A 144179-nucleotide genomic window follows, 5' to 3' on the forward strand; every position below is an offset into this window, starting at 1 on the left:
TGTGGGGTTTTGACTAGATAGTATACAGTTTATGTCAGAATTAACCAGAATTGACTCCACATCGCTCCGGAATCCACATCACTCCGGCCAAACTGACATTTCTTCTCCATGAGGAGTCTGGATTTGCCTCCCTTGCCTACGATTTCTAGAATGCGCATACATTCTGACTGTTCTAATTGGTCCCAGAAACCGATGGGTTGGGCCAGAGCCAGTTTGTTAGAGACAATCCAATCGCTGATTAATTTATTTTGTACAACGCCTGTCATTTTGAAGTCGCACAAAATACTTCTAGGATGGCAGATTCCGACTGAATGTACTGTATGTAGCGATCGATACAGCAGCGGAATTAAATTCAGGGTGAGTCGTCAGGCAAGGTTAGGAGAACTTACGCAGCAGGATAGGATAATTCATGTAGCAGGTTAGGAGAATTAGGTTAAGATTAGGAAAACGGGTTAGGGTTAGCTAAAATACAAACATTTCCACTTTTGACGTCAATTTGAAATAAGCTTTATTCTATCTAGCCATGACAGTGATGAGGTAATTTTCTATTAGCTTGTAATGGTATCTGCCGCTGTTTGTCACGAACTGCTAGAACAGGGGTTCCCAAACTTTCTTGCCACACAACCCCACTTTGATATAAGAACATTTTTGTGACCCCACCATGTGAAAAAAGTGATGTAATCAACAGCCAATATTTACTTATTTGTTTGGCGCTATGACATTCTATTACAAATCAGTCTGATAATATTTTTAACAGTATTTCAATCGGAAGTATGGTTTGAAGTGACTGAAATGCTTCAGAAAGGTATTGGGAAGTTCAAGAAAACATCAAGGAATATCAGGCAATAATCGTGTATGATCTTCTGTGTAGAAAAGAACATCATCATTGGTTTGAATTATGATGTTCTTATTATAAATTATATTCTTCAAAAATCAATGTAATTAATTTATCAATCCAAAAATGTAGCAACTGCTGATTGCCCCTTGAATCAAGCCAATTGGTTTTATAAATACCTTTTTACATCAGCAATTGTCACAAAGTGCTTTACAGATACCCAGCCTAAAACCCCAAGGAGCAAGCAATGCAGAAGTAGATGCTAAGTGACCACCCTAGAAAGAAGGAACCAAAGAGGAAGCGGTTTCTAAGTGGTGGCTAGTCCTCTTCTGGTCGTACAGGGTAGAGATAAAGAGTACATGTGGCCATTAAGGCCAGATTGTTTTTCAGTTCATGGTGTGCATACTTGGCAGGCTGATAACCAGAACAGGATGGAGCACATAAAAAGACGTTCAGACGTTGATAGATGACCAGCAGGATTTGAACCATAATGGCTATAGAGGGTGTAAACACTTCCAAATTGCTTTTCATAATTCAGGAAAACTATGAATTTGAATTTGTGATAAATGAGTTTAGCTACTGACCTATCTGTTCACTTCACATACAGTATCAGCCCAAGAGCCCACGCCTGTAATGAGGGGCATTATTCAAAACTAATTTGTCAGCTTCAACCAATATTTCAAAGCGCAGTATTTGGCCGTGTGGGTTTTTGTCCTAAACCTAATCTCTCTTGGACAGACTAAGTAAAATAAATGGTATCATAACGTCTGTCAAAAGACTGATGCGACGACTAAAGTGCACAGTACTTCCGGTGCTTTGGTTTTACATCACTGGTTATTTGGATGTTTTAGGATTGGGTGATGGTAGTACTTAAAGTGGGTACGGGGATTTCAAGCAAGGATTTCAAACGGAAATGTTTCGTTATGGGGGTGGGCTCTGGCTGAGAGTTTAGGAGGGTGGAGATTTCTCTAGTCTCGTTAGTAGAATTTTCTCATTCACCTCCCTCTAGAACCTAATCGAGCATCTGACGCATTTACACAAGATTTTAGTTCTGGGATTCCGAGGTTATCCTAAACCCACCCATTTTTTCAGAGAGAACGCTGATTGGACTGACCATTTTCTAACTTCAAACATAAATATTGGAGAAAGGTCAGACTGATACGTGAAGTGAGCTCTCTTTATTGAATAACATCACAGCCCATTTATTTTTCCTTTAGAAGAGCTCTTAAAAACAGTATCAACAATGGTGAGTGTCTTATGAGGGGTGAGGGGGTAATAAGAGGGAGTGTGATAAGACGTAAGGCTGGAGGGAGCTTCTTGTCTCCCCCTCTAGGTAGCGATATTGCCAGCATGCTTAAGACTGAAGCCTCCACCGGTGAAGCGTGGACCGTCGCTGCGCTGGGGCAGGATCACCGACTGTCCCACCTGGGCCAGGCTCCTCTCTTTCTCCCTGCAGACACACAGGAGAGTTCCAGGAAATTGAACATTTCACACAGACACATGCAGACGCATTTCAGAGTTGCTCCATCCACAGTGACCATCCTCCTCAGTGAATTTCATACAAATAAAAATGGTAAAACATTTAAAAAGTTATCCTTTTTAGATAAAACTATAGTAAATATATTCACGTCACCAAATAATTGATTAAAACACACTGTTTTGCAATTAATGTCTACAGTAGCCTCAACAGCACTCTGTAGGGTAGCACCATGGTGTAGCTGGAGGACAGCTAGCTTCTGTCCTGCTCTTGGTACATTGACTTCAATACAAAACCTAGGAGGCTCTTGGTTCTCACCCCCTTCCATAGACTTACACAGTAATTATGGCAACTTCCAGAGGACGTCCTCCAACCTATCAGAGCTCTTGCAGCATGAACTGACATGTTGTCCACCCAATCAAAGGATCAGAGAATGAATCTAGTACTGAAAGCATTAGCTACAGCTAGCTAGCACTGCAGTGCATAAAATGTGGTGAGTAGTTGACTCAAAGAGAGAGAAAGACAATACTTTAACAGTTTTGAACAAATTAATTTCTTCAAAAATTAAGGAGAAGCAAGAGAGAGAGAGATTGTCTTTTTTTTCACTTTCAGTTTCACTTACTTAGCTAGCAAATGCAGCTAGCTGGTTTAGCCTACTTAAACTCCCTGCTCAAACAGAGGGATGCTATGATAGCTAGCTGGCTATGACTATCAAACACAACACTGGAACTCTTCCAAATCAAGGTAAGCGTTTGGTTTTATTAATTTACTACCACCGGGGCCTGCCGGTGTAACTGCTAAACTGCTTACTGACTATACACTGTAACATTACTGCATGATTACTAACGCATTAGTTTTATTAGCTATGTTGACTAGGATGTTACTTTAGCTAATATGATGACAACAATGTAGGCTGTGTGTAGCGGTTATGATATGGTTTGGCTTGGAAAGGTTTTTTCGCCTGGTCACATACAGCTGATGTGTTGTGCATTGAAGTCCACAAACGAAGGGAAAAGGTGAGAGGAGGAGAGCGCATAGGAATACAATGTGAGAAGGAATACAATGTGGCTGCTATGAAAGTGAACTGTGTTTAAGCATGATCAGGGGTGTATTCATTCTGCCGATTCTGTTCATAAACATTTCTTAAACGGAAGCAAACGGAACGAAACATGGATAAACATACCTCAATTTGTCCAATAGAAACTCACGTTTGCAACTATTGGACTAATGATTACACCCTAGATCAGCTAGATGCAGGCAAGAGTGTGCAAGGCAGTATTGAATGTGTCACTGTCTGTCAATGTGTCACTATCTGTCACCTCAAATTTTTCTCTCGACCTGTGTGCACCTACGTTGTAAACTTTAATTCATAGGCTAGGTTGTAGCAACCTCATGATGGGTATAGGGAAAACTCTAGTATCACGTAGTAGCCTAAACCTATCGATGTTAGGGGTGAATGGAATATGAATGATAGTCATCCAATATGCTGTAATAGAAATAAGGCCATGCTCATGAAAAAAATTATAAACGGCACTGACCACGACTGGATTTGAGGTATAATTTATGGTATGTCTGAAGCCATCACTGATCACCCACCTCACATTGAAGGTAATCTTCAATTAGGATCACGCATTCGCACACACTCATTTTCGCAACCCTTGTACATAGGGCTGGGCCATACGGCCTAAAAATCTTATGGGCGATTCACAATATATATCGACGTTTTTAAAAATGTTTTCTCTAAATAAGCGTTGTTGTACAATTAAAGGTAAAATACACTGCATTTCAAACAGTCAACAATAATCTAATGAATTCAGGGCTTGTGAAATTATAACTAGGCTAAATACAGTGAGGGAAAAAAGTATTTGATCCCCTGCTGATTTTATACGTTTGCCCACTGACAAAGAAATGATCAGTCTATAATTTTAATGGTAGGTTTATTTGAACAGTGAGAGACAGAATAACAACAAAGAAATCCAGAAAAACGCATGTCAAAATTGTTAAAAATAGATTTGCATTTTGTACGTTTGCCCACTGACTGTCACGGTTTCGGCCGAGGCTGCCTCTCTCCCTTGTTCGGGCAGGTTTCGGCGTTCGTCGTCTCCGGAATTCTAGCTGCCACCGTTGCATGTTCCATGTTTCCTGTTTGATTAGTTTTGTCTGTTAGCCACACCTGTCTTGTGTTATGTCTCATTAAGCACCCTATTTAGTTTCCTTGTTGTTAGTGTAGTGTTGTGTGTAATTGTTTCGTGTCAGGTGTTTGTGCGTTACCCGTGTTTCGGCACGCCAGTTACGATTTATCTTCCTCCTCGGTTGAGGAGAGTTTTTGCGCCCTGTGTTTGTGCGCTCGTGTTTGACGCCTGTGTGCGTCTGTTGGCCTCTGGCCGTGTTTGGATTATTTTGCACTCGCTAGTAAAGTCTTGTTGGACTGTACATCTGCTTCTGCGCCTGATTCCACACCTCACCATTTCTAACACCGTGACAGAATTACACACCGCGGCTAGGTGCTGGGGATGGCCTCCTAGGGAGGATGACGACAGGTCCCGCACTGGGGATTCCCTCCAGGTGAGTAGGCGCCCCACTCACCCAGAGCTCACTGTTGCCCATTTTTGGATGCCTGTGCGTTTTCCACAGGTAGCACCTCATTCCCAGCATAAGGCGCTGGTAGATTCAGGCGCGGCTGGGAATTTTATTGATAAAAAGTTTTGTTTAGCGTTAGGGATTCCCCTTATTCCGGTTGATGTTCCTTTCCCCGTTCATGCCCTAGATAGTCGTCCGTTGGGTACGGGCTTAATCAGGAGGTCACGGCGCCACTTAGGATGTGTGCGCAGGGGGGATCATCAGGAGATGATTCAGCTGTTCCTGATTGACTCTCCTGCGTATCCGGTGGTGCTGGGCATGCCCTGGTTGAGTACCCATAACCCAGCTATTTCGTGGCAGGAGAGGGCTCTGATGGAGTGGTCTGCTCAGTGTGTGGGTAGATGTTTGGGCGTTTCCGTAGGGGCTACCTCGGTGGAGAGTCCAAACCAGGTGCCCGCATTGCACGTTCCCCCTGAGTATGGGGATTTGGCTATTGCGTTTAGTAAGGCGAGGGCGACGCGGTTGCCACCCCATAGGCAGGGAGATTGTGCGATAGACCTCCAGGCAGGAGCTGCGCTCCCACGGAGCCATGTGTATCCTCTGTCTCAGGAGGAGAAGAAAGCTATGGAGATTTACATAGACGAATCTCTGAGACAAGGATACATACGGCCTTCCACTTCCCCTGCGTCCTCGAGTTTCTTTTTGTGAAGAAAAAGGATGGTGGTTTGCGCCCGTGCATCGATTACCGTGGTCTCAATCAGATTACGGTGAAGTACAGTTATCCACTCCCGCTGATTGCGACCATGACTGAGTCGTTGCATGGGGCGCGTTTCTTCACTAAATTAGATCTCCGGAGCGCGTACAACTTGGTGCGCATCAGGGAGGGTGATGAATGGAAGACAGCCTTTAGTACCACCTCGGGCCATTACGAGTATCTGGTCATGCCATACGGGTTGATGAACGCTCCGTCAGTTTTCCAATCATTCGTGGATGAGATCTTCAGGGACATGCAGGGGCAGGGGGTGGTTGTGTACATTGATGACATTCTCGTGTACTCGCCTACCCGTGTCGAGCATGTGGCCCTGGTGCGTAGAGTGTTGCGGAGGCTGGTGGAGCACGACCTGTATGTGAAGGCAGAGAAGTGTCTGTTTTTCCAGGAGTCGGTCTCCTTTTTGGGTTATCAGTTGTCTGCGTCAGGGGTGAAGATGGAGGTAGACCGGGTGTCGGCCGTGCGTAATTGGCAAACACCAACCACTGTGAAGGAGGTGCAGCAGTTTTTGGGGTTTGCAAATTACTACAGGAGGTTTATCCGGGGGTTTTGGACAGGTGGCAGCTCCCATCACGTCTCTTTTGAAGGGGGGTCCGGTGCGTCTGCAGTGGTCGGCCGAGGCGGACAGGGCGTTTGGGAGGCTGAAGGACCTGTTTACCTCGGCCCCGGTGCTGGCGCATCCGGATCCCCTCTTTGCCGTTCCAGGTAGAGGTGGACGCGTCAGAGGCCGGTTTAGGAGCCGTGCTTTCACAACGGTCTGGCGCGCCACCTAAACTCCGCCCCTGTGCTTTTTATTCTAAGAAGCTCAGTCCGGCGGAGCGGAACTATGACGTAGGGGACAGGGAGCTGTTAGCCGTGGTACAGGCTCTAAAGGTGTGGAGGCACTGGCTTGAGGGGGCTCAACACCCTTTCCTCATTTTGACGGACCACCGTAACCTGGAGTACATCCGGGGCGGCGAGGAGGCTGAACCCTCGCCAGGCAAGATGGAGTATGTTCTTGACCAGGTTCACTTTTAAGATCACGTACATCCCTGGGTCACAGAATGGTAAGGCAGATGCGCTGTCTCGGCGGTATGACACGGAGGAGAGGTCCGTGGAGCCCACTCCCATACTGCCTGAGTCGTGTCTGGTGGCACCGGTAGTGTGGGAGGTCGATGCTGAACTCGAGCGGGCGTTACGCACCGACCCTAGTCCACCACAGTGCCCGGAGGGTCGGAAGTACGTTCCGCTCGAGGTTCGGGATCGATTGATCTATTGGGCTCACACGTCACCCTCCTCTGGACATCCGGGTATCGGCCGGACAGTGCACTGTCTTAGTGCCAAGTACTGGTGGCCCACGTTGGCAAGGGATGTGAGGGTTTATGTTTCCTCCTGCTCGGTGTGCGCCCAGTGTAAGGCGCCTAGACATCTGCCTAGGGGTAAGTTGCTACCCCTGCCCGTTCCACAACGACCATGGTCCCACCTCTCTGTGGACTTTATAACAGACCTTCCCCTCTCCCAAGGGAATACTACCATCCTGGTCGTTGTGGACCGGTTCTCTAAGGCCTGTCGTTTGCTCCCCATGCCGGGTCTTCCTACTGCCCTACAAACTGCCGAGGCACTGTTCACCCATGTGTTCCGGCACTACGGGGTACCCGAGGACATTGTGGCTGATCGGGGTCCCCAATTCACCTCCAGAGTCTGGAGAGCGTTTATGGAGCGGTTGGGGGTCTCGGTGAGCCTCACCTCGGGGTACCACCCGGAGAGTAATGGGCAGGTGGAACGCGTAAACCAGGATGTGGGTAGGTTTCTCAGAACATACTGCCAGGACCGGCCGGAGGAGTGGTCAAGGTACGTTCCCTGGGCCGAGATGGCCCAGAATTCCCTACGCCATTCCTCCACTAACCTAACTCCATTTCAATGTGTGTTAGGTTACCAGCCGGTTCTGGCACCCTGGCAGCAGAGCCAGATCGAGGCTCCTGCGGTGGATGAGTGGGCGCGGCGCTCGGAGGAGACTTGGAACGCTGCACACGTCCACCTGCAGCGGGCCCTCCGACGTCAGAAGGCGAGCGCTGATCTCCACCGCAGTGAGGGACCGGTGTACGCACCTGGTGATCGAGTCTGGCTCTCTACCAGAAACCTGCCCCTCCGCCTGCCCTGTCGGAAACTGGGTCGGCGGTTTGTAGGGCCATTTAAAGTCCTGAGAAGGTTGAACGAGGTATGTTATAGATTACAGCTACCTGTGGAGTATAAGTGTATTAACCCCTCGTTCCATGTGTCCCTTCTCAGGCCGGTGGTAGCAGGCCCGCTCCAAGAAAATGAGATAGGGGAGACTCCCCCGCCCCCATTGGACATCGAGGGGCACCGGCGTACTCCGTGAGGTCCATCTTGGATTCGAGACGTCGGATGGGGGTCTCCAGTATCTAGTGGAGTGGGAGGGGTACGGTCCGGAGGAGCGGTGCTGGGTGCCGAGGAGAGACATTTTGGACCCGTCGCTCCTGACGGAATTCCATCGGGGGTATCCGACGCGCCCTGCTCCACGTCCTCCGGGTCGTCCCCGAGGCCGGAGTCGGCGCACGTCTGGAGCCGCGCGTCAAGGGGGGGGTACTGTCACGGTTTCGGCCGAGGCTGCCTCTCTCCCTTGTTCGGGCAGGTTTCGGCGTTCGATCGTCTCGAATTCTAGCTGCCACCGTTGCATGTTCCATGTTTCCTGTTTGATTAGTTTTGTCTGTTAGCCACACCTGTCTTGTGTTATGTCTCATTAAGCACCCTATTTAGTTTCCTTGTTGTTAGTGTAGTGTTGTGTGTAATTGTTTCGTGTCAGGTGTTTGTGCGTTACCCGTGTTTCGGTACGCCAGTTACGATTTATCTTCCTCCTCGGTTGAGGAGAGTTTTTGCGCCCTGTGTTTGTGCGCTCGTGTTTGACGCCTGTGTGCGTCTGTTGGCCTCTGGCCGTGTTTGGATTATTTTGCACTCGCTAGTAAAGTCTTGTTGGACTGTACATCTGCTTCTGCGCCTGATTCCACACCTCACCATTTCTAACACCGTGACACTGACAAAGAAATGATCAGTCTTTAATTTTAATGGTAGGTTTATTTGAACAGTGAGAGACAGAATATCAACAACAAAAAATCCAGAAAAACGCATGTCAGAAATGTTATAAATTGATTTGCATTTTAATGAGGGAAATAAGTATTTGACCCCCTCTCAATCAGAAAGTTTTTTCTGGCTCCCATTGTGTCTTTTATACAGGTAACGAGCTGAGATTAGGACCACACTCTTAAAGGGAGTGCTCCTAATCTCAGTTTGTTACCTGTATAAAAGACACCTATCCACAGAAGCAATCAATCAATCAGATTCCAAATTCTCCACCATGGCCAAGACCAAAGAGCTCTCCAAGGATATCAGGGACAATATTGTAGACCTACACAAGGCTGGAATGGGCTACAAGACCATCGCCAAGCAGCTTGGTGAGAAGGTGACAACAGTTGGTGTGATTATTCGCAAATGGAAGAAACACCAAAAGAACTGTCAATCTCCCTCGGCCTGGGGCTCCATGCAAGATCTCACCTCGTGGAGTTCCAATGATCATGAGAACGGTGAGGAATCAGCCCAGAACTACACGGGAGGATCTTGTCAATGATCTCAAGGCAGCTGGGACCATAGTCACCAAGAAAACAATTGGTAACACACTACGCCGTGAAGGACTGAAATCCTGCAGCGCCCGCAAGGTCCCTCTGCTCAATGATTCAGGGGAGAACTGGGTGAAAGTGTTGTGGTCCGATGAGACCAAAATCGAGCTCTTTGGCATCAACTCAACTCGCAGTGTTTGGAGGAGGAGGAATGCTGCCTATGACCCCAAGACCACCATCCCCACCGTCAAACATGGAGGTGGAAACATTATGCTTTGGGGGTGTTTTTCTGCTAAGGGGACAGGACAACTTCACCGCATCAAAGGGACGATGGACGGGGCCATGTACCGTCAAATCTTGGGTGAGAACCTCCTTCCCTCAGCCAGGGCATTGAAAATGGGTCGTGGATGGGTATTCCAGCATGACAATGACCCAAAACACATGGCCAAGGCAACAAAGGAGTGGCTCAAGAAGAAGCACATTAAGGTCCTGGAGTGGCCTAGCCAGTCTCCAGACCTTAATCCCATAGAAAATCTGTGGAGGGAGTTGAAGGTTCGAGTTGCCAAACGTCAGCCTCGAAACCTTAATGACTTGGAGAAGATCTGCATATGACTAATCCCTCCTGAGATGTGTGCAAACCTGGTGGCCAACTACAAGAAACGTCTGACCTCTGTGATTGCCAACAAGGGTTTTGCCACCAAGTACTAAGTCATGTTTTGCAGAGGGGTCAAATACTTACAGTGGGGAAAAAAAGTATTTAGTCAGCCACCAATTGTGCAAGTTCTCCCACTTAAAAAGATGAGAGAGGCCTGTAATTTTCATCATAGGTACACGTCAACTATGACAGACAAAATGAGAAAAAAAAATCCAGAAAATCACATTGTAGGATTTTTAATGAATTGATTTGCTAATTATGGTGGAAAATAAGTATTTGGTCAATAACAAAAGTTTCTCAATACTTTGTTATATACCCTTTGTTGGCAATGACACAGGTCAAACGTTTTCTGTAACTCTTCACAAGGTTTTCACACACTGTTGCTGGTATTTTGGCCCATTCTTTCATGCAGATCTCCTCTAGAGCAGTGATGTTTTGGGGCTGTCGCTGGGCAACACGGACTTTCAACTCCCTCCAAAGATTTTCTATGGGGTTGAGATCTGGAGACTGGCTAGGCCACTCCAGGACCTTGAAATGCTTCTTACGAAGCCACTCCTTCGTTGCCCAGGCGGTGTATTTGGGATCATTGTCATGCTGAAAGACCCAGCCACGTTTCATCTTCAATGCCCTTGCTGATGGAAGGAGGTTTTCACTCAAAATCTCACAAAACATGGCCCCATTCATTATTTCCTTTACACGGATCAGTCGTCCTGGTCCCTTTGCAGAAAAACAGCCCCAAAGCATGATGTTTCCACCCCCATGCTTCACAGTAGGTATGGTGTTCTTTGGATGGAACTCAGCATTCTTTGTCCTCCAAACACGACGAGTTGAGTTTTTTTAACCAAAAAGTTATATTTTGGTTTCATCTGACCATATGACATTCTCCCAATCCTCTTCTGGATCATCCAAATGCACTCTAGCAAACTTCAGACGGGCCTGGACATGTACTGGCTTAAGCAGGGGGACACGTCTGCCACTGCAGGATTTGAGTCCCTGGCGGCGTAGTGTGTTACTGATGGTAGGCTTTGTTACTTTGGTCCCAGCTCTCTGCCGGTCATTCACTAGGTCCCCCGTGTGGTTCTGGGATTTTTGCTCACCGTTCTTGTGATCATTTTGACCCCACGGGGTGAGATCTTGCGTGGAGCCCCAGATCGAGGGAGATTATCAGTGGTCTTGTATGTCTTCCATTTCCTAATAATTGCTCCCAAGGTTGATTTCTTCAAACCAAGCTGCTTACCTATTGCAGATTCAGTCTTCCCAGCCTGGTGCAGGTCTACAATTCTGTTTCTGGTGTCCTTTGACAGCTCTTTGGTCTTGGCCATAGTGGAGTTTGGAGTGTGACTGTTTGATGTTGTGGACAGGTGTCTTTTATACTGATAACAAGTTCAAACAGGTGCCATTAATACAGGTAACGAGTGGAGGACAGAGGAGCCTCTTAAAGAAGAAGTTACAGGTCTGTGAGAGCCAGAAATCTTGCTTGTTTGTAGGTGACCAAATACTTATTTTCCACCATAATTTGCAAATAAATTCATTAAAAATCCTACAATGTGATTTTCTGGAATTTCTTTTCTAATTTTGTCTGTCATAGTTGACGTGTACCTATGATGAAAATTACAGGCCTCTCTCATCTTTTTAAGTGGGAGAACTTGCACAATTGGTGGCTGACTAAATACTTTTTTTCCCCACTGTATTTCCCTCATTAAAATGCAAATCAATTTATAACATTTTATACATGCGTTTTTCTGGATTTTTTTGTTGTTATTCTGTCACTCACTGTTCAAATAAACCTACCATTAAAATTATAGACTGATCATGTCTTTGTCAGTGGGCAAACGTACAAAATCAGCAGGGGATCAAATACTTTTTTTCCCTCACTGTATAAGCCTTCCACAAACATAATTTAATTATTTCATCAAAATAGTTTAACCTAGTTTTTTTTGGCAATAATCACTGATCTGGCTTTCAAGTCTGTCTCTGAAAATGCCATAAAAAAAAACATTTAACTAGAACCATATATAATGCACATTCACTAATAATGACTAACTTCTTGTAGCAGGGATTAGTCTATAGAAAGTTAACATAGGTATCATCAACAATCTCTCAAGCCCACATGCTCGTGATTAGCCAGCTAATCTTTATATTTCAAGTTTAGCCAACTTGGATCTATTTGCTAGCTAACAAGGTTGAACAGTTGAATTGTTATGAACAAACCCTTCTGTCTGTCTCCAACTGTTGAAAAGCATGTTAGCCTGTCCACTTTGTTCAGATGTTGAAATCAAGCGGCCTACCTTATTTCTCAGAATGAGAACGAGTTGCCAATTCCTTATATAATTGTGTTTTATGCTTATTGCACATTTATAAAACACAGACTAGACAGCTAGTATAACAGTCTTGGGCTAAAATGCTGCTAGCGATACCCCAATGCCCGCGCGACAAACTGAGCATTCATTTTCCAGAATCAATGTTCATTGATACTCTCGTTTTACTAGTGTCTGCTCTGCGTTTAAATAGTTGAGACATAAAAAGGGTATTGTTAGAAAAGTTAATGTTTTGGTGTCCATATGACCGATTCTGTTGGACCAAACCTCAAATGCAAATAGCGCATTAAAACCATTTTTCAGAGAAGATGTGATCTCTGAACTTTGTTGGCGTGAGAGGCAGGGGGAGAGGGGTTTGGTGTGTGTGTAAACCATAGAGGAAGAGGCGAAGCTCTAAAATCTGTCCAAAATAAGGCCAATGCGTTTCTATGGGCTTATTTTTGACCTAAGCTTGTCGCCTGCCTTCCCGACTTTGGGACAACGACTCCCATTGTTAAGGCAGAGATGTGCATCTTGTCATTATATACAGATCTCTGGTGTAAATGGGAAGGTGCACACAGCACAGAGGAGCGAAGGAGATGAGACCAAAAATACAACATGAGAACAAGTGGACATACAGTGCCTTCGGAAAGTATTCAGACCCCTTGACTTTTTCCACATTTTGTTACGTTACAGCTTTATTCTAGAATGGATTCAATATTATATTATTTTTTTGCAATCTACACACAATACCCCATAATGACAAAGTGAAAACAGGTTTTTAGAAATGTTTGCAAATGTATTAAAAATAAAAAACAGAAATACCTTATTTACATAAGTATTAAGACCCTTTGCTATGAGACTCGAAATTGAGCTCCGGTGCATCCTGTTTCCATTGATCATCCTTGAGATGTTTCTACAACTTTATTGGAGTCCACCTGTGGTCAATTCAATTGATTGGACATGATTTGGAAAGGCACACACCAGTCTATATAAGGTCCCACAGTTGACAGTGTATGTCAGAGCAAAAACCAAGGCGTGAGGTCGAAGTAATTGTCCGTAGAGCTCCGAGACAGGATTGTGTCGAGGCACCGATCTGGGGAAGGGTACCAAAACATTTCTGCAGCATTGAAAGTCCACAAGAACACAGTGGCCTCCATCATTCTTAAATGGAAGAACTTTGGAACCACCAAGACTCTTCCTAAAGCTGGCCGCCCTGCCAAACTGACCAATCGGGGGAGAAGGGCCTTGGTTAGTGAGGTGACCAAGAACCCGATGGTTTCCTCTAGATTTCCTCTGTGGAAATGGGAGAATCTTGTAGAAGGACAACCATCTGCAGAAAGGATCTGCAGAGAAGAATGGGAGAAACTCCCCAAATACTGGTGTGCCAAGCTTGTAGCGTCATACCCAAGAAGACTTGATGCTGTAATCGCTGCCAAAGGTGCTTCAACAAAGTACTGAGTAAACGGTCTGAATCAGACCCGTCACCAGACCTCAGTCTTAAGGGGGGCATATGAAATGCATGGGAGGGCAGGGCACAATTATTATTAGCCTACAGTACGTATATTTAATAATAAATTCCCTCAAGTGGGGGGGGCACAAGCATTTTTGGGGGCGGGCCCGGCCCCTTATGGCCCGCCCATAGTGACGGGTGTGGTCTGAATACTTATGTAAATGTGATATATATATATATTTTTTATAAATTAGCAAACAATTCTAAAAAACTGTTTTTGCTTTGTCATTATGGGGTATTGTTTGTAGATTGATGAGGAAAAAAATCTATTTAATCAATTTTAGAATAAGGTTGTAACGTAACAGAATGTGGAAAAAGTCAAGGGGTCTGAATACATTCCGAAGGCACTATAAACACTCAGAAAAAAACGAAAAATAACAAAACCTTGATTCTTGCAATACAGGCATTTGGAATATTTAACTTGTAGAGTTAAATCAGTTTGGATCAGAAACCCCAGAATGAGCTCAGAGGTGATTACGGTGGTTGGTAAGTACTATACCAGGGTAATCTTTACCTGCACTGCTGTTCTTTGCGTTTCTGAGTGAGGTACTTATTCTTGATGTTCTGCAGCTCATGGGCCAGTCTCTCAATCTCGTACTTGTACTCCTGTTCCTGGGACTCGTACATGTTCAGCTCTGATGACAAAGCCTGGATGTGGGAGATTAAAAGGACATCTAAAATAAATCAACTTCAAGCAGCAGCATATGACTAAGCTGAAAATAACATGGCCAGGGAAAAAGCTACTCTGGGCCTGTGAGCCTGGCTCGCAAGCCTGTGCATGGTCCTGCTGTATCTGAAGTGTCCATTTCTCTGCCAGTGGTCAGAGCTGAGAATGAGGGAGAGAAAGTATGAGAAAGATCGGGAGAGAGAGAGGGATGTACAAAAATAAGATGAAAGGCACAGAGGACCTTGAGCTGTTTTGTCTTCTGCCTCAGTGTCTGCTGGTAGATCTGAAGCTGCTCGGCTGCCTCTGGTCCAGGCTGACGGGCCAGAATGTGCTTCAGCTCCACGTACAGTTTCTCCTTCTCCTGAGCATTGAAGCGGAAGAGAGAGGTGACGCCACGCAGCCAAACATTCAGTCAGGGATGGGCTCTTTAAAAACGTGCACACATCCCACTGGGCGCTTCCTTACCAGCTCTCGACCCACCCATTATCTACAGTTGAAGTCGGAAGTTTACATACACCTTAGCCAAATACCTTTAAACTCAGTTTTTCACAATTCCTGACATTTAATCCTAGTAAAAATTCCAAGTCTTAGGTCAGTTAGGATCACCACTTTATTTTAAGAATGTGAAATGTCAGAATAATAGTAGCGAGAATGATTTATTTCAGCTTTTATTTCTTTCATCACATTCCCAGTGGGTCAGAAGTTTACATACACTCAATTCGTACTTGGTAGCATTGCCTTTAAATTGTTTAACTTGGGTCAAACGTTTCGGGTAGCCTTCCACAAGCTTCCCAAAATAAGTTGGGTGAATTTTGGCCCATTCCTCCTGACAGAGCTGGTGTAACTGAGTCAGGTTTGTAGGCCTCCTTGCTCACACATGCTTTTTCAGTTCTGCCCACACATTTTCTATAGGATTGAGGTCAGGGCTTTGTGATGGCCACTCCAATACCCTGACTTTGTTGTCCTTAAGCCATTTTGCCACAACTTTGGAAGTATGCTTGGGGTCATTGTCCATTTGGAAGACCAATTTGTGACCAAGCTTTAACTTCCTGACTGATGTCTTGAGATGTTGCTTCAATATATCCACATCATTTTCCTTCCTCATGATGCCATCTATTTTGTGAAGTGCACCAGTGAAGAACACCTGCTCTTTCCATGACATAGACTGACCAGGTGAATCCAGCTGAAAGCTATGATCCCTTATTGATGTCACTTGTTAAATCCACTTCAATCAGTGTAGATGAAGGAGAGGAGACAGGTTAACATTTTACTGCAGTGGGCTAAATCTGAGTGTTTCTTGGTAGTCTTAAACAAATATACTTTGAAACAAAAGTATACACCTCACACACGTGGTTATGGCCTTACAAAAAAAATGTCAGATATAGAGTTGAAATGTATAACATTTTGATTTTGCATCCCAATATTACACTTTATATACGTCACAGAAGACTGAAATATAGCAAAATAGTTTGACATGAATTTTTATTAATTATGAAATTATGAAAAATATTAATAACATTCCACCCATGAGGGCACTAGGTCATTTGACTGCTGGAAAAGGTTTTAAAGGATTTTAAGCCTTGAGACAATTGAGACATGGATTGTGTATGTGTGCCATTCAGAGGGTGAATGGGCAAGACAAAATATTTAAATGCCTTTGAACGGGGTATGGTAGTGGGTGTCAGGCGCACAGGTTTGTGTCAAGAACTGCAACGCTGCTGGGTTTTTCACGCTCAACAGTTTCCCATGTGTATCAAGAATGGTCCACCACCCAAAGGACATCCAGCCAACTTGACACAACTGTGGGAAGCATTGGAGTCAACATTGCCCAGCATCTCTGTGGAACGCTTTCGACACCTTGTAGAGTCCATGCCCCGACGAATTGAGGCTGTTCTGAGGGCAAAACGGGGGGTTGCAACTCAATATTAGGAAGGTTTTCCTAATGTTTGGAATACTCAGTGTATGCAGTCCACGCTAATTTCTGAAAGTTATGAAGTAGTGAACAAATTCTCCCAGGCTGCCATTGATTTCTGCTGTGACCATTCCTTGTGGGAGCACCTGGTGTTTGGGTAGCCAATAGGATGAGACAGATTTATCTGTGGTTTACCTGTAATAAAAGCTCTTTCTCCACCACCTCCTCGCTCTTGGTTACCAGACGCCTCTGTAAAGAGTGAATCTTCTGGATCAACTCGTAGGTGCTTGGATCGCTGGCCTGAGGAAAGTCAAATAAGAGGCATTAATGCATAACCCTAAATAAGTTCTCTAGCTATGTCTCACAGGAGCTAGGCTGAAGCATTAAGAAGTTCATGTCCCTAAGAGAGTAGGTATACAGTAAAAGTACATGTTTTTGAGCCCATGCACTCACAAAATATACACACACACAGTCACACACAGTAACACACACACCTCCAGCCTTCTCCAACGATGTACATTCATAGGATTCTCCAGCTCCTCCTCCAAGGCTCTGCACCTTGTCCTCTCTTTGAGCAGCTCCCTCTGCATGTGGTAAACCTCACGTCTGTCACAAAACCCACAAAATGCCATCAAATGTCATGGCATTTCCTCCTCACATATTTCATGACAACAAATACAAGTGGGGCATAGATTGAAAACAGACTTCAATTTCACTATTTTCGTTAATCATTAAGGATGTAAAAACATTGGCAAGCCTGTATCAATTCAATGTTTTGTTCATGGCAGATGTCCAGCAAATGCCACTATGGTAACCTTTTGTGGGTTGCAGATATCAACAGGTTCACAATAAAGCAAATTAATGCTGATAGTGGATGAGACAGCAATGTAAACTGAGCAATGCAGAAATAGTCCTGCTGCACAGATCTGTGCACGTTTGCACCACAAAAACAATTAAAATAATGAAATAATGTAAAACGAAAGGTTATTAAGAATAGTGCATCATTTACAGAAATTGATTATGATTTCAGTGCACTGCTCTCTTTGAACGGTGTTCGGTACTAACTTGAAATATACTTATTCCTGTCACTATATAAGAACTTATTGATTACGTTACATGTATGATAACTGTTTATGTTCTGTGTCAATGAAGTGTGAATAAGGAATGTGTATGGAAAGTTACTGAGGGAGACGAAGGGCAACAGTTAGTCTTTGATAAAGCAGGCCAGCTACAGAACTAGGGAGGAGCGAGGAATTCGGCTCGAGGTCAAGTCAACAGAAGAAGTGAGTAGAAACCTCTGGGAGGGGAGCCAGAGGGGCCCACCCCAACGACCCTCCTTCTACAGCCATATCTCACACACTTCCACTTCCATGCCTACGAAGGTTCTAGCATCAAGCAGGGCCATGACTACACCAGTTGAGAGGAACCAATTAAGTTCCTGCCTAGCAACATACAGTGGGGAAAAAAAGTATTTAGTCAGCCACCAATTGTGCAAGTTCTCCCACTTAAAAAGATGAGAGAGGCCTGTAATTTTCATCATAGGTACACGTCAACTATGACAGACAAATTGAGAAAAGAAAATCCAGAAAATCACATTGTAGGATTTTTAATGAATTTATTTGCAAATTATGGTGGAAAATAAGTATTTGGTCACCTACAAACAAGCAAGATTTCTGGCTCTCACAGACCTGTATCTTCTTCTTTAAGAGGCTCCTCTGTCCTCCACTCGTTACCTGTATTAATGGCACCTGTTTGAACTTGTTATCAGTATAAAAGACACCTGTCCACAACCTCAAACAGTCACACTCCAAACTCCACTATAGCCAAGACCAAAGAGCTGTCAAAGGACACCAGAAACAAAATTGTAGACCTGCACCAGGCTGGGAAGACTGAATCTGCAATAGGTAAGCAGCTTGGTTTGAAGAAATCAACTGTGGGAGCAATTATTAGGAAATGGAAGACATACAAGACCACTGATAATCTCCCTCGATCTGGGGCTCCACGCAAGATCTCACCCCGTGGGTCAAAATGATCACAAGAACGGTGAGCAAAAATCCCAGAACCACACGGGGGGGACCTAGTGAATGACCTGCAGAGAGCTGGGACCAAAGTAACAAAGCCTACCATCAGTAACACACTACGCCGCCAGGGACTCAAATCCTGCAGTGCTAGACGTGTCCCCCTGCTTAAGCCAGTACATGTCCAGGCCCGTCTGAAGTTTGCTAGAGTGCATCCAGAAGAGGATTGGGAGAATGTCATATGGTCAGATGAAACCAAAATATAACTTTTGGTAAAAACTCAACTCGTCGTGTTTGGAGGACAAAGAATGCTGAGTTGCATCCAAAGAACACCATACCTACTGTGAAGCATGGGAGTGAAAACATCATACTTTGGGGCTGTTTTTTCTGCAAAGGGACCAGGACGACTGATCCGTGTAAAGGAAAGAATGAATGGGGCCATGTATCGTGAGATTTTGAGTGAAAATCTCCTTCCATCAGCAAGGGCATTGAAGATGAAACGTGGCTGGGTCTTTCAGCATGACAATGATCCCAAACACACCGCCCGGGCAACGAAGGAGTGGCTTCGTAAGAAGCATTTCAAGGTCCTGGAGTCTCCAGATCTCAACCCCATAGAAAATCTTTGGAGGGAGTTGAAAGTCCATGTTGCCCAGCGACAGCCCCAAAACATCACTGCTCTAGAGGAGATCTGCATGGAGGAATGGGCCAAAATACCAGCAACAGTGTGTGAAAACCTTGTGAAGACTTACAGAAAACGTTTGACCTGTGTCATTGCCAACAAAGGGTATATAACAAAGTATTGAGAAACTTTTGTTATTGACCAAATACTTATTTTCCACCATAATTTGCAAATAAATTCATTAAAAATCCTACAATGTGATTTTCTGGATTTTTTTTCCTAATTTTGTCTGTCATAGTTGACGTGTACCTATGATGAAAATTACAGGCCTCTCTCATCTTTTTAAGTGGGAGAACTTGCACAATTGGTGGCTGACTAAATACTTTTTTTCCCCACTGTAGATGTATTGGCTGTCAAGATGTGCCAGTCTCCCGAGTGGCGCAGTGGTCTAAGGCACTGCATCGCAGTGCTAGCTGTGCCACTAGAGATCCTGGTTCGAATCCAGGCTCTGTCGTAGCCGGCCGCGACCGGGAGACCCATGGGGCGGCGTGCAATTGGCCCAGCGTCGTCCAGGGTAGGGGAGGGAATGGCCGGCAGGGATGTAGCTCAGTTGATAGAGCATGGCGTTTGCAACGCCAGGGTTGTGGGTTCGATTCCCACAGGGGGTATGAAAAAAAAATAATGTATGCACTAACTGTAAGTCGCTCTGGATAAGAGCGTCTGCTAAATGACTAAAATGTAAAATGTCAATGTAAGATGTGTAAGGAGTTGACCCCGCCTAGTAGGAGGTTATAAATATATGTGCTTGTATCGTCATATCTTGTCTTAGCAGCTGTATGACCCAGTGTGGTTTAATAAATCTAGCTTTCTTCAGAGTCCAACTGGAATTTCTACCAGAATCTTAGAACCTAACAGCGGTTAAAGGAAAACTCCAACCAAAAACTATATTTTGGAATTTGTTTCATCATATGCTGCAAAATGCATCATACGGGGATGATTTCTGTATTTTGAAAGTTACATATCTTGAAAAATGTATTGCTGATAAGCAAAACATTATTATGTCAACAATGGACTAATGAAACAAATACTAAAATATAGTTTTTGGGTGGAATTTACCTTTAATCATACTGGTAGCCACCAGCTGCAAAACCAAAGTACTGGATAAATTGGTTATACATTAATTCAGTATGACTTTGGGTGCTAGACGTTCAGGGCAGGGTCTCGATCTTTCTCTGTTTCCCTATGTCCCCCCTTCTCTCTGTCTATATCAGCTTCTCCCTCCCTCTCTGTCTCGCCGGCTCACTTCCTTGCTGTCTTACACTTACTCACTCTCTTACTCCCTCTCTCTCTTCCTCTCTCAATCCCACCTTAAGTCTTCCACGTTAGCCACAGTCTTGGCCAGGATGCCCTTCTCCCGTCGGAGTTTCTTGATCTCCATTTTGAGGAGGCGGATGTCCTCCACCCTCTGGCTGTACTGGATCTCTCCCTTGTTCAGCATGGACTGCTGGATCTTGATCTTCTCGTAGAGGAGGGCCAGCTCGTCGTTTCGTCGCACCAGCTGAGTGCCCAGGATGTCTCGCTCGCTGATCACCTACACGACGGTGATGGCAAAAGAGCAAACAACAAAAACCCCAGGTTACTTTGATCAAAGACTACAAAAATACATGTATAAATCAAATAAAAATGTGATATTGTGATAATGTGTATGATTATTTTCCATCTAAATGGATACTGGTAGATGACCTGCTAAATGACCTGCTATTTCCTAGAAAGTCTTGAAAAAAGATGAATGGTAGTGACAACATACCATAGCATGCTCAATATTTCTACTTGGTCTCATCCATTCAAATACAAACCTCATTAGAAATAAATGAAACCCATGTGATGTGAGACCGCAACTGCATGACAGATCTGCTGGCTGATGACAGCATCTCTGTCCATCCCAGGCCTCTACGGGAAGGGCCTGCCCCTTTATTAAAATCAGCACTATTTTATCACTATGACAGTACTATTTGTCTCTTTGAATGGGCAGTGAGTTCTCAGTGAAAGCAGGGAGCCACCTTTCCACCCCTCTCTCTGTCCCTTACCTGATCCAATTCTTTCTTCTGTCTGAGCCGCTCAGCATCTGCGTCGGCTATGATCTTGAGCAGCTTTCTCTCCTCGGCCTCCTGATTGTCGATAAACTGTTTCGTCTCCTGAGCCTGCTGCTTCATCTTCTGGAGTTCGGCCTATAGGAGGAATGGAAAGACAGCCTTCACTTCATCAAACTGGTTTTAATTGTGCCATTTGAAAATGAGGTAAATGAGGGGAGGCTAGCCTTTGAGGGCAGCCAGGTAAAGAAAAAGAAAACAGACTTTGGGCCTTGGTCAAAAGTAGTGCACTATAATAAGGTGCCATTTGGCAGGATGGGTGTCATGCTGGTGGGGAGTGTGTCACACTGATGTGATTGAAAGAGCTAAAGCAGGTTGGTGTTAATATTTGAGTAAAACAAAATGCTGAATTACAACCATCCTTTCTCTCATGACTAGTTACACCAATGGGTTCCCAGACTAAAAAGTACATTTGCACAGTAGCCACTTTAACCACTCACAGTGAGCACGGCATAGTAAATTACCTTCAGAGCCTCCTTCTCTTTCTCCACTCGCTGGAACACCAGGTGCTCCTTGACCAGGGCAGACTCTTTGCCGTTGATCTCCTCCCTTAGCTGGTCAATCTGATGGTTCATGATCTTCAGTTTCCTCTTCATCTCTGTGATCTCATCCTGAAAGAGAGGGTGGAGAGTGAGTGAGTGAGTGAATGACTGAGTGGGTGAGCAAGCGAGCGAGTAGACTGACCAATCGACAGACCGGACAATCACAACTGAATCATATGTAAATCCAACCTGGGCTTCGATGAGGTTCTTGCTGTAGAGGTTCCGATCAGATCGGACGGCCTCGTAGAGGTTCTGCTGCTGTTTGAGCTTGGTCTCTGCCTCTGCAATCTTCTTCTTGTACTCAAAGATCTGCATCTCCCTCATTTTAATGTCCTCCATGTGTTGGAGCACCTGTGGAAGAAAAGGAACGAAGGAACAGAGGATCATCCCAAGAGGGGGTTTAGTTTGGGACTTAATAGAAGACTTGGGCTTACGTAACCAGAAGCTGATAGCTAGCTGTTTATATAACACAACCTAGACACAATACTGGCATGCTGTAGTCCTAAATGATATACTGCAATGTTCAAATTAAGTTCCTTACCATTTTCTCCACCTCATCAACATATGTAAAGATGCTTTGTCTGTTGCAACACATGTCGCATATCACATTATCTCATCTGCAATGTTCAAATGGAGTTCCCTCCCATTTTCTCTGCTTCATCAACATTAATGCTAGTACTACATTACTGGTACATTACCGGTCCTCTGTAGCTCAATTGGTAGAGCATGGCGCTTGTAACGCCAGGGTAGTGGGTTCGATCCCCGGAACCACCCATATGTAAAAATGTATGCACGCATGACTGTAAGTCGCTTTGGATAAAAGCGTCTGCTAAATGGCATATTATATTATTATTAACTGAGCCTAAATCCCTGGGGCTGAATGTATCCAACGTGGATTTAAGATCAGCTATGCCCTTTAGATCACAATGAATACGATTACATGGACAGGGGAGACCTGCCAGCACTCTGGGGGCCTCATTGATAAGCGTTGTGTAAATTTCACACTAAATATCTGCTTAACCCATTTCTGAAAATAATGCGTACTTATAAAAATATTGAGATTTATAAACCTGCCATACGCCACACATACGCATGTTTCTCACTATAAATCAGCCCGGTCCTGAAACTATGCGCATGTGAATGAGCATTATTTATTCGCCTGGAAAACGCCCTTCATTCACCTTTTATGGTGATAAATAACAACCCTATTTGCTGTATAATAAGTATATTGAAATTAAGCCATTACAGTTTCACCAAACAAAAGCAATGGCACATTTTATCAAATGTTTTGGAGGTGTTGCCACAATGTTTTAATCTTCTGCTGTGACATTTGCTGTATTGGGCAAAGGACTGTGACAGTTTCTGAAAGAAATAAACCATGACAAATTGTTGTGGACCTGTTAGCAGAACATTTTAATTCAACAATGTTTTGCATGGACTTTTTCCCGCAACCTAAATATGCTGCACTGTCCTTAATTCTGAAACAGTGTATACTCGAGACATTTTTAATTACAGTATTCAAACCACAGAACTAGAATGAGATTATATTTTATGATTCAGACGTACAGTAGTAGCCTACACACCTCAACGGAAAATATGAACTGTCTGTTCTACTGTCTGCTTTTGAAACCCGAGGCGCAACATCGTGAGACTTCCGGGAACGCTTGTGAAACAGACCAAACAAACCAGGCCGGGGTTTGGGAAGTCAATGAGAGAAGTGAAATAATCTTCCTTAGTTGTTCATTTTCTCAAAATCTAAAGGCACAACCTAGATTCAAGCCAATGTCTTTAGTTGAACATGTTGCTACTTCAACCTCGTGAACGTGACAATCTGACACATTTTCATTTTCGTCAAAAACAACTTTATATTGAAGGAGTACCTTTGATTTGATGGACTTCACATGCGCAGTTCGACCGTTAGACCCGATAACGTGTTTCTACGCATGAGTTTAACTAGCCAACGTCGCCTTGACATAGCCTACAAGCGTGATCTGGGATTTCTGTTGGAGAAACAGTTTCTTCCTATCTTCATACTGTACTGTCTTTGTCGTTACTAACCTATAGAAGTACGAGATACCATACCCGTTCACAGGGATGGCTAAATCTTGAAACTCCTTTTGTCACCACAGATTTAAGAAAAACAGCTTTTAATTGCTTGGTTTTGTCTCCCCTGCCTAAATAAAGGTTAAATAATTCCTATTTATAATTTTTGATTGCAAGGATAAAATAAATAGATGTTCGCTCTTCTTACTAACGACAAATAGCTGCATTTGTTTTGTCATTATGTTTTCCTGTTGTTGTTGTTTTATGAATAGCGTGTCATCCTAACCATTCCTCATTTGCATAAAGTACTTACTTGCCTGCTCGCAATGCAATAATTACTAGAAGTAACAAGAAGTAGTGCATTTGCAGGGTCTGAACTTTGCGTGGAGGTAAGCACATTCTCCAGGCAAGTTCAGTTTTTATAAATGCAGTGAAAACTGGTGCATGTTTTGTTTTGCAGGGAAAATGTTATATTTTGTACATACGCAGCGTTTATAAATGAGGCCCCTGGTCTCTCCACCCATCCCTGAGTTATCTTAGTGCACCTTGACCTGCCTTGTGTGTGAGGTCGCTGGCCTCGTTGATATAGCGGTCACGCTCCTTCTCTAGCTGGTAGATGATCTTGCGCTGCTTCTGGGCCTCGTCGCGGTAGTTCATGATCTCCTGGTCCAGGTTCTTCTTGGACTGCTCATGGAGCTTCACTACATTCAGCTGCTTCTCCGTGGCATTGGCTGCCTTGACCATGTTCTACAATGTACACACACACATGTGCATGCCAACACACACAAAACAAACCAATAAACAGACACACACACACACAGACACAAATGTACATGCACAAACACACACTTTCACAATGGGTTGTGAGCAGATAAGAGTGTGTTTGGTGCACATTAGTCACATTAAGAGGTGTCTAATGAAAGAAATCATGCAAAACAAGACCCGCAAATAATGAAACAACATAGGCTATACACATAATGTCATGTAGCATTGGGTGCTGGCAATGCCGGGGTTGTCGATTTGATTTCTGCATGGGGTACATACTGGATGTGTCACTGTCAATGTTGACAGTTCTGCAAGTTGCTTTAGATAAAAGTGTCTGCTAAATTATATTATTCTCTGCATACATACCTTGTTCAGGATGTCTCTTTCCCGCATCAGTTCGTCAATGCCTTTCTTGTCAATCTCCATCTGCTTTTTGGAGGACTCCATTTCTGTTCACAACACAAGGTTCATGTTCATGTTGTTTTTCAGTGAGAGAGAATGATAGACATTCTGTATACACAATTGATGTACCTTGCACACAAACCCCACCACAATGTAACCACTACATTTCATATTTTCTGAGTTACTAAAAGATAAGGAAAAATGGCATCTTCCTGTCAAAAAGAGTGCTTTTGACAGTGAAGAGTGGAACAGAGCAGAGGAGTGTTTAAGTGTCAAACCAGATATTTGTGTGTGTCTCCCGGCATACACTACCGTTCAAAAGTTTGGGGTCACTTAGAAATGTCCTTGTTTTTGAAAGAAAAGCATTTTTGTTGTCCATTAAAATAACATCAAATTGATCAGAAATACCGTGTAGACATTGTTAATGTTGTAAATGGCTATTGTAGCTGGAAACGGCTGATTTTTAATGGAATATCTACATAGGCATACAGAGGCCCATTATCAGCAACCATCAGTCCTGTGTTCCAATGGCACGTTGTGTTTGCTAATCCAGGTTTATCATTTTAAAAGGCTAATTGATCATTAGAAAACCCTTTTGTAATTATATTAGCACAGCTGAAAACTTTTGTGCTGATTAAAGAAGCAATAAAACTGGCCTTCTTGAGACTAGTTGCGTATCTGGAGCATCAGCAATTGTGGGTTCGATTACAGGATCAAAATGGCCAGAAACAAATAACTTTCTTCTGAAACTCATCAGTCTATTCTTGTTCTGAGAAATGAAGGCTATTCCATACGAGAAATTGCCAAGAAACTGAAGATCTCGTACAACGCTGTGTACTACTCCCTTCACAGAACAGCGCAAACTGGCTCTAACCAGCATAGAAAGAGGAGTGGGATGCCCTGGTGCACAACTGAGCAAGAGGACAAATACATTAGAGGGTCTAGTTTGAGAAACAGACGCCTCACAGGTCCTCAACTGGCAGCTTCATTAAATAGTACCCGCAAAACACCAGTCTCAACGTCAACAGTGAAGAGGCGACTCCGGGATGCTGACCTAGGCAGAGTGGCAAAGAAAATATTAAAATGGGAAAAAGAACACAGACACTGGACTTTTTCTTTGCAATTCTGCCTAGTTCAGCATCCCGGAGTCGCCTCTTCACTGTTGACGTTGAGACTGGTGTTTTGCGGGTACTATTTAATAACATATTTGCAAAAGGATTTTCTAATGATCAATTAGCCTTTTAAAATGATAAACTTGGATTAGCAAACACAACGTGCCATTGGAACACAGGGCTGATGGTTGCCGATAATGGGCCTCTGTACGCCTATGTAGAAATTCCATTTAAAATCAGCCGTTTCCAGCTACAATAGCCATTTACAACATTAACAATGTCTACACTCTATTTCTGATCAATTTGATGTTATTTTAATGGACAAAAAAATATATTTTCTTTCGAAAACAAGGACATTTGTAAGTGACCCCAAACTTTTGAACGGTAGTGTACATTTGTGCGGGCATGTGTATTCGTGTTTGTTTAGTTCTGCGTGTGTGTGCATGTTGAAATCAAATCAAATGTTATTTGTCACGTGCCGAATACAACAGGTGTAGACTTTACCGTGAAACGCTTGCTTACGAGCCCTTCCCAAAGATGCAGAGTAAAAAATAAAATAAATAGCAACACAAGAGGAATAAAATACACAAGAATGGAGCTATATACAGGAAGTACCAGTACCAGATCAATGTGCAGGGGTACGAGGTATTTGAGGTAGATATGTACATGAAGGCAGGGTAAAGTGACTAGACATCAGGATATATAATAATAAAACAAAGAACAGAGTAGCAGCAGCATATGATGAGTGTAAAAGTGTGTGTATGTGTGTGTATATGTGAGTGCGTGTGCATGTGTTATGTGTGTGTGTGCACATGTAGTGCATGTGAATGTGTGTGGGTTTAGTGCGAGAGTGTCAGTGTAGTTAGTGTATGTGTGAGTGTATCCTTGCCTCTCTCCAGGCCAGCGATCTGGTTTTTCAGCATGTCCCTCTGCTGCTCCACTTCCAACTTCTGATCCTCCGTCTGTCGGAACTTCCGCTGAGTGGCCTCTCTCATCTTTGTTAGTTTGGCAATCTCCTGACGCATCTGATTCACCTCCTCCTCCTTCACCTGAGGAGGGGTGAACAAAAGGAGGGAGGAAGAGAAAGAGAAAGAGGAAGAAGAGCGAGAGAAAGAGAGAGGGGGGTGGGGGGTCAGAGAGGGAGGGAGAGCGAGAGAGAATAGGTATTTATTGTGTTGCTGGCATTAGGGCTCCTGTCCAATTTTCGTTGTCTCTCTGATAACAGTTCAGGAAGAGGCCACTCCATTCTCAACAGGATTTGTTTGAGGAAAGACAAGTTTGCAGTGGTTTGGGATAAAATTGTCCCTTCTTTTTTCCCTCCCTTCTCTCTCTCCCTGTCCAAGAAATTTGATTTAATTTGATTACGATTGAAAAGGCAACACTGATTCTAGATAAGCACTCCTACTTTGCCACACTTTGCGAATATGGGCCCATATGCGCTGACATGCAATGGTTTGCGAAAAACTGCCAAAAAACAACCATGGGGTCCCATGATTAAAATATGGTTTTACTGGCATGATGTTTTGATCAACAGTAGGCAGCACTTTGTGAGGGCTCTCTATGGATGTCCGTCATCTGTGGAGCTTCTCTCAACCATGCACACGCACACAAACACACTGGGTGTTTGTGGGCTTTACCTTTAGGTCAGATGCCCTTTGTTGAGTGTCGAGGGAGAGCTGCTCCATACTCAGGGCATTCTGTTCATTCTCCTGCTGGAGTTTGGTGTTTCTCACTTGCAGTTGCTCCAGCTCCTTTGTGGCCCGCTCATTGAGAATCTGTGAGGGGACAAACGGCACAAATCAAATCCCACATTAAATCTAAACCCCCTACAGCATACATGTAAAAGTTGTATTCCGTGTGTGTACGACTGGCACCGTCTCTCAAGTTGGTGCTCATCTGTGAAAAGATTGGAGGATGAAGGGGAAGGGAGAGGACCGGTGTACAGGGAGGGTGTAACGTCATCCCCCCTGGTCACGGCCTCACCTTCTGCTCCCGCAGCTGCTGCTCCAGCCTCTGCTGCTCCTCTTTGCTGCGCTGGCTCTGCAGGTTCAGCACTTTGATGTCCGACTGCTTGGCTTCCAGGTCCGTGTGTAGCTGCTTCACTTCCTTCTCCAGCTTCTCCTTCCGCCGTGTCTCCCGCGAGCACTCGTTCTGACGGACTTGGATGTCTTGCTGGAGCTGTGGTGGACAGGATACAGGATCAAAACGATGTCGTTAGTAGCAAGTATTCCAGGAGATAGCGGGCACTGGAGTGTACTTACTATATGCTAAGGCCCCAGTCAATTTATGACTGGATGTGCCAAGACTTGTGGACACACTGTCCAGCAAATAAAGCGTACTGGTTTATTTGCAACCGAATGGGAATGAGGACTGAAATGATAAACAATTACAGTCAGGTTCCAGACAACTACCAAGTGTATGGCCATAATACCTACCTAATAACTAATGCCCTACCTGCCAGTTAAGTGACGTTAAAGCAAACGCGCAATATTTTTAAAAAAATGTGATGTTTAAGATGTAATGCTACATAAAAAGAAAATCCTATTGAGTTCTCTGTTCAACCAAGAACAAGTTTTTTTGGGGTTTATACTTGTTCAATTTGTTGTCATTAAGTTGATTAACAATAAACACCTATAAATGTAAATGGTGATGTTGAGTGTCTGCATTACCTGAGATATGGTTTCCATTGCCTTTTCTTTTTGAACCTCCATCTCTTGTTGACTGGCGGTGGCCTTTGTTAGATTATTTCGCAGAGTCACCACTTCCGTAAGCAGTTCATCTCTTTCCTTGGTTAGTTCCTCTTTGATTTTCAGCAGATCGTTCACACTGAAAAACAAATGAGCTTTCAGTTAAAACTTCTCTAATGTTATCTTTATCTAGAGATGTAGGCAGTGCTTAATTTGTAGGCTGAGGCTGCTGATCCGTAGGTATCCGCCCCTTCCCGTCACCCTGGATCCTGCTGGAAAGATCCATATCATGTTCTGCGCATGTGTTTCCTTACCTCTACTTTACGAACACATTTTTGTGGTCACCCTCCCTTCACATTTCTCATTGCCAATCATGAATAATAATTCTTCAAGTTTTACCGGTGAAACGTCCATGCAGCATCTACATGCCAACCATTTGATGTCTATCAGTTTCATGGGAATATGCATTTAGATCTTCTTAGTTATGTACAGGGTTGTTTCGAATTTTGTACAGTGAGAGAACCTGTGTTTTGTTTCAATCAAAGCACATGTTTTGCATAGTGGCGCGCTGTCACGCCCTGGCTCTGGGGACTCTTTAATGTTGAGCCAGGGTGTGTAGGTTCTATGTTATAGTTTTCTAGGTTTCTGTTCTAGATCGTTGTATTTCTATGTTGGCCAGGGTGGTTCCCAATCAGAGGCAGCTGATTCTCGTTGTCTCTGATTGGGACCCATACTTAGGCAGCCTGTTGGCGCTAGTTATTTGTGGGATCTTGATCCGTAAGGTTTGTGTTTAACCCTAGGACTTCACGTATCGTTTATTGTTTTGGTTCGTTGTGTGTACACTAATAAAAGTATGTACGCCTATCACGCTGCGCCTTGGTCCGCTTCATCATGTGTCAACGATCGTGACAGAAGATCCCACCAAAGGAGGACCAAGCAGCGTGTCCAGGAACAGACAGCCTGGACTTGGGAGGAGATCCTGGACGGGAAGGGAACCTGGACTTGGGAAGAGATCCAGGCCGGAATGGATCGCCGTCCTTGGGAGGAGACTGTGGAGGCGCGCTACAGAGAGGAGCAGCGACAACGCAGTGGGTACCGGCCGAGGAGGAAGCCCGAGAGACAGCCCCAATAAAAAAATGTTGGGGGGCTAAAAGGGCAGGCTCCGTGTTATGCGGAGCCACGTACTGTGCCGCGAGTGTTCCGGCACAGTCCTGTACGTCCTGTGCTAGCAGCACGCACGTGTCGTGCTAAGGTGGGCATGCAGCCAGGACGGAGTGTGCCGGCTCAACGCTCGTGGCCTCCAGTACCCCTCCTCGGTCCCGTATATCCTGCACCAGTGCCACATGCTGTAGCGCCAGTACGAGTGCACAGCCCTGTACGTCCTGTGCTGATGCCTCACACATTGTGTGGAAGTAGGCATTCAGCCAGGACGGGTTGTGTCAGCTCTCCGCTCCAGACCTCCAGTCCGCCTCCACAGTCCGGCCCGGCCTGTTCCGGCTCCCCGCACCAAGCCTATGGTGCGTGTTCCCAGTCCAGCCCGGCCTGTTCCTGCTCCCTGCACCAAGCCAGTGGTGCGCGTCGCCAGCCCGGTCCGGCCTGTTCCTGACCCTCGCACCAAGCCTGTGGTGCGCGTCGCCAGCCCGGTCCGGCCTGTTCCTGTCCCTCGCACCAAGCCTGTGGTGCGCGTCGCCAGCCCGGTCCGGCCTGTTCCTGTTCCCCGCACCAAGCCTGTGGTGCGCGTCACCAGCCCGGTCTGGCCCATTCCTGCTCCCCGCACCAAGCCAGTGGTGCACGTCGTCAGCCCGATCCGGCCCGTTCCTGCTCCCCCGCACCAAGCCAGTGGTGCGCTGTCGCCAGCCCGGTCCGGCCCGTTCCTGCTCCCCGCATCAAGCCAGTGGTGCGGCGTCGTCAGCCCGGTCCGCCCGTTCCTGCTCCCCGCACCAAGCCAGTGGTGCGCGTCGCCAACCGGTCCCGGCCCGTTCCTGCTCCCCGCATCAAGCCAGTGGTGCGCGTCGTCAGCCCGGTCCGCCCGTTCCTGCTCCCCCGCACCAAGCCAGTGGTGCGCGTCGCCAGCCCGGTCCGGCCTGTTCCTGACCCTCGCACCAAGCCTGTGGTGCGGCGTCGCCAGCCCGGTCCGGCCTGTTCCTGTTCCCGCACCAAGCCTGTGGTGCGCGTCGTCAGCCCGGTCCGGCCCGTTCCTGCTCCCCCGCACCAAGCCAGTGGTGCGGCGTCGCCAGCCCGGTCCGGCCCGTTCCTGCTCCCCGCATCAAGCCAGTGGTGCGCGTCGTCAGCCCGGTCCGGCCCGTTCCTGCTCCCCGCACCAAGCCAGTGGTGCGCGTCGCCAGCCCGGTCCGGCCTGTTCCTGTCCCTCGCACCAAGCCTGAGGTGCGCGTCACCAGCCCGGTTCGGCCTGTTCCTGTTCCCCGCACCAAGCCTGTGGTGCGCGTCGCCAGCCCGGTCCGGCCCGTTCCTGCTCCCCGCACCAAGCCAGTGGTGCGCGTCGCCAGCCCGATCCGGCCTGTTCCTGTCCCTCGCACCAAGCCTGAGGTGCGCGTCACCAGCCCGGTTCGGCCTGTTCCTGTTCCCCGCACCAAGCCTGTGGTGCGCGTCGCCAGCCCGGTCCGGCCCATTCCTGCTCCCCGCACCAAGCCAGTGGTGCGCGTCGTCAGCCCGATCCGGCCCGTTCCTGCTCCCCGCACCAAGCCAGTGGTGCGCGTCGCCAGCCCGGTCCGGCCCGTTCCTGCTCCCGCATCAAGCCAGTGGTGCGCGTCGTCAGCCCGGTCCGGCCTGTTCCTGCTCCCCGCACCAAGCCAGTGGTGCGGCGTAGCCAGTCCGGTCCGGCCCGTTCCTGCTCCCCGCATCAAGCCAGTGGTGCGCGTCGTCAGCCCGGTCCGGCCCGTTCCTGCTCCCGCGCACCAAGCCAGTGGTGCGCGTCGCCAGCCCGGTCCGGCCTGTTCCTGACCCTCGCACCAAGCCTGTGGTGCGCGCGCCAGCCCGGTCCGGCCTGTTCCTGTCCCTCGCACCAAGCCTGTGGTGCGCGTCGCCAGCCCGGTCCAGCCTGTTCCTGTTCCCCGCACCAAGCCTGTGGTGCGCGTCGCCAGCCCGGTTCGGCCTGTTCCTGTTCCCCGCACCAAGCCTGTGGTGCGCGTCGCCAGCCCGGTCCGGCCCGTTCCTGCTCCCCGCACCAAGCCAGTGGTGCGCGTCGCCAGCCCGGTCCGGCCTGTTCCTGTCCCTCGCACCAAGCCTGAGGTGCGCGTCGCCAGCCCGGTCCGGCCCGTTCCTGCTCCCCGCACCAAGCCTATGGTGCGTGTTCCCAGTCCAGCCCGGCCTGTTCCTGTTCCCCGCACCAAGCCTGTGGTGCGCGTCACCAGCCCGGTTCGGCCTGTTCCTGTTCCCCGCACCAAGCCTGTGGTGCGCGTCGCCAGCCCGGTCCGGCCTGTTCCTGCTCCCCGCACCAAGCCAGTGGTGCGCGTCGTCAGCCCGATCCGGCCCGTTCCTGCTCCCCGCACCAAGCCAGTGGTGCGCGTCAGCCAACCGGTCCGGCCCGTTCCTGCTCCCCGCATCAAGTCAGTGGTGCGCGTCGTCAGCCCGGTCCGGCCCGTTCCTGCTCCCCGCACCAAGCCAGTGGTGCGCGTCGCCAGCCCGGTCCGGCCCGTTCCTGCTCCCCGCATCAAGCCAGTGGTGCGCGTCGCCAGCCCGGTCCGGCCCGTTCCTGCTCCCCGCACCAAGCCAGTGGTGCGCGTCGCCAGCCCGGTCCGGCCTGTTCCTGACCCTACACCAAGCCTGTGGTGCGCGTCGCCAGCCCGGTCCGGCCTGTTCCTGTCCCTCGCACCAAGCCTGTGGTGCGCGTCGCCAGCCCGGTCCGGCCTGTTCCTGTTCCCCGCACCAAGCCTGTGATGCGCGTCGCCAGCCCGGTTCGGCCTGTTCCTGTTCCCCGCACAAAGCCTGTGGTGCGCGTCGCCAGCCCGGTCCGGCCTGTTCCTGTCCCTCGCACCAAGCCTGTGGTGCGCGTCGCCAACCGGTCCGGCCCGTTCCTGCTCCCCGCACCAAGCCTATGGTGCGTGTTCCCAGTCCAGCCCGGCCTGTTCCTGCTCCCTGCACCAAGCCAGTGGTGCGCGTCGCCAGCCCCCGTCCGGCCTGTTCCTGACCCTCGCACCAAGCCTGTGGTGCGGTTCGCCAGCCCGGTTCGGCCTGTTCCTGCTCCCCGCACCAAGCCAGTGGTGCGCGTCGCCAGCCCAGTCCGGCCCGTTCCTGCTCCCGCATCAAGCCAGTGGTGCGGCGTCGTCAGCCCGGTCCGGCTCGTTCCTGCTCCCCGCACCAAGCCAGTGGTGCGCGTCGCCAGCCCGGTCCGGCCCGTTCCTGCTCCCCGCATTAAGCCAGTGGTGCGCGTCGTCAGCCCGGTCCGGCCCGTTCCTGCTCCCCGCACCAAGCCAGTGGTGCGCGTCGTCAGCCCGGTCCGGCCCGTTCCTGCTCCCCGCACCAAGCCAGTGGTGCGCGTCGCCAGCCCGGTCCGGCCCGTTCCTGCTCCCCGCATCAAGCCAGTGGTGCGCGTCGTCAGCCCGGTCCGGCCTGTTCCTGCTCCCCGCACCAAGCCAGTGGTGCGCGTCGCCAGCCCGGTCCGGCCCGTTCCTGCTCCCCGCATCAAGCCAGTGGTGCGCGTCGTCAGCCCGGTCCGGCCCGTTCCTGCTCCCCGCACCAAGCCAGTGGTGCGCGTCGCCAGCCCGGTCCGGCCTGTTCCTGACCCTCGCACCAAGCCTGTGGTGCGCGTCGCCAGCCCGGTCCGGCCTGTTCCTGTCCCTCGCACCAAGCCTGTGGTGCGCGTCGCCAGCCCGGTCCAGCCTGTTCCTGTTCCCCGCACCAAGCCTGTGGTGCGCGTCGCCAGCCCGGTTCGGCCTGTTCCTGTTCCCCGCACCAAGCCTGTGGTGCGCGTCGCCAACCCGGTCCGGCCCGTTCCTGCTCCGCGCACCAAGCCAGTGGTGCGCGTCGCCAGCCCGGTCCGGCCTGTTCCTGTCCCTCGCACCAAGCCTGAGGTGCGCGTCGCCAGCCCGGTCCGGCCCGTTCCTGCTCCCCGCACCAAGCCTATGGTGCGTGTTCCCAGTCCAGCCCGGCCTGTTCCTGTTCCCCGCACCAAGCCTGTGGTGCGCGTCACCAGCCCGGTTCGGCCTGTTCCTGTTCCCCGCACCAAGCCTGTGGTGCGCGCGTCGCCACCCGGTCCGGCCTGTTCCTGCTCCCCGCACCAAGCCAGTGGTGCGCGTCGTCAGCCCGATCCGGCCCGTTCCTGCTCCCCGCACCAAGCCAGTGGTGCGCGTCGCCAACCGGTCCGGCCCGTTCCTGCTCCCGCATCAAGTCAGTGGTGCGCGTCGTCAGCCCGGTCGGCCCGTTCCTGCTCCCCGCACCAAGCCAGTGGTGCGCGTCGTCAGCCCGGTCCGGCCCGTTCCTGCTCCCCGCATCAAGCCAGTGGTGCGCGTCGTCAGCCCGGTCCGGCCCGTTCCTGCTCCCCGCACCAAGCCAGTGGTGCGCGTCGCCAGCCCGGTCCGGCCTGTTCCTGACCCTCACACCAAGCCTGTGGTGCGCGTCGCCAGCCCGGTCCGGCCTGTTCCTGTCCCTCGCACCAAGCCTGTGGTGCGCGTCGCCAGCCCGGTCCGGCCTGTTCCTGTTCCCCGCACCAAGCCTGTGATGCGCGTCGCCAGCCCGGTTCGGCCTGTTCCTGTTCCCCGCACAAAGCCTGTGGTGCGCGTCGCCAGCCCGGTCCGGCCTGTTCCTGTCCCTCGCACCAAGCCTGTGGTGCGCGTCGCCAGCCCGGTCCGGCCCGTTCCTGCTCCCCGCACCAAGCCTATGGTGCGTGTTCCCAGTCCAGCCCGGCCTGTTCCTGCTCCCTGCACCAAGCCAGTGGTGCGCGTCGCCAGCCCCGTCCGGCCTGTTCCTGACCCTCGCACCAAGCCTGTGGTGCGGTTCGCCAGCCCGGTTCGGCCTGTTCCTGCTCCCCGCACCAAGCCAGTGGTGCGCGTCGCCAGCCCAGTCCGGCCCGTTCCTGCTCCCCGCATCAAGCCAGTGGTGCGCGTCGTCAGCCCGGTCCGGCTCGTTCCTGCTCCCCGCACCAAGCCAGTGGTGCGCGTCGCCAGCCCGGTCCGGCCCGTTCCTGCTCCCCGCATTAAGCCAGTGGTGCGCGTCGTCAGCCCGGTCCGGCCCGTTCCTGCTCCCCGCACCAAGCCAGTGGTGCGCGTCGTCAGCCCGGTCCGGCCCGTTCCTGCTCCCCGCACCAAGCCAGTGGTGCACGTCGTCAGTCCGGCACGGCCCGTGCCTGCTCCACCGGTGTCCAGTCCAGCTCCGGCCAGCGGGGCCAGACCAGACCAGGGGCGCTACGGGGGGGTAGAAAGAGAGTGGTGGTCACGCCCGGAGCCGGATCCGCCTCCGAGGCAGAATGCCCACCCGGCCCCTCCCCTGTTGTGTTTGGTTGGCGCGGTCGCTGTCCGCGCCTTTTGGGGGGGTTTGGGTACTGTCACACCCTGGCTCTGGGGACTCTTTAATGTTGAGCCAGGGTGTGTAGGTTCTATGTTATAGTTTTCTAGGTTTCTGTTCTAGATCGTTGTTTTTCTATGTTGGCCAGGGTGGTTCCCAATCAGAGGCAGCTGATTCTCGTTGTCTCTGATTGGGAACCATACTTAGGCAGCCTGTTGGCACTAGTTATTTGTGGGATCTTGATCCGTAAGGTTTGTGTTTAACCCTAGGACTTCACGTATCGTTTATTGTTTTGGTTCGTTGTGTGTACACTAATAAAAGTATGTACGCCTATCACGCTGCGCCTTGGTCCGCTTCATCATGTGTCAACGATCGTGACACGCGCGCAGTTGAGCTGTGGCCGTATAAGAGAGAAATGCGACCATTCGCACCATCATCCTAAAATCACTTACAGTAACTTTATACTATGCTATTATATTTGGTTCTGTTATGTATAATACTACCATTATGTGATCTTGTAGATATTGATTCAGCTTTGATCTAACTTGATCAAACGAGCACCATTCGCCTGAGTAGCCTGTTCTCTACGAGTAGAGAAGAGACTGTGCGTAAGTAGAGATTCCTGCACATGCGTAGGAGCTTCGGGATCTTTAGTCATTGAGAAGAAAGGTCCAGTAAAAGTCGGATCCGTAGCCTATAAATCGGGACGTGCCGAAACTCAAAGTGCGCATGAGAGGGGGTGATCTGGGGGGCTCGGAAGTACTGAAATGCATGGGGGGGGGTTCACCTTTTTAATAAATCAGTGCATTTGCATAGTGGCATAGAGTAGCCTAGAGCAGAAGCGTTTCTAGGACTTGCACACAAAAATGTCATTTTATAAACGCATTTCATGCAATTCTACATCTTTTTTTATATATACCACATAAATTACCGATATGACAGGGTACTCTGACATTGACAAACTGAGATCAATAAAAACTAAGATAGGCTAGTGGAGAGATGGAGAGAGAGTTGCAGGCTCATGTCTATCAGAGCAGAGAGAGATTGAGATCACAGAAATCTCATTGTAGTTCTGTGAGAGATAGGCTACAGGTGCATGCTTCTCTCTCTCACCACAGCAATGGCCAAGGGTTGGTCTCAAAATATAGGCTACAATGTGGCGCAAACTTAAACCCGGACCTAGCCCAACCCGAATCAATTCTCAGAATATCAAGTGCAGGCTGAAAATCTAAATTTTTACATAACGTTTTTTAGGGGGCAGGAGAATTAACGAGGAGGCAACTTGATATAGCCTAACTAGGATTATATATATATACTTTTTTTTACATTACAAACAGAGGAAATGATATGTCATGCCACGAGGTACCGGATCCAGGAAAATATGTGCCAGAACACAGCAGTCAAAAACTGAGAGGTGCCGGATCCTGTTCAAATTAAGCACTGTATGTAGGCCTTCAGGTATGACAATAATCTCTAGTGAATTGGTAAATTCAAAGGAAGTGGACAATGTACAGTGCGAGTGTGCACAACTCAACTCACCCATGTTCTTGACCCACAGACAAACCAGCTCCTTGTTCAACAAGTTTTGTTAGATTTGAAATTTCATGTTTCAATGTTTGAATTGTCTCTTTTGCTCTGAGCTCTTTATCGTGGGCTGCATCAACCATTTTCCAAGCCTTTTCTATTTCCTAAAAGAAAAAAAAGTGTTCAATACCCTTTTGTATGGCCATAATACTATGACAAATCTGGGACATGTTGAAATAAGGCACAGTTCTAAAACAATGCTCTATTCTGCTCAAAATGAAGAGTGTGAATATTTGTACTGCATAATACCCTACATGCGCTTATTGCCAACACTAATGACAACCTTCACCCTAACCTTAGGCTGTAGGCTTATTAAACATCTATGCAGCTACTCATGTTTTCACCATGAAGGGCCTACCTTCTTCAGAGAAGTTATAGTCGTTTGATCTTCCTGGGACAACTTCAGTGCAGTAGCAACTTTTACTGAATTGGACACTATCTCTGCATTCAGCTCCCTGCATTTTGTCATCAGCCTCTTCTCACTCTCATGGGACTTCTTCAGGGCGTTGGTGAGTTTCTCATATTCAACCCGGAATTTGTCCAGGCTCTTGTCTCCCACCAACTCATTGAGAACCTCCTGGAACTCCTTCTCCAGTGATTCAAAACTGTTCTCATCTGCTTCTGGCTTCTGACCTTTATCCTGGGAAAGGACACACAAACTGTAATCAAGCACTTGTCAAATCTGAGAGAGTAAGCTAATTGCAAGGTACTGAAAGGGACACTTTATGTGCTCTGTATGGTTTCACTCCTGCAATAACTACTGTAACTGATCTGTTTTCTATTCATCTTATGTGTATCTGTTGCAGTTGATCTTGTTTCTTGCCCTGACTGTACTATACATTTCCCGATTGTGACAATAAAGATTGATTGATAACTGTCACAAGTTACTATAGGCCTACTATAGAAATGCAGTGACATGAAGAAAAATGACTTGACAGTGCTGGAACGTTAACGTTAACATACTGCAAGCCCCGATCAGTATCTATCTACCTGTGCGTTAGAGACCTCTCGCCCAGAAAGCTCTGATTCAAACTCCCATTCACCAGCTCTGAAAGCGTTTTAATGTCAAAAGACGTTAGTCGTTGATGACCAAATATGGAGTTTCGCTGAGCATCTATCTTCATTTACTACCGTTACGGCCGGTAAGTACTGTCATTGGAGGTTCCGAATAGGCATTGTTTGCCCATTTTTATTTAGAACTTTTTTTGGAAGTACATACCGGCCTTAAATTAATATAGTTGCTCCATATTTGGCGATCAACGAACGTATTTTGACATAGGCGGAAAGCTTGCAGAGCTGCCGATGGTGAATGGAGTTTGAATCGGATTGGGAGCTTTCTGTACAGTACTGAAGAGCCCTATCTCCTTCAACGCCACGGATGGTCAGTCACGATACAGTAGGTGACTGACTATTCACTAGGCACCAACCAGACGAGAGAAAACGGACTGAAGTTTTCCAACAAGAAAGGCTTGTGTTTGTTATCCTTTGCTAAACGTTTTGCTGCGGTGTCCACTAATGAATACTACCCAGAGGTAGCACCTGTTGCTTTTGGCAAAACAAAACGTAACGTTAGCTATCTAGCTAGCTATACAAACCAGCACAACTTACCTCCATGTTTCCTGTCCTGTTAGTCAAAAGCGCTTAGTTATAATACACAATATTGTAATTTCCTAAATGTCTGCACCTCATTTGTTAGCGAACAGCTGGCTAGCTCCAGTAGCTAGCTAGCCCTCTTCATGTTGTTCATTCATACACTCCAAGGAAACGCGTCCCGTTACCAGGCAACGACTGCCAGTTCTCTGGGTTAGCGCGGGTGAGGCATGAATATGATGACTTGAGCCTGCCCTGTGACAAAATTACTTTAATACGTTTCAACTAACTTCACCTTGTATTATCAACATTTGTTGTTAGGAACATCAATATGCACTCATTGTAGATTGGAAAGATATGTTTTTTACCGTGGTAAAAAGTTGATTTGATATTCAATATTCGCCGGACATTCGGACCTTCAAAGTTACAGACCTCAGGTTAGGCTCTTTATGATGGAAAAAAAGTGTACAACATTGCTCAGGTCTTGTTTTCGATTCTGAACCGAGGTTCTTATCACATGGCTACGGTGTAGGCAGCCTACAGCACGGTCGATGCAACTATACTGAACAAAAATATTAACACAACATGCAACAATTTCAAAGATTTCACTGAGTTACAGTTCGTTTAAGAAAATCAGTCAATTGAAATAAATTCATTAGGCCTTAACCTATGGATTTCACATTACTGGGAATACAGATATGCATCTGTTGGTCACAGATGGGTCATTCTACAGATGCGGTGACATTTCAGTATTGTCAGTGTCCCAAGATGTACTAGTGTTATAACTTGTCAGAACATTTATCAAACTACACTTAAATTACAACATTTCAAAGTTTTACATGTTTTTAATATGGAGTAGAGAATATGATTTTAAACAGAGATGAATTTCAATACTTATATGTTTGCTTTTCTTAGGAGTATTAAGAATTTCGCCTGTCCCTATTGACCATCATGCAAATGGCGTGACTCATTTTGAGTACACAGTGTTAAATAATAATGCTTTTTTTTGTTAAATTAATTGTATATGCCCCCTTATTATGCATAATCCATTTTCTCAGCATAAGACATTTTATTTTCTGAGAAATTCAGGCTTTTACCCCTGTCCTTGTATTTCTTTCAACCCCGTAACGCAACAATACCCCCACTCACAATTAAATAATGGTTTGATCCTGTGGACATCATTTATGAGGAAGTGACATCATACAAGTCTTCAGAGAAGCCTGGTGTGATAAGTGGTAAGCTGCTCTCTCACTTTTTATAAATATTTCATGTTTTTTAAGCACATATGGGCTTTGTCAATCTCAGGTATTCAACTCTGTTGGGGGGAATTCATAGTTAAGATTTTACCAAGAATTGTTTTTATAGCTATGAAGTATAACAATGTATTTTGTTGAATAAGGCCATGTGGCACACTGCTAGCTGCTAGCATCCCGAATTAGCAACAGATTAGCACAAAATCTTCAACCCTGTCACATTCAACCCCATCACATTTTTCAATGTTACGGGGTTGAATGGCTGTTACAGGGTTGAATAGCTGTTAAATCTTAGCAATATTTAATGTATATTGCTTAATACCAATCATATTTTCTTGTTGAATGTTTGTTGTTTACGGTTTTACAGTATCAACTAAAAGTACGAGGAATTTTTGAAAATAATAACTTTAAAAAAGTGACAATTAATTTGTTCTCTCTCCTATATACATTGACATATTTAGGAGTATTATCTGCAAGTTCATGTTCATTTTACTACATAGTGATTAAAAGGATACAATATTTAGTCTTGAAGAGTAAGCAGGTCATTGACTTGACCTTGACCTACAATTTCAGATTCAACAATGGAAAAAACAGCAGCAGAAAGGAAACACACATAGAGAGGAAGGTGAGGGACATCCGCGCGCCGGTGGTCAGGTAATTCTCCTGGAAATGTAAGATCTTTAAGACACGAGGTGGTGGTGGTCATGGACACACAATCAACAGAAAATAAAGTTTTGTTGCTTTAAAGCATAATTTGGTAATGCATAAAAAGACTAGAGAATGTAAATGAAGACTAGTCTAAAAAGACATACAGTATACTGCCTTGGCAACTGGTGCGTGAGGGGTTCATGTTCACTAGCCGACTGGTTTGTACTGACATATTTAGGAGTATTATCTGCAAGTTCACGTTCATTTTACTACATAGTGATTAAAAGGATACAGTAATTAGTTTTGGAGAGTAAACTGGTCATTGACTTGACCTTGACCTACAATTTCAGATTCAACAATGGCAAAAAACAGCAGCAGAAAGGCAAAGAGAGTACAGGGCAAGAAGAAATGCTGATCCAGAACGAAGGGAAAAGTACCTCAGGAGTGAACGCATGAGATGGACAAAATATGTTTTAGCAGGAAAGAAGAAAGGAATAGGAGATCTAGATAAGAGAGGTCAAAAGACATATGCGGGAAATGGTGCGTGGCCAAATATGATGACGATTTCTATCCCGGAATAATTCTAGCCACAGATGAATCCCATGTGCAGGTCAAATGCATGTGCTGTGCTGGACCAAATAGGTACTTCTGGCCACTTCTTGATGATATCCTGTGGTATCCATTTGAGGACATCTTGGAACACATTGATCCCCCTAAACTGGTGACTTCTAGGCACATGGAAATACAGAAGGAAGTGTGGGCTAGGCTCTCTCAGTAAAAATGGTGAACAAACTGTAGGCTTACCTATAGGTTATTAATGTTAAGATGTTTGCTTAATGTTCAAACATTCAAACAACACAGACATTCCTGCCATTACTCTGGATATTTCTATGAAATCAATGAAATGTTGTAACTGTTGTTAGTTTATTAATGTGTTTTAATCTGTCTAGATTTCATCTTGATTGTTTAAACTTTAAAAGCTATGTTGACAGTAGTTTAAAATGTTAAAAAATGGCAACATGTGACCTATATAGGTTATCAATGTTAAGATGTTTGCTCAATGTTCAAACAGACTCCTGCCATTATCAGATGGATATTTTTATGAAATCAATGAAATGTTGTTACTGTTATTAGTTCATTAATGTGTTTTACTCTGTCTAGCTTTCATCTAGATTCTTTAGATTTTAAAAGCTATGTTGACAGTAGGTTTAAAAATGTTTAAAATGTTTAAAAAATGGCAACATGTTAGTGATCTCAAAAGATAAAACATATGACACGTGATGCTTTTCACTCAACCCTGTCAACCCTGTTACATGATTTTCAACCCTGTTGCGGTGCATTCATCCCTGTTACGAGATTATTAAATACACAAAATATAACATCAATAGTGTTTTTATTGTGTGTATTAAATCAGGGTAAATAAGGCTATTTCAATTTTGTCAGGAATTACGCAGCATTCTTGCACATTTCTTGCGAAAATGTGGAGTTAGATTAGAAATTTCTTCATCGTAAACTGGAAAGGATGGTGCTGGTCAGTTTTTCTTGATTTTCTCTTTAATTACAATATGCCATTATTTACAAGGGACATCTAAACTGTGAGATTATGCCAGAAGCTGATCTCAAGCTTATTGGAAAAATGAATAGTTGAATAACAAAATGACTGTGACGGGGTTGAATTAAATTGGGACTTGTTTGAGAAAATAATACAGAATAATAACTTAATACTCTACATTGAGATGGGAAAAGGTATTTTCTATCAAGTACACACATTACTTTGTCACATCAAATAAAAAAAAGCTTAAGATTTTAATGTTCATTTTTTCATCCTCCTCAATCACAAAAGGCACCGAATCTGTAGAATGACCCAGATACCTTATAAGAAAAAGGTAGGGGCGTGGATCATAAAACAAAGTCAGTTTCTGGTGTGACCACCATTTGCCTCATGCAGCTTAACACATCTCCTTTGCATAGAGTTGATCAGGATGTTGATTGTCGCCGTGGCTGATTTGAGTAAGACATTTAAGCATGTTAACTCTCGCAATCAATGATTTCTTCTCAGTCAGTGGCCACACCCAGATGAGCACAAACATGATGGAACGCCCCTTTTACACCGAGTGCATAAAAAGCCTTGTGACGAAATTCATCTCAGACCAGCAGACGTGAAAGCATGAGCCTAAAGTTGCAAATGGTTTAATTTCTACCAGACCAGTAAGCCCCACTGCTTAAAATGGTTGACACTCTACAAGACCAGCAGAAGTGAAGCGTGAGTTAAACGTTGCAAATAGAGAAACTCTGAAACTCTCAACCTCTACACAAGGTGAATAATAAGACAATGCACTAGACCTTATCATTTCAGTCTGCAGCTGGCATGTATAGTTGTCTAGAGAACTTTCACTAAAGACAAGAGAGAGGAGAGGACAATCCCTCTCAGACAACCGCTGGTACATCTGAAGTATCCAAACCAACCACAACTATGACCAGAAACTCTACGAAGGACATTGCGATCTCTGGTGGGCAAACCAGAGTCCTACATCATCAACTCAACTATCGAGGACAGCAACACGTAAATACATGTTGCATTTCTAATCCGAATTAGCGATTATTAGGGTGCATAAGTATTATGATTACTGTGTAATCATAAGTAACTACGATAATTTGAATCTATGTCTGTATTATTTAGTTAGTTAGTAAATAAATAATTAAGCCAATGTCCTCCTGAGTGGCGCAGTGGTCTAAGGCACTGCATCGCAGTGCTAACTGTGCCACTAGAGATCCTGGTTCGAATCCAGGCTCTGTCGCAGCCGGCCGCGACCGGGAGACTCATGGGCGGCGCACAATTGGCCCAGGGTAGGGGAGGGAATGGCCGGCAGGGATGTAGCTCAGTTGATAGAGCATGGCGTTTGCAACACCAGGGTTGTGGGTTCGTTTCCCACGGGGGGCCAGTATAAAAAAATATGTATTCACTAACTGTAAGTTGCTCTGGATAAGAGTGTCTGCTAAATGACAAAAAAAAAAAATGTAAATGTGTTTATTGCTGATTCATCAATAAGGTTAGAGTTCTTGCATGTTCAAGGATTATGCAACGTTCAGAATGAGACTGATAAGAGGTAATTCTTTGATAAGTGACTGTTATCAATATATAACATATATATATATATTGTGATGTCACGAGAGGCTGTGTCCTGGAGGGACGTTACATCCCCCTGAGATGGCTGCAAACCCAGACAGCTATGGCTCCATCTGCTGGTATGGTCGGGAACTCCAACCCTCTATGGCCAATCTTCCCACGCAGCTGAAACCAATCAGGAGCTGATGAGCTGAAGGTTTGGTTGAAGGGAAGAGACACACTGGGGGTGAGTGTGTGGGGGTGAAGAGACACAGTCTCCAGGGTGGGCTCGGGGAAGAAGAGAATTGTGTTATAATTTCGTTAGTTGCCGAAGACCTTTAATAAAAATCCTTGTTTTGGTTGAACCTGGACTCCTTGCACTACTTGGGCAACCCCGCTGGAAGCGGTAGCCTCTCGTGACATCACAGATGGTGGAGAATACGGGCACGCTCAAGCGTTAATAGTGCATGGCAGAGGAGGATACCGAAGGTTTGATCACCCAGTTTTCCAAGTTGGCCGTAGGCTCCCCGCCGACTGAAATGGAGGACATATTGAAAGCCCTTGTTGCTGGCCAGCACGCCCAGATGCAAGCAAACGTGTCTCTCTTGGAGGAGCAAAAGAAAGCCAACCTTCTGAAGGCAGAGGAATTGCAGTTGCAGAGACAGAGGGTGGTCCAAAATACCCGCCCAATAAAGGCAAGTGACTTTATATCTAAGATGGGAGCTACCGATGACATTGAGGCATACCTGCATGCATTTGAGGCCACGGCCACTAGGGAAGCCTGGCCCAAGCAACAGTGGGTTGGTCTGTTAGCCCCCTTTCTAACCGGGGAAGCGCTGAATGCTGTCCGGGACCTGGGCCCTGACCAGGTTACTGACTATGATGCCCTGAAGTCTGAGATCCTCAGCAGATATGGACTCACAAAATTTGGTATGGCCCAGCGCTTTCACAGTTGGACCTTCCAACCAGACCAACCTCCTCGGGCGCAGATGCATGAACTTGTCCGAATCGCAAGGGAAATGGCTGGATCCGCAGAGGAATACAGCAGCGGCGGTGGTGGAGGCCGTTGTGGTGGATCGTTACCTACGCGCCCTGCCTTATGAGGCAAAACGGTTCATCAGTCAACAGGCCTTGACCACGGCTGATCTGACCGTGGAAGCTGTGGAAAAGTACCAGGCCACAGCGGAGATGCTGAATGCTTCCCGAAAAGACCCCAGGAGTGCGGCCCCACCACAAATGGGAAGGACCCGTCCAAAGGACCCCAAGGTCTCGAACCCAGCCACGGCAGGACTTATCCCGGCTCCAGGGGGAGCCAGAAACCAGGCGGGTCCAAGAAGAGTACACCAGGAGGGGGAAACTTCGACAGTGTTACCGGTGTGGGGAGATGGGACATATCTCCTGGCAGTGTGGGAAACCAGCCGATGAACCTATGCCCACTGCGGAGTCCTCCAGCTCAGCACCCACACACCGGGTTGCCTCGCTCTTGGGAGTCGTAGATGGCGGCCCAGATCGACCCCCACCTGCCCGGTAACTGTGAATCACCATGATGTGGAGGCCTTACTGGATTCTGGTAGCCGGGCCACCCTGGTGCGTAAGGATTTGGTGGGCCCAACGTGTCTGACCCCGGGGAAAGTCCTCCCAGTTTCCTGTGTCCATGGGGACACCAGAGAATACCCCATTACTGAACTTACAATGACCAGCACACGGGGAACCATACACACGACGGCGGGGGGTGGTTGATTCCCTCCCCGTCCCTGTCCTAATTGGACGAGACTGCCCAGCCTTTTACCCACTCTGGAGAGAGTCTCAGGAGAGGATAACCCGAGTACCTCGGAAACGGAGAGGCAAGACTCATCCTGGGAAGGCTCCGGTGCAATCCTCCGAGTTACTCACTCCCGCCCGGGCTCTGATAGGGATGGCAGGTGCCCAGACCGACACAGAGACGGAGCTACAGAATCTGGACAAAGAACTGTCTGGTCTGAAGGGGACCGCTGAGAGGTATCGTTTGTTAAAGCAACAGTTAGACATGAAGACAGAAGAGTTAGATATCCTCCAGGCTAAACTCCAACAGAGCTCCTTCCATAAGCAACAGGAGGAGCTGGAGAGGCTGCGCAGGACCATCGAGGAGTGTGAGGAGACCCTGCGCAGTAGTAAGGAGGTCCAGAAGAAGGCAGAGGAGAAGTACAAGGTGTTGGAGAACAAGATGAAGAATGCGGAGGCAGAGAGAGAGAAGGAACTGAAAGCTGCTCAACAGAAGCTAAACTCTGCTAAAACCAAGGCTGATGCGTTCAGTAAGAAACTCAAGGAGAGACAACAGGAGGCTGAGTCCCTGGTCCTAGAGGTGGAGGAGTTGAAGAGAGAGCAGGCTGGCAAGCACCACGGCAATGCGGACGCCCTCTCCCGGCGTGATGCCTTCTTCGCTGCCTTTACCCCGACGAGGACGTCGGTCCCGAGGAGGGGATGTGTGATGTCACGAGAGGCTGTGTCCTGGAGGGACGTTACATCCCCCTGAGATGGCTGCAAACCCAGACAGCTATGGCTCCATCTGCTGGTATGGTCGGGGAACTCCAACCCTCTATGGCCAATCTTCCCACGCAGCTGAAACCAATCAGGAGCTGATGAGCTGAAGGTTTGGTTGAAGGGAAGAGACACACTGGGGGTGAGTGTGTGGGGGTGAAGAGACACAGTCTCCAGGGTGGGCTCGGGGAAGAAGAGAATTGTGTTATAATTTCGTTAGTTGCCGAAGACCTTTAATAAAAATCCTTGTTTTGGTTGAACCTGGACTCCTTGCACTACTTGGGCAACCCCGCTGGAAGCGGTAGCCTCTCGTGACATCACAATATATATATATATATATATATATATATATATTCTAAGAGTTTAATTCGGGAGATGGTAACTCGTTAAACAACTTATTCCGTGGTGCCCCAAATTCCTAATGAGTTAATTGTTACATGATTAATTTAATCGAGTGACAATTCAACATAGTTAGGTGATTCGATAAATAACAGTCATACATTAAAGTAAGTCACGTCACAACACATGACTGGGTGGCCACACACGCCTCCAACTCAATCATCAAGTTTGCAGACGACACAACAGTAGTAGGCCTGATTACCAACAATGATGAGACAGCCTACAGGGAGGAGACGAGGGCCCTGGGAGAGTGGTGCCAGGAAAATAACCTTTAACTCAACGTCAACAAAACAAAGGAGCTGATCGTGGACTTCAGGAAACAGCAGAGGAAGCACGCCCCTATCCACATCGACGGGACTGCAGTGGAGAAGGTGGAAAGCTTAAAGTTCCTCGGGGTACATATCACTAACGATCTGAAATGGTCCACCCACACAGTGTGTGGAGGCTGAAGAAATTTGGCTTGGCCCCTAAAACCCTCACAAACGTTTACAGATGCACAATTGAGAGCATCCTGTCGGGCTGTATAGGGTTGAGATCGGGTGACCGTGCTGGCCACTCCATTATAGACGGAATACCAGCTGACTGCTTCTTCCCTAAATAGTTCTTGCATAGTTTGGAGCTGTGCTTTGGGTCATTGTCCTGTTGTAGGAGGAAATTGGCTCCAATCAAGCTCCGTCCACGGCATTGCAAAATGGAGTGATAGCCTTCCTTCTTCAAGATCCCTTTTACCCTGTACAAATCTCCCACTTTACCACCACCAAAGCACCCCCAGACCATCACATTGCCTCCACCATGCTTGACAGATGGCATCAAGCACTCCTCCAACATCTTTTCATTTGGTCTGCGTCTCACAAATGTTCTTCTTTGTGATCCGAACACCTCAAACTTCGATTCATCTGTCCATAACACCTTTTTCCAATCTTCCTCTGTCCAGTGTCTGTGTTCTTTTGCCCATCTAAATATTTTATTTTTATTGGCCAGTCTGAGATATGGCTTTTTCTTTGCAACTCTGTCTAGAAGGTCAGCATCCCGGAGTCACCTCTTCCTCTTCCTCTGTAGCTCAGCTGGTAGAGCACGGCGCTTGTAACGCCAAGGTAGTGGGTTCGATCCCCGGGACCACCCATACACAAAAATGTATGCACGCATGACTGTAAGTCGCTTTGGATAAAAGCGTCTGCTAAATGGCATATTATTATTATTCACTGTTGACATTGAGAGTGGTGTTTTGCGGGTACTATTTAATGAAGCTGCCAGTTGAGGATCTGTGAGGCGTCTGTTTCTCAAACTAGACACTAATGTATTTGTCCTCTTGCTCAGTTGTGCACCGGGGCCTCCCACTCCTCTTTCTATTCTGGTTAGAGCCAGTTTGCGCTGTTCTGTGAAGGGAGTAGTACACAGCGTTGTACGAGATCTTCCATTTCTTGGCAATTTCTCGCATGGAATAGCCTTAATTTCTCAGAACAAGAATAGACTAACGAGTTTCAGAAGAAAGTTATTTGTTTCTGGCCATTTTGACCCTGTAATCAAACCCACAATTGCTGATGCTCCAGATACTCAACTAGTATCAAGAAGGCCAGTTTTATTGCTTCTTTAATCAGCACAACAGTTTTCAGCTGCTGTGCTAACATAATTGCAAAAGGGTTTTCTAATGATCAATTAGCCTTTTTAAAATGATAAACTTGGATTAGCAAACACAACATGTCATTGCTGTTAATGGGCCTCTGTACGCCTATGTAGATATTCCATTGAAAAAATCAGCCGTTTCCAGCTACAATAGCCATTTAAAACATTAACAATTTCAACACTGTATTTCTGATCAATTTGATGTTATTTTAATTGGACAAAAAAATTACTTTCGAAAACAAAGACATTTCTAAGTGACCCCAAACTTTTGAAGGGTAGTGTATATTTCCACACTATGAGGTTAGAATAATATTGTGAAAATGATGATAATTCCCTTTTAGTGTGAGAAATGTTTGAACAGCCTGAAATTTGACATCACCAGGCGGTAAATTAGTTAATAATTGCTCTTTCCATTTTAATGGAAAACAAAGTAAGGTACTTAATAGTTACACAGAAATGATTTGATATTGATATAAAAATGGCTGCATTGGACCGTTAAGTTTTACAGCAAATGTCCTGCTATTCTACACATTTTGCCATGTGGGGTAGAGAAAATATTGCAGTTTTAAAGCAAGTTTTCTGCAATTCTACACATTTTGCCATGGGGCTCTTTGCAGTTGTAAAGCTAATTTCCTGAAATTCTACACATAATATGATATCTGAGTAAGAGTGAGTAACAAATTCAATGGGGCCCCCCTGGAGGTCAGGGTCCCTGGGCACATGCTCTTCGTGCCCGGTCGGTAATTCGGCCATGATTACTACAAGTTTAGATAGCTGGCTAGACTAACTTACTAATTCATATTTTTTTTAGCAGACATGGGCTAATTAAGTGACTGATGCACAACCAAATTTTGAAATTTCACCTTGTGTATTCTACTATTCTAACCTTAAACAGTAAGTTGAGACCCCGACTGAGTTTTGAGAGAAAAAAAAAGCTTTTTGGGGACCACGGTTCCTAAGTGACCGCTTATGTCGCTAATGACTATTGCCAGCCCTGACATCGCCTAGAATTAGAAGTTTGGTTTTAAATTGTTATTGCTCCACCATGTGACCTAGACAACTCAAATCAAATTTGGATATATATATATTAATTTTTTTGTCATTTAGCAGACACTCTTTTCCAGAGCGACTTACAGTTAGTGAGTGTATACATTTTTTCATTTTTTTTCATTTTCATTTTTCATTTTTTTCTTTATATATATTTTATATTTGTTTTTTCATTTATATATTTTTTCATTTAAAAAAATACTGGCCATTCTGCAGTGATACGCCATCCCATCTGGTTTTTGCTTAGTGGGACTGTCATTTTTCAACAGGACAATGACCCAACACACCTCCAGGTTGTGTAAGGACTATTTGACCAAGAAGGAGAGTGATGGAGTTCTGCATCAGATGACCTGGCCTCCACAATCACCCGAGCTCAACCCAATTGAGATGGTTTGGGATGATTTGGACCGCAGAGTGAAGGAAAAGCAGCCAACAAGTGCTCTGCATATGTCGGAACTCCTTCAAGACCATTGGAAAAGCATTCCTCATGAAGCTGGTTGAGAGAATGCCAAGTGTGTGCAAAGCTGTCATCAAGGCTAAGGGTGGCTACTTTGAAGAATCTCAAATATAAAATATATTTTGATTTGTTTAACACTTTTTGGGTTACTACATGATGATTCCTCAGTAAAAGGCACATGACAGCCCGCTTTGTGTTTGTCAAACGGCACTTAAAGGACTCTCAGACCATGAGAAACAAGATTCTCTGGTCTGATGAAACCAAGATTGAACTCTTTGGCCTGAATGCCAAGCGTCACGTCTGGAGGAAACCTGGCACCATCCCTACTGTGAAGCATGGTGGTGGCAGCATCATGCTGTGGGGATGTTTTTCAGCGGCAGGGGCTGGGAGACTAGTCAGGATCAAGGGAAAGATGAACGAAGCAAAGTACAGAGAGATCGTTGATGAAAACCTGCTCCAGAGTGCTCAGGACCTCAGACTTGGCCGAAGGTTCACCTTGCAACAGGACAATAACTCTAAGCACACAGGCAAGACAACACAGGAGTGGCTTTGGGACAAGTCTCTGAATGTCCTTGAGGGGCCCAGCCAGAGCCCGGACTTGAACCCGATCTAACATCTCTGGAGAGACCTGAAAATAGCTGTGCAGCGACGCTCCCCATCCAACATGTCAGAGCTTGAGTGGGTCTGCAGAGGAGAATCGGAGAAACTCCCCAAGTACAGGTGTGCCAAGCTTGTAGCATCATACCCAAGAAGACTCGAGGCTGTAATCTCTGCCAAAGGTGCTTCAATAAAGTACTGAGTAAAGGGTCTGAATACTTATGTAAATGTGTATCAGTTATTTATTTTTAATACATTTCTAACAATTTCTAAAAACCTGTTTTTGCTTTGTCATTATGGGGTATTGTGTGGTGATCGATTAGGGGAAAAAAACATTTAATCAATTTTAGAATAAGGCTGTAACGTAACAAAATGTGGAAAAAGTCAAGGGGTCTGAATACTTTCCGAATGCACTGTATTGTAAAGTATTTTTTTGGTCTGTAATGTCTTTTTCGTTATTTGTCGGACCCCAGTTAGAGTAGCTGTCGCCATTGGCATCGCCTAATGGGGATCCTAATAAATCAAATAAACGGTGCATGTGGAGGATGCATACAAGGTAATGTGGATGGAGAAGGTTTGAATTGGGGAGGGGGATTCTTATGACATTGCCAGCAGTATGAATATCCAAAAGACAAGGGCTGTGTGACGTTCTGGCTCCGGGACTTTTAGTAGTGAGCCAGGGTTGTCATTTTCATTTGGGTGTAGTTCTATGTGGGATCTAGTTGTTTCATTTCTATGTTTGGTTTTGATGTTGATTAGTCATATGACTCCCAATCGGAGGTAACGAGTGTCAGCTGTCGGCTCGTTATCTCTGATTGGGAGCCATATTTATACTGTGTGGTTTCACCTTGGTTTTGTGGGTTTTTGTTTCCTTGTTGCTGTTAGTTATTATCAGTATTGAACTTCACTTTCGTCATATTTGGTTTGTTGTTTTTGATCGTGGTTTCTTTATTATAAAGTCTACGATGTTCGCTCAACACGCTGCGCTTTGGTCTCCTCCTTTTGACGATCGTGACAGAAAAACCCACCACAAAAGGACCAAGCAGCGCGTCCAGGAGCAAAGGGTCTGGACATGGGAGGAACTGTTGGACGGTAAAGGGTCCTGGACTTGGGAGGAGATCCTGGATGGTATGGATCGCCGACCATGGAACGAGACGGTGGAGAGGCGACGGCGAGAGGAGCAACGGCATCGGCAGGGCCATCGTCGGAAGGACGGGAGGCAACCCCAAAAATTTTTTGGGGGGGGGCACATGGCTTGGGCGGCTGGGCAGCAGGAGGCTGCCACAGGGAGAAAAGGAGAGAAGGCTAACGGAGTACGGGAGCCATTGGCGAGTAGAGGGAGGGAAGTGTGTGTGGCACGGCGTGAAAGACTGATGTATGTTGCCAGTCCGGTCCGGCCCGTTCCTGATCCTCGGTTGAGGCCAGTGGTGTGTGTTCCCGGTACGGACCGGCCTGTTCCTACTCCAAGCACCAGGTCCACGGTGTGCTACGCCAGCCGGCCCGGCCTGTTCCGGCCACTCGCACCAGGGATGCGGTGCGCGTGCGCCAGCCCAGCCCGGCCTGTTCCTGCTCCACGCACCAGGGATAGGGTGCGCTTCGCCAGCCCGGCCCGGCCTGTTCCGGCCACTCGCACCAGGGATACGGTGCGCGTCGCCAGCTCAGCCCGGCCTGTTCCTACTCCACGCACCAGGGATACGGTGCGCGTCGCCAGCCCAGCCCGGCCTGTTCCTACTCCACGCACCAGGGATACGGTGCGCCGCCAGCCCGGCCCGGCCTGTTCCGGCCTCTCGCACCAGAGATACGGTGCGCGTCGCCAGCCCAGCCCGGCCTGTTCCTGCTCTCCGCACTAGGCCTTATGTGCGTCCCCAGGGTCCAGCATGCCCTGTTGCTGCTCTCCGCACTAGGCCTTATGTGCGTCCCCAGGGCCAAGCATGCCCTGTTGCTGCTTCCCGCACTAGCCCTGAGATGCGTGTCCTCAGCCCGGTACCTCCAGTTCCGGCACCACGCATCAGGCCTACGGTGCGTCCCCAGGGCCAAGCATGCCCTGTTGCTTCTCCCCGCACTAGCCCTGAGATGCGTGTCCTCAGCCCGGTACCTCCAGTTCCGGCACCACGCACCAGGCCTACGGTGCGTCCCCAGGGCCAAGCATGCCCTGTTGCTTCTCCCGCACTAGCCCTGAGATGCGTGTCCTCAGCCCGGTACCTCCAGTTCCGGCACCACGCACCAGGCCTACGGTGCGCCTCAGACGGCCAGAGTCTGCCGTCTGCCCAACGGGGCCTGAACTGTCCGTCTGCCCAACGCCGTCTGAACTGCCCGTCTGCCCAACGGCGCCTGAACTGTCCGTCTGCCCAACGCCGTCTGAACTGCCCGTCTGCCCAACGGCGCCTGAACTGCCCGTCTGCCCAACGCCGTCTGAACTGTCCGTCTGCCCAACGCCGTCTGAACTGTCCGTCTGCCCAACGCCGTCTGAACTGCCCGTCTGTACTGAGCCTGCAAAGCCGCCCGTCTGCCATGAGCCTTCAGAGCCGTCCGCCAGACCGGAGCCGCTAGAGCTCTCCGCCAGACAGGATCAGCCAGAGCCTTCCGCCAGACAGGATCAGCCAGAGCCTTCCGTCAGACCGGATCAGCCAGAGCCTTCCGCCAGACAGGAGCAGCCAGAGCCTTCCGCCAGACGGGATCAGCCAGAGCCTTCCGCCAGCCATGAGCAGCCAGATCCGTCAGCCAGCCATGAGCAGCCAGATCCGTCAGCCAGCCATGAGCAGCCAGATCCGTCAGCCAGCCATGAGCCGTCCAGCCAGGATCCGCCAGAGCCGTCCAGCCAGGATCCGCCAGAGCCGTCCAGCCAGGATCCGCCAGAGCCAGCCAGCCAGGATCCGCCATTTAGTCAGGTGCTGCCCCTTAGTCCAGTGCTGCCCCTTAGTCCAGTGCTGCCCCTTAGTCCGGTGCTGTCCCTTAGCCTGGTGCTGCCTCTTAGTCCGGTGCTGCCCCTTAATCCAGGTGGGTTTAAGTGGAGGGTGGTCATTGGGAGGAGGTTAAGAAAGCGGGTAGTAACTATAGTGGGGTGGTGGTCAAGCCCGGAGCCGGAACCGCCTCCGGGGAGCAACACCCACCCAGCCCTCCCCTATTGTGGGGTTGTGAGGCGCGGTCGCAGTCCGCGCCTTTAGGGGGGGGTACTGTGACGTTCTGGCTCCGGGACTTTTAGTAGTGAGCCAGGGTTGTCATTTTCATTTGGGTGTAGTTCTATGTGGGATCTAGTTGTTTCATTTCTATGTTTGGTTTTGATGTTGATTAGTCATATGACTCCCAATCGGAGGTAACGAGTGTCAGCTGTCGGCTCGTTATCTCTGATTGGGAGCCATATTTATACTGTGTGGTTTCACCTTGGTTTTGTGGGTTTTTGTTTCCTTGTTGCTGTTAGTTATTATCAGTATTGAACTTCACTTTCGTCATATTTGGTTTGTTGTTTTTGATCGTGGTTTCTTTATTATAAAGTCTACGATGTTCGCTCAACACGCTGCGCTTTGGTCTCCTCCTTTTGACGATCGTGACAGGCTGTAGCTTTCAAATAATGTAACTTTCAATTTTCTGCTGCCTCTTCCTTGGGTCCAAACAAGATTAAGGTATTTACGTCACAAAAACATCTAAATGAAACAGTACATACAGTGGGGAAAAAAAGTATTTAGTCAGCCACCAATTGTGCAAGTTCTCCCACTTAAAAAGATGAGAGAGGCCTGTAATTTTCATCATAGGTACACGTCAACTATGACAGACAAAATTAGAAAAAAAAATTCAGAAAATCACATTGTAGGATTTTTAATGAATTTATTGGCATATGATGGTGGAAAATAAGTATTTGGTCAATAACAAAAGTTTCTCAATACTTTGTTATATACCCTTTGTTGGCAATGACACAGGTCAAACGTTTTCTGTAAGTCTTCACAAGGTTTTCACACACTGTTGCTGGTATTTTGGCCCATTCCTCCATGCAGATCTCCTCTAGAGCAGTGATGTTTTGGGGCTGTCGCTGGGCAACACAGACTTTCAACTCCCTCCAAAGATTTTCTATGGGGTTGAGATCTGGAGACTGGCTAGGCCACTCCAGGACCTTGAAATGCTTCTTACGAAGCCACTCCTTCGTTGCCCGGGCGGTGTGTTTGGGATCATTGTCATGCTGAAAGACCCAGCCACGTTTCATCTTCAATGCCCTTGCTGATGGAAGGAGGGTTTCACTCAAAATCTCACGATACATGGCCCCATTCATTCTTTCCTTTACACGGATCAGTCGTCCTGGTCCCTTTGCAGAAAAAACAGCCCCAAAGCATGATGTTTCCAACCCCATGCTTCACAGTAGGTATGGTGTTCTTTGGATGCAACTCAGCATTCTTTGTCCTCCAAACATGACGAGTTGAGTTTTTACCAAAAAGTTATATTTTGGTTTCATCTGACCATATGACATTCTCCCAATCCTCTTCTGGATCATCCAAATGCACTTCAGACGGGCCTGGACATGTACTGGCTTAAGCAGGGGGACACGTCTCGCACTGCAGGATTTGAGTCCCTGGCGGCGTAGTGTGTTACTGATGGTTGGCTTTGTTACTTTGGTCCCAGCTCTCAGCAGGTCATTCACTAGGTCCCCCCGTGTGGTTCTGGGATTTTTGCTCACCGTTCTTGTGATCATTTTGACCCCACGGGGTGAGATCTTGCGTGGAGCCCCAGATCGAGGGAAAATATCAGTAGTCTTGTATGTCTTCCATTTCCTAATAATTGCTCCCACAGTTGATTTCTTCAAACCAAGCTGCTTACCTGTTGCAGATTCAGTCTTCCCAGCCTGGTGCAGGTCTACAATTTTGTTTTTGGTGTCCTTTGACAGCTCTTTGGTCTTGGCCATTGTGAAGTTTGGAGTGTGACTGTTTGAGGTTGTGGACAGGTGTCTTTTATACTGATAACAAGTTCAAACAGGTGCCATTAATACAGGTAACGAGTGGAGGACAGAGGAGCTTCTTAAAGAAGAAGTTACAGGTCTGTGAGAGCCAGAAATCTTGCTTGTTTGTAGGTGACCAAATACTTATTTTCCACCATAATTTGCAAATAAATTCATTAAAAATCCTACAATGGGATTTTCTGGATTTTTTTTTCTCAATTTGTCTGTCATAGTTGACGTGTACCTATGATGAAAATTACAGGCCTCTCTCATCTTTTTAAGTGGGAGAACTTGCACAATTGGTGGCTGACTAAATACTTTTTTGCCCCACTGTACATACAACACATTATTACACCACTACTCTACCTCTACATATCTACAATAGAAATTGTATAATACAACATAACAATGTGGTCCTCTGTAGCTCAGCTGGTAGAGCACGGCGCTTGTAACGCCAAGGTAGTGGGTTCGATCCCCGGGACCACCCATACACAAAAATGTATGCACGCATGACTGTAAGTCGCTTTGGATAAAAGCGTCTGCTAAATGGCATATTATTATTATTATTATTATTATTATAATGTACGCGTGTGTGTGTATGCTTGTGTGTGTGCCTGTATGTGTCTCTTCACAGTTCGCGTTGTTCCATAAGGTGTAGTTTTAAATTAAACATTTTAAACCTGATTTTACTGTTTGGAATATAGTTCCATGTAGTCATGGCTCTATGTAGTAGTGTGTGTTTCCCAGAGTCTGTTCTGGACTTAGACTGTAAAGAAACCCCTGATGTCATGTCTTGTTGGGCATGCATGGGTATCTGAGCTGTGTGCTAGTCGCTTGAAAGCCTCTGCACATGCAGCATAATGATCGTGGACTTCAGGAAACAGCGGAGGGTGCACTCCCCTATCCACATCGACGGGACCGCAGTGGAGAAGGTGGAAAGCTTCAAGTTCCTTGGCGTACACATCACTGACAAACAGAAAGGGTCCACCCACACAGACAGTGTGGTGAAGAAGGTGCAACAGAGCCTCTTCAACCTCAGGAGGCTGAAGAAATTTGGCTTGGCACCTACAACCCTCACAAACTTTTACAGATGCACAATTGAGAGCATCCTGTCGGGCTGTATAACCGCCAGGTACGGCAACTGCACCGCCCGCAACCGCAGGGCTCTCCAGAGGGTGGTGCGGTCTGCCCAACACATTACCGTGGGCAAACTACCCGCCCTCCAGGACACCTACAGCACCCGATGTCACAGGAAGGCCAAAAAGATAATCAACGACATCAACCACCTGAGCCACGGCCTGTTCACCCCGCTATCATCCAGAAGGCGAAGTCAGTACAGGTGCATCAAAGCATGGGACTGAGAGACTGAAAAACAGCTTCTATCTCAAGGCCATCAGACTGTTAAATAGCCATCACTAGCACATTAGAGGCTGCTGCCTATAGACATAGACTAGAAATCACTGGCCACTTTAAGAAATAGAACACTAGTCACTTTAATAATGTTCACATAGCTTGCATTACTCTCTCTCCTTGGTGAGGATCAAAGGTGCCAGATAGCCAGACCCCCCCCCCCCACCATCTCTCCCACAGGAGAGGAGAGGGGGGGAGTTGGGCCGGTTTTATGACTTAACAGTTTGCAGAAACTCTCCCTCTGGCTCTCTAGTATGGTAAGACTGAAATCTCTTTGTTATAGAGTTTTGCCGCCAAAATATTTTTCTCCAAAAGATTGGACATTGGAACATTATTTCTGACGTCCAAATGTTTGGAATGGTTGGTGGGGATCTAAAGAATAATCATGTCATATTGTTTATTATTTTGTGATGTCATTAAGGACGGTATCAAGAAATAACTGTAACTCGGAAAGTGTACATATTCTATCTATCAAGTTTACATCTAAATGTTGTATAAATAAATTATTAAGTGTGAGAGTATTTTGGTGAAGATAGGAATGTGATTTTAGTCTTCTAATGAGATAATAGTTTTTCATATAATCTACGCACAGTGACTAGCCACGCCCCGAGTGACATCAGCGATCGTGTCATCACGATGGAACACCCCTTTTACCCAGAGGGCATAAAAAGCCTTGAAAAACAAATCAACCTTTAGACCAGGAAGTGTGGAGCTATGGCTACACGGCTTAAAATGGTTGACACTCTACAGACCAGAAAACGTGAGACGGTAGTCCATACGTTTGAAATGGAGAAACTCTCAATCTCTACATGAGAAGAAGACCACGCACTAGACCTTATATCAGTCTGCAGCTGTACATGCAAAGTGTCTAGAACTTTCACTAAAGACACGAGTTGGGAAGGACAATCCTTCTCTGACAACCGTTTGATACATCTGAAGTATCTATTCTAACGAACACTCCATTCGAAGACAAGCCGAGTCTCACCGAAGTGGGATAGGACACTCAAACCCTTTTTGAGAAAGTGGTTCAACAGAGAGACGACGATCAAGTGCAGCTACGCATAAATATGCATCGCATTTCTTATCCGAATGAGCGGTGGTTTCCAAATGTAACAATGATAAGTTGAATCTCTGTCTCTCCCTTTCACTCTCTTTCTATTGACCACTTCTTCCCCTATCCAAGAAGTCATGCTATTGTTAGTCCAGTCCACTAGGGACCTGTTTTCATTGTATTACGTTAGTAATCAGTAACCTATACCGTGTGTGTGTTTGTATTCTGTGTTATTATTTAGTTAGTAAATAAATAATTAAGACAATTTGTGTATTGCTGATTCATCAATAAGGTTAGGGTTCTTGCAGGTTCAAGGATTATGCGACATTCAGAATGAGACTGATGAGGTAAGGATGATTTAACTCGTTAAACAACTTCTTCCGTGGTGCCCCAAATTCCTAATGAGTTAATTGTTACATGATTAATTGAGTGACAATTAAACATAGTTAATTGATTTGATAAATAACAGTCATCACATTAATGCAAGTCACGTCATGACATATGTATATACTGTATTCTATACTATTCTACTGTATCTTAGTCCATGCCACTCTGTCATTGTCACGCCCTGATCTAGAGAACTCTTGTTGGTTGGGTCAGGGTGTGAGTTTCTGTTGAGATCTTTGTTATTGTATTTCTAGGTTGTAGATCTAGTTTGATATTTCTATGTTTGGCCGGGTGCGATTCCCAATCAGAGGCAGCTGTCGCTCGTTGTCTCTGATTGGGAATCATACTTAGGTAGCCTGGTTGCCTACCTTAGTTGTGGGATCTTGACTCATGTTTGGCTTGTTGTGTGTAGCCACTGTTTGAGCTTCACGTTTCGTTATTAAGTGTTTATTTGTCTTAATAAACATGTACGCATACCACGCTGCACCTTGGTCTGACCCGTCTCTCAACGATCGTGACAGTCATTGCTCATCCATATATGTATTTATTCTTAATTCCATTCCTTAACTAGATTTGTGTGTATTGGGTGTATGTTGTGAAATTGTTAGATATTACTTGTTAGATATTACTGCAGTGTCGGAGCTAGAAGCACAAGCATTTCGCTACACCCGCAATAACATCTGCTAAACACGTGTATGTGACAAATAAAATTTGATTTGATAACAGTGAGGATCATACTGAGCTGATCAGCACCATTGAGAGAAGGTGCTCTGAGGTGGAGGAACTGATCAGAGCCCAGGAGAAGACTGAAGTGAGTTTGGCTAATGGAGTCCTGGAGCAACTGGAGCAGGAGGTTGCTGAGTTGAGACGCTAAACTGGAGTAACTTTCACACACAGAGGATCACAGAGAAAAAACTATAAAGCTATACACAGGGTGAAGGTACAGAAGGATAGCGGTTGTTACATGATTGGTTTTCACGCAGCCAATCAACTGCTTGCAAAGACCCAAACACTATAAACAATAGTTATTATGCTTCACAAACTAGCAGTTACAAGCAGTTATTAAAATAATGTAAATGAGTTACAAAAATACCATAGTCAAGTATTGCATTTTTGTTTATTAGCTATATGGAATCATTATGTCAATGCGCTCAAAATCACATGTACAATGAGATGGGTGTTTAAAACTAGTTGATTACAGTATGTTATTGTACACTTAAGAGGTATTATTGGTGCTACAAAACCAGGAAACCAGAAGTCATTATTCTTCAACAAAATTTTTGAAAGGACTGTGTTAAATGTGCACCACATAATCAAACACTACCTGAAAAAACTTGAAAAATCGGAAAAAATATCAGCAGCTTCTGTAAGATTTTGGCATACCATATAAGGCATAGGCTCCTGAAAGCTATATTACTGTAACTAACAGTAACTCGTGGCAGTTTTATAGTGCTTCCTTGTGCTCTATACTGTAGGTTCTTCAGAGCCTCCATCCTCCATCAATGATATGCTCAGTTCCGGTGACATAGGCAGACTAGAGAGGAGGTGGAATAGACAGTTACACTTTACTTGGATGCTATGTCATTAGGGCGAAAATATCATAACAACTTAGCTTAAAAGATGTTTCAAATAAATTGTTGAAGAAAATAATATATCTAAACCCCGGCTACATTAGTTGTCACTTAGCACCCAGTGGTTAGCACGGTAACACTAATAAAACATTAACCCAACATTGATACTTTTTTTTGCTGTGGGCGCTGCAGACCATGAATGCACTCACCTCGTCTGAGGCCAGGTAGACACAGAGGTGTGCCACCTCCTCGGCAGTGCACATTCGTCCTGTCTTCTGTCTCGCCATGAAGTCTTTTAGGGCCTGCAGAGATTAAGCAGGACATAGATCATAGAAATATAATTACTATTGGCATAATTCTCTTTCTAATGGAGCTTTTCCCACTGTGGGTTAAAAGGGGCATGTAAAATAGCCATCGAATCTAGGCAGCATTGGTACAGTGAGGGAAAAAAGTATTTGATCCCCTGCTGATTTTGTACGTTTGCCCACTGACAAAGAAATTATCAGTCTATAATTTTAGTGGTAGGTTTATTTGAACATTGAGAGACAGAATAACAACAAAAAAATCCAGAAAAACGCATGTCAAAAATGTTATAAATTGATTTGCATTTTAATGAGGGAAATAAGTATTTGACCCCCTCTCAATCAGAAAGATTTCTGGCTCCCAGGTGTCTTTTATACAGGTAACGAGCTGAGATTAGGAGCACACTCTTAAAGGGAGTGCTCCTAATCTCAGTTTGTTACCTGTATAAAAGACACCTGTCCACAGAAGCAATCAATCAATCAGATTCCAAACTCTCCACCATGGCCAAGACCAAAGAGCTCTCCAAGGATGTCAGGGACAAGATTGTAGACCTACACAAGGCTGGAAGACCTGGGCTACAAGACCAACGCCAAGCAGCTTGGTGAGAAGGTGACAACAGTTGGTGCGATTATTCGCAAATGGAAGAAACACAAAAGACTTGTCAATCTCCCTCGGCCTGGGGCTCCATGCAAGATCTCACATCGTGGAGTTGCAATGATCATGAGAATGGTGAGGAATCAGCCCAGAACTACAGGGGAGGATCTAGTCAATGATCTCAAGGCAGCTGGGACCATAGTCACCAAGAAAACAATTGGTAACACACTACGCCGTGAAGGACTGAAATCCTGCAGCGCCCGCAAGGTCCCCTGCTCAAGAAAGCACATATACAGGCCCGTCTGAAGTTTGCCAATTAACATCTGAATGATTCAGAGGAGAACTGGGTGAAAGTGTTGTGGTCAGATGAGACCAAAATCGAGCTCTTTGGCATCAACTCAACTCGCTGTGTTTGGAGGAGGAGGAATGCTGCCTATGACCCCAAGAACACCATCCCCACCGTCAAACATGGAGGTGGAAACATTATGCTTTGGGGGTGTTTTTCTGTTAAGGGGACAGGACAACTTCACCCCCTCAAAGTGACAATGGACGGGGCCATGTACCGTCAAATCTTGGGTGAGAACCTCCTTTCCTCAGCCAGGGCATTGAAAATGGGTCGTGGATGGGTATTCCAGCATGACAATGACCCAAAACACACGGCCAAGGCAACAAAGGAGTGGCTCAAGAAGAAGCACATTAAGGTCCTAGAGTGGCCTAGCCAGTCGCCAGACCTTAATCCCATAGAAAATCTGGGGAGGGAACTGAAGGTTCGAGTTGCCAAACGTCAGCCTCGAAACCTTAATGACTTGGAGAAGATCCGCAACAAGGAGTGGGACAAAATCCCTCCTGAGATGTGTGCAAACCTGGTGGCCAACTACAAGAAACGTCTGACCGCTGTGATTGCCAACAAGGGTTTTTCCACCAAGTACTAAGTCATGTTTTGCAGAGGGGTCAAATACTTATTTCCCTCATTAAAATGCAAATCAATTTATAACATTTTTGACATGCGTTTTTCTGGATTTTTTTGTTGTTATTCTGTCTCTCACTGTTCAGATAAACCTACCATTAAAATTATAGACTGATCATGTCTTTGTCAGTGGGCAAACGTACAAAATCAGCAGGGGATCAAATCCTTTTTTCCCTCACTGTACATGCAACAATGACAGAAATCAGTTAATGATTATTCATTTATCAGTTAACGCACAGACATATGGTGCACCGGGAGCTTATTTTAGGCTGTCCTGTTATACACTAAAACAATATATGACAGTGGTTGTGGAAGGTAGAGAGTACCTGCTCTGGATTAGGCTGAGCCTGGATTCTCCCCCTCAGAGACGGGGTGTCCACGGTCCCTGTTTGGCAGAGAGGACACATACATTTTGTACATAATCACTATTCTTTATACAGTGTATGGTACATCACAATGATTAAACAAAAGCAATACACTTTTCACAGGGAGACATCTCTGTACTGCGAACTGGTCCCGGGCGTGAGCGGCATGTAAAAGTCTTGAAAATAGAACCAGAGCGTCATTTTAAACTGAGCAGCGCGAGCCACTCGCGGAGCCACACTGCTTATGACCAGGTTTCATTGAAATAAATGGGAGCGTATCATGCTTGGCAAAAGTTACCTGTCCAGTGTAGCATGCCTGTAAGCAGTGTTTGTGTTATAATCTAACACAGATCATGTTGTCCTTGAGTCATGCTAGGGTATGATTAAAAAGGAAAGGCACGTTAATCCAATTTTAGGAATGTAGGGTGCAGTGCTTACCAGGACATACACAGTTACAGCGAATGCCTTGCTCGAGAAAATCGGCTGCTATAGATTTGGTGAGCCCAATGACAGCAGCCTTGGAGGTGCTGTACACGCATCGATTCACCACACCTATGGAGGGAACACACGCACCCACAAAGGTTTTGCTTGACTAAATACATAGTCAGAGGATTCGATAGTGTGGACATGGACTGTGACCAGATTTCATTGGATGTTCATGATGAATTACCATACCATATTATATACAGTATATATACACTCTGAACGAAAATATAAACGCAACATGTAAAGTGTTAGTCCCATGTTTCATGAGCTGAAATAAAAGATCCCAGACATTTTCCATACGCACAAAAATCTTCTCTCAAATGTTGTGCACAAATTTGTTGCATGTTGCGTTTATATTTTTGTTCAGTATATATTTTTTTATCACATCCTTACCTTTTATACTGGAGGCCACAGAAGCCATGTTAATGATATTCCCAGACTTCTTGGCCAACATCTGAGTTGAGAAAAAAATTGTTGATCAACAGGACAGTGTTATCTAAAAGTAAGTTATCTAATTGTATATTTCAAAATGTTTAATTATTAAGTCTACATAGTAGATAACTTACTAATAAGACACTATATTACAGTATACACATCTTGGGCAGGTTTCCGCAACAATATCTGCTGCAGTAACTACAAGGAACGCCCCTACACGAACACCTCGGTCATGCCCAATGCATTTGCCAAGTAGTGAAAACTATCGATAAAGGGCGTGGCTCGTGAGACCGCTTTGAAATAAATCATAATCACAAAAGCTTTATTGAAAGATTAAGTTTGGCAGCAGCAAGAGAGTGAGCAGACATCCCCTTTTTATCAATGTAGGCTATGACATAATTTTATCCAGAACCTGGCAGGTAGCCTAGCGGTTAAGAGCATTGGGCCAGTAACCAGGCCACTAGGTGAAAAATCTGTCTGCGCCCTTGAGCAAGGCACCCTAATCGCTCCTGTAAGTTGGTCTGGATAAGAGAGTCTGCTAAATTACTAAAATGTTAAATTATTTTGGATGTACATCAAAATCCCTCCATGTAGGCTATATGACCATCATGGAACGAGAGATGAGATAATCCGGTGACTCGTATTTAGAAACATTGAAGTTATTTTCCTATAACAATCTTGTTTTCCGTTTCCTTTCATTGAAAAACGCTTACCCTGCTATAACGAATCTGGTTCAGCAGCAATGTATCTGGTGTCATTCTTATCCTGGCCATGCACAAATAGCCTATCCATAAATTGTTTTTTCAATGGTCTACTTGTGGCGCTTTTGCCGACATGTTTGTCAAAATTCACATACAGTAGTTTTAATACAAAAGCATGTCAGCAAAAGAGTCACGAGTAGACCATTGAGAAATAATTTATGGTTAGGCTATTTGTGTTCCATTTGGCTTGTATCCATCCCCATATCCAAAGAGCGCCTCTTGTCCGGTTACCAAAGACATGCTCCTCCAAACATAGGCTATTCAAAATGTTCTGTTCTATAACACCATATCAACGGTAGGCCTCGGCTATATCTTGCTTATTAAGAACGTGCCTCACACATACAATACAATTTATGGGCGCTTAGTATTTTTTATTTGAGGACAAGTGCGATGCGTAAAGGCATCGTTGAAGCCATTACAACAATGTTGACTGTCAACACAACCAGAATTATGAACGCAATAGCTGGTGGTTGCGTGAAAGTGCTGGGTTTTGATGAATTAATTATTTGGAGGTGTGACGAGGGCTTGGCCCCTCACTGGCCAAGCAACGCGTTTCATGCTGCATTTTTGTGATGTCATCAACTCCAATTCAGCTTGGGGCACAGAATATTCTCATCCTAGTCCATTGTGGACTGATACTACAGTTAATTAAATAGCATAGGCTACAGTAACAAGTGTTTACTTAATATGTTTGGAGTGTTAACAGTCGACATCGCAACCGAGCTCATTAAAAGACAGGTAAATTACAGTACCAATCCTGGCGCAAGTGTTTGAAAATAGCTGAGCGCAGATCGAAATTGCCAACGAGCATGCGTTTGACAATTGTGCTGTCTTAACGCCAGATGAAAATGGAGCCCATAGTGTCACCACCTTGATGCAGTCAGTGTGCAAGGGATATGTGATCAAATATTATACTTTAGATTACTTTACATACTATAAGGGGGGGGACGATGACACTTCATACATAGTGCCTTTATTTCTAAATGTTAAAACCGATAGAAATGACAAAACCTTTAAAAAAGGTGACATTCTGTACTGTCGCCTCATATTCATCATTTAATCTCAAATGCAAAATGCTGGCGTAAAATAAAAAATGTACAGTGCCTTCAGAAAGTATTCACACTCCTTTACTTTTTTCACATTTGTGTTGTGTTACAGCCTGAATTTAAAATGGATTCAATTGCGATTGTGTAACTGATCTACACACAATACCCCATAATGTCAAAGTGGAATTGTTTGTAGATTTTCTTTTTTTTTTTAAATCAATTTCACCATGAGGCCAATGGTGATTTAAAGAAAACAGTTACAGAGTTTAATGGTTGTGATATGATAAACTGAGGATGGATCAACAACTTGTAGTTACTCCACAATGCTAACCTAAATGACAGAGTGAAAAGAAGGAAGCCTGTACAGAATAAAAAAACATTCAAAAAAATACATCCTGTTTGCACTTAACACTGCAAAAACAGTGGCAAATACAAATCCTGAATACAAAGCGTTATGTATGGGGCAAATACAACACAATGCACCACTCTTCAAATTTTCAAGCATGGTGGTGGCTACATCATATTATGGGTATGTTTGTCATCGGCAAGAACTAGGATAAATATAAACGGAATACAGCTATAAGCACAGGCAAAATCCTAGAGTAAAACCTGGTTCAGTCTGCTTTCCAACAGACACTGGGAGACAGATTCACCTTTCAGCAGGACAATAACCTAAAACACAAGGCCAAATCTACACTGGAGTTGGATACCAAGACGGCGTTGAATGTTCCCAAGTGGCATAGTTAGTTTTGACTTAAATCTACTTGAAAACGGCCATCTAGCAATGATCAACAATCAACTTGACAGAGCTTAAAGAATTCTAAAGCCGCAATACGTAACTTTCACAGCGGTTTAGATGGTACAATGATTCTCTACAACATACTTGCTTGTTTTGTCCCAAACTTAAATTAGGCAACCTGATAGAATTTTAGCAACCAGGAAATAGCGGAGCGATTTCTTTATAGTGCATCTTTAAAAAGAATAATGAGCAAATATTGTACAATCCAGGTGTGCAAAGCTCTTAGAGACTTACCCAAAATGACTCACAGCTGTAATCGCTGCCAAAAGGTGCTTCTACAAAGTATTGACTCAGGGGTGTGAATACTTAAGTAAATGAGATATTTCTGAATTTCATTTTCAATACATTTGCAAAAATGTCTAAAAACATGTTTTCACTTTGTCACCCTATTGTGTGTAGATAGGTGAGAACATCAATTTTATCCATTCTGAATTCAGGCTGTAACAAAATGTGGAATAAGTCAAGGGGTATGAATACTTTCTGAAGGCACTGTAGCTTCACTGTCGAAATACACTACCGGTCAAAAGTTTTAGAACACCTACTCATGCAAGGGTTTTTCTTTATTTGTACTATTTTCTAAATTGTAGAATTATATTGAAGACATCAAAACTATGAAATAACACATATGGAATCATGCAAGTAACCAAAAAGGTGTTAAACAAATCAAAATATATTTTATATTTGAGATTCTTCAAATAGCCACCCTTTGCTTTGATGACAGCTTTGAACACTCAACACTCATTCTCTCAACAAGCTTCATGAGGTAGTCACCTGGAATGCATTTCAATTAACAGGTGTGCCTTGTTAAAAGTTAATTTGTGGCATTTCTTTCCTTCTTAATGCGTTTGAGCCAATCAGTTGTTTTGTGACAAGCCCTATTTGGTAAAAGACCAAGTCCATACTATGGCAAGAACAGCTCAAATAAGCAAAGAGAAATGACAGTCCATCATTACTTTAAGACATGAAGGTCAGTCAATACGGAACATTTCAAGAACTTTTAAAGTTTCGTCAAGTGCAGTCGCAAAAACCATCAAGCACTATGATGAAACTGGCTCTCATGAGGACCGCCACAGGAATGGAAGACCCAGAGTTACCACTGCTGCAGAGGATAAGTTCATTAGAGTTACCAGCCTCAGAAATTGCAGCCCAAATAAATGCTTCACAGAGTTCAAGTAACAGACATCTCAACATCAACTGTTCAGAGGAGACTGTGTGAATCAGGCCTTCATGGTCGAATTGCTGCAAAGAAACCACTACTAAAGGACACCAATAATAAGAAGAGACTTGCTTGGGCCAAGAAACACGAGCAATGGACATTAGACCGGTGGAAATGTGTCCTTTGGTCTGGAGTCCAAATTGGAGACTTTTGGTTCCAACCGCCGTGTCTTTGTGAGACGCAGAGTAGGTGAACGGATGATCTCTACATGTTTATTTCCCACTGTAAAGCATGGAGGAGGCAGTGTTATGGTGTGGGGGTGCTTTGCTGGTGACACTATCTGTGATTTATTTAGAAATCAATCCACAATCAACCAGCATGGCTACCATAGCATTCTGCAGCGATACGCCATCCCATCTGGTTTGGGCTTAGTGGGACTATCATTTGTTTTTCAACAGGACAATGACCCAACACAGGCTGTGTAAGGGCTATTTGACCATGAAGGAGAGTGATGGAGTGCTGCATCAGATGACCTGGCCTCCACAATCCCCAGACCTCAACCCAATTGAGATGGTTTGGGATGAGTCGGACCACAGAGTGAAGGAAAAGCAGCAAGTGCTCAGCATATGTGGGTACTCCTTCAAGACTGTTGGAAAAGCATTCCAGGTGAAGCTGGTTGAGAGAATGCCAAGAGTGTGCAAAACTGTCATCAAGGCAAAGGGTGGATATTTGAAGAATCTCAAATATAAAATATGTTTTGATTTGTTTAACACTTTTTTGGTTACTACATGATTCCATATGTGTTATTTAATAGTTTTGATATTATTCTACAATGTAGAAAAACTCTTGAATGAGTAAGTGTTCTAAAACTTTTGACCGGTAGTGTACATCTGGTGAGGACTGTGTGTTTCTTAATCCTGGGGTCAGAGGTCGGGTGGAGTGAAGGGGCGGGGTGGTTGGTCACCTTGGGCAGGAAAGCACTGCTCATGAGGTACATGCTGCGGACGTTGACGTTCATGGTGAAGTCCCAGTCCGCCTCCTCGCAGTCCAGGATGGAGCCGTGATGGACAAACCTGGGAGGGGGTGATGGGTAGTGGTCAATCATGGATGATCCAAAATGGCAGTGTTCCCAGTCAGCTTGACGGAAGTTGCTAACTAGCATTAGCGCAATGCCTGAAAGTCTATGGTAACTGCTAGCATGCTAGTGGATACTGTAGACTTCCAGTCATTGGCTCACAAAACTACCTCCAACTTCCTTCGTACTGAATGCAGATACATTAAAATTGTATCCATGAGTTCATCTGACTATGTAAGTAGATAAAGGGCTCATTGCCAAAATCCCGAAGTAACCCTTTAAATTGTATTTGCAGTGGTCTTAAAAAGTGTGAAATGTGACCTATTGAAATTGTGCAGATACCGCATGTGGAGAGGGAAAATGTGAAGACATAATTTAACTGGTTTACACAAAATTCAAAATGTATGTAAACAGCGTCCTAGCTACTTTTTTTGGAAATTTTGTAAAACGGTGTGTGATGGTGCAACACATCTGACTTTTATTAATTCAGTGTGTCATCAATATAATTGAATAAATCCCTCAAATAATATATAAATAAGATACAAGTACAAGTGAAAAAGCAACAGGAAAAAGCAAAAAAAATACCCGGCAACATTGAACAGCACATCTACATGGTCAAACTCCTTGGCCAGAGCTTCCACTTGGTCCTTCTTGGTCACATCCACCACCTTAGTCTTGATACCTAGGAGATAAACGTAAGATTAGCCACAAAAACCCTAACTAGTAAAACCAGATGCGTTATAGGTGGATGCGGGCTGGGTCATGTGAAGTGATGTGTCTAGATTTAAAAAGTTCTACATAGATTTGAAATGTTTTTAACTGTGTTGGAGCATTCTCAAAAAACACTTTTCAGACCAGGTACCTATTACTCTTTCCAAAGTCAAGACAGCACTTAACTTATTGATAAGACAGAGAGCAGAATTTGCCATCCATCGAGTAAGACTCAACCATTACTTCCATGGTAATCGTCTCAGTCGTTTACTGGCCAACAAGCCATGATGGCCCTCAAAGAACTTCACTGGACTTTATGCAAACTGGAAACCACATATCCTGAGGCTGCATTTATTGTAGCTGGGGATTTTAACAAAGCAAATTTGAGGACTAGGCTGCCGAAGTTCTATCAACATATCGACTACTGTCCTCGTGCAGCAAAAAATATATATATATACATAAATTAAAAAAATAACCATCGCTATTCGAACTTCCCGGATGCTTACAAGGTCCTCCCCCGCCCTCCTTTCGGCAAATCTGACCACGACTCCATTTTGCTCCTCCCTTCCTATAGGCAGAAACTCAAACAGAAGTACCTGTTCTAAGGACTATTCAACGCTGGTCTGACCAATCGGAATCCATGCTTCAAGATTGTTTTGATCACGCGGACTGGGATATGTTCCAGGTAGCTTGCGAAAATAATTTAGACAAATACACTGAAATGGTGACTGAGTTTATCAGGAAGAGTATAGCAGATGTTGTGCCCACCGTGACTATTAAAACCTACCCTAGCCAGAAACCGTGGATAGATGGCAGTATTCGCGCAAAACTGAAAGCGCGAACCACCGCATTTAACCATGGCAAGGTGACTGGGAATATTACTGCACTGTCGGAGCTAGAAGCACAAGCATTTCGCTACACCCGCAATAACATCTGCTAAACACGTGTATGTGACAAATAAACTTTTATTTTATTGGATCAATTAGCTGATATAGTAACTATTGAAACAGGGGAATTACTATCAGAACCCAAATTAATCAAAGATTCTCCCGCTTCTATAAATAAATGTAAATCCATACCAAGCCAGACTAAGTATTTTCTAAAATAATTAAGAACTCTTCTCTCAACAGAGGAAGCCACATCTCTCAATGAACTCAAAAGGGCATTGGATAGCATGAATAAAGGCAAATCACCTGGATGGGACAGTATTCATCCTACGGTCTATTTAAAATGTTGGAATCAATTAGGTCCACTATTGCTTGAAATGATTAATACAGTTGTTCACATAGGTTATTTTGGGAGAGATGTGAATACAGCAGTAATTTCACAAAAAAAAAAAAGGTAAGGATGCCACCCAGTGTTCTCACTATTGCCCCTTATCTTTGATAAACACAGATATTAAACTGTTTACCAAAATGTTGTCGTCCCGTCTCGAGATTTACTTACCTAAATTTGTCCACACGGACCAAAGCGGGTTTGATAGAAAGTGTTTATCCTCGGATAACCTCCGACTATTACATATCTTAGATGCTTCATCAGAAACAACAGGTCCTTGGGCTGTATTATCGCTCAATGAAGAAAAAGCTTTTGATAAGACAAGAATGGTCATATCTCTGGTCTGTCTTGGAACATATGGGAATTGGCTCCAATTTCATTAATATGATTAAAATACTACAGTACCTTCAGAAAGAAGTCATACCCCTTGACTTATTCCACATTTTGTTTTGTTACAGCCCGAATTCAAAATGGATTAAATATATATATACAGTGGGGGAAAAAAGTATTTAGTCAGCCACCAATTGTGCAAGTTCTCCCACTTAAAAAGATGAGAGAGGCCTGTAATTTTCATCATAGGGTACACGTCAACTATGACAGACAAATTGAGAAAATCACATTGTAGGATTTTTAATGAATTTATTTGCAAATTATGGTGGAAAATAAGTATTTGGTCACCTACAAACAAGCAAGATTTCTGGCTCTCACAGACCTGTAACTTCTTCTTTAAGAGGCTCCTCTGTCCTCCACTCGTTACCTGTATTAATGGCACCTGTTTGAACTTGTTATCAGTATAAAAGACACCTGTCCACAACCTCAAACAGTCACACTCCAAACTCCACTATGGCCAAGACCAAAGAGCTGTCAAAGGACACCAGAAACAAAATTGTAGACCTGCACCAGGCTGGGATGACTGAATCTGCAATAGGTAAGCAGCTTGGTTTGAAGAAATCAACTGTGGGAGCAATTATTAGGAAATGGAAGACATACAAGACCACTGATAATGTCCCTCGATCTGGGGCTCCACGCAAGATCTCACCCCGTGGGGTCAAAATGATCACAAGAACGGTGAGCAAAAATCCCAGAACCACACGGGGGGACCTAGTGAATGACCTGCAGAGAGCTGGGACCAAAGTAACAAAGCCTACCATCAGTAACACACTACGCCGCCAGGGACTCAAATCCTGCAGTGCCAGACGTGTCCCCCTGCTTAAGCCAGTACATGTCCAGGCCCGTCTGAAGTTTGCTAGAGTGCATTTGGATGATCCAGAAGAGGATTGGGAGAATGTCATATGGTCAGATGAAAACAAAATAGAACTTTTTGGTAAAAACTCAACTCGTCGTGTTTGGAGGACAAAGAATGCTGAGTTGCATCCAAAGAACACCATAACTAGTGTGAAGCATGGGTGTGGAAACATCATGCTTTGGGGCTGTTTTTCTGCAAAGGGACCAGGACGACTGATCCGTGTAAAGGAAAGAATGAATGGGGCCATGTATCGTGAGATTTTGAGTGAAAACCTCCTTCCATCAGCAAGGGCATTGAAGATGAAACGTGGCTGGGTCTTTCAGCATGACAATGATCCCAAACACACCGCCCGGGCAACGAAGGAGTGGCTTCGTAAGAAGCATTTCAAGGTCCTGGAGTGGCCTAGCCAGTCTCCAGATCTCAACCCCATAGAAAATCTTTGGAGGGAGTTGAAAGTCTGTGTTGCCCAGCGACAGCCCCAAAACATCACTGCTCTAGAGGAGATCTGCATGGAGGAATGGGCCAAAATACCGGTAACAGTGTGTGAAAACCTTGTGAAGACTTACAGAAAACATTTGACCTGTGTCATTGCCAACAAAGGGTATATAACAAAGTATTGAGAAACTTTTGTTATTGACCAAATACTTATTTTCCACCATCATTTGCAAATAAATTCATATAAAATCCTACAATGTGATTTTCTCATTTTGTCTGTCATAGTTGACGTTTTTAGTTGACGATTTTTGCTCACCGTTCTTGTGATAATTTTGACCCCACGGGGTGAGATCTTGCGTGGAGCCCCAGATCGAGGGACATTATCAGCGGTCTTGTATGTCTTCCATTTCCTAATAATTGCTCCCACAGTTGATTTCTTCAAACCAAGCTGCTTACCTATTGCAGATTCAGTCTTCCCAGCCTGGTGCAGGTCTACAATTTTGTTTCTGGTGTCCTTTGACAGCTCTTTGGTCTTGGCCATAGTGGAGTTTGGAGTGTGACTGTTTGAGGTTGTGGACAGGTGTCTTTTATACTGATAACAAGTTCAAACAGGTGCCATTAATACAGGTAACGAGTGGAGGACAGAGGAGCCTCTTAAAGAAGAAGTTACAGGTCTGTGAGAGCCAGAAATCTTGCTTGTTTGTAGGTGACCAAATACTTATTTTCCACCATAATTTGCAAATAAATTCATAAAAAATCCTACAATGTGATTTTCTCAATTTGTCTGTCATAGTTGACGTGTACCCTATGATGAAAATTACAGGCCTCTCTCATCTTTTTAAGTGGGAGAACTTGCACAATTGGTGGCTGACTAAATACTTTTTTTCCCCCACTGTATATATATATATATATTTTTTTTTTCTCTTTACTTTCACTTTGCTAGCTAATGCAGCTAGCTAGTTTAGTCTACTCAGACACCTGGCTAAAACAGAGAGGGATGCTATGTTAGCTAGCTGGCTATGGCTATCCAACACTGTAAGTCAAGGTAAGCTTTTGGTTTTATTAATTTATTGTCACCGGGACCCACCGGTGTAACTGCTAAACTGCTTTCTGACTGTACTGCATGATTGCAGCAGGTTTACTAAGGCATTAGTTTTAGTAGCTATGTTGACTATGACATGACAATGATGTAGGCTGTGTGTAGCGGTTAGCGGTCATGATACACTACATTACCAAAAGTATGTGGACACCTGCTTGTCGAACATCTCATTGCAAAACCATGGGCATTTATATGGAGTTGGTCCCCCCCTTTGCTGCTATAACAGCAACCACTCTTCTGGGAAGGCTTTTCACTAGATGTTTGAACATTGCTGTAGGGACTTGCTTCCATTCAGCCACAAGAGCATTAGTAAGGTCGCATTAGTAAGGTCGGGCACTTATGTTGGGCAATTAGGCCTGGCTTGCAGTCGGCGTTCCAATCCATATCAAAGTATGGACCTCACGTTGTGCACGGGGGCATTGTGATGCTGAAACAGGAAAGGGCCTTCCCCAAACTGCTGCCACAAAGTTGGAAGCATAGAATCGTCTAGAATGTCATTGCATGCTGTAGCGTTAAGATTTCCCTTCACTGGAACTAAGGGGCATATCCCAAACCATGAAAAACAGTCCAAGACCATTATTCCTCCTCCACCAAACTTTACAGTTGGCACTATGCATTCGGGCAGGTATCGTTCTCCTGGCATCCGCCAAACCCAGTCCGTTGGACTGCCAGATGGTGAAGCGTGATTCATCACTCCAGAGAACGCGTTTCCACTGCTCCAGAGTCCAATGGCGGCAAGCTTTACACCACTCCAGCGCATTGTGATTTTAGGCGTGTGTGGGGCTTCTCGGCCATGGAAACCCATTTCATGATGCTCCAGAACAGTTATTGTGCTGACGTTGCTTCCAGAGGCAGTTCGGAACTCGGTAGTGAGTGTTGCAACCGAGGACAGACAATTTTTACGCGGTACGCGCTTCAGCACTCAGCAGTCCCGTTAGCTTGTGTGGCCTATCACGTCGCGGCTGAGCCGTTTTTGATCCTATACGTTTCCACTTCACAATAACAGCACTTAAAGTTAACCGGAGCAGCTCTAGCAGGGCAGAAATTTGACGAACTGACTTGTTGGAAAGATGGCATCCTATGACGGTGCCACGTTGAAAGTCACTGAGCTCTTCAGTAAGGCCATTCTACTGCCAATGTTACTCTATGGACATTGCATGGCTGTGTGCTCGATTTTATACACTTTTCAGCAACGGTTGTGGCTGAAATAGCCGAATCCACTAATTTGAAGGGGTGTCCACATACTTTTGTATATATAGTGTATGAAGGTTTGGCTTGGAAAGGTTTTTTCACCTGGTCACAGACAGCTGATGTGTTGTGCACGGAAGTCCACAAGCGAACGGAAAAGGTGAGGACAGCGCGTAGATATAATTATATATTCAACGACCAAAGTGATCATGCTGTTTTATGTGGCTGCTATGAAAGTGAACTGTGTTTGCATGTGATCAGGGGTGTATTCATTCCACCGACTGTTGAAAAACGTTTCTTAAATGGAACGGAGATAAACATACCTGGATTTGTCCAATAGAAACTCTGATTTGCAACTGTTGGACTAATGATTACACACTAGATCAGCTAGATGCAGGCAAGAGCGTGCAAGGCGGTATTGAATGTGTCACTGTCTGTCACCTTGACTACTCAACATTCTCGACGTGTGTAAACTTATATATACACACACATTATAAACGTTCATTCATAGGCTAGGTTGTAGCAACCTCATGATGGGTACAGGGAAAATTAAGAGTATCATGTAGTAGCCTAAACCTATCGATGTTACATTGAATGGAATATGAATGACTGTCATCCAATATGCTGTAATAGAAATAAAGCCATGCTCATTAAAAAAGAAAAAAATTCTCCCTTAACTTAAACCGCACTGACCGCCACTAAATATCAATACATTGGCAAGGCCTAAAAAATTAATTATTAAAGTGTGTGTGTGTGTGTGTGGGGGGGGGGGGGATTAGGCCCTATACGTACAATTATATAAATTATACAATTGTATAACATTGAGGTCCTTGAATTACAATTAAGTGCTTGAAATGGTCTCTGAAAGTCCTTGAATTTGACTTGTCAATGTCTGTATGAACCCTGCTTAAAGGATGTATAGTCCTAGGCTGTATAGGTGGAGTTATGCCAATTTCCAAGTACACACGTGGAACTGCATAAAAATCATTTTTATTTTAGTTTCAAACCATTTAGAAATGTTGATCCCAATGTCACACATCGGCCCCATTATTTATAGAAAGACCCATATATTCCCTTCCTTCGATAAAACCATTGAGAGAAACTTTAACAGAACATTCAAAATCAACCTCAGTAGATGGAATAATATCCCAGTTGATTTAAGCAGCATTTTATCTATTGTCAAAATGAATATATTGCCACAGGTGATTTTCTGTAGTTCAATGCTTCCCCATGGCTCCCCCTTCTGGCTATTGGGATCAAATTCATAGTGAGGTTTAAAATGTACAGTGCATTCAGAAAGTATTCAGACCCCTTCCCTTTTTCCACATTTTGTTATGTTACACCCTTATTCAAAAATTGATTAAATACATGTTTTCCCTCATCCATCTACACACAATACCCCACAATGACAAAGCAAAAACAGGTTTTTAGAAATGTTTGCACATTTATAAAATACAATTAAAAAAAATACCTTATTTACATAAGTATTCAGACCCTTTGCTATAATAATCAAAATTGAGCTCATAAGCATCCTTTTTCCATTGATAATCCTTGAGATGTTTCTACAACTTGATTGGAGTCCACCTGTGGTAAATTCAATAGATTGGACATGATTTGGAAAGGTCCCACAGTTGACAGTGCATGTCAGGAGCAAAAACCAAGCCATGAGGTCGAAGGAATTGTCCGTAGAGCTCCGAGACAGGATTGTGTCGAGGCACAGATCTGGGGAAGGGTACCAAAACCTTTCTGCAGCATTGAAGGACCCCAAGAACACAGTGGCCTCCATCATTCTTAAATGGATGAAGTTTGGAACCACCAAGACTCTTCCTAGAGCTGGCCGCCCGGCCAAACTGAGCAATCGTGGGAGAAAGGCCTTGGTCAGGGAGGTGACCATGAACCCGATGGTCACTCTGACAGAGCTCCAGAGTTCCTCTGTGGAGATGGGAGAACCTTCCAGAAGGACTACCATCTCTGCAGCACTCCACCAATCAGGCCTTTATGGTAGAGTGGCCAGAAAGAAACCACTCCTCATTAAAAGGCACATGACAGCCCGCTTGCAGTTTGCCAAAAAGCACTTAAAGACTCTCAGACCGTGAGAAACAAGGTTCTCTGGTCTGATGAAATGCCTGCGTCACTTCTGGAGGAAATCTGGCACCATCCCTACTGTGAAGCATGGTGGTGGCAGCATCATGCTGTGGGGATGTTTTTCAGCGGCAGGTACTGGGAGACTAGTCAGGATCGAGGGAAAGATGAACTGAGCAAAGTACATAGAGATCCTTGATGAAAACCTGCTCCAGAGCGCTGAGGACCTCAGACTGGAGCGAAGGTTCACCTTCCAACAGGACAACGACCCTAAGCACACAGCCAAGACAATGCAGGAGTGGCTTCGGGACAAGTCTCTGAATGTCCTTGAGTGGCCCAGCCAGAACCCGGACTTGAACCTGATCGAACATCTCTAGAGACCTGAAAATAGCTGTGAGCGACGCTCCGCATCCAACCTGACAGAGCTTGAGAGGATCTGCAGAGAAGAATGGGATAAACTCCCCAAATACAGGTGTGCCAAGCTTGTAGCATCATACCCAAGAAGACTCGAGGCTGTAATCGCTGCCAAAGGTGCTTCAACACTGAGTAAATGGACTGAATACTTATGTAAATGTGATATTTCCAGTTTTTTTTTATTTGTATAAATTTGCTTTGTCATTATGGGGTATTGTGTGTAGATTGATGAAGGGATAAAACAATTTAATAATTTTAGATTAAGGCTGTAACGTCACAAAATGTGGAAAGAGTCAAGGGGTTTGAACACTTTCCGAATGCACTGTATATGGCAAGGTAAACGATCCCGAATCAAATTAACACATTTACAGAGGGAAAGATGTAGGAGGACTATCCGTACCAAACTTTAAATTGTATTTCCAGGCATTAGCATTTCACCCCATCCTAAATTGGTTTAGACATGATTCTTCTGCCCACTGGCTGAGTATAGAGATAAATATGGTGTCTCCTATTGCCCTGGAAGAGGTGGTCTTCACTGATATTTCCCTTAAACAATGTAAACTACGCTTTGGTCCCATTATTGCTTACACAATTTCTAATTGGCACAAAATTGAAAAACTATGTAACTGGGAATCAAAATGGCATGCCCATACTCCCAATATTTCACAATAATGCCTTGCGATCTGGAGGGCGGCCTTTTGCATCCCCTCAATGGTCCAAATGTGGAATCCGTAAACTTACCGATATCATGGACAGTAATGGTTTGAGAACATTCCAAGATTTGAAAGATACATACACATTACCAGGCAACTGCTTTTTTCTATATTTACAACTTAGGTCAGCTATGCTGGCCTATGGAGTCCCTTGGGAAACCAAACTACCGAACCATCCAATTATGGGATTTATAAATAAACTCTGGGCTCCCGAAAGAACTGATCGCAATGATATATACACTTTTGGAAAGCTCATTATGAGCTAGCCATTAAAAATAGTATGTTCAACAGATCTAATTGAATCGGAACAACCCTTTACCTGGAACAGAATATGGAAAAATATGACCTTGGCATCCCGTAATCCGAACCATTAATTTACACATTTTAAGTTTGTTCACAGACTGTATTTAACACCAAGGAAAAACCTTTACGATGAAATTGGCCCCAACTCCCAACTGTCCACTGTGTCCCCTAAATCAGGTAGGCACATTCCTTAATATGATGTGGGAGTGCCCTGCAGTTAAATCCTTCTGGGGCAAAGTTACAATTCATTTCGAAGTGCATGAATTTAAATATTCAATGCTTTGCATATATTATGTTGCTTAACGATGATAGCTCCTTAAATCGCACAATCAAAGAAGAGTGATGAAAAAATACATGTTGGGCTCTAAGATGTCAATCACCTCACCCTCTCCCATTTAACCAGTGGATACAGTTACTATTAGAAGTTATAACAGAATTATCGACAGTGAGAATGAATGGTGCTAATCAAGGAACAATTGAGGCCTTGACATAATATACTTGGCTCTAAAGAACAATCTCATCTAAAGCCCCACACATACAAACCAATTATATATTTATTTAGCCTTTTATTACTTTCAGGCCCACGGGGTGGTATACTATAGATGTAACTTTAATTTCTGATGCATTCTAACTTCTGTTGCATTCCTTTGATCCATTTATTCTCGCTGTTATCAAAAATATCTAAGCATGTGGGCAACCCAGTGTACCTTCAGAGCGCGGCCACAAAATGGAAGGAACAAACGTGTAGGGCACAGGCTTGAAATGTTGAGATGTAAGGTTTGAATGTAAGGATTGCGATGTAAGGATTGCGATGTAAGGATTGAGTAGCTTTATCCACTAGGACATGACTCCAGATGGTATATAATGCATCTGGAGTCCAAATTGTGAGGTTTGAAAAATACTGACGTCGTTTGGAAGATCCCGCTGCATTTCTTTAATAGATTAGTAGGTGTGGGAGGTTTAACATGCACGGAAGGAAGCGGTACACTGTCCCTTTTAAGTCACTCACGATGAGAGGAATATCTACCATAACCAAACAACCATGCCTCAACCATAGGCATGGTTGGGTATAAGGTACTGTGATCACTGCACGTCATAGAAATGCATTTAAGCATTGGAATGTACTGTAATAAGATCAGTTAGTAACCACTGAAAAAATACAACTACCCCTTACACCTAAACAGTATGGTTAGAGATAAAACCATGAACATTGTTTTAATGCAGCCTTTGACAATACCAGTGTTCTGCTATCCTCAAAGGTAAGCGTTAATAACTTACAGGGGCAATCTGCAAATGGTACATCAATGTTGCACTTTTAAATTAATTTACATATCCTATCCATTGATTCTTTAAGAATATAACTTCGTGGCACCCTGCCCTACGGACGGTAAATCAATGGATCTGATTAATCTGATTCAATGCAATTTCATCTTTGTGGACTACAACCATCACAGAACCGTTCACTCAATAGCCCCCACTCCAAAGCACACGTTCAGGCTGCTAATAAGCTATTTGCAACTTCCTGTTTATTTAAAACGTTATGGTTATTTTGCTCACGCAAAATGTCACCCTATGTTTGCAATATTGAACAATTATTTGGTTTAAAATCTAACTGGGTGTGCAGAGCTGTGGCTGAGTGGTAACTCTCCCTGTGCAACATGTTCCCCGGACAACATGCTTCTTTTGAGCCTAAAATTAAGAAAATCAAAGCAAAATTGTAGGAGATCCCGCTGCAATTTTGTGGCTTACGGTATAATATAGATACCCCATCGGAACCCAAAATATAAGCTTATTTTAAAACTTTAAAACTATATATTTTTTTTATATATTTTTGTCATTTAGCAGACGCTCTTATCCAGAGCGACTTACAGGAGCAATTAGGGTTAAGTGCCTTGCTCAAGGGCACATCGACAGATTTTCCACCTAGGCTCGGGGATTAGAACCAGCGACTTTTCGCCACTAAGCTACCTGCCGCCCCTTTTGATATCATGGATGGTCAGTCCTTACATAGCTCCTATGAATCTGAGAGTGGTTACATTTCTCCAGCCTCATCCCTCAGCAGTTTACCAAAACAGTGGCAGGGATCCTACTCTGTTATTGTTTGAACACAGATTGCACCTTTAAACACCAGGAAAAATAGAGTAGCTGAGCAAATACTACACTAGGTCTGTAACACATTTAGGAAATATTCAAGCAACTTTTTATAAACTTAAGTAAAACATAACAAATGTTAAATCTACACCAACTAGAATAGAAACGTTCATTGGGGTGTACTAGGGGTATTGCATGCAAATTGATGTCTTGATGTATTTTAAGATTTGAAATGAATGAAGGGCACTCCTTAATTCTCAGGATGCCCAGTAAATGACGGTAGTAAACACTAATAAACTGTACCAGGGTGGCCATCCAGTTCCTTCAGCTTTTCTCCATTGATATCTGTTGCGGTGACTTGAGCTCCTTCTTTGGCAAAGGCCTACAGTTAAAATGACAGAATATTACTTTCATGGTTATTCACAGTTCACACAAAATATCAGTACAATTTTAAGCCTTGAGTCATGGATTGTGTATGTGTGCCATTCAGAGGGTGAATGGGCAAGACAAAATATTTAAGTGCCTTTGAACGGGGTATGGTAGTGGGTGCCAGGCACACTGGTTTGAGTGTGTCAAGAACTGCAACACTGCAGGGTTTTTCATGCTCAACAGTTTTCTGTGTGTATCAAGAATGGTCCACCACCCAAAGGACATCTAGCCAACTTGACACAACTGTGGGAAGCATTGGAGTCAACATGGGCCAGCATCCCTGTGGAACGCTTTCAACACCTTGTAAAGTCCATGCCCCGACGAATTGAGGCTGTTCTGAGGGCAAAAGGGGGTGCAACTCATTAAGGTGTTCCTAATGTATTGTACACTCAGTGTATATTTGTTTAGCAAATGTAGCCTAGCGGTGTGGTGTAAGGTAAATTAAGTAAATATTACAATGGCTGCAGCTCTTCCAATGCCCTGGGCTCCTGCTGACAACACAATGACTTTCCCGTCCAGGCGGCCCATGATGATGCAGTGTTTAATTCTACTGGCAATTCTGCAGATGAACAAAAACAATATCATTATTGTTGTTAAGATCACAGTCAAGATAGTAGAGTTGAAGTTGCCGTGGTGGATTTATTATCCAAAAACAGTGGTGGCATGTTCTTAAAAATACAGATTCAGGGAACATAAAGGTTTATTATTGTGAAAAGTTTTTTTATTGGTTGGGTAAAATTGCATCATCAGCTGCAGCAGGAATTTTCACACCCCAGAGCCCTATACTACGTACTTGGTTTGAGTTAGCGAGGTAACTTTAGTCAAATCTGAGTTAAACTCGGGATAACCAGTAACACCAAAGTGGCTCACCTTTTAGCCAAGTTAATTTCTATGTCAACGAATCCTTCAGAACTAACCTGCTCCGACTCAGGCTAACTCAGGGCTAACTCCATTTATCGTGAATTAAGTGTCTGAGCCGCGAGTTGAAGACCAATGAAATAAGATTCACTTTCAATAAAGATTGTATCATCATTCCCTTCATTTGGGGAATACTGATTTGTGTGTGTGTGTGTGTGTGTTAAAAAAATAGAAATGTTAAAATACCTATCACATTACACATTTAGTAATGACAGAATGCATTTGAAACTTCATGCACAGTAAAAACCTGTGTATGACTTAATACAATTATTTATTCGATAGGAGTATGGAAAAAGGTGCTTGTGCATTAGGACTGTCCCCGACCCAAATAAATCGATTGTTCGAAATTCTTAAACGTGTATTTTTCCATATATAGACACACCCTTTGTGTTTTAATAAAAACAACTATACGCATTGAGCTTGACTGATGCTTTAAGCTTACGGTTTGATGAAATAATACAACTGCCTCAAATCTAAATGAAATGATACAAACCTAAAAAGTAACTTCTATTGCCATTGCCAACTATGTAAAAATAGCCTACATAAAGACAAATAAAAACATTGTAGCCTGCAGGTAGACAATATCCTGATAAAAATACATCTTATAAATCACATTGGCTACACATGGCCTGTGTGCAACGAACTTGAAACATTGTATCAACTACTAACTGGGTCTGGCCTGAAGCTTGAGCTAGCTTTCTGCGCCAGTGAGCTCGGGACAGACACAGCTATAGGCTATTTGCGCAAGGGATAAGAAGCATTGCTTGACTTGGGCAGGAGCTCACAGGAGCTGAGTACCGGCAACTTAAATGTTCTACTGCTTGAGCTCCTGTTCCTCTTATAAAATATTAGCTCAAAAATATTGTGGAGCTCCTGCACCTAAATATAAACAGTACCAGCACCCAAAATGAGTACCGGAACCTATTTCAGTCCAAGTCAAGCACTGATAAGAAGTAATCAGGTAGGCCTATTTTATGACGTTTCCACTGGATCAGAGCATGACATTTTTCCCTTTCACGCTGAGTGGTTATCGAAACCGAGAGAGCTGGAAAGATTTTTTAAATACATTGAGGAACTATTGTAATTCTCAATGGAAGTAAAAACAGACTTTGTTTGCTTGCTGTTTGAGGTGAAGAAAACATTACTTTGAGAAGCTCCACAGGTCATTAGTGGTGGTGCTTTAAACCAATCAGAAATACTATCAGATCCCCAAATGGGCACATATATATGCCTACATTTGCGTGCAGGCCAGGTAGCCTATAGGCCTACTTCTATGCGTGCGCGTCCTTACTCAACATTGACAGGAGCGCTCCAAACAAAAGACAATGACTAAATTGACAAAACTCGTAAATGGAATGAAATAAACCAAAACTTGTTTCTCACAAGTGTAGCATAGGTTGTGCACTCTGCAAACAATGTGTCCACTCAGACAATGAGAACGGGAAGACTCTCTGGAGAGAGAAGTACAAGGACAATCCGACGTCTGCATTGGCCATGCAGCATTTAAGGTGATATGGCCTCAGCAGAAATCAGGGAATTCATACTTCTTGCGCTTCGCGGAGCAGTGCAGAGCTGTTGTCAAGGAGTGGTTGTGCCAGTAACCAAAAGGTAGCTGGTTCTAATCCCCGAGCCGACTAGGTGAAAAATCTGTCGATGTGCCCTTGAGCAAGTCGCTCTGGATAAGAGCGGCTGCTAAATGACGTAAATGTAAGTGAGCTTGTGTATATACAGGATGTACCGCCAGCCCCCACCTACAGTCGTGGTCAAAAGTTTTGAGAATGACACAAATATAAATGTTCACACAGTCTGCTGCCTCAGTTTTTATGATGGCAATTTGCAAATATACTGAATGTTATGAAGACTGATCAGATGAATTGCAATTAATTGCAAAGTCCCTCTTTGCCATGAAAATGAACTTAATCCCAAAAACACATTTCCACTGCATTTCAGCACTGCCACAAAAGGACCAGCTGACATCATGTCAGTGATTCTCTCGTTAACACAGGTGAGAGTGTTGACAAGGACAAGGCTGGAGATCATGCTGATTGAGTTAGAATAACAGACTGGAAGCTTTAAAAGGAGGGTGGTGCTTGAAATCATTATTCTTCCTCTGTTAACCATGGTTACCTGCAAGGAAACACGTGCCGTCATCATTGCTTTGCACAAAAAGGGCTTCACAGGCAAGGATATTGCTGCTAGTAAGATTGCACCTAAATCAACCATTTATCGGATCATCAAGAACTTCAAGGAGAGAGGTTCAATTGTTGTGAAGAAGGCTTCAGGGCGCCCAAGAAAGTCCAGCAAGCGCCAGGACCGTCTCCTAATGTTGATTCAGCTGCGGGATCGGGGCACCACCAGTGCAGAGCTTGCTCAGGAATGGCAGCAGGCAGGTGTGAGTGCATCTGCACGCACAGTGAGGCGAAGACTTTTGGAGGATGGCCTAGTGTCAAGAAGGGCAGGGAGGAAGCCACCTCTCCAGGAAAAACATCAGGGACAGACTGATATTCTGCAAAAGGTACAGGGATTGGACTGCTGAGGACTGGGGTAAAGTCATTTTCTCTGATGAATCCCCTTTCAGATTGTTTGGGGCATCCGGAAAAAAGCTTGTCCGTAGAAGACAAGGTGAGCGCTACCATCAGTCCTGTGTCATGCCAACAGTAAAGCATCCTGAGACCATTCATGTGTGGGGTTGCTTCTCAGCCAAGGGAGTGGGCTCACTCACAATTTTCCCTAAGAACACAGCCATGAATAAAGAATGGTACCAACACATCCTGCGAGAGAAACTTCTCCCAACCATCCAAGAACAGCTTGGTGACGAACAATGCCTTTTCCAGCATGATGGAGCACCTTGCCATAAGACAAAAGTGATAACTAAGTGGCTCGGGGAACAAAACATCAACATTTTGGCTCCATGGCCAGGAAACTCCCCAGACCTTAATCCCATTGAGAACTTGTGGTCAATCCTCAAGAGGCGGGTGGACAAACAAAAACCCACAAATTCTGACAAACTCCAAGCATTGATTATGCAAGAATGGGCTACCATCAGTCAGGATGTGGGCCAGAAGTTAATTGACAGCATGCCAGGGCGGATTGCAGAGGTCTTGAAAAAGAAGGGTCAACACTGCAAATATTGACTCTTTGTATAAACTTAATGTAATTGTCAATAAAAGCCTTTGACACTTATGGAATGCTTGTAATTATACTTCAGTATACCATAGTAACATCTGACAAAAATATCTAAAAACACTGAAGCAGCAAACTTTGTGAAGACGAATACTTGTGTCATTCTCAAAATGTTTGACCACGACTGTACTGTCAACCAATCATGTCAATGCGGAGCTATACAGAGCCCTCCGCATTGTTACAACATTTGGGAGGCACATGGCGATGTGGTAGGGAGCTCAATTTGTCCTCTGCATGCCTCTCGAGGCTCCGCAATTGCGTCACACCCTCCATATGAAACCTCCGACCACATTTTCAGATCAAGCATGAATTGGCTTTTAGTCTAGGCCTCCGCAATGGATTAGTTCACTGAGATTATTTATAGATTAGATTAGATTAATTAATAGATAGATAGATAGATAGATAGATAGATAGATAGATAGATAGATAGATAGATAGATAGATTACTGCTTGACTAAAACAATCTCGGTCAACCAACAGCCCAACGTCCAATGCCCAATTGTGCATTGATAAGCACAACAAAGACAGCATTAATAAAATATAGACTGCACTTCAACAACCATAGCCTGCTGATTTCGGCACAAATGAAAAAAATAGGCCACCGACTCGCCCATGGATTGATGTTTCAGCATCGTCTCAATTAAGAGTTCGGTAGTTCCAAGCCTGCTAGAGTTAGCGGCAGGCAGACGGATCCACCGTCGTAGTACAGATGAAGCCTGAGCTGGCATGTGAAGCTAACTGAAGCTGGCTAGCGTTAGAAAACCTTGAGTAGTGGGACACCTTACTAACACTAACACTTGTCCACTGGGGGTGATGGCTGCCGACAAAATAGCAGAGTCTACGGTATTAATTTTCAAAGGAAGGAAAGCGGCACACAATGTGAGATTAGCGAACAGATCGTGAAGAGGGTGGGCCTCAAGTTGGAAAGCTGAACGTTATGCAAATTTTCGGCGATATCCCAGCGCAACTGACGAATTAAGGCTCGCTATTGTTTCCAGCCAGTGATAGATTGGCTGTTGATACCTAGCACTACCAAGGATGCTGTTCGCTTATTCGCTGCTTAAAAAAAAGTAAATATATGAATAAATAAACGGCCACATGGCTAATCAACTGTCGACTAATCAAGTGTGTCGTCGCTTTCCATGGAAACCCGCCGTAATGGGGAGGTCAGGCTGCTCGCTACTTTCAGCGACCTTGTAGCCGAGATTCCCCCTTGTGGGTACAGTTGATGTCGGACGTTTACATACACCTTAGCCAACTACATTTAAACTCAGTTTTTCACAATTCTTGACATTTAATCCTAGTAAAAATTCCCTGTGTTTTAGGTCAGTTAGGATCACCACTATTTTAAGAATGTGAAATGTCCGAAAAATAGGAGAGAGAATGATTTATTTCAGCTTTTATTTCTTTCATCACATTCCCAGTTGGTCAGAAGTTTACATACACTCAATTAGTATTTGGTAGCATTGCCTTTAAATTGTTTAACTTGGGTCAAACATTTCGGGTAGCCTTCCACAAGCTTCCCACAATAAGTTGGGTGAATTTTGGCCCATTCCTCCTGACAGAGCTGGTGTAATTGAGTCAGGTTTGTAGGCCTCCTTGCTCGCACACGCCTTTTCAGTTCTGCCCACAAATGTTCTATAGGATTGAGGTCAGGGCTTTGTGATGGCCACTCCAGTACCTTGACTTTGTTGTCCTTAAGCCATTTTGCCACAACTTTGGAAGTATGCTTGGGGTCATTGTCCATTTGGAAGAACCATTTGCGACCAAACTTTAACTTCCTGACTGATGTCTTGAGATGTTGCTTCAATATATCCACATAATTTTCCTTCCTCATGATGCCATCTATTTTGTGAAGTGCACCAGTCCCTCCTGCAGAAAAGCACCCCAACCATGATGCTGCCAACCCTGTGCTACACAGTTGGGATGGTGTTCTTCGGCTTGCAAGCCACCCCCTTTTTCCTCCAAACATAACGATGGTCATTATTGCCAAACAGTTCTATTTTTGTTTCATCAGACCAGAGGACATTTCTCCAAAAAGTACGATCTTTGTCCCCATGTGCAGTTGCAAACCGTAGTCTGGCTTTTTTATGGCGGTTTTGGAGCAGTGGCTTCTTCCTTGCTGAGCGGCCTTTCAGGTTATGTCGATATAGGACTCGTTTTACTGTGGATATAGATACTTTTGTACCCGTTTCCTCCAGCATCTTCACAAGGTCCTTTGCTGTTGTTCTGGGATTGATTTGCACTTTTTGCACCAAAGTACATTCATCTCTAGGAGACAGAATGCCTCCTTCCTGAGCGGTATGACGGTTGCGTGGTCCCATGGTGTTTATACTTGCGTACTATTGTTTGCACAGATGAATGTGGTACCTTCAGGTGTTTGGAAATTGCTCCCAAGGCTGAACCATTTTTTTCTGAGGTCTTGGCTGATTTCTTTTGATTTTCCCATGCAAAGAGGTACTGAGTTTGAAGGTAGGCCTTGAAATACATCCACAGGTACACCTCCAATTGACTCAAATGATGTCAATTAGCCTATCAGAAGCATCTAAAGCCATGACATCATTTTCTGGAATTTTCCAAGCTGTTTAAAGGCACAGTCAACTTAGTGTATGTAAACTTCTGACCCACTGGAATTGTGATACAGTGAATTATAAGTGAAATAATCTGTCTGTAAACAATTGCTGGAAAAATTACTTGTGTCATGCACAAAGTAGATGTCCTAACCGACTTGCCAAAACTATAGTTTGTTAACAAGAATTGGTTGAAAAACTAGTTTTAATGACTCCAACCTAAGTGTAAGTAAACTTCCGACTTCAACTGTATATCTTCTGAACAGCATGCAAAAGAGAATGTTGGAGGTAGCCTTTGTCAAAGCAAAACTCCCGATGGGCTATTACCCGGTAACGTCGCCGAAATGTGCATTTACATTGAAATTCCTTTTGAGTCATTGCACCAATTTTTTTACATTATTATTATAAAAACAGGATTGACACGACCATCTCAGATTGTTCAGAAATAGTTTCTGTAGTTAGATAAGATTAGCATTCCTGAGACCTTATTTTGTTGAAATATAATTTGATCTGAGAAATTAAGCTAATTGGTTGCACCCAAATTGGCCATTTGAATTTATAGGATTCATATAATCTTCAATAAATATATTCGATTTGGAACATCATTCTTCCTAACAATGAGTAAGACATGACTAATCCATTAAAATGATCAAAAGCCACCCATGGACTCCCCACACCACAACAACTAGCATACAGTATCAGTTCTCTATGTCTGACAAGTAGTATGGAGCTGCTTCTTTATCTTTGTAATGTATTCCCTGTGAATCTGATGATGGTTTTTTCCCGTTTAGAGAAATTAGCTTGCATTATTGACCATAAATGAGTGTGAAAGTACCAAGTTTTGCCCTCTAGATGCCGCTGTTCCTGCAACAACACCATTTTATCTATTTTGCTGGTCTCGTGTTTATTAAATGGATCACAACGTTTTCTTTCCAACTTTGAGTAGAAAACCAATAGCGTTTGGTCATCCTCCCAATTCAAACCAGTCTTCCATGAAAGCAGTTTATCCTTCTCTTAGGCTTAATGTGTGTCCAGGAAACAGCCCCCTCTGTGTGTGGTTTATTCCCTTCAAAAAAAATGTCTTGATTATTTAGACCAGGGGTCTACAACCTTTTCTAACATGAGAGCTACTTTTAAAAAATTAAAAATGTCACGAGCTACTCATTTTTTTCTAGCTTTCAAATAGGCACATTCTTCTCTTCTCCTCTCCCCTGCAACTCTTCCCCGGGTCATTAGTGTACAAGAGAAAGTAGTGCACTATGTTTTCTGTCAATATTCCTGGTAAAATAATAGTTCATAAACAACTAAGAGGGGGCCTATAAAATTCTGTTGGATATTTTCCCAAATTAATGTTCAGTTTTATTCTTTCTGGTTTTAGATATTTTTAGTTTTTCACTCTCAAAATTACAATTGTTCATAGAGAAAAAACGAAATGGGATGTTCTGAGTCCATGTCAATGCTTAAATCAAATCAGAATACAATTTCCTTTAGGTCTGGATAAAAAATAAAAAATAAAGTAATGTAATTCCCCTTTAACTGCGCATCTGGCCCTTTAATTGCTCATATAGCGAGTGAGGAATGTGCCGGTCTAGCAATGGTTCTGTACTGCTGCTGCTCATTTCATGGCCAAGTTTGCAAATAACAAATAGATACAAATGATATACTTACTCATGATATACTTCTGCCAGGTAAGACTACTTTGCAGTTAACATTTACTTGAGAAGGTTTTGGGGAAAGTATCGGTCAACCCACAAGACTGTTATCACATCAACTGGCTACACATGGAGTGATGGGACAAACGCGCGCACCACACAGGCAGACAGTGGCAATATTGCTGAAAATTAATTGGCAGATAGTGTTAGGTTTGGCTTTTTAAGCCAATAGTGGCTAACCAGGGGTAGGATAATGTTATTGTTGCGTTGATTAGATAGTAGCTGGGAACTTGCGGTGTCTGATACTTGTGAGATTTGTTTATGAAAGTTTTCTGGTGGAACATGTGAAAATTGCATGTACTTTCAGAATTGTTTGGCAAGATACTCATAGGTGGGCTGCGAGCTACTGGTAGCTTGCGATCGACCTGTTGGAGACCGCTGAGTTAGACCATTCCTGGCGAACAAGCAAACCATTAGGCTACAGCAGTTAATGGTTTCAATGTTATGGTCTCTAATGGTCTTCAATGGTAGAAAAGTCCCAAACACACTGTATAGTGTTTTGGAATGGTATTGGGTTGGGTTTAACGGTAAATCTCACTAATCGCACTACATATAAATGTTTTCTAATAATTGTATTGAATATCATTATGACTGCCATGCAATGGTTTATCATTTTATTAGGGTTGTCAACATTTTAGTCACTAGCCCATTTCTCCATCAAAGTTTTGGGCCATACCAGAGGAAGAGTGAGAGGGTTTTACTCCAGCCAAAATCTGTCCACCAAAATAAAATCACGAAGTAATGAATTTTTGTATTGAGGTCAATGAGTGTGTCGAATTTGGTCAACAACATTTTTTATTGCTAATTTGCTACGAGAGGCTTTTGATCGACAGGAAGTTTTGTAATGGTTAGGTTATGAATGCACAAGGCATTTCGGCAACTTAAAAAAAGTTAGCGGAGTTGTGCCTGTTGTTCACACGCACATCTGCCCTCTCATTGGCTAAAATGGTTCCACCTGATCTCGACTCCTCTCGCCTGCCTGCCTTTGAGGACATGAATTTCCGTTGTTAGAGCCCTCACTCGACTATCTTGTCAATATAATAGATCAGTTTTGACCATGCAGATAGCCTTATCAGAGAGCTGCCATTTTCTTGGACTATTCAAGGAGAGTTGGGTTGAAGCACTAGCTAAGAGGAGGACAAACTGAATGGCATTCATGGAGGACTGGATTGACCAATTCAACTTGTTTTCATCATGAACAAAAGCTATTGGTTTTCTATCCGAAGTTGCAAAGAAAATGTTGTGATCAATTTAATAAACACAAGAGACCAAGAAAATGGATAAACGAGTGTGGTGGCAGTAGCAGGAACAGCGACATCTAGTGGGCAAAACCTGGTACTTTCACACTAATTTATGGTAAAGAATGCAAGCGGCTTCAACGGCAAATTGAACTGATACTGTTCACTGGTTGTTGGGGTGGGATTGGTGTGGGGGGCCTGTAGGTGGCTTTTGACAATTTTATTGGATTCCTCATGTCTTACTCAATGGTAAGAAGAAGTTTGGTCCAAATCGGATGTTGGGTTCTATATTTGTTGAGGACATACAAATGGCGCCGGAGGGGATGGCTGACGTTTTACGGGTTCCAAACCAACGGTGCTATTTTGTTTGTTTTTTCGCATTGTTTGTAACTAATTTTGTACATAATGTTGCTGCTACCGTTTCTTATGACCGAAAAGAGGTTCTGGACATCAGAACAGCAATTACTCACCTCGAACTGGACAAATCATTTTTATTTAATGAGACTGACGTGAAGGATATACTGATCTGTCATGACAAGGCCCAAATCCCCGTCATCAGCGTGAAGAAAAGATGGAGGAAAATGGGGAGGAGAGCAGGGTGCCTTGTAAGAATTCGGCCGACAAGTAGGTAAACCACAGCTTCCCTCCGTATTATTGGCAAACGTGCAATCATTGGAAAAAAAACAGGATGATCTACGATTAAGACTATCCTACCAACGGGACATTAAAAACTGTAATATCTTATGTTTCACAGAGACGTGGTTGAACGACGACACGGATAATATAGAGCTGGCTGGCTTCTCCGTGTATCGACAGGACAGAGCAGCTACGTCTGGTAAGACGAGGGGCGGGGATGTGTGTCTATTTGTCAATAACTGCTGTTGCACGATGTCTAATATTAAAGGTACAATACCTCATGATAAGCAGCAGACCACACTATCTACCAAGAGAACTCTCATCTATATTATTCGTAGCAATCTATTTATCACCACAAACCGATAATGACACTAAGACCGCACTCAACGAGCTGTATAAGACCATAACCAAACAAGAAAATGCTCATCCAGAAGCGACGCTCCTAGTGGCCGGGGACTTTAATGCAGGGAAACTTAATCCGTTTGACCTCATTTCTACCAGTATGTCGCATATGCAACCAGAGGGGAAAAAAAACTCTATACCACCTTTACTCCACACACAGAGCTCTCCCCCGCCCTCCATTTGGCAAATCTGACCATAATTATATCCTTCTGATTCCTGCTTACAAGCAAAAACGAAAGCAGGAAGACTGGAATATGTTCCGGGATTCATCCAATGGCATTGAGGAGTATACCACCTCAGTCACCGGCTTCATTAATAAGTGCATTGACAACGTCATCCCCACAGTGACCGTACGTACATTTCCCAAACAGAAGCCATGGATTACAGGCAACATCCGCACCGAGCTAAAGGCTAGACCTTCCGCTTTCAAGGAGCGGGACACTAATCCGGACGCTTGTAAGAAATCCCGCTATGCCCTCAGACGAACAATCAAACAGGCAAAGCGTCAATACAGGACTAAGATTGAATCCTACTACACCGGCTCTGACGCTCGACGGATGTTGCAGGGCTGCAGGGAAAAATATTACGGACTACAAAGGGAAACCCATCCGCGAGCTGCCCAGTGACGCGAGCCTACCAGACGAGCTAAATGCCTTTTATGCTCGCTTCGAGGCAAGCAACACTGAAGCATGCATGAGAGCACCAGCTGTTCTGGACAACTGTGTGATCACGCTCTCCATAGCCGAAGTGAGTAAGACCTTTAAACAGGTCAACATTCACAAGGCAACTGGGCCAGACGGATTACCAGGACGTGTCCTCCGAGCATGCGCTGACCAACTGGCAAGTGTCTTCACTGACATTTTCAACCTGTCCCTGATTGAGTTTGTAATACCAACAGGTTTCAAGCAGACCACCATAGTCCCTGTCCCCAAGAAAGCGAAGGTAACCTGCCTAAATGACTACCGCCCAGTAGCACTCATGTCGGTAGCCATTAATTGCTTTGAAAGGCTGGTCATGGCTCATATCAACACCATCTTCCCAGAAACCCTAGACCCACTCCAATTCGCATACCGCCCCAACAGATCCACAGATGATGCAATCTCAATTGCACTCCACACTGCCCTTTCCCACCTGGAGAAAATTAATACCTACAGTTGAAGTCGGAAGTTTACATACACTTAGGTTGGAGTCATAAAAACTAGTTTTTTAACCACTCCACAAATTTCTTGGTAACAAACTATAGTTTCGGCAAGTCTGTTAGGACATCTACTTTGTGCATAACAAGTAATTTTTCCAACAATTGTTTACAGACAGATTATTTCACTTATAATTCACTGTATCATAATTCCAGTGGGTCAGAAGTTTACATACACTAAGTTGACTGTGCCTTTAAACAGCTTGGAAAATTCCAGAAAATGATGTCATGGCTTTAGAAGCTTTGATAGGCTAATTGACATCATTTGAGTGAATTGGAGGTGTACCTGTGGATGTATTTCAAGGCCTACCTTCAAACTCAGTGCATTTTAGCTTGACATCATGGGAAAATCAAAAGAAATCAGCCAAGACCTCAGAAAAAATTGTAGACCTCCACAAGTCTGGTTCATCCTTGGGAGCAATTTCCAAACGCCTGAAGGTACCACGTGTATCTGTACAAACAATAGTATGCAAGTATATACACCATGGGACCACGCAGCCTTCATACCGCTCAGGAAGGAGACGCGTTCTGTCTCCTAGAGATTAACATACTTTGGTGCGAAAAGTGCAAATCAATCCCAGAACAACAGGTACAAAAGTATCTATATCCACAGTAAAACAAGTCCTATATCGACATAACCTGAAAGGCCACTCAGCAAGGAAGAAGCCACTGCTCCAAAACCGCCATAAAAAAGCCAGACTACGGTTTGCAACTGCACATGGGGACAAAAATCTTACTTTATGGAGAAATGTCCTCTGGTCTGATGAAACAAAAATAGAACTGTTTGGCCATAATGACAATCGTTATGTTTGGAGGAAAAAGGGGAAGGCGTGCAAGCCGAAGAACACCATCACAACCGTGAAGCACGGGGGTGGCAGCATCATGCTGTGGGGGTGCTTTGCTGCAGGAGGGCCTGGTGCACTTCACAAAATAGATGTCATTATGAGGAAGGAAAATTATATGGATATATTGAAGCAACATCTCAAGGCATCAGTCAGGAAGTTAAAGCTTGGTCGCAAATGGGTCTTCCAAATGGACAATGACCCCAAGCATACTTCCAAAGTTGTGGCAAAATGGCTTAAAGACAACAAAGTCAAGGTACTGGAGTGGCCATCACAAAGCCCTGACCTCAATCCTATAGACAATTTGTGGGCAGAACTGAAAAAGCATATGTGAGCAAGGAGGCCTACAAACCTGACTCAGTTACACCAGCTCTGTCAGGAGGAATGGTCCAAAATTCAACCAACTTATTGTGGGAAGCTTGTTGAAGGCTACTCAAAACGTTTGACACAAATTCAACAATTTAAAGGCAATGCTACCAAATGCTAATTGAGTGTATGTAAACTTCTGACCCACTGGGAATGTGATGAAATAAATAATTCTCTCTACTATTATTCTGACGTTTTACATTCTTAAAATAAAGCGGTGATCCTAACTGATCTAAGACAGGACATTTTTTCTAGGATTAAATGTCAGGAATTGTGAAAAACTGAGTTTAAATGTATTTGGCTAAGGTGTATGTAAACGTCCGACTTCAACTGTATGTGAGAACGCTGTTCTTTGACTACAGCTCAGCGTTCAACACCATAGTGCCCTCAAAGCTCATCACTAAGCTAAGGACCCTGCGACTGAACACCTCCCTCTGCAACTGGATCCTGGACTTCCTGACGGGCTGCCCCCCCGGGTGGTAAGGGTAGGCAACAACACATCTGCCATGCTGATCCTCAACACTGGGGCCCCTCAGGGGTGCTTGCTTAGTCCCCTCCTGTACTCCCTGTTCACCCACAAATGCGTGGCCAAGCACGACTCCAACACCATCATTAAGTTTGCTGACGAAACAAAAGTGGTAGGCCTGATCACCGACAACAATGTGACAGCCTATAGGGAGGAGGTCAGAGACCTGGCAGTGTGGTGTCAGGACAACAACCTCTCCCTCAATGTGAGCAAGACCAAGGAGCTGATCGTGGAATATAGGAAACGGAGGGCCGAACAGGCCCCCATTAACATCGACGGGGCTGAAGTGGAGCAGGTTGAGAGTTTCAAGTTCCTTGGTGTCCACATCACCAACAAACTATCATGGTCCAAACACACCAAGACAGTTGTGATGAGGGCACGACAACACCTTTTCCCCCTCAGGAGACTGAAAAGATTTGGCATGGGTTCCCAGATCCTCAAAAAGTTCTACAGCTGCACCATCAAGCGCATCCTGACCGATTGCATCACCACCTTTTATGGCAACTGCTCTGCATCTGACTGTAAGGCGATACAAAGGGGCCAAGCTTCCTGACATCCAGGACCTATATACTAGGTGTGTCAGAGGAAGGCCCAAAAATTGCCAAAGACTCCAGTCACCCAAGTCATAGACTGTTCTCTCTGCTACCGCACGGCAAGTGGTACCGGTGCACCAAGTCTAGGACCAAAAGGCTCCTTAACAACTTCTACACCCAAGCCATAAGACTGCTGAACAATTAATCAAATGGCTACCCGGACTATTTAGATTGACCCACCCACTGCTGCTACTCGCTGTTTATTATCTGTTTATATCTAACCTGTACCCCCGCACATTGACTCGGTACCGGTACCCCCTGTATATAGCCTCGTTATTGTTATGTAATTTTATTGTGTTCTTTTTGATTATTTAATTTTTTTACTTTAGTTTATTTAGTAAATATTTTCTTAACTCTATTTCTTGAGCTGCATTGTTGGTTAAGGGCATGTAAGTAAGCATTTCACAGTAAGGTCTACAACTGTTGTATTCGGCGCATGTGACAAATAAAATGTGATTTGATTTGATGTGAATCCTACAAATGAAAAGGGCAAATTTGGGTTCAATCAATTAGCTTAATTTCTCAAGAGATCAAATAAAATGTAAACAAAAATGTTTCAGGAATGCTAATCTTATCCGCTTCTAACTACAGAAACGATTTCAGAACAATCTGAGATGGTGGGTGTCATGGCTTGCTGAAATTACACAAAAACAATACACTATAAATCAGTGGTGTAAAGTACTTAAGTAAAAATACTTTAAAGTACATTTTTGGGGGTATCTGTACTTTACTATTTATATTTTTAACTACTTTAACTTTACTACATTTTTAAAGAATATAATGTACTTTTTACTCCATACATTTTCCCTGACACCCAAAAGTACTCTCTTTGAATGCAGGACAGGTAAATTGTCAAATTCACGTAATTATCAAGAGAACATCCCTGGTAATCCTTACTGCCTCTGATCTGGTGGACATACTAAACACAAATGCACCATTTGTAAATTGTCTGAGTGTTGGGAGTGTTCCCCTGGCTATCATTACATAAAAAAAGAAAAGAAAATGGCACCGTCTGGTTTGCTTAATATAAGGAATTTGAAATTATTTATTAAGTATATTTTAGCAGTTACATTTACTTTTGATACTTAAGTATATTTAAAACCAAATACTTTAAAACTTTTACTCAAGTAGTACACTGCTCAAAAAAATTAAGGGAAAACTTAAACAACACAATGTAACTCCAAGTCAATCACACTTCTGTGAAATCAAACTGTCCACTTAGGAAGCAACACTGATTGACAATAAATTTCACATGCTGTTGTGCAAATGGAATAGACAACAGGTGGAAATTATAGGCAATTAGCAAGACACCCCCAATAAAGGACAGGTTTTGCAGGTGGTGACCACAGACCACTTCTCAGTTCCTATGCTTCCTGGCTGATGTTTTGGTCACTTTTGAATGCTGGCGGTGCTTTCACTCTAGTGGTAGCATGAGACGGAGTCTACAACCCACACAAGTGGCTCAGGTAGTGCAGCTCATCCAGGATGGCACATCAATGCGAGCTGTGGCAAGAAGGTTTGCTGTGTCTGTCAGCGTAGTGTCCAGAGCATGGAGGCGCTACCAGGAGACAGGCCAGTACATCAGGAGACGTGGAGGAGGCCGTAGGAGGGCAACAACCCAGCAGCAGGACTGCTACCTCCGCCTTTGTGCAAGGAGGAGCAGGAGGAGCACTGCCAGAGCCCTGCAAAATGACCTCCAGCAGGCCACAAATGTGCATGTGTCTGCTCAAACGGTCAGAAACAGACTCCATGAGGGTGGTATGAGGGCCCGACGTCCACAGGTGGGGGTTGTGCTTACAGCCCAACACCGTGCAGGACGTTTGGCATTTGCCAGAGAACACCAAGATTGGCAAATTCGCTACTGGCGCCCTGTGCTCTTCACAGATGAAAGCAGGTTCACACTGAGCACATGTGACAGAGGTGACAGAGTCTGGAGACGCCGTGGAGAACGTTCTGCTGCCTGCAACATCCTCCAGCATGACCGGTTTGGCGGTGGGTCAGTCATGGTGTGGGGTGGCATTTCTTTGGGGGGCCGCACAGCCCTTCATGTGCTTGCCAGAGGTAGCCTGACTGCCATTAGGTACCGAGATGAGATCCTCAGACCCCTTGTGAGACCATATGCTGGTGCGGTTGGCCCTGGGTTCCTCCTAATGCAAGACAATGCTAGACCTCATGTGGCTGGAGTGTGTCAGCAGTTCCTGCAAGAGGAAGGCATTGATGCTATGGACTGGCCCGCCCGTTCCCCAGACCTGAATCCAATTGAGCACATCTGGGACATCATGTCTCGCTCCATCCACCAACGCCACGTTGCACCACAGACTGTCCAGGAGTTGGCGGATGCTTTAGTCCAGGTCTGGGAGGAGATCCCTCAGGAGACCATCCGCCACCTCATCAGGAGCATGCCCAGGCATTGTAGGGAGGTCATACAGGCACGTGGAGGCCACACACACTACTGAGCCTCATTTTGACTTGTTTTAAGGACATTACATCAAAGTTGGATCAGCCTGTAGTGTGGTTTTCCACTTTAATTTTGAGGGTGACTCCAAATCCAGACCTCCATTGATAATTTTTGTATGATTTTGTTGTCAGCACATTCAACTATGTAAAGAAAAAAGTATTTAATAAGATTATTTCATTCATTCAGATCTAGGATGTGTTATTTTAGTGTTCCCTTTATTTTTTTGAGCAGTGTATTTTACTGGGTGACTCACTTTTACTTGAGTAATTTTCTATTAAAGTATCTTTACTTTTACTCAAGTATGACAATTGGGTACTTTTTCCACTACTGACTATAATAATACATGCAATTCAGAAAACCACTGGAAAGTTATTACACATATTCACAGTCTGTCCAGCCATGTATTGGGCCCACATCTGTCCTATGTCCCACTGTTCAGCAGCCTGATGGCCGTCGGAATGAAACTGGCCCTGCTCCTATTCTTGCTGAACAGTGGGGCCTTATATCTCCTTCATGAGGCCAGCAGCTGAAAGCATTTAGGTTGTGAGAAATGTTCCCTCTAATTCTTTTGGGTACTGAGCAAATTTCAGGTCTGCTGAGCGCAAAGTTGAACGTTGTGAAAATTCTGTGCAACTTCCAGTGCAAGTTTACTGTGAACTCTGCGGCTGTACCCGCTTTTACAGTTTCAGACAATGGTCAAGTAGGCTACTTGTGACTATTTGATCATAATGTAGACCTACCAGAGTGGCCTACCATCAAAAACAGTGGAGAAAATGCATCCCATAACACTAACATGGAAATAGCTGTTCTATCATTCAGCCTACAGTAGCAGCCAATGTGTGGTGTTCAATGTAGACCTACATTCCATGAGACATTTGAAAAAAACATACGGGACTTGACATTAACCTGTTTATCCACTTGTCCTTCAGACAAGGAGGTGACTGAAAATGTTGTGTTGTTTGATGCAAGAAACCACTTTACAAAATAAAATGCATTATTATTCCCATACCATTATTACAGCGAATCAGACAAATTATGCTACCCTCTGCCTATTGGCTACTTGGCTTATTCAAGCTAAGTAGCCAACACTGCCCCTTTAAAGACAAGAAAAGCTCTTTACCCAAATTGCTTTTCAAAGATGTCTAGAAATGTATACGTTTTGTGCTCTGGTAGGAAGCAATCACTCCCCCATTGCTGACTAAAAATTATCTATAAACTGGCCTAATAACTCACTAACTAGCAAAGGATATGAACAAATGTGCACACGTCGCTACATGCAGCTCTCGCTTTGATCTCAAAACAAGCCCGTCTACATACGACCACTCATGCTGTAAACATAGTCCAGTTCAAAGTCAATGGAACAGATCCATATATGGCAATGGTCTATCTGCATATAGGCCTACAGCTGCTCTGATTGGTTATGCCGCACCAGTCTGTGTAGAGTACGGACAGAGTTGTGAGTGTCAATGCAATAGAATCCTACTCCGATGAAATGTTGATAGTGTTAACTAAGGGGGAAAAACTCTAGAAAGTTGAGTGGAGTAACATATCTTGCTTCTCTGTGAAGGCTGATATTTATTCTGCGTGGCAGTCCCAGGGGAGCTGCGCAGCTTAGAGGGAACATTGGTTGTGAGGCCTCTAGTCGCGTGGCGCAGTGGTCTAAGGCACTGCATCGCAGTGCTAGCTGTGCCACGGTTCGAATCCAGGCTCTGTTGTAGCCGGCCGTGACCGGGAGACCCATGGGGCGGCGCACAATTGGCCCAGCGTCATCCAGGGTAGGGGAGGGAATGGCCGGCAGGGATGTAGCTCAGTTGTTAGAGCATGGCGTTTGCAACGCCAGGGTTGTGGGTTCGATTCCCATGAGGGGCCAGTATGAAAAAATTAATTAAATAAAAAATAATAAATAAATAAATAATAATGTATGATTGTGCAAAGCTGGTTACTACAAGAGTGTGCAAAGCTGGTTACTACATGATTCCATATGTGTTATTTCATAGTTTTGATGTCTTCACTATTATTCTACAATGTAGAAAATAGTAAAAATAACTGTAAGTCGCTCTGGATAAGAGTGTCTGCTAAATGACTAAAATGTAAATGTTAAACCACCAAATGTCTCCTCATGTCTATTTCTTCCGTTGAAAAGGAATGATTTCCGGTAGCGTGGCGTTAAAAGTAACAGGATACTGTCTGCACTGGACATCTGTGTATGGAATATGAAAGTGCCTGCTGCAGCTATAGGCTACCTGACATGGGGCAAGGGGTCTCAAACTTGGGTCCTACAGTATGTACGCACAATGTGTATCAGATAACTGTTTGCATCAGGTCCGTGTCACTCCAGGTTGAAATAAGGCCACCAAAGTATCATCCATGTTTATGGTGAAGTCACACTATGCCATAATCAAAGACTGATTTTATCTGTGAAGGGCTGGTTCAATAAGGGCTGGCTCAATAACACACACACACACACACACACACATACATACATACATACATACATACATACATACATACATACATACATACATACATACATTCATACACACAGTACCAGTCAAAAGTTTGGACACACCTACTCATTCAAGGGTTTTTCTTTATTTTTACTATTTTCTACATTGTAGAATAATAGTGAAGACATCTTAACTATGAAATAACACATATGGGCCCTGTGTAGCTCAGTTGGTAGAGCATAGCGCTTGCAACGCATGTGTGGTTCCCACCTAGAACCATGGAGGAGGAGGTGTGATGGTGCTTTGCTGGTGACACGTCAGTGATTCATTTAGAATTCCAGGCACACTTAACCAGCATGGCTACCACAGCATTCTGCAGCGATACGCCATCCCATCTGGTTTGCGCTTAGTGGGACTATCATTTGATTTTCAACAGGACAATGACCCAACACACCTCCAGGCTGTGTAAGGGCTATTTGACCAAGAAGGAGAGTGATGGAGTGCTGTATCAGATGACCTGGCCTCCACAATCACCCGACCTCAACCCAATTGAGATGGTTTGGGATGAGTTGGGCCGCTGAGTGAAGGAAAAGCAGTCAACAAGTGCTCAGCATGTGGGAACTTCTTCAAGACTGTTGGAAAAGCATTCCTCATGATGCTGGTTGAGAGAATGCCAAGAGTGTGCAAAGCTGGTTACTACATGATTCCATATGTGTTATTTCATAGTTTTGATGTCTTCACTATTATTCTACAATGTAGAAAATAGTAAAAATAAAGAAAAACCCTTGAATGAGTAGGTGTGTCCAAACTTTTGACTGGTACTGTATAATAATAATAATAATAATAATAATAATAATAATAATAATATAACCAGCCAGGTGCACAGGTTAAATTATTTGCTGTATTTCTAAATAAAAGCACTAGTGCATGAACAATTGTAAAGGATGAATTGTATAAATAAATATTAGTGGAAATATATTAATGTCAAGATATAAAAACAGTCATTTGTTGATTGTATTGGACACTATTGTGCCTTTGCGTGCCTTTATGCATGAATCAATCTAGTGTTCTATTTATGCTTCGGGTCTACAGTCAGCACACAGCTTCTGGGCTTTGTGAGAGCAAGCCCCACAAATAAATCGGTTGCACTGCACACAGTTTTCATGGGCCTTGTTTCGTTTGCAGCTGCCGCAGGTGTCGCATAATCTCTCTGAAGCGGTTCTGTGGCATGGTCTCTCGGAAAAAGTCCACCCCATACCTATCAGACCACAATGACTCCACATCCATGCTCTTTCCGCCGTATGCCCCACGCACATACAAGAGTGCAATAAATGCTTAGAGTTCATCCATAGACATGTCCCATGTACTGTTTCCTTTACTGTGCGCATGAGCAACAGTACAATCTCTGATGTGCTGCAACATCTGCATGTCACTTACAGTTGGCTCTGTTCTGGTTTTTCTGCGAGGGTCAGGCATCGGAGGCTGAGGCTCGAAGCCAACATCAGAATCAGAGGAAGACTCTTCATCAGCAACGATTTCAAGCTCAATATCTGATCCTCCATCCGACTCATCTAAATTCTGCAGCATTTGCAAATCTGTCAGTGCATCCATTTGTTTGGTTCGGCTTGCCATTGTACACACATTGTATGTTGTACTCAGTGTCTGCTTTGACTTTCCGTGGGGAAATTATACACAATTTCCAGCCTTTCATAATAAAAATAATTAGATCCGCCCACAATTCATCATCATCATTACACTATTGTTCTAAATTCAATCAGCCCTCTTCACCCTCATCATTCAGATCAATCAAATTCAAATCACCCTCCTCATCATTCAGTTCATTGAAGTCACATGCACTATTATCAGTTTATATTGCCCATTCATCCATTGACGACAGAATAGCATATTTTAAATGTAAGTTTATGTTACTCGTTTTTGCTTAGTAGCCAGAGAAATGCTGCCGCGCGAGTGGTCATGTGCTGAATGCATGGACGGATATTCTTGGAAACAGTGAAATTTTGAAATAGAGCTGCACCTCTTGAATTTTGAGTTATTTGACAAAGGTAAGTGTCATAGAAACTGCAGAAAATTCTCTTTCTGATACTATAGAGAAATCAAAACGTTTTACCTGCATGCGACTGAAGGAGGATTTGATCAAATGATGTTCCTTTTCCTGCATCTGTTAATTACAAGATGAGCCCATCTCATGTACAATTTCATAACTGATAACCTAATAATGTCACTCATCAGATTATTGTCAATTTAATATTGTCTATAGGCTAACTCTTATTATGTGTGAAATTAGTTTCGGTATAGTTTCGATGGGCCGGCTGTGTAGGCTGACTGGCATCGTTTGTTTCCCTCGCATCAACTTGGATAGAGTCAAGGATATGTTTTGCAGTATTCTAAAGGCCTACTGCAACACATCGCATGCTTTTGTTTCCCTTACAATACATTTGATTAGTAATAGAGTTACAGTAAATGAAACAGTCCTGTAACAGCTTATTTTTACAAAGTAAAACGTAAAAGAGAATGGTATCAACCCCCAAGGAGCGCGATCAAATTATTTGGTGCTGATAAATAGGCATAACTCAAACTCATCATTACACTATTGTCTTTCTAAATGAAATCAACCTCTTCACCCTCCTTATCATTCAGTTAGGCCTAATTAAAATGTAATTGTGAAGTAAGGTGCACAATTATCGCCCATTCATCAATGTTTCATTCATTCGGTGAAGAGAGCGAGACGCATTAGCGCCTGGCTGGGTACCAACGTCCTAAAGCACATGGGCTTGGCAGGTTAAGTTGGGAACAGGTGAAAAAATATATATATACAAAACTGGTAAAAAGGGTCTAAATACTTGTGATTTCAAAATTCGGACAAACGAGCAGCGTAAAATAAATTTAGGAAAGTCCGTGAAGGAGCCGTACATAGCTTTTGTTGGGAAGATTTGTTTGATTTACAACATCAGTGGCCGTTGGCCTATGGCGGTTCTACTATTAAAGCTGTAATATGTAACTTTTTGGGTGACCCGACCAAATTCCCAAATAAATGTTTGTTATAGATCTGTCATTATCATTGAAAGTAAGTCTAAGAAGCAGTAGATCTGTTCTATGTGAGCCATATCTATGCTTCCCGTTCTTACATTCTTCAAACAGCTGAAAATACAATATTTTTGGTGATGAAAACGATATTTTACAGCGGTTTAGATTGTACAATGAACTTGCTTGTTTTGTACAATGAACTTGCTTGTTTTGTTACATAAACTGAAATGAGGCGAACGATTAGATTTTAGCAACCAGGAAATGGCTGAGCGATTTCTGCATAGTGCATCTTTAAACAGAGGTAAGGTCCTTGGACTAAGGAGTAACGTTAAACTCATTTAGTCCAATATTGTGCTAGGTTTGACAAGAATTGAAGGCATGTCAACCTCATCTATTTTTTACAATGACATTTCCTCGCAGTTTAAAACATACTTTCCTATTCTACTTTGTTATTCTTTTGCAAGTTAATCCAATAGCTAGGATCATACTGTTTTGTTTGAACTATTCAGCGTGCAAAATTGTTACAAGCAAATACTATTTTGATCTACAGCAAACGTGTGTAACGGAGATGCATTACATAACGTTACATTTGCAATTAAATATCAAACTATCCACATTCATATGCGTGATACATGCTGTTTTGAAAGGGCAAAAATAACTTTGTAGGACAATTTAGAACTTGAAACAACTTACTTGCGTTCTGCAACAACAGACCATGAACCACACGTTGAACGTCAGTCAGGAGTTGCCTCGTGCCCATTTACTAAGTTCCTATTGGCTTCTGTATGAGGAAGTAGCTCGCGAGCTGATTCTTCTTCTTTAGATTTGTACTAGTGGATCGTAACCAACTGAACGGTGGAATGTGAGGCCGGTCACGACCTCTCTATCACTATATTATGTTACTTAACCCTGTATTTATAATAAAATAAAGCCCTACAAACCTTACTAATACCACCCAAACCCTATCCCCGGCCAACCTCTCGGACCCTATCAAACAAACTCTCCCATCTGGCAGTCACTCCAAACACATAAATTCAAAATGCAACTAGACATTGTTATCAAAAATGTATACATATTTATTCAAAACTGATGGGATGACAAAGAGGATAGAATATGCTAAAAAGGCAATAGAAACAAGTAACACTTCAACCTTGCAAGTTAATCCAGTAGCTCAGTTGGTAGAGCATGGCGCTTGCAATGCCAGGGTTGTGGGTTCGATTCCCATGGGGGGCCATGGGAATCGAACCCACAAATCTCGTACACCCAAATACCTCTCAGCAGCTGCCACCACACCCTCAATTTTCTGCGACTTACATTCCAACCCTGCAGTACAGTTAATAACCATTGCTATAAAACACAAAAAATCCAATCTTACTGAAGCATATATCACTTGTTGGCCTATCCCTTTGTACTGGAACAGATCTACTACTCACACCAATCCTCTCAGGATCCCTCCCCTTGACCCATCTTCCTCAACTTTCTTCACTGCCTCAGCACTACTCTAACCCTGGAAACCTCAACCTGCCTCTCTCGCACCGGACATTTCTGATCCCCAGCCCCATGGGCACCCCTACAATTAACACATTCCACTACTTTCCCCAATGCTACACATTCCTTTGTCTCATGCCCTTCTGCACACTTCTCACACCTAGGAACCTCCCTCCTACACACTGCTGCCACATGCCCCTACGCTTGACACCTGTAACAACGTAATGTATTCAGCACAAAAGCTCATACAGGATAACATATACAGTTCATTCGGAAAGTATTCAGACCACTTTACTTTTTCCAAATGTTGTTACATTACAGCCCTATTCTAAAATTAATTAAATAAAAGCAATCCTAATCAGTCTACACACAATACCCCATAATGACAAAGTGAAATCAGGTTAGACATTTTTGCAAATGAGTTAAAAATAAAAAACAGAAATACCTTATTTACATAAGTATTCAGACCCTTTGCTATGAGACTCGAAATTGAGCTCAGGTGCATCCTGTTTCCATTGATCATCCTTGAGATATTTCTACAACTTGATTGGAGTCCACCTGTGGTAAATTCAATTGATTGGACATGATTTGGAAAGGCACACACCTATCTATATAATGTCCCACAGTTGACAGTGCATGTCAGAGGAGGGAGTTGGACATCGTGTCGAGAGAGGAAATGGCGACCGTGCTTGAATCTGAAAGTGCGGCAAGTGAAGTGTGTGATAATGAATGGAAAATAGTGAAATCAAAGAATGGAACAAAACGAGCAAAACTTGTAGTAGAAGGCAAGGATCGGTCCAATAATGCATTTCTTATTGGACTGCGTTTTTTGGACAAGGAGATTCATTTGGGAAATCCATTTGTAATACAGTGGCAACAGGTGGCGATGGGGTGAGGTTGTGTTTCTCTAAGCGGGAGGTAAGCTTGGCTTCTTCTTTATATGGTGTCGAGTAAAGCTTAAACCATGTATTTAGATTGTAGGTAGGTATTGTAGTTAGATATTGTAGGTAGTTTATCTAGGTAGTTATTGTAGGTAATTATTGTATTCGGCTGAGCCCGGTGAAGCACGAGGCTAGCTAACCCACTACCTGGACCAATAAAGCTAGCTAGCTAGCGGGTAGCTACTGGTAACTATTAGCAACTGTGGATAGTTGTTTCCAATGTTATTTCACGCTTAAGAGTACCTCTAATTATGCCAGCTAGCTACCTACCATTCAGCTGTTTTTCTAACCTCATTATCTGAAGCGTTAATGTTAGGTAGTTAGTAGCTACTGTACTCGAAATGTAGCTAGCTTGTTGCTACCTGGATAGCTAACTAAACAATAGCTGGAACGACCTAGCTGTAATGTTTCGAGATGCTTTCTCTCCGCTGGGACAGATGCAAACTGGCTAAATCGATTCAGTAGCTAGTTTTACACTTAATTAGCTAACAATAGCTACTAAGGGTAAGTTATAACCTACATTTATTTACATACTGGTAACCAGAGTCGTTCAAAAGGAATTCAAGACATGGGTGACTAGTTAATGTTAGCTTGGCTCTCTCTGTGTGTTTCATACCGTGGGAGGAGGGGTTGGTTCATTGACAGAGAGCAATGGCTAGCTAATATGCTAACTATTCTTGCTAGCTAACTAACTGGCTGAATAAGTTGACGACGTACTCACTCAAACTGTCAAAACTAACCCCAAAACTTTACACAACGTTAGACACGGACACAAATCATCTGTTTAGCGTGTTAACACACTATTGGTAGTTTGTTGTAACCGAGTATTGGTGCTAAACCGTGTTTACATTTACATTTACATTTTAGTCATTTAGCAGACGCTCTTATCCAGAGCGACTTACAGTTAGTGAATACATATTTTTTTATACTGGCCCCCCGTGGGAATCGAACCCACAACCCTGGCGTTGCAAACGCCATGCTCTATCAACTGAGCTACATCCCTGCCGGCCATTCCCTCCCCTACCCTGGACGACGCTGGGCCAATTGTGCGCCGCCCATGAGTCTCCCGGTCGCGGCCGGCTGCGACAGAGCCTGGATTCGAACCAGGATCTCTAGTGGCACAGTTAGCACTGCGATGCAGTGCCTTAGACCACTGCGCCACTCAGGAGTTATTTGAAGCTAGCATGCTAGTTAGCTATGATGTCATAGGATACGGTGCCCTGGGCGGATTTCACGGAAGAATACTGTACCAAGTTAGCTAGCTGAATAAACTAAGTATATTCCTAGAAAACATTGAACCGCTGTAGTTTACAACAATTATAATTTCTAAAGTGGAAGTTGGGAGAGTTATACTTGAGTGTTTCAGTGAAACATGAGAGAGGCCCCGCTCTCTCGCTTACCCAGATGTTTAGTTAATTTCATTCTGATCTCCTTTGCATTATTGTAGCCTTTTCTGCAGCCTGTCAACTATGTGTCTGTCTATCCCTGTTCTCTCCTCTCTGCACAGGCCATACAAACACTTCACACCGCGTGGCTGCTGCCACTCTAATCTGGTGGTCCCTGTGCGCACGACCCACGTGGAGTTCCAGGTCTCCGGCAGCCTCTGGAACTGCCGTTCTGCGGCCAACAAGGCAGAGTTCATCTCAGCCTATGCTACCCTCCAGTCCCTCGACTTCTTGGTGCTGACGGAAACATGGATTACCACAAAAAACACTGCTACTCCTACTGCTCTTTACTTGTCTGATCATGTGTTCTCGCATACCCCGAGAGCATCTGGTCTCACCGTCCCCCCTTACTCACAAGGCAGGCAATACGCTTGACCTCATCTTTACTAGATGCTGTTCTTCTACTAATCTCACTGCAACTCCCCTCCAAGTCTCCGACCACTACTTTGTATCCTTTTCTCTCTCGCTCTCCTCCAACATTACTCACTCTGCCCCTACTCAGATGGTAATGTGCCGTCGCAACCTTCGCTTTCTCTATCCTGCTACTCTCTCCTCTTCCATCCTATCATCTCGTCCCTCTGCTAAATCCTTCTCCCTCCATTCTGCTGATTCTGCCTCCTCAACCCTCCTCAACCCTCCTCTCCTCCCTTTCTGCATCTTTTGACTCTCTATGTCCCCTATCCTCCTGGCCGGCTCGGTCCTCCCCTCCTGCTCCGTGGCATGACAACTCATTGCGAGCTTACAGAACAGGGCTCCGGGCAGCCGAGCAGAAATGGAGGAAAACTAGACTCCCTGCGGACCTGTCAACTAATTGTGAAGGAAGAGGATTTTGTGGCATTTATAGCCACATTAATTACAGCACAAGTGTCTATGAAGTCCAAGAAGCTGGGGCTTTTGGGGCTCCAAGACTTCACGGCAGAAGCACTGCAAGGACTATTGTCGATAGGAAATGTCCCGCCCTCACAGGTGTCTTTTGAGCATGTGTAGGGACATGATTAGAATTTATTTTTTCACAGAAAAGCAGGTTGATTTGGTTTAGTTAATTTATTTTTTGGTAGTTTGTATGATATTTCATTTATTGTGGGATCCTTATTATTCACCCGCACAGTAGGTGGTGGAATGCACATCAAATTGTTGCTAATGCCATTATACCATAGAAGAAGAAGAAGTGCATGTCAGAGCAAAAACCAAGACATGAGGTCGAAGGAATTGTCTGTAGAGCTCCGAGACAGGATTGTGTCGAGGCACAGATCTGGGGAAGAGTACCAAAACATTTCTGCAGCACTGAAGGTCCCCAAGAACACAGTGGCCTCCATCATTCTTAAATGGACAAAGTTTGGAACCACCAAGACTCTTCCTAGAGCTGGCCGCGCGGCCAAATTGAGCAATCGGGGGAGAAGGGCCTTGGTCAGGGAAGTGACCAAGAACCCGATGGTCACTCTGACAGAGCTCCAGAGTTCCTCTGTGGAGATGGGAGAACCTTCCAGAAGGACAACAATCTCTGCAGCACTCCACCAATCAGGCCTTTATGGTAGAGTAGCCAGCCGGAAGCCACTCCTCAGTAAAAGGCACCTAAAAGGCACCTGGAGTTTGCCAAAAGGCACCTAAAGGACTCTCAGACCATGAGAAACAAGATTCTCTGGACTGATGAAACCAAGATTGAACTCTTTGGCCTGAATGTCAAGCGTCACGTCTGGAGGAAACCTGGCACCATCCCTACGGTGAAGTATGGTGGTGGCAGCATCATGCTGTGGGGATGTTTTTCAGCGGCAGGGACTGGGAAAGATGAACGGAGAAAAGTACAGAGAGATCCTTGATGAAAACCTGCTTCAGAGCACTCAGGACCACAGACTGGGGCGAAGGTTCACCTTCCAACAGGACAACAACCCTAAGCACACAGCCAAGACAACACAAAAAAAAAGTATCTGAATGTCCTTGAGTGGCCAGCCAGAGCCCAGACTTGAACCCAATCGAACATCTCTGGAGAGACCTGAAAATATACGTGCAGCGACGCTCCCCATCCAACCTGACAGAGCTTGAGAGGATCTGCAGAGAAGAATGGGAGAAACTCCCCAAATACAGGTGTGCCAAGCTTGTAGCGTCATACCCAAGAAGACTTGAGGCTGTAATCGCTGCCGAAGGTGCTTCAACAAAGTACTGAGTAAAGGGTCTGAATACTTAAGTAAATATGATATTTCTAATACATTTGCAAAAATGTCTAAACCTGTTTTTGCTTTATGGGTTATTGTGTGTAGATTGCTGAGGGGATTTTAAATTTTTATTAAATCCATTTTAGAATAAGGCTGTAATGTAAGAAAATGTGGAAAAAGTGAAGGGGTCTGAATACTTTCTGAATGCACTGTATATCCTAACATCACTTTGTCGGGCTAAGACTCAACATCAAAACTCAAAAGAACAGACAACAACGCTTCTGTTTCACAACTCACGACACTCGGTCTGTGTCGCACCAAACGACAAGCATCACCAACCCCAGTAATCACTCCTTTCAATGGCACCCTTTTCTTGAGAGCAAAACAATTCACATTTATTGTCCCCATTCGTTTAACGCAGAGCGCCTGCTCCCTCTGACCAGCAGAAACACAAACAATTATCACCAGACCACTTCTGGTTACCTTCACCGATTCCACAGCACCCAACTCTGTTTTCCCCCACCCTGAAACCACAAATGTATCAGCCAAAAGGCAAGGGTCCAGTTTTTCAAGAAATTTCACTCCTACCGTCACAGAATATCCTGACCCTCGGTGCAAGCCTCGGGCTGCGAGAACGTCACCACACCTACCCCCTCCGATACTTCACCCTCACTCACTTCCATTTCTCCTCCTGTCTTCGATCTGGTGTACAACTCACTCTGCTTACACTTTCTACCATTCGTCTTTAACAAACCATCTTCCTTTTCCCCGCCATTTTTAACTGATTCAAGCTCACCCTCTTCCTCTCTCTCTTAGACCTCCTCTGCCTCTCCTTTTCCCTCCATTCCTCCTCCGTCATTCAAGTATACGTCTCCTTATGATAATACTGCACTTCTCCTGACATACACTATATATACAAAAGTATGTGGACACCCCTTCAAATTAGTGGATTCGGCTATTTCAGCCACACCCATTGCTTACAGGTGTATAAAATCGAGCACATAACCATGCAATCTCCATGGACAAACAGTGGCCTTACTGAAGAGCTCAGTGACTTTCAACTTGGCACCGTCATAGGATGCCACCTTTCCAACAAGTCAGTTAGTCAGATTTCTGCCCTGCTAGAGCTGCCTCGGTCAACTGTAAGGGCTGTTATTGTGAAGTGGAAATGTCTAGAAGCAACAACGGCTCAGCCGATAAGCGGTAGACCCTAGTAGACCCACAAGCTTACAGAATGGGACCTCCGAGTGCTGAAGCGCGTAAACATTGTCTGTCCTCGGTTGCAACACTCACTACCGAGTTCCAAACTGCCTCTGGAAGCAACGTCAGCACAAGTAAGAACTGTTCATCAGGACCTTCATGAAATGGATTTCAATGGCCGCGCAACCGCACACAAGCCCCGGTTAGCTGCTCCAGTCCAATGCCAGAGCAGTCCACTCCACCAGTGCCTAGTCCAGCCCTGGTCAGCTGCTCCAGTCCAGAGCCAGAGCAGTCCGCTCCACTGGGGTCCAGTTCAGCTTCGGGCAGCGGCTCCACTCCTCCAGTGCCAGAGCAGTTCGCTCCACCGGTGCCCAGTCCGGGTCCGGTCGTCTACTCTCCCACACCAGGGTCCAGACAGGACTTGGTGCATCGCGGGAGGACTGCAGAGCCAGAACCAGACGTCTACCCCTCTCCAGGGTCGGGGCCTCCCACACCAGGGTCCAGACAGGGCTTGGTGCATCGCGGGAGGATTGCCGGTCCAGGCCCAGACGTCAGCCCCTCTCCATGGTCGGGGCCTCCCACACCAGGGTCCAGACAGGGCTTGGTGCATCGTGGGAGGACTGAGAGGGGAAGCATCGCGCTGGGGTCCAGACCGGACCAGGTGTGCAACGGGGAGCCAGAAAAGGAGAGGACAGTAAGGGTGACGTCGCGCCCGGAGCCGGAGCCTCCACCGAGGCTAAATGCCCACCTGGACCCTCCCCTAATGAGTCAGTTTTGCGGCCGGGGTCCGCACCTTTGGGGGGGTACTGTCACGCCCTGACATAGAGATCTCTAGTTAGTTTGGTCAGGGTGTGAATATCTATGTGTAGATCTATGTTATCTATTTCTATGTTGGCCGGGTGTGGTTCCCAATCAGAGGCAGCTGTCGATCATTGTCTCTGCTTGGGGTTCATACTTAGGCAGCCATGTTGCCTACCTATGTTGTGGGATCTTGTTTCTGGTTTGGCTTGTTTATGTGTAGCCCATTAGAACTTCACGTCATGTTGCTTTTGTTGTGTGTTTACTTCTTAATTAAACATGTACGCATACCACGATGCACCTTGGCCCAATCCTTTATATGACGAATGTGACAGATAATGGTAAATCTGGATTAAATACATTTCACATAACACATTTAAAGGGGGAAATAGTGCCCTAGTGAAGATGGCATCTTCACAAAATCATACAGTTCACAATAATAAAACATTCTCAACAGTTTCATCTATAATACACCCATCACCCATTCCAGTATCATGTTTCAGTAAACATTTTAAGAAGAGTTTAATCCCGTATGATCTCATCTTGCACAAGACAACTTCCTCCCTTCTGTTACCATTATATGACACTACCTCCCATACAGATTTCCTTATACTATAGAAATGTTTCCCCTTAGGTCCCAAGTTCTAGGTCCCAAGAAACAAAGAGATCTTCTGTTAAATCTGACAATTCATCTTGATGGTTGTAAAGTCGTCTCAAATAAAACTGTGAAGGACCTCGGCGTTACTCTTGACCCTGATCTCTCTTTTGACGAACATATCAAGACTGTTTCAAGGACAGCTTTTTTCCATCTACGTAACATTGCAAAAATCAGAAATTTTCTGTCCAAAAATGATGCAGAAAAATTAATCCATGCATTTGTTACTTCTAGGTTAGACTACTGCAATGCTCTACTTTCCGGCTACCCGGATAAAGCACTAAATAAACTTCAGTTAGTGCTAAATACGGCTGCTAGAATCCTGACTAGAACCAAGAAATTTGATCATATTACTCCAGTGCTAGCTTCCCTACACTGGCTTCCTGTTAAGGCAAGGGCTGATTTCAAGGTTTTACTGTTAACCTATAAAGCGTTACATGGGCTTGCTCCTACCTATCTTTCCGAGTTGGTCCTGCCGTACATACCAATACGTACGCTACGGTCACAAGACGCAGGCCTCCTAATTGTCCCTAGAATTTCTAAGCAAACAGCGGGAGGCAGGGCTTTCTCCTATAGATCTCCATTTTTATGGAACAGTTTGCCTACCCATGTGAGAGACGCAGACTCGGTCTCAACCTTTAAGTCTTTACTGAAGACTTATCTCTTCAGTAGGTCATATGATTGAGTGTAGTCTGGCCCAGGAGTGTGAAGGTGAACGGAAAGGCTCTGGAGCAACGAACAGCCCTTGCTGTCTCTGCCAGGCCGGTTCCCCTCTCTCCACTGGGGTTCTCTGCCTCTAACCCTGTTACAGGGGCTGAGTCACTGGCTTGCTGGTGCTCTTTCATGCCGTCCCTAGGAGGGGTGCGTCACTTGAGTGGGTTGAGTTACTGACGTGATCTTCCTGTCTGGGTTGGCGCCCCCTTGGTTTGTGCTGTGGTGGAGACCTCTGTGGGCTATACTCGGCCTTGTCTCAGGATTGTAAGTTGGTGGTTGAGGATATCCCTCTGGTGGTGCGGGGGCTGTGCTTTGGCAGAGTGGGTGGGGTTATATCCTTCCTGTTTGGCCCTGTCCGGGGTTTCTTCGGATGGGGCCACAGTGTCTCCCGGACCGCTCCTGTCTCAGCCTCCCAGTATTTATGCTGCAGTAGTTTATGTGTCGGGGGGCTGGGGTTAGTTGGTTATACCTGGAGTACTTCTCCTGTCTTATCCAGTGTCCTGTGTGAATTTAAGTATGCTCTCTCTAATTCTCTCGTTCTCTCTTTCTCTCTGAGAACCTGAGCCCTAGGACCATACGTCAGGACTACCGGGCATGCTGACACCTTGCTGTCCCCAGTCCGCCTGGCCTTGCTGCTATTCCAGTTTCAACTGTTCTGCCTGCGGTTACGAAACCCCTACCTGTCCCAGACCTGCTGTTTTCAACTCTTAATGATCGGCTATGAAAAGCCAACTGAGAGACCTGAGCCCTAGGACCATACGTCGGGACTACCGGCCGTGGTGACTCCTTGCTGTCCCCAGTCCGCCTGGCCTTGCTGCTATTCCAGTTTCAACTGTTCTGCCTGCGGTTATGGAACCCCTACCTGTCCCAGACCTGCTGTTTTCAACTCTTAATGATCGGCTGTGAAAAGCCAACTGAGATTTATTCCTGATTATTATTTGACCATGCTTGTCACTTATGAACATTTTTGAACATCTTGGCATGGTTCTGTTATAATCTCCACCCGGCACAGCCAGAAGAGGACTGGCCACCCCTCATAGCCTGGTTCCTCTCTAGGTTTCTTCCTAGGTTTTGGCCTTTCTAGGGAGTTTTTCCTAGCCACCGTGCTTCTACGCCTGCATTACTAGCTGTTTGGGGTTTTAGGCTGGGTTTCTGTAAAGCACTTCGAGATATTAGCTGATGTAAGAAGGGCTATATAAAATAAAATTGATTGAAAAAAAAAAAAAAAAAATTGATTAATACTCAAACCCCATTGTCTCTGCCAGCAATCCAACCCAGTCTTTTTGAATCTATGTTTTTACCTCACCCAACTGAACCACTATATAATTTTTCACTGTACCCTTTGCGATTAGATCTACTCTATCATTTCCCTTTACTCCTGCAGGGGCAGGAATCCAACAAAACTGAACCACAATACTATTCCTTGCAAGCCCTTCACAACCTGCTTGTCCAAGAGCATTGATTTGAGCTAGGTGCTGCACAGTTTGAGTAATATTTTAAAGGACCAGTGCAGTCAAAATTCAGTTTTTTCATATTGTACAACAGCTGATGAATCTAACACTGTATAAGTGTGACAGAATTTGATCAGTGTTATTTCCTGATTGTTGCTGGTTGAAAATACAATCTACACAGGACCTTCTAATCAGCAGGTTTGCATGGGCAGGAGTTTCGGCATTCCATGGTGAGATCACCATGCGGTAAATTGGTTAATAGACCAATAACAAAGAGAATTCCAAATCTCTCTGCCAATAACAGCTAGTGTTCAGTTATCTCCTCCCCACTCGGACCCCTCCCAGACAGTCCTAGCAAAATTCTTGCTTAAAAATTATTTTTTTGCTAAAAAGCTATTTTTGCCCATTTCAATTGAAATCTATTACAGTAAGGTACTTAATTGTTACCCAGAAATGATTTGATATTGATATAAAAACGGCTGCATTGGGCATTTAAACTGAAAATGGTCTTATTCTTATTTGATTGTTTTGTATGGAAGGCCATTCCCTTGTCAACAAATGTTTTTAATGACTTCAAGTTACGAGACATTAGGCATCACATTTTTTTGTTCGTATTTTAATATTTTGAAAAATCTCTAAATATTTGAGATTGTTTCTCATAACTTGAAGTCAAAAAAATAATGTTGGCGGGAATAGATTGTTGATCAGATACTTTCTTTTTACTTTTGGCAAATCAATCAATGTCTCTCAAACTTTTTTTCTACCATGGACCAGCAGCTGGGAAGCTTCCTCCTTGGGGGACCACTTACATTAAAATTTGAGCACTTGAGCACAAAATCAGTGTCAGCTAAACATCAGCTTAACATCTAAACATCAGAATAAGGGATGGCAGGTAGCCTTGAGGTTAGAGCGTTGGGCCAGTAACTGTAAAGGTTGCTGGTTTGAATACTGGAGTTGACAAGGTAAAAAAATATATAGATATTTCGCTGTACCCTTGAGCAAGGCCCTTAGCCCTAATTGCTCCAGGGGTCCTGTTCGATTGTGACCGAACTCCCTGTGGGTGTCTCAAGGGGAGTTGGGATATGCAAAACAACACATTTCCATTATGCACTTGTGTGTAACAGTACAAATATAAGCACCCCCCAGGGTTTAATCTCTCGTGGACAAACTACATAACATAAATGGTAGGGAGGATCTGACGCAATTACGTCAGATCTGGGTTTCCGAGATTAGGCAGGTTTTAGGCCTTCTCTGTCTGGTCCAGTAGGTGGTAGTAATTCACCATTAAAATAGGTTAAATTAGGAGAAGAAGCAGGAGCAGAAGAAGAAAAAAAATGGTGGTAGTGTGCAGGCCATAGCGCAGGTTTATCTTTGAGAAAGCAACTACGTCTGTTAGCCGGGAGAGGGCCTGGGTTTATTGCATGGGGAGTGTGGAAAGCCTATGTAGTTTAATTTTATTCTCAGTGGTTCTTATACTTGCCATGTCTACCAACGTTGATTGTGGAGGTGAAAAGCTTGCGTCTGTAGATTTCGAGATATTCGGGAATGTCCAGGGTAGGTAGGAATACTAGGCTACCCAGCGCATGTTCAGCTGTCTGCCTTGGGGATCTGAGCCTGTATGTAAAAACGTCAACGCACACAATGCACACTGCCTGAAGTAGATTCACCGAGTAGGCAAGTTCGGTTACAATTTTCACTGTGCAACCGAAACATAGCATGCTGCTATCCATATTTTCAAATGCAATTGTTTTCCCCTATGGCATGGTGCAAGTTAGACCTTTTGACTCCAATGCATTACATTACATTGCATTAGAGTTATTGAAAATTGCTGAGGGGAATTGATCAAGGCATGAAATCCTGTATCTAAATCAATCAATTTTATTTTATATAGCCCTTCTTACATCAGCTAATATCTCGAAGTGCTGTACAGAAACCCAGCCTAAAACCCCAAAACAGCTAGTAATGCAGGTGTAGAAGCACGGTGGCTAGGAAAAACTCCCTAGAAAGGCCAAAACCTAGGAAGAAACCTAGAGAGGAACCAGGCTATGAGGGGTGGCCAGTCCTCTTCTGGCTGTGCCGGGTGGAGATTATAACAGAACCATGCCAAGATGTCCAAAAATTTTCATAAGTGACAAGCATGGTCAAATAATAATCAGGAATAAATCTCAGTTGGCTTTTCATAGCCGATCATTAAGAGTTGAAAACAGCAGGTCTGGGACAGGTAGGGGTTCCATAACCGCAGGCAGAACAGTTGAAACTGGAATAGCAGCAAGGCCAGGCGGACTGGGGACAGCAAGGACAGCAATCTAAAAACAATTGATCCATTGCAAACTTAATTATCATCCAAAAATAACTTTACAAATACAAAAGATACACTTCTTCCCCTGGTCTTTTTTGTGTGTAACACAGCTTCGAGACAATGTTTCTTTTTTGCCTTCCGAAATTCCATTAGCTCAGGAAGTGTCATAGTTCAGGTACATGTGCAACGCAAAACACCTCCATTAGAATATGTTAAAACAGTGCACAGTAAGTGTATCTTTTGTATTTGTAAAATTATTTTGGGGTGATATGAAAGAATTTCGGAGGTTTCCAAATCGGTATTGCACGCGTAAGGACTGTTGTACACATTGGCCGTGCTGTGGTCAATGGCTTGAATGATAACCAAAGAGGGCTGGGTATGGCCCCTTAGATTCTCGACAGCTTCTAGTCTCTGAAATCATACAAGACCAGTGCATCAAGTCAATAAAGCAAGATATAACTAGTCTGGAATATTTCAATATGATTTACCCTTATTTATGTTGTTTATTTTGTTCTTACAGGTGTCTGCTTCAGAATGGTGAGCAACTTAACTTACATTTTCCTCAACATGCAAAAGGCTATTACATTTTTTAAATAATACTAATTGAAAATAAAAGTAGAACAAAGTATATATTTTAAAACCCATCACATTCCATTTTGATTTGCAATGTGTGTTAGTATTTTCCCCTCTTTCATCAACTTTATTCTTATTTTTTAATTCTGTGTTCCATACATATTGATCAAGTGAAGTGTGTTAGTATTTTCATGTAGCCTACATACTGGGTAGAGAATCTTTGGTTCAGTTTCCAAGATACATTGTACAGTGTTATCTTTATAAGAAGAACCCCAGTTAGTGCACTAATATTACACCCCCTGTGCCGTCTTTCCTTTGGTTCTGTGTTTTCCAGTACACAGAAGACCAGGGGAAGAAGCTGGGTGTTAATGGCTGGGTGAAGAACACAAGAGAAGGAACAGTGGTTGGCCAGGTACAGGGGCCCCATGACAAGGTCAATGAAATGTAAGTCCACTCTGAGATAGACAATACAATTCATTAGACAGGACACGATTCAATGAACCACTCCATTGCAATGTATAGGCAATGTCTTGATTTACAAACTACTGCATACCAGAAGAGGCTAGTGGGAGGAGCTATAGGAGGACGGGCTCATTGTAATGTCTGGAATGGAATTAATGGAATGGAGTCAAACCAGCCTCCTCTGCTGCACACATCTTATTCTGTAAACTGGAATCAGCTACCTGAGGGGCGGGGTCTACCTGTTTATTTATTTTTATTTAATTTTTTACAGCACCCCAATCTGTTGTGGGAATTTTTATATGATACTGTATAAATACTGCAATGCTGGTTCAAAGGAATTTAGCCCTCAGCATCACAACACTCAACCAATATTTTTTATTTTCCATTACCATTTAAAGACACACAGAGAGACATAACATATTATAAGCCTTATTCTAATCATAAAGGCTCATATATGCTTTTAACAAGTAATACCGCTTGATACTTGTAAGTAAAGTGTTTAATGATGCCTATACTACATGTATCAAATCAAATTGTATTTGTCACAAGCGCCGAATACAACAAGTGTAGACCTTACACAGGTGAAGACCGTCTGACTCCGGTAAGACAAGGGGTGGCGGTCTGTGTATATTTGTAAACAACAGCTGATGCACGAAATCTAATATTAAGGAAGTTTTGCTCACCTGAGGTAGAGTATCTCATGATAAGCTGTAGACCACACTATTTACAGAGAGAGTTTTCATCTATATTTTTCGTAGCTGTCTATTTACCACCACAAACCGATGCTGGCACTAAGACTGCACTCAATGAGCTGTACAAGGCCATAAGCAAACAGGAAAACGCTCATCCAGAGGCAGCGCTCCTAGTGGCCGGGGACTTTAATGCAGGGAAACTTAAATCCGTTCTACCTAATTTCTACCAGCATGTTAAATGTGCAACCAGAGGAAAAAAAAACTCGAGACCACCTTTACTCCACACACAGATGCATACAAAGCTCTCCCTCGCTCTCCATTTGGCAAATCTGAAGATAATTTTATCCTCCTGATTCCTGCTTATAAGCAAAAACTAAAGCAGGAAGCACCAGTGACTTGGTTAATAAGGAAGTGGTCAGATGACGCAGATGCTATGCTATAGGACTGTTTTGCTAGCACAGCCTGGAATATGTTCTGGGATTCTTCCGATAGCATTGAAGAGTACACCACATCAGTCACTGGCTTCATCAATAAGTGCCTTGATGATGTCGTCCTGACAGTGACCGTACGTACCCCAACCAGAAGCCATGGATTACAGGCAACATCCACACTGAGCTAAAGGGTAGAACCATCAAACAGGCAAAGAGTCAGTACAGGACTAAGATTGAATCGTACTACACCGGCTCCGACGCTTGTCGGATGTGGCAGGGCTACAAAGGGAAGCACAGCCGCGAGCTGCCCAGTGACACGAGCCTACCAGACAAGCTAAATCACTTCTATGCTCGCTTCGAGGCAAGCAACACTGAAGCATGCATGAGAGCATCAGCTGTTCCAGATGACTATGTGATCACGCTCTCCGTAGCCGATGTAAGACTTTTAAGACAGATTACCAGGACGCGTACTCTGAGCATGCGCTGACTAATTTGCAAGTGTCTTCAGTGACATTTTCAATATGTCCCTGACTGAGTCTGTAATACCAACAGGTTTCAAGCAGACCACCATAGTCCCTGTGCCCAAGAACACTAAGATAACCTGCCTAAATGACTACCGACCTGTAGCACTCACGTCTGTAGCCATGAAGTGCTTTGAAAGGCTGGTCATGGCTCACATCAACACCATTATCCCAGAAACCCTAGACCCACTCCAAGTTGCATACCGCCCCAACAGATCCACAGATTATACAATATCTATTGCACTCCACACTTCCCTTTCCCACCTGGACAAGAGGAACACCTATGTGAGAATGCTATTCATTGACTACAGCTCAGCGTTCAACACCATAGTGCCCTCAAAACTCATCACTAAGCTAAGGACCCTGGGACTAAACACCTCCCTCTGCAACTGGATCCTGGACTTCCTGACGGGCCGCCCCCAGGTGGTAAGGGTAGGTAACAACACATCTGCCACGGTTATCCTCAACACGGGGGCCCCTCAGGGGTGCGTGCTCAGTCCCCTCCTGTACTCCCTGTTCACCCATGACTGCATGGCCAGGCACGACTCCAACACCATCATTAAGTTTGCAGACGACACAACAGTGGTAGGCCTGATCACCTACTACGATGAGACAGCCTATAGGGAGGAGGTCAGAGACCTGGCTGTGTGGTGCCAGGATAACAACCTCTCCCTCAATGTGATCAAGACAAAGGAGATGATTGTGGACTACAGGAAAAAAAAGAGGACTGAGCACGCCCCCATTCTCATCGACAGGGCTGTAGTGGAACAGGTTGAGAGCTTCAAGTTCCTTGCTGTCCACATCACCAACAAACTATCATGGTCCAAACACACCAAGACAGTCGTGAAGAGGGCACGACAAAGCCTATTCCCCCTCAGGAGACTGAAAAGATTTGGCATGGGTCCTCAGATCCTGAAAAAGTTCTACAGCTGCACCATCGAGAGCATCCTGACTGGTTGCATCACTGCCTGGTATGGCAACTGCTCGGCCTCCGACCGCAAGGCACTACAGAGGGTAGTGCGTATGGCCCAGTACATCACTGGGGCCAAGCTTCCTGTCATCCAGGACCTCCATACCAGGCGGTGTCAGAGGAAGGCCCTAAAAATTGTGAAAGACTCCAGCCACCGTAGTCAAACTGTTCTCTCTGCTACCGCATGGTAAGCGGTACCGGAGCGCCAAGTCTATGTCCAAAAGGCTTCTTAACAGCTTCTACCCCCAAGCCATAAGACCCCTGAACAGCTAATCATGGCTACCCAGACTTTTTTACTTAACACTTATTTTTCTCAAAACTGCATTGTTGATTAAGGGCTGTAAGTAAGCATTTCACTGTGAGGTCTACACCTGTTGTATTCTGCGCATGCGGCAAATAAAATGTTATTTTATTTTATTTGAAATACTTACTTACGAACCCTTACCCAACAATGCAGAGTTTTAAAAAAGTAAGTAAGAAACATTAGCTAAATATACTAAAGGAAAAATAGTAACACAATAAAATAACAATTACGAGGCTATACACAAGGGGTACCGGTACTGAGGGGTGCAGGGGTACGGGGTTAGTTGAGGTAATTTAGGTAATATGTACATGTATGGTGGGGTAAATTGACTAAAGATAATAAACAGAGAGTAGCAGCAGCGTATGTGAAGAGTGTGAATGTATGTATGTCCGTGTGTGTTGGAGTGTCAGTGTAGTATGTGTGAGTGTACATGGAGCCTGTGCAAGTCAGTGCAAAAAAATAGTAATAAAATGTAGTCATACCTCAGAGCAGTTACTTTGGTTGAAACCAGGCAAGAGTATCACTGACACCATGCAGCTACTTTAATATCATCACACTTGGGAGAGCTTAACAGAGGGCATTCATTTGACTTATTTTCTGTATTTAATAGAGATAATACCGCTGTATATTGAGAATGCAATATACTACTTTGCCAGTAGGTGTCATTATATGACCAGACTATTACCAAATGGCAGGGTTCCCCAACTGGTGGCTTTTTTTTGCCAATGTATTTGTACATAAAAATATTTTGGGGTTGGATATAAAATACTGTAAAAAAAAACAGCAAATCAGCTCTAAGTGATTTTAATTTAGAAAATCTGTTCCAAAGTATTCCCACACATAATAGAGAAATATGACCTGCCGAAATAGCTCAGTTGGGAGAGTGTTAGACTGAAGATCTAAAGGTCCCTAGTTCGATCCCGGGTTTCGGCATTTGAGTTTGATCTCAGTGCTTGCACTGCAAGTAGAATATGCTTTGTTTATGGGCCTCAATCTAGTCTACCGAGTGGCGCAGTGGTCTAAGGCACTGCATCGCAGTGCTAGCTGTGCCACTAGAGATCCTGGTTTGAATCCAGGCTCTGTCGTAGCCGGCCGGCGACCGGGAGACCCATGGGGTCGGCGCACAATTGGCCCAGCGTCATCCAGGGTAGGGGAGGGAATGGCCGGCAGGGATGTAGCTCAGTTGGTAGAGCATGGCGTTTGCAATGCCAGGGTTGTGGGTTCAATTCCCACGGGGGGCCAGTATGAAAATTAAAATAATGTATGCACTCGCTAACTGTAAGTCGCTCTGGATAAGAGCGTCTGCTAAATGACTATAATGTAAATGTAATGTAGATATATGTGATCCTATACAAAGTTTGAAGGTATGCAAGGTTTGAAATGATTATGTTTTAGTCAAATGTTATATGTCTTTGTGCTTCTTGCGGTCAATTTGCAGTCTAAAAATGATTTTTTATCATGATCGGGCCCCCTGACCATCCGCTCAAGAAGGAGTTGGCACGTGTCTAAATCTAGTTGATGATCCCTGCCCATGGAATACTCTAGAATAGAGCTCCCCATGCCTAGTCACAGGCTGTGGCCTGATTCTCTATCCCCAAAGTGTGTGCTCGCAAACTCCCCCTCATGGATTTAAAAGGAATGGACTGGTGTATGGTAGAAACTCCCTCTTGAAGAAAAGGAGGGTGATATGCATGTTCTAAACTTGCGAATACCGGTGCTGGACTAAAGAATATTACTGAGATAAAGGAATGAGATCCCCGCACACAGAATATGGCTGCTCCCCAGTGCGTTATTCCTGCACCCAAATGTATTGTGTATTTGGGTGCAAAAATAAGCACTAGGGAGCAGAAATATTCTGTGTGCCGGCCTCTCATTCGTTTATCTCAGGGAACTCCCCTTTGCCCATGCTTGCACCAATCCAATGCTTTTAAAACCTTGAGAGGGAGTGGATGAGTGCACACTTCAGGGGAAAGGCTAGAGAGACACAACATAGAATCTCCTACTTTGTGTACAGAGTTACAGGGTATATCTGAATAGATTAAGATGGCTTTTTCTCCTTGTCTCTTCTCTATTTTACAAGGTAAACAAGCTAGTTTTAAGCAATATGCCACATTTGATATGTTCTGCCAGTATGCGTGCCCTTCCTCCACCCTGCCCTGGGTATGGGTACAAGTTTCCCTTAGGCACAGATCTAGGATCAGCATACCCTCCTTAAATCCTATATTAGCAGGGAGGGATGCAAAACTGAAGGATGCTAAACTGACTTCAGATCAGTGTTGAGGGGCAACTTCATCGTACTACTTCCCTGACCTGCTTGGTGGGTGTGGCTCAGCCTGGAGTTCCTAAAACCGAGGCACATGGCAGATTAAGTCAGCCCGGGTCGAGCTGTGGATTACATCACCAGGTTCTCTACGTGCTGGAGAGGTGGAGGAGGGTCCAACTAGGGGCCAGCAGGGGAGTATTGCCTTTCACAAAGCCTGACCTCGTGTTTGTGTGTGTGTGTGTGTGTGTGATTGATTGCAATGGATCCTCCAAATCCTTGGGCTTGTTTCTAATTTCTATTGTATTGTGACTTGCATAATGGTAAATGAGGTATGTGATGAAAAATGGTAGATTATAGAAACTACCCTAAACTACCTTAACATTCATCTCTCCAGGGAGCTCCTCCACCCATTGGCTATAGAGTATTTATCTAGCTCCAACATTTGGGGGGAGGGGGCCTCTTGAAGTATGTGTATTTTTTAATGTACACACTGCAGTGTTTGTAATCATTCAACTGTGTCTGATATTGCCATTTGAGTGTTGAGCTTTTGCTGCACAAAAAAGCGTTCCTTTTTATTCCGGCCTGCGAACACGAGATGCGAGAACAGAAATATGTTTGGTCATTAAATATTGAAACCGACAGAGCATGCAGGGTTGGAATCTGCTGGAGTCTGCCTGCCTTCCCCCCTCTTTTTTTCTCTCTCACTAGCAATATATCTTCCCCCTGTCCTACTATCCAGGGTTGGAATTGCTAGAGTCTGCAGACTTATCTCCTGTTGTCCCATGTCTTAGTCCTGATATCCACCACTTTATCTTTATTTTTCTGGGCCTTTTACCTGAATGATCCTTTTCAGTAGTGTGGAGATAAGGCTAGCTTAATTTGAACTAATGCAAGGTGTTGTTGGAATGTTAAAGATCTAGCTATGTCTCAAAGGGCTCTTGTCAAGCAGTACATAAAGTAATGGTACCACCTTACGATGAAGGCACTTTACTGACTCATCCACAATGTGTATCAGGACCAAACCAGTGAGAGGGTTGGAGCCTCCCAGTTCTTCCCTTGAAAACACAATGAGCAGCAGCATAGACTTGAGCACATAGATGGGCTCCACTGTGTACGTGGGGTGGGGTGGGGGGGTCATTGACCAGCGGATGTGGTAGAGTGAGAGAGAAGGAGCTCTTAATCTCACCGCTATAGAAAACGCAAAGGGGAAAGATAGGTCATAGACATCCAATACAGGTCATCCTCTGCCAACTACTCAGAGATGCGAGATAGGGAAATGTAAACAAGCAAGGGTGGGTGTTCTTAAAGGATTCATTTGGCTAAATACCTCCCTCCCTTGGCCGCTAGCAGTGCAATCATTTTCCAATTTCCCTGTTTTCTTTTGTTAGGGTTGGGTTTCCTGAAAACTGGGTAGATCTATGCACTGAATACATTGTTTATAATACTATAATAGCCTGTGTCCGAATGTAGTACCTATTTAAAATGCTCTGTTTGTGTATCTGTGTGGACTGTGATTCAGAAATGTGCTGTAGTAGTTTGTCAAAAATTTTACGCAACATGCAACAATTTCAAATATTTTACTGAGTTACAGAGTTCATATAAGAAAATCAGTCAATTGAAATACATTCATTAGGCCCTAATCTATGGATTTCACAAGACTGGGCAGGGGCGCAGCCATGTGTGGGCTGGGAGGGCATAGGCCCACCCACTTGGGAGCCAGGTCCACCTACTGGGGAGCCAGGCCCAGCCAATCAGAATTAGTTTTTCCCCACAAAAGGGCTTTATTACAGACAGAAATACTCCTCAGTTTCATCATGTCCAGGTGGCTGGTCGCAGGTGAAGAAGCCGGATGTGGAGGTCCTGGGCATGCGTGGTTACACGTGGTCTACGGTTGTGAGGCCGGTTGGAAGTACTCTAAAATGATGTTGTAGGCGGCTTATGGTAGAGAAATTAACAATCAATTATCTGGCTCTGGTGGACATTCCTGCAGTCAGCATGACAATTGCGCGCTCCCTCAAAAGTTGAGACATCTGTGGCATTGTGTTGTGTGACAAAACTGCACATTTTACATTGGCCTTTTATTGTCCCCAGCACAAGCTGCACCTGTGTATTGATCATGCTGTTTAATCTGCTTCTTGATATGCCACACCTGTCAGGTGTATGGATTGTCTTGGCAAAGGAGAAATGCTCACTAACAAATTTGTGCACGACATTTGAGGGAAATAAGCTTTTTGTGCGTATGGAACATTTCTGGGATCTTTTATTTCAGATCATGAAACATGGGACCAACACTTTATTTAGTAGTAATTTTCAGTGTTTTTTCTGTTTTATACACCTTGGTGTGTATCCTATATTTACAATGTCAGTATTGATAACATTTTAGTTATTGATATAGTTTATTTGTCATGGACAATGCACAATAATCAACATATTCGACAGCACTGAGGTGTAACAGTGTCAGAGTTAACTAGACAGCAATGTTTTATTTATTAGTGGGTGGTCTGTATTTTCTAGGCTTTTTTATCCTGTATTCCCAAAGCTCAGACACTCTGTGCTCAACTTGATAATGCATAGCCTAGTGTACCAGTAGAATTACTTGTATTTAATTGAAAGGGAAAACAGCAGGGAAATATCAATGCACCCTTGTAAGAGAGACTGAGACATCTCTTCCATGGCAACGATAGATACATCTCTCTTTTGATGTTAGTCAATTTCCTCCATCCTAGCCTCCAACGCAATATGTTTTCCCGGCAGTCTCAACACAGACGCTCCTTGAAAAAAGCTTCTGACTGCCAACCGGTGCGCCTTCCTGCTCACACTCATCCAGTAAGAATGGAGTGATGGGCCCTCAGTGGACCATAATGCATTTAGTGACCTCTTGATTCACTAGAATACAGCATGAGGGATTTAACGTACAGACTGAGAGGAAGGGGAAAATAGGTCCTCTGGTGTTAGCTCATCGCTTGCATCCATGAGACGATTACAACCAACATGAATTGATCCCATTGTGTTTGCGTTATACTGGGGACGCAAAACATGTGGTCTATTACAGCCAAATCTTAATAATAATAATAATAATAATAATAATAATAATAATAATATGCCATTTAGCAGACGCTTTTATCCAAAGCCACTTACAGTCATGCGTGCATACATTTTTGTGTATGGGTGGTCCCGGGGATCGAACCCACTACCTTGGCGTTACAAGCGCCATGCTCTACCAGCTGAGCTACAGAGGACCACATCTTGTCTGTAGATGGCAATAAATATTGCCATGTCTGTCAATGCATTGACACCAGACCTGGGTCAAATAGATTATGTTTTATACATTGCCTGCCCTTTTTGTTTTTTAAAATATATATATTTTTTAATTGTTCATTTATTTTTATTTTTATTTTTGGGGGTAGATCAGCTTTAATATTGCAGATAGATTGTAACTTCCATTAATGTAATTCTCTCCATCCCTTCCAATCCCCCATATGTTTTTTTTCTTCTCACAAATATATATATAAATTATATATACACATACATATACACATAAATATGAATACATATTCAAAAGTTTGGGGTCACTTAGAAATGTCCTTGTTTTCCATGAAAACATACATGAAACGAGTTTGAATAGGAAATATAGCAAAATGCATCGGAAATGTAGTCATTGACAAGGTTAGAAATAATGACTTTTAAAAGAAATAATAATTGTGTCCTTCAAACGTTGCTTTCGTCGAAGAATCCTCCATTTGCAGCAATTACAGCCTTGCAGACCTTTGGCATTCTAGTTGTCAATTTGTTGAGGTAATCTGAAGAGATTTCACCCCATGCATCCTGAAGCACCTCCCACAAGTTGGATTGGCTTGATGGTCACTTCTTACGTACCATACAGTCAAGCTGCTCCCACAACAGCTCAATAGGGTTGAGATCCGGTGACCGTGCTGGCCACTCCATTATAGACAGAATACCAGCTGACTGCTTCTTCCCTAAATAGGTATTGCATAGTTTGGAGCTGTGCTTTGGGTCAATGTCCTGTTGTAGGAGGAAATTGGCTCCAATCAAGCGCCGTCCACAGGGTATGCATGGCGTTGCAAAATGGAGTGATAGCCTTCCTTCTTCAAGATCCCTTTTACCCTGTACAAATCTCCCACTTTACCACCACCAAAGCACCCCCAGACCATCACATTGCCTCCACCATGCTTGACAGATGGCATCAAGCACTCCTCCAGCATCTTTTCATTTGGTCTGCGTCTCACAAATGTTCTTCTTTGTGATCCGAACACCTCAAACTTCGATTCGTCTGTCCATAACACTTTTTTCCAATCTTCCTGTGTTCTTTTGCCCATCTTAATCTTTTCTTTTTATTGGCCAGTCTGAGATATGGCTTTTTCTTTGCAACTCTGCCTAGAAGGTCAGCATCCCGGAGTCGCCTCTTCACTGTTGACGTTGAGAGTGGTGTTTCTCTATTTAAAGAAGCTGCCAGTTGAGGACCTGTGAGGCATCGGTTTCTCAAACTAGACACTAATGTATTTGTCCTCTTGCTCAGTTGTGCATCGGGGCCTCCCACTCCTCTTTCTATTCTGGTTAGAGCCAGTTTGCGCTGTTCTGTGAAGGGAGTACTACACAGCGTTGTACGAGATCTTCAGTTTCTTGGCAATTTCTCGCATGTAATAGCCTTAATTTCTCAGAACAAGAATAGACTGATGAGTTTCAGAATAAAGTTATTTGTTTCTGGACATTTTGATTCTGTAATCGAACCCACAATTGCTGATGCTCCAGATACTCAACTAGTCTCAAGAAGGCCAGTTTTATTGCTTCTTTAATCAGCACAACAGTTTTCAGCTGTGCTAACATAATTGCAAAAGGGTTTTCTAATTATCAATTAGCCTTTTAAAATGATCAACTTGGATTAGCAAACATAATGTGCCATTGTAACACAGGACTGATGGTTGCTGATAATGGGCTTCTGTACGCCTATGTAGATATTCCATTAAAAATCAGCCGTTTCCAGCTACAACAGCCATTTACAACATTAACAATGTCTACACTGTATTTCTGATCAATTTTATGTTATTTTAATGGACAAAACATTTGCTTTTGAACGGTAGTGTACATACAGTTGAAGTCGGAAGTTTACATACACCTTAGCCAAATACATTTAAACTCAGTTTTTCACAATTCCTGACATTTAATCCTAGTAAAAATTCCCTGTCTTAGGTCAGTTAGGATCACCACTTTATTTTAAGAAAGTGAAATGTCAGAATAATAGTAGAGAATGATTTATTTCAGCTTTTATTTATTTCATCAAATTCCCAGTGGGTCAGAAGTTTACATACACTCAATTAGTATTTGGTAGCATTGACTTTAAATTGTTTAACTTGGGGCAAACGTTTCGGGTAGCCTTCCACAAGCTTCCCACAATACGTTGGGTGAATTTTGGTCCATTCCTCCTGACAGAGCTGGTGTAACTGAGTCAGGTTTGTAGGCCTCCTTGCTCGCACACGCTTTTTCAGTTCTGCCCACACATTTTCTTTAGGATTGAGGTCAGGGCTTTGTGATGGCTACTCCAATACCTTTACTTTGTTGTCCTTAATCCATTTTGCCACAACTTTGGAAGTATGCTTGGGGACATTGTCCATTTGGAAGACCCATTTGCGACCAACCTTTAACTTCCTGACTGATGTCTTGAGATGTTGCTTCAATATATCCACATAATTTTCTTTCCTCATAATGCCATCTATTTTGTGAAGTGCACCAGGCCCTCCTGCAGCAAAGCACCCCCACAGCATGATGCTTCCATCCTTGTGCTTCACGGTTGGGATTGTGTTCTTCGGCTTGCAAGCCACCCCCTTTTTTCTACAAACATAACGATGGTCATTATTGCCAAACAGTTCTATTTTTGTTTCATCAGACCAGAGGACATTTCTCCAAAAAGTACGATCTTTGTCCCCATGTGCAGTTGCAAACCGTAGTCTGGCTTTTTTATGGCGGTTTTAGAGCAGTGGCTTCTTCCTTGCTGAGCAGCCTTTCAGTTTATGTCGATATAGGACTCGTTTTTACTGTGGATATAGATACTTTTGTACCTGTTTCCTCCAGCATCTTCACAGGGTCCTTTGCTGTTGTTCTGGGATTGATTTGCACTTTTCGCACCAAAGTACGTTCATCTCTAGGAGATAGAACGCGTCTCCTTCCTGAGCGGTATGACTGCTGTGTGGTCCCATGGTGTTTATACTTGCGTACTATTGTTTGTACAGATGAATGTGGTACCTTCAGGCATTTTGAAATTGCTCCCAAGGATGAACCAGACTTGTGGAGGTCTACAATTGTTTTTCTGAGGTCTTGGCTGATTTCTTTTGATTTTCCCATGATGCCAAGCAAAGAGGCACTGAGTTTGAAGGTAGGCCTTGAAATACATCCACAGGTATACCTCCAATTGACTCAAATGATGTCAATTAGCCTATCAGAAGCTTCTAAAGCCATGACATCATTTTCTGGAATTTTCCAAGCTGTTCAAATGCACAGTCAACTTAGTGTATGTAAACTTCTGACCCACTGGAATTGTGATACAGTGAATTATTGGTGGCTGACTAAATACTTTTTTTCCCCACTGTATATACATTTTATGGACACAGTCAATTTTACAATACATTTGTTTTTACTCCTGAACTTCCTCTACCCTCAACCTCTCTGATCATTTACATGATGTCCATCCGGTTTGCTTCTATATGCCATATCTTTCAAACTGTGCTCTTTCACAAAAGCTCTCAACCTATAACCTATATACAGTGGGGGAAAAAAGTATTTAGTCAGCCACCAATTGTGCAAGTTCTCCCACTTAAAAAGATGAGAGAGGCCTGTAATATTCATCATAGGTACACGTAAACTATGACAGACAAAATGAGAAAAAAAATTACAGAAAATCACATTGTAGGATTTTTTATGAATTTATTTGCAAATTATGGTGGAAAATAAGTATTTGGTCAATAACAAAAGTTTCTCAATACTTTGTTATATACCCTTTGTTGGCAATGACACAGGTCAAACGTTTTCTGTAAGTCTTCACAAGGTTTTCACACACTGTTGCTGGTATTTTGGCCCATTCCTCCATGCAGATCTCCTCTAGAGCAGTGATGTTTTGGGGCTGTCGCTGGGCAACACAGACTTTCAACTCCCTCCAAAGATTTTCTATGGGTTTGAGATCTGGAGACTGGCTAGTCCACTCCAGGACCTTGAAATGCTTCTTACGAAGCCACTCCTTCGTTGCCCGGGCGGTGTGTTTGGGATCATTGTCATGCTGAAAGACCCAACCACGTTTCATCTTCAATGCCCTTGCTGATGGAAGGAGGTTTTCACTCAAAATCTCACGATACATGGCCCCATTCATTCTTTCCTTTACACGGATCAGTCGTCCTGGTCCCTTTGCAGAAAAACAGCCCCAAAGCATGATGTTTCCAACCCCATGCTTCACAGTAGGTATGGTGTTCTTTGGATGCAACTCAGCATTCTTTGTCCTCCAAACACGACGAGTTGAGTTTTTACCAAAAAGTTATATTTTGGTTTCATCTGACCATATGACATTCTCCCAATCCTCTTCTGGATCATCCAAATGCACTCTAGCAAACTTCAGACGGGCCTGGACATGTACTGGCTTAAGCAGGGGGACACGTCTGGCACTGCAGGATTTGAGTCCTGGCGGCGTAGTGTGTTACTGATGGTAGGCTTTGTTACTTTGGTCCCAGCTCTCTGCAGGTCATTCACTAGGTCCCCCCGTGTGGTTCTGGGATTTTTGCTCACCGTTCTTGTGATCATTTTGACCCCACGGGGTGAGATCTTGCGTGGAGCCCCAGATCGAGGGGAGATTATCAGTGGTCTTTTATGTCTTCCATTTCCTAATAATTGCTCCCACAGTTGATTTCTTCAAACCAAGCTGCTTACCTATTGCAGATTCAGTCTTCCCAGCCTGGTGCAGGTCTACAATTTTGTTTCTGGTGTCCTTTGACAGCTCTTTGGTCTTGGCCATAGTGGAGTTTGGAGTGTGACTGTTTGAGGTTGTGGACAGGTGTCTTTTATACTGATAACAAGTTCAAACAGGTGCCATTAATACAGGTAACGAGTGGAGGACAGAGGAGCCTCTTAAAGAAGAAGTTACAGGTCTGTGAGAGCCAGAAATCTTGCTTGTTTGTAGGTGACCAAATACTTATTTTCCACCATAATTTGCAAATAAATTCATTAAAAATCCTACAATGTGATTTTCTGGATTTTTTTTCTCTCAATTTGTCTGTCATAGTTGACGTGTACCTATGATGAAAATTACAGGCCTCTCTCATCTTTTTAAGTGGGAGAACTTGCACAATTGGTGGCTGACTAAATACTTTTTTTCCCCACTGTACTTATTATGGACAAAGTATGCTTTACATTCGTTTTCTTGTTGTTATTAGTTGTTGTTAGTTGTTATTAGTCCCATCCTTCAGCTCCATTCAACAACTCCCATCTATCTCCTTAACACCATCCATATTGGATTTCTATTTGCCATATATTTTTCAACTGTACTGTGATGTTTCACAAAAGTTCTGAACCCTTCTATTGTCATTGTTTCTACAGATTGTAAATTGAAAATCAACATTTTTGTATTAAAAAAGTATTATTATATTATTGATCGATTGACTATGACTTTTCAGATCACCCAGTAGTGCTATCTGCAGGGTTAGCTCCAGGTAAATATTGCAATCCTTCAGCCATTCCTGGACCTGTGACCAAAAACAAGCTACAAATGGACAGTACCAAAACAAATGATCTAATGATTCTGTCTCTTTGCAGCAAAATCTGCAGAGCTGGGAAGATTGTATCCCCCATATAAATAACATTATATTAGTAGCAAGAATTTTGTATAATAATTTAAATTGAAAAATTCTAAGTTTTGAATCTGCCGTCGTTTTGCGTATCAGTTCATAAACACTATGCCATGGAATCGGTACGTCAAATATCTCTTCCCAACTATTTTGCAATGTATATGGGATGGCTGTCAATCCTTTGGTCCTTAAATGAAACTGGTATACCTTTTTTATTTATCACAATTTTCTTTAACCAATTATGTTCTTTAATGCAGGACCGACAGACAAGTTCCTTACTTTTTCCTTCTTCCACTTTCCTCTTCCATTTTTGCGGTAATGCTGCAATTATTTGGTTGTAATTTTGGGTAGAGCAGACATTTCCATATGTTTTTCTTAGCTGCATGTGCAACATAATTCCACCAGTCCTACCTATGATATAATTTACGAAGATTATACCTTTTTAAAACATTTTTTCAAAAAATAATGTTTTTTTATCAATTAGTATATTTGAGTTTAACCACAATATTTGTTACATTATTTGTTCTGTCATTTCTGGAGGATTAAATTGAAATTGCAACCAACTTTCTATGGCTTGTTTTAGAAATGCCTGCCCTTTATTTTGTTTAGTCCAGTACAATGGAATGAATGGAGTAGTCCCAACAGCTAAATAAAATAAGATTTAATTGCCTCAAAAAGTTCCTCTTCTGTAAGTTGGCCTTGAAACGCGTCTTTCTGTAAATTTGTTATTTTTACATTATTATTATTATTAGGAAAGAAATCCTTACAGTTAACATCATTCCGTGGAAATGGAGGAGACTGAAAAGAAAACATATACTTAAAATATTTTGCTTCCTCTTTCAAAATATCATTTGGTGAATCATGGATGACTCCATCATTTGCAACGAGTTCCTGTAAATTAGTTTTAGTAGCATTTATATGTTGAAGATTCCAGAAAAATGTGAATTTTTCAAAATGTTCCATCCAATTCGCTTTATTTTTGTAATACATTACACTTGATCGTTCTTGAATAATTACCATTTACCTGCGCTGTTATTTCCTCTATTTCCTTTATTAGTCTAATCTCTTTTGACCTAAACTGCTTTTGTTTTAATGATGAGTATTGAATTGAATGGCCTCTAAAAGTACATTTAAAAGTGTCCCATACAATAAGGGGATCTGCTGTACCTATGTTGTGCAGAAAAAAGTCAATTATGAATTATTTTGGCTTAGTTAAGAACAAATTGTCATCCAATAGGCTTTGATCAAATTTCCAATATCCCTGTCCACGTGGAAATTCTGTAAGAGTTATATGGAGGACAATTAGATGGTGGTCCGATCGCATTCGGTCTCCTATTAATACTTTTTTTTTTACTTTTGATGCCAGCAAGAATGAGATCAGGAAGTAATCAAGACGGCCAGCTTGATTAAGCCTCCTCCATGTATAACTCACTAGGTCAAGGTTTTTCAGCCTCCATATACAGTGAGGGAAAAAAGTATTTGATCCCCTGCTGATTTTGTACGTTTGCCCACTGACAAAGAAATTATCAGTCTATAATTTTAATGGTAGGTTTATTTGAACAGTGAGAGACAGAATAACAACAAAAAAATCCAGAAAAACACATGTCAAAAATGTTATAAATTGATTTGCATTTTAATGAGGGAAATAAGTATTTGACCCCTCTGCAAAACATGACTTAGTACTTGGTGGCAAAACCCTTGTTGGCAATCACAGAGGTCAGACGTTTCTTGTAGTTGGCCACCAGGTTTGCACACATCTCAGGAGGGATTTTGTCCCACTCCTCTTTGCAGATCTTCTCCAAGTCATTAAAGTTTCGAGGCTGACGTTTGGCAACTCGAACCTTCAGCTCCCTCCACAGATTTTCTATGGGATTAAGGTCTGGAGATTGGCTAGGCCACTCCAGGACCTTAATGTGCTTCTTCTTGAGCCACTCCATTGTTGCCTTGGCTGTGTGTTTTAGGTCATTGTCATGCTGGAATACCCATCCACTACCCATTTTCAATACCCTGGCTGAGGGAAGGAGGTTCTCACCCAAGATTTGACGGTACATGGCCCTGTCCATCGTCCCTTTGATGCGGTGAAGTTGTCCTGTTCCCTTAGCAGAAAAACATCCCCAAAGCATAATGTTTCTACTTCCATGTTTGACGGTGGGGATGGTGTTCTTGGGGTCATAGGCAGCATTCCTCCTCCTCCAAACACGGCGAGTTGAGTTGATGGCAAAGAGCTCGATTTTGGTCTCATCTGACCACAACACTTTCACCCAGTTCTCCTCTGAATCATTCAGATGTTCATTGGCAAACTTCAGACGGGCCTGTATATGTGCTTTCTTGAGCAGGGGGGACCTTGCGGGCACTGTAGGATTTCAGTCCTTCACGGCGTAGTGTGTTACCAATTGTTTTCTTGGTGATTATGGTCCCAGCTGCCTTGAGATCATTGACAAGATCCTCCGGGGGGAGCTCTGGGCTGATTCCTCACCGTTCTCATGATCATTGCAACTCCACGAGGTGAGATCTTGCATGGAGCCCCAGGCCGAGGGAGATTGACAGTTATTTTGTGTTTCTTCCATTTGCGAATAATCGCACCAACTGTTGTCACCTTCTCACCAAGCTGCTTGGCGATGGACTTGTTGTCCATTCCAGCCTTGTGTAGGTCTACAATCTTGTCCCTGACATCCTTGGAGAGCTCTTTGGTCTTGGCCATGGTGGAGAGTTTGGAATCTGATTGATTGATTGCTTCTGTGGACAGGTGTCTTTAATACAGGTAACAAACTGAGATTAGGAGCACTCCCTTTAAGAGTGTGCTCCTAATCTCAGCTCGTTACCTGTATAAAAGACACCTGGGAGCCAGAAATCTTTCTGATTGAGAGGTGGTCAAATACTTATTTCCCTCATTAAAATGCAAATCAATTTATAAAATTTTTGACATGCGTTTTTCTGGATTTGTTTGTTGTTATTCTGTCTCTCACTGTTCAAAAAACCTACCATTAAAATTATAGACTGATCATTTCTTTGTCAGTGAGCAAACGTACAAAATCAGCAGGGGATCAAATACTTTTTTCCCTCACTGTATCCACTAGTTCTAATGTATCCATGATATTTGTGATCTCCTTAAGTGCTTGAGGGTGATAGTTTGTGATTTCCTTTACGATACATTGAGGTACTTAAAACCATATTATAATCTCCCACAATAATAATAGATTCATTGGTTGCTCAATATATTATTATACATTACCAGTCAAAAGTTTGGACACACCTACTCATTCAAGGGTTTTTCTTTATTTTTACTATTTTCTACATTGTAGAATAATAGTGAAGACATCAACACAATGAAATAACACATATGGAATCATGTAGTAACCAAAAAAAAGTGTTAAACAAATCAAAATATATTTTATATTTGAGATTCTTCAAAGTAGCCACCCTGTAACATTATGACAGCTTTGCACACTCTTGGCATTCTCTCAACCAGCTTCACCTGGAATGCTTCTCCAACAGTCTTGAAGGAGTTCCCACATATGCTGAGCACTTGTTGGCTGCTTTTCCTTTACTCTGCTGTCCGACTTATCCCAAACCATCTCAATTGGGTTGAGGTCTGGGGATTGTGGAGGCCAGGTCATCTGATGCAGCACTCCATCACTCTCCTTCATGGTAAAATAGCCCTTACACAGCCTGGAGGTGTGTTGGGTCATTGTCCTGTTGAAAAACAAATGATAGTCCCACTAAGCCCAAACCAGATGGGATGGCGTATCACTGCAGAATGCTGTGGTAGCCATACTGGTTAAGTGTGCCTTGAATTCTAAATATATCACAGACAGTGTCACCAACAAAGCACCCCCACACCATAACACCTCCTCCATGCTTTATGGTGGGAACTACACATGCGGAGATCATCCGTTCACCAACACTGCATCTCACAAAGACACAGCAGTTGGAACCAAAAATCTCAAATTTGGACTCCAGACCAAAGGACAGATTTCCACCAGTCTAATGTCCATTGCTCGTGTTTCTTGGCCCAAGCAGGTCTCTTCTTGTTATTGGAGTCCTTTAGTAGTAGTTTCTTTGCAGCAATTCGACCATGAAGGACTGATTCACAGTCCCCTCTGAACAATTGATATTGAGATATATCTGTGACTTGAACTCTGTGAAGCATTTATTTGGTCTGCAATTTCTGAGGCTGGTAACTCTAATGAACTTATCCTCTGCAGCAGAGGTAACTCTGGGTCTTCCATTCCTGTGGCGGTCCTCATGAGAGCCAGTTTCATCATAGCGCTTGATGGTATTTGCGACTGCACTTGAAAAAACGTTCAAAGTTCTTGAAATGTTCCATATTGACTGATCTTAATGTCTTAAAGTAATGATGGACTGTCGTTTCTCTTTGCTTATTTGAGCTGTTCTTGCCATAATATGGACTTAGTCTTTTACCAAATAGGGCTATCTTCTGTATACCCCCCCACCTTGTCACCACAACTGATTGGCTCAAACACATTAAGAATTCCACAATTAACTTTTTAGAAGGCACACCTGTTAATTGAAAAGCATTCCTCATGAAGCTGGTTGAGAGAATGCCAAGAGTGTGCAAAGCTGTCATCAAGGCAAAGGGTGGCTATTTGAAGAATGTCAAATATAAAATATATTTTGATTTGTTTAACACTTTTTTGATTACAACATGATTCCATATGTGTTATTTCATAGTTTTGATGTCTTCACTATTATTCTACAGTGTAAAAAAATAGTAAAAATAAAGAAAAACCCTTGAGTAGGTGTGTCCAAACTTTTGACTGGTGGTGTATATATTTTCGAAGAAGTGTAGATCATCATTTTTTGGCCCATGGCAGTTTGTTAGGTGTTGTTTTGACTTGGAATTGTGGGCCTTTTCTCTCTGTAGGAAGATGGCTGAGTAAGGTGGGGAGTCCCAGCTCACGCATTGACCACGCCGAGTTCTCTAACGAGAGGGACATCCCCAAACTGGAAATCCATGGCTTTGGCACTCGCTACTGAGTGCCAGAGCAGCGACAAAGCACAGCAGCAGCAAGTATCCACCCTGAGGCCTGCCCCAAAGGAATTAGTAGCATCTCAACTTCTAAGGTGGTTGATTTGTCCTGTAATATTCACATCTTCACAGTTTAAAATGTCATTCTAAAGCCTGTTATGCCATTTATTTATTGTTTGAAGAATAGTTATTTGAATGATACCCAGAAATGTTATATTTGTATTATAATATGCTATCATGTAACCCACAGAAGAAGTTCGACATGAGTTGTTTGCTAAATGCAACTTTTAAATTGCACTTAAATGCCATGTATGTCAATAATAGTCAACCTTTAAAATGTTGAGTTCATCCCATCACAAAGACAGAAATAAAATAATTTAGTGAAACCACTGTGTGAACATTTTCAGTAGTTTTAAATATTTAAGATGTTTTGATGAGGTTCTGCAGAGTTGTTTTTCTCAACATATACTCACCGGCCAGTTTATTAGATACACACATCAAGTATGGGTCGGGTCGGACCCCACTTTGCCTCCAGAACAGCCTGAATTCTTTGGGGCATTCTACAAGGTGTCGGAAACGTTCCACAGGGATGTTGGTCCAAGCTGACGCGATGGCATCAATCAGTTGCTGCAGATTGGACGGCAGTACATTCATGCTGCGAACAGCCCGTTCCATCTCATCCCAAAGATGCTCTATTGGGTTGAGGTCTGGGGACTGCGCACGCCACTCAAGTAAACTGAACTTGCTGTCATGTTCCAGGCGATGTTTTCCACTCCTCAATTTTCTAGTGTTGGTCATCGCGTGCCCATTGGAGCCGCTTCTTCTTGTTTTTAGCTGATAGGAGTGGAAACCGGTGTGGTCATCGGAGCAATAGCCCATCCGTGACAAGGATCGACGAGTTCTTGTGTTCCGAGATGCCGTTCTGCACACCACTGTTGTACTGTACCGTTATTTGTCTGTTTGTGGCCCGCCTGTTAGCTTGCACGATTCTTGCCATTATCCTTCGACCTCTCTCATCAATGAGCAGTTTTTTCCCACAGGACTGTCACTGACTGGATGTTGTTTGTCGCACCATTCTCGGTGAACCCTAGACACTGTCGTGTGTGAAAAGCCCAGGATGGAGGCCGTTTCTGAGATATTGGATTCGGCGCGCCTGGCACTGAAGATTATACCACACTCAAAGTCGCTTTGGTCACTTGTTTTGCCCATTCTTTATTTTATTTTATTTTGTACTTTTTACCCCTTTTTCGTGATATCAAATTGGCAGTTACAGTCTTGTCCCATCGCTGCAACTCCAGTACGGACTCGGGAGAGGTGAAGGTCGAGAGCCATGCGTCCTCCGAAACACGACCCTACCAAGCCGCACTGCTTCTTGACACACTGCTAGCTTAACCAGGAAGCCAGCCGCACCAATGTGTCGGAGGAAACACCGTACAACTGGCGACCGAAGTCAGCGTGCATGCACCCGGCCCGCCACAAGGAGTCGCTAGAGCGCAATGGGACAAGGACATCCCGGCTGGCCAAACCCCCCTAACCCGGATGACGCTGGGCCAATGTGCGCCGCTTCATGGGTCTCCCGGTCGCGGCCGGCTGCGACACAGCCTGGGATCGAACCCTGGTCTGTAGTGACGCCTTAAGCACTGCAATGCAGTGCCTTAGACCGCTGCGCCACTCGGGAGGCTGTTTTGCCCATTCTAACGTTCAATCGAACAGTAACTGAATGCCTAGATGCCTGTCTGCCTGCTTTTTGTACAGTGCCTTCACAAACTATTAACACCCCTTCACTTTTTCCAAATGTTGTTGTATTACAGCCTGAATTTTAAATGGATTAAATAGAGATTTTTTGGTCACTGGCCTACACACAATACCCCATAATGTCAAAGTGGATTTTTTTTCAACCCCTTTGTTATGGCAAGCCTAAATAAGTTTGAATGACTACCTCATCTCTGTACCCCACACGTACAATTATCTGTAAGCTCCCTCAGTCAAGCAGTGAATTTCAAACACAGATTCAACCACAAAGATACAGGTGTCCTTCCTAACTCAGTTGCCGGAGAGGAAGGCAACCGCTCAGGGATTTCACAATTTAATCAATTTTGAATTCAGGCTGTAACACAACAAAATGTGGAGTAAGTCAAGGAGTATGAATACTTTCTGAAGGCACTATAGCAAGCCACGGAAAATGGAGTGATCCATTTTCATGAACGGGTGTTACCTAATAAACTGGCCAGTGAGTGTATAATTGAATCTGATTATTATAGAGTGCCCTTCATACAAGTTCACCACACCAATGTCCATGATCCAAATAACAACATTAATGTTATTGTTTTGGGATGTAGGTTACAGTAGAGTAAAATCATCACAAGCTGTGAGCCTGTACAGTCATCACAAGCTGAAAGCCTGCCTATTTGAGCGAGACGTAGGGCTCCACCTGTGGGAGAAATCAACCAATCGTAGCAGTGCTTTGCCCTCCTCACAACTCTGTTTCCTAGGCAAGGATAGCCGGCCTCTGTAAACATCCCTTAAAGGGAAACATTTTCACCGCTTTTTTCAGTGAGTGATCTTTCAGACATAATTATGCATTATAGTTGTATTTTTTTTATTTTTGCGCCGGGAGAGTTCAACCAATGATGTCATTGGTTGATTGAGCCTGCTGTCTGATTGAAAAATGAATGCAGTCATGTTTTTTAGCAATTATTGTGGCCTTTTTGTTTCGCCAATTGCACGATCACGTTAGTAGATATGGTTGTCCTTGTCCTTTCAACGTTCATTGGACTTGTCTCCTATCTGCCAGGACATTGCTGGATATCTAGGTTGTCTCATTTCCCCTGGCTTTGGAAAGACTATAGCCTGACAGGAGCCATATTTCCTTGTTCCCACCCTCGAAGGCAGGCTTTTCAAAACAGGGGCGGTACTTGTTTACAGGTTAACTTGGTGTATTGGTGATTTAGTTTTCTCAAGAGGGTATTGTGCTTTCATAAATACCTTTGGCTGTCGGCTTGTTTCAAAGTCAGATCATGTTGAGCTTGAGCTTATTCCAGGCTGAACGCTTTCATCCAATGGATCTACAGGCTCTGTACTACTTAAGCTGGTGTCAAGGTCATCGTTATCAGCAGCAGGATTAGACACACAGTCTGTGATTAGCCAACATTTTACTACTTTGTCCCCATCAATACACACTCAAACAACGTACTATATTCACCCACCCCCCTCATGTCTATAGATCATGCATACTAACCTTCACACACAATACCCACCACCAACAGACACCAGTCAGTCAGCCACACCATCCCCTCCTTACTAATACCTCCTTTTCTCCAATTTAGACTTCAAGTCTTGCATGTACAATCAACTCAGCCTCTAGAATACAGAGAAAGTTACAGTAGAAGTTGTAGCATACTTGTAAACACATCAACTATGACAAGAAGACACGGATCATGTTTATGCCTAGCTCCAGTATTTTGCTCATCATGGAGTTATGGATAGATTGAGTTGATTTTAGTAAGATTTTAGAGGATGACTAACACTAGTTCCTGGTGCTGAGCTTGACACTGATGCCTCTGCAGATTTTGAGGGGATCGGACTCTAAATAGAACACAGTCACGTTAGCCTCTGCGGTAGACATGGCAACCCCATTAGTTGAGACTTCAGTTCCGTTTCGAAATCTTCTGGTTGAAAGAGCTGGCTACAAACAGACATTATGATATTTCTCATACCTCCATGGGGCGGTCCTCCACGTCCTGAACTCGCTATGAATTCTGGATATTGTGGTTTGCTTACAACCAGGCAATGTAGCTGGCCCGTTTCTATCGGCGAGATGCAGAAACGCTCGTATTTAAGTGTAGTAAGGAAATTCTAAATTTTGCGACACATTATATGTTAATAACATATTAATATACATATATAGTGAAATAGAGCAGTGGGGAAATTTTCCTTTAAAGGGCGACTGCACCTCCTGATTTGGCATTGTTTTTCATCAATGCTCATTAAGAAATGCTAGCGGCCATGACTGAAAGCAAACAAGAGTTGTCTTGGGGGTGTGGTTTGATCTAGGTGTTTCTTGGGTGTATCTTTGCCATTCAATCACAACAAAGGGCAGTAGTGAGTACAGCAAGGTAAGCTAAGCTAGCTTTGCTATGGAGAGAACAAAGTTTTGAAGTTGAGGACTTCTCCCCTCCTAACTGACTCGCCATATCAAAATGGTCAGCTAATTCAGTTCTGTGTAGGCAAAAGCCTGCCCTGACCTTATGTTTAGCCAAGCTGACAGCAGCTAGCTAGCATAGATTGGTGATAGCTGCAGCTGGCTAGCCTATCGAGCTGATATTTCTCTGTCAAATCAGTTATGGCTAGATATCAAGTGCCAGTGTCTGGAATGTGTTTCATGAGACACTCGTTCTACAACACCTTGCTACATCATGTAAATACATGTTACCATGGAAACTATCAACTGCGATTTGAATGCCCGGTCTTGAATCAGCTCAGCTGTCCTAGAACACAATATTCTATAACTGGCTAGTTTTGTCTCATCTCGTCTCTCCTTTTGTCCGCTGTTAGATCTTTCCCTGGGGACAAATCCCAGACCCACTGGACACAGACGTCAATTCAACGTCTATTCCACATTGATTCAATGAAATTTCATTGGAATGACATAGAAACAACTAGGAATGGGCATTTGAAATTTTGGGATTGTTCGAGTACTCATATTATTTTTTTGGGAGTGCTCGAATAACATTTTAAAAAGCTATTTTTAGAACACAAGGCCCCCACTGGAAACAAATATGTGTGCATTTATCTATATGCCAACAGTGTGCAACAATGCCTAATTTATCATAACCATTACAGATAACACAACCTAATTCAGAGGGTAAATGGGCAAGAGTATTTAGGTGCCTTTGAACAGGGTATGGTAGTAGGTGCCAGGCGAACCGGTTTGAGTGTGTCAAGAACTGTAATGCTGCTGGGTTTTTCACGCTCAACAGTTTCCCGTGTGTATCAAGAATGGTCCACCAGCCTACTTGGCACAACTGTAGGAAGCATTGGAGTCAACATGGGCCAGCATCCCTGTGGAACGCTTTCGAAACCTTGTAGAGTCCATGCCTCGACAAATTTAGACTGTTCTGAGGGCAAAAGGGGATCCAACTCAATATTAGGAAGGTGTAAATTGCCATACTTGAGTAAAAGTAAATATACCTTAATAGAAAATAACTCCAGTAAACTCCACCCAGTAAAATACTGCTTGAGTAAAAGTCTAAAAGTATTTGGTTTTAAATATACTTAATGTATCAAATGTAAATGGAATTGCTCAAATATACTTATGTATCAAAAGTAAAAGTATAAATCATTTCAAATTCCTTATATTAGGCAAACCAGACGGCACAATTTTATTTGAAATTCTTTATTTACAGATAGCCAGGGGCACACTCCAACTCTCAGAGCATTTGTGTTTAGTTGAGTCCGCCAGATCAGAGGCAGTAGTTATGACCAGGGATGTTCTCTTGATAAGTGCGTGAATTGGACCATTTTCCTGTAAAAATGTAACGAGTAATTTTGGGTGTCAGGAAAAATGTATGGAGTAAAAAGTACATACTTTTCTTTAGAAATGTAGTGAAGTAGAAGTAAAAGTTTGCAAAAATATAAATAAAGTACAGATACCCCAGAAAACATCTTAAGTAGTACTTTAAAGTATTTTTACGTAAGTACTTTACACCACTGCCGATTCCATGGCACATGGTTTATGAACTGATACGTAAAACGACGCCGGATTTAAAACTTAACATTGTTCCATTTAAATTATTATACAAAATTCTAATGTAAAATATACTGTGTCCGTAAAATGTATATAGGTTCAGAACTTTTGTGAAACAGCACAGTTAAAAATATATGGCAAATAGAAATCAAACTGGATGTTCTTCAGAAAAAGATGGTAGGGGTTGAGTGTAGCGGAAGGATAGGAGTAAAAACAAACAAAAGATAACTATTGTAAAATAGATTGTGTCCATAAGATGTATATAGTATGTATAAGCTGGAATTAGAAGCCTAAGTGTTGTTGCTCCTCCTGGCCGCAATAGGAACAGAGCCCCAGCAGCGTCCGACACCGCCACTCTGCCACGGAGAGGTGGCCCCTACCTCCATGGGTTCAGGCTCTCAGGACGGCCAAAGGAGGAGGGCGAGAGGCAAGGGGGGGGCCGGCACTCCCGAAGAAAGTTGTCCAGACGGATGGCCATTGCGATAAGCCTGTCCAAGGAAAGGTTGTCGTCCCGGCACGCAAACTTCGTCTGGACCTCCAAGCGCAGTCCCCTTCGGAATAGGGTGCGGAGGCTGCCACGGTCCGGAAGGTGAGGGTGTACTCCGCAGCGGTCTGGGCACCCCGCCGGAGTTGGAATAGTTGCTCACCTTCCTCTCTGCCCTCCGGGGGATGGTCGAAGACCACCCTGAACAGAGCCATGAACCTCTCGTAGGAACCCAGCTCTTTCTCTGCTCTCTCCCAGACGGCTGTAGCCCACTCCAACACCCGCCCGGTCAGTAGGGAAATGACCGTGGCAACCTTGCACCTCTCGGTGGTGGGGGCTCTCATCTGATGGGCGATATAGAGGGAGCACTGGAGTAGGATACCACGGCATTTGGATGGAGTCCCGTCATGCTTGTCCGGGAGGGACAGTCGGGCGTCGCTGACCTGGGCGGACTGCTGGGTAGGCTGTGGGGCTGGCTCGCTGGGACGACTCGTGGTAGGAGTCCCTCCGCTAGTTGGAGGTGAATCGTCTCGGGTGGTGTCGAGGCGGTGGAGGATGCGGAGGACCTCATCCATAGCCTTACCCAGTTGTGCCAGCTGATCGTGGTGTTGGCAGAGTAGGTGTCCCCGTTCGCCGACCGTCTGGGAGATGTCCTTTTCTTCTGCTGCTTCCATATGGAGAGGCAGTATTCTGTAACGTATAAGCTTGGACTGAGGAAGCAGGTGCAGAAAGTATGTTTTATGTTAAGAAAGGTAGATAAACAAAAACAGGAGAAGCTAACTGAACGTGACAAAAACCAACACTGCCTGATGACTGAGGCTACAGAAGGCTAATTAAAAGGAGAGTAATCAAGGTGATAATGAGGTCAAGGTTTGCGTAACGATGGGGAGCAGGTGTGCATATTGATGATTGCCAGGGCCGGTGGTTAGTAGACCGGCGACGTTGAGCACCGGAGCGGGTCTAGGCGTGACAATTTGGCTGTCCAACCACACACTGACATGCACAGCTCTCTGGGTGAGGTTCTGTCATCAAGTCTCCAGTGGGTGAAGAAGTCCATTCCATCTGTGTAATGTATTACAGGTTATGGACAGGTGTAGTCAGGTGGCAGGAGGGGTGGAGTGCGCTCAATCCTGGATATGACAGAGTTTGCCTCAACTCATGGTTCCATCAGGCGGAATTCAATAACTACAGGCAGGTGTGAGATGCAGGAGGATGGCACTCTTCTCATACCACTTTGTAGGCTACTGACAAATTCAAAGCTACCTCCAGGAGGAAGCTTTGCATAGGTCAGTAGCCTACAGAGTAATATGCGAAGAGTGCAATTGCTGAATTTATGTAGATATTCTAAACAGATAACTTTCAAGTGTAACAGTTCCATGTAAAATAGACCATACTTCACATAATACTGTAGAAGCAGTGTTCTGCTAATATAACAATGTGCAAATATTATACCTGTCTTATTAGTAATCACCTTTTGTCCCTTCTGACATGCTACATCACATTACATTACACATTACATTGTATGTAGCATGTGTATGGGTGGTCCTCTGTAGCTCAGCTGGTAGAGCACGGCGCTTGTAACGCCAAGGTAGTGGGTTCGATCCCCGGGACCACCCGTACACAAAAAATGTATGCACGCATGACTGTAAGTCGCTTTGGATAAAAGCGTCTGCTAAATGACATATTATTATTACACGTTAGCTTGATGTATTTAGCTAGCTACAGTATCATTCCCCTGTCATCTGTGGTACCATAGCAAGCCTGGCTCGCTAGCATTATCAAATAATGTTGTATAACCAAAGTAGCTACTAGCTAGCAAGTACCAGCTATCAACTTAACTAACGGACCCACCATCACCAGTGGTTTGACGGTTGACAGGCAGCAGAAGTAACTGTGTTGAATGTAACGCAAGGGTGTGACGCAATTGCGGAGCCTCCGGAGGCTTGTGGAGGCCAAATCAAACTTGGTACCGCATCGCCGTGCACCTCCCACATTTTTTTACAATGTGAGGGCTCCGTATAGCTACGCGTTTACATTGGTTGATGGTAGGTGGGGGTGATTCGTCCTGTATAAACACAAACTCACTTCCTTGACAACTCACTTCACAACAGCTCTGCTCCGAGAAGCACAATAAGTATGAATGCCCTGACTTCTGCAGAGTCCGCATCGCAGTAAATGCTTTACGTTCAATGCAGACACCAGAATCACCATAAATAGGCTTTAAGTAATCCATACCCAACCCTCCAGCAGTCGAGATGAATTCACTTACAAAACGCTGTTTTACACTTTGTAGTCAATTTTGACACTGGAATTAATGTTTCTGACTCATATCGATGCCACATAGGCCTTTTAAAACCAGAGAAGTTGGTTCTAAGGGGCAGTTGACTGTCTAGGCAGGAGTTTGCTCTTGCTCCACAACAAAATATACACTGAAATCAGAGTCAGCTCTCCTTGACTCTCCAGGCTTTGATTTAGAAAAAAAAGACCAGGCAAAATGCATGGAAACAGATGCACCCGCGCCGGAACTGGAATACACATTTGCAGAATAAAAGATTGAAAGTATTTAAAAGGAAATTGCTTTCCCATCATAATAAATACACTTCCCAGCATGGCCATCTGTAGTAAATCTGAATACACACTGGCAGCCAGGCCAGAATCCTCTTAACTGACAGTGACGAGGTTAGATCAGAGGCTTAAGGGTTTATATACAGCCTTACCACCCAGATGAAAAATATAAAAAACAATACAAGGTCAATATACGGGGTCTGTGTGTGTGTCACTAGAAAGCATTGTATCATGGAATCCAAGCAGATAGATGCACATTGCACTGGTTAAACTCTTGCTATTCCAGCTTTATTAGTGTAAAGCCATTTTACATTTGGATCACTAAGCTACCCCATGGATGGAGCAAGGGTATCAAAATTACATTTTATCCTATAAATATAGTCATTTAGAAGTGATTTAGAAATCAATTTCATTGTTTGCACTTTGCACTCTTATTTAACAACATATGTAGATGTGAGTACAAGTGAGTAACTTGGAATGTAATATTCTCCGTTTAGAGCTACAGTCTGCGATTCGAAAAACAATAAATAGGTTCGCCACTTATTTTGGTATACAGCTGAGCTGAGGGATGGGGCTTGGGAAATGTAGCCCCGCTCAAATTCATAGACAGCACTCTAGATGCAAGGACTGACAGTTCATGACATCCAGAGGATAGTTTCAACAATGTTTTCAATCTATACACTGTTTGTTTACAATGGCATTGTTTACAAACAATGGAGTGAAACAAGCTTTTATTTGGGGTTCTGTTAGGGTAAGACAGTTCCGTTGTACTAAACTCATGAGCTATGCATAAGTTCTATTCTTCAAGAATCAATGGCT

The 144179-nt window shown here is 44.1% G+C and overlaps 3 protein-coding genes and 1 non-coding gene across 6 annotated transcripts; 2 read left to right on the forward strand and 2 right to left on the reverse strand.

Annotated features, from left to right (window-relative positions):
* Window positions 1-1991: 1991 nt before the first annotated feature.
* On the reverse strand, window positions 1992-38448 carry LOC123483403 (cilia- and flagella-associated protein 58-like). The gene is made up of 18 exons (XM_045213386.1): window positions 38306-38448; window positions 37056-37337; window positions 36653-36801; window positions 28637-28793; window positions 27951-28145; window positions 27605-27742; window positions 26857-27016; window positions 24820-24902; window positions 24244-24435; window positions 21835-21996; window positions 21568-21714; window positions 21041-21181; window positions 20321-20544; window positions 16811-16922; window positions 16512-16616; window positions 14646-14765; window positions 14252-14385; window positions 1992-2285 (listed from the first exon to the last, which is right to left on the reverse strand). Exons 1-18 carry the CDS (start codon window positions 38309-38311, stop codon window positions 2165-2167), a joined length of 2628 nt encoding a protein of 875 aa, XP_045069321.1. The 5' UTR covers window positions 38312-38448; the 3' UTR covers window positions 1992-2164.
* A 20353-nt stretch (window positions 38449-58801) lies between these two features.
* LOC123483404 (3-hydroxybutyrate dehydrogenase type 2-like) lies at window positions 58802-102164 on the reverse strand. 2 transcript variants are annotated; one of them, XM_045213388.1, is made up of 11 exons: window positions 102072-102086; window positions 100462-100512; window positions 79704-79806; window positions 79122-79200; window positions 67847-67943; window positions 67151-67259; window positions 62383-62443; window positions 61942-62055; window positions 61465-61523; window positions 59484-59576; window positions 58802-59237 (listed from the first exon to the last, which is right to left on the reverse strand). In XM_045213388.1, exons 3-11 carry the CDS (start codon window positions 79773-79775, stop codon window positions 59184-59186), a joined length of 738 nt encoding a protein of 245 aa, XP_045069323.1. In that variant the 5' UTR covers window positions 79776-79806; window positions 100462-100512; window positions 102072-102086; the 3' UTR covers window positions 58802-59183. The 2 variants fall into 2 exon arrangements, with proteins under 2 accessions (XP_045069323.1, XP_045069322.1); XM_045213387.1 differs by lacking the exon at window positions 100462-100512 and having other exon boundaries at window positions 102072-102164.
* Window positions 102165-113530: 11366 nt separating this feature from the next.
* LOC121572332 (acylphosphatase-2) lies at window positions 113531-134957 on the forward strand. Of its 2 annotated transcripts, XM_045213389.1 has the most exons (5): window positions 113531-113774; window positions 115040-115056; window positions 115427-115536; window positions 116046-116051; window positions 134465-134957. In XM_045213389.1, exons 1-5 carry the CDS (start codon window positions 113642-113644, stop codon window positions 134571-134573), a joined length of 375 nt encoding a protein of 124 aa, XP_045069324.1. In that variant the 5' UTR covers window positions 113531-113641; the 3' UTR covers window positions 134574-134957. The 2 variants fall into 2 exon arrangements, with proteins under 2 accessions (XP_045069324.1, XP_041740332.1); XM_041884398.2 differs by lacking the exon at window positions 116046-116051 and having other exon boundaries at window positions 134461-134957.
* Window positions 119333-119405, forward strand: trnaf-gaa. Its single transcript has one exon. It is a non-coding gene; the product is annotated as a tRNA-Phe (tRNA).
* Window positions 134958-144179: the final 9222 nt, after the last annotated feature.

The sequence above is a fragment of the Coregonus clupeaformis genome, unplaced genomic scaffold (assembly GCF_020615455.1).
Source record: "Coregonus clupeaformis isolate EN_2021a unplaced genomic scaffold, ASM2061545v1 scaf0107, whole genome shotgun sequence".
NCBI classification, from domain to species: domain Eukaryota; kingdom Metazoa; phylum Chordata; class Actinopteri; order Salmoniformes; family Salmonidae; genus Coregonus; species Coregonus clupeaformis.

Bases quoted from the DNA above. Each gene is read 5' to 3' on its own strand.
- LOC123483403 (XM_045213386.1), bottom strand. The intron at 28,794-36,652 runs GTGAGTTGAGTT...TTTGTTTTTCAG, and splicing joins TCTGTGGGTCAAGAACATGG to TGTGAACGATCTGCTGAAAA. The intron at 24,436-24,819 runs GTATGTATGCAG...TGTACATTGTAG, and splicing joins AAAGAGACATCCTGAACAAG to AACATGGTCAAGGCAGCCAA.
- LOC123483404 (XM_045213387.1), bottom strand. From the start codon at position 79,775: ATGGGCCGCCTGGACGGGAAAGTCATTGTGTTGTCAGCAGGAGCCCAG. The intron at 67,944-79,121 runs GTACAGTTTATT...TTTATCTCCTAG, and splicing joins GGAACTGGATGGCCACCCTG to GTATCAAGACTAAGGTGGTG. The intron at 62,444-67,150 runs GTGACCAACCAC...TTCTCAACTCAG, and splicing joins GCAGTGCTTTCCTGCCCAAG to ATGTTGGCCAAGAAGTCTGG.
- LOC121572332 (XM_045213389.1), top strand. From the start codon at position 113,642: ATGGGGAGTGTGGAAAGCCTATGTAGTTTAATTTTATTCTCAGTGGTT.